Here is a 144,179-nt window from a genome sequence, read left to right on the forward strand (position 1 = left end):
GTTTTTCTGTTTGTCTGTTGTTTTGTTTATTTATTTTTCAGTTTTTCCAGCCTCAGTTCACTCACATTACAAGCAGAGAAGAAATCCTGCAAACACTTCTAAAACACTCAACAGATGTGCACAGAGGGGCGTCCTGCAAACCATTTAGAAGTCATTAGCAGGGAGCAGATGCAGATAGATACTACTGAAGTGTATTTAAAACTGTTTGCAGATGGCTCTAAATGGCATCCCTGCAATATCCACAAACAGTCAAGCAGATGTGCAATCTTAAGTTAAACCAGAAACTCCTCTCAATGCAAACCTCCTGCTGTTTCAGATGCTCAAATTGAATCGTCACAGCCAGTCTCATTTGTGTCAACTGTTGCTGCAGGGAACTATGGGCCATGTAGGTTGTTCTCTCACATAGTGACCTGGAAAAATATAAAAAAAATTACATATAGCTCAAATGTTTACTGACAGTGCTTCTACAAATCAAATATAGCCTCTCATAAAATATTTGTAAAACGTGCAGACCTTAAGGTCCAGTGTGTAAGATACATGTGTATAAAATACTACTGAGGCTGATGGGAATGACATTAGCTTTTAAATTTTAAATTGAAACTTTGACTTGATGTGACTAGATGACAAGTCACTGGATCACCAGACTCATGAGTAACTATCATTTGTGGAACCTTGAACATCCGAAGCAAATTCAAAAACAATAAATCCGACAGTTGTTAAGAAATTTCACTCAAAGCCAAAACTTGTCAGCTTCATGGAGGTGCTGGATGGAAACGCAAAAGATCACCAGAACCACAAGGATACTGTACAGCATTTAAAAAGCATGAAAGTCTGTGCAAAGTTTGTGCCAAACCTTCTCGTAGATATCGAGCCATTTCACTGATTACCTGAGAAATATGACCTGCTGGGGGCGCTAGTCAAAAAGTCAGTGGACCATCAAAGTCAAGATTTATCCTCAAGGGGCCTTGAAATGTTACAGCAAATGTTACAGCTGTTGATAGAAACTCTCGACTCCTTTTAGCTGAAAATGCTGTAAATTTTGTCACAAAATAGGAGGAGTTTCATTTGTAACAATTAACATGTCTGTTTTCTACTTGTTCTTGGTCCAAAACAATAAAGTTTATATTCCAACAGATGATGCAGTTTTTATGCCTTCATGTTTTTTTTAAATGGAAAAATTATCAGTCATTTTTGCTTAATTTTTCACATATTTTCCTTAACTCAGCCAGACACAGTTGGTATTTTTGAAGACTTTCTGATGTTTATTTGAGTTCAAACCAAACTACTGTGGGTTTAACAAATTCCTGGCTGTGCACAAAGCATTTGTAATGACAGACACACAACAGGGCTAAATGCGTTAACAGCTGTTGAGATATTTCACATGAATGACAAATGTCAACCTCATGGTGGTGAAAGATAGAAAGTCAGGCACTCAAAAAAACTCAGTAAGCTTCATCCATGTGTGACCATGATTGGAAAGAAAATGTCAAGGCTGTTAATCTTAGATATTTGAATCTGGGCCAAAGTGGTGAACTGACTGACTGCTAACGTGGCTTAAAAAACAAACCCTGACCCTACAACATCTTTTTGCTGCTTCTACATGTGTCACATGCATTATCTTAACCTTTATCCATCTTATTGTGTAAAGACTTTGGGAAGTGATGGACGTCACCACTGCAGATATGACGGCCACTTAAACCTGTGCATTGTCCAACAGATTGAAAGCATACAGTTGCTCAAAACATGCTGATCCAAATGGAAAAAAAGAATATCTGCTGGTAGGAATGCAATGTCAGTAAAGCTCTCTAAACTGTACGGTGCTCGCGTGGCCTCTTACCTATTCACAATACCCTGTGCAAATATGCTTTGGATGGATTACATGGAAAGGAACGATAGGTCCACCAGTGACGCAACAGTGTGAAATTGTCATCTGAGAACCGGGTCCAGCTGACTGTGATACTGCAGCTGAGTAAAAGCAGGTTAAAGATAAGGCGATTCCCCCGAGCCTGAGCATGTCAGCAGGGAGAGAGCAGGTCTCGTAACAAGTGTGATAAGCTGATAAGGGCTGAGTTTAAAATGATGGCCTGACTCTGGGTAAGGTTACACAGAGGTTGAATTACAGCCTACAGAGGTTTCTGCTGTAGATCTGTTGTGTGGAGTGCTGCTTGACACAGAACATCTGCACTGTAATATAAAGTATTTGTTTTAACTTTTAAAAGTTAGGGTCCAGGCTGCAATAAAATTTAAGTTGACTGAATCTGAGTTTTTAAAGTAACCTTACCCAGGAGCCTAAGGATATCAAAAATTCATTACAAAATGAAGAAGTGCACCTGGACGATATTCCACAAAGAGGCAAATTCATTTTTGAGCTCAAGCACAAAATTATGAAATATAAAAGAGCACAGAGCATTGATAAATGTCAATAACATTGACAAACCTTGTGTTCTTTTTGGCATCAATGGCATTACAAAAATATAATAAATAATTAAAACACTGACTCGGTTCATCGACACATATATGTATGAATGAGGACAACTCATCCAGATACTTTGCTCCTGCTTCATGCCCCCACCCCTTTTTGGGTGAAAACAACCACTTTAATTTGACTGGTGGTCAGTACAAATTATGAAGTCTTTGCAATTTTAAACGCATGAATAAGAAAACTGAATCTGTTTAGTTATTGGGAGCCAAAATCCTCAGGGCAGTTGTAGGGGACTGTAGTTACTACACAAGTTATGTCTTTGCTGATCAAATATCAGTGTTATTACATCGAAACAATGAAAGAAACAGGGCTCCTTTCAGTCTACCTCCATCAACATGGGCACACTTGACATACAACTACCTTATTGAATCTTCAGGTGATGCAGCTCTGACGTTTGTCACTTTTTTATATTGTTAAGACACTTTATTTTGCTGTTTTGTTACTGTAAAACTAACCTCCATTCTAAAAGCAGCATGTTTCATGACAGCAACATATTTTTTCACTCAGTAACATCATTAATTGGGACTGATTCAACTCATCATTTCAAGTCAAAAGACACCGAGTTAGAGGAGCTTGTGTTTATGTTTTGAAGTGTTCTGAAAATAAATATCAGTTCAATTAACTTGAGTAAATAAAACTTGTATGTTTACATTCAGTTAATGAAAAAAGATTAGCTGATTCCACTAACTTCCTGTATGATTTTTCATAGTGTGAGTTTGTGCGTGGAGGGAAACTGTTAAGAAGTAGTGGTGACTGCAGCGGTCTGTGGGCTGAGCAACAGAGCGCTGCAGTGATCAAAAATAATCGACTGCCTGCAAATATTGAAAGGAAAAACGTAGGAACCCTGAGGTGCTGGGTTATTTCTTTATTGTTTGCCTAAGCAAAGTTTGCTGAGCATATACACACTCTTTTGGACCCAGATGCATTTAGGAGCTGCCCAGCCCAACCACACTTTCTATTTGTGGCTGCTCGGGGGCTGAGTGTTGAGGCAGAGAGCCCTCTCCCCTTCCCACCACTGATATTTCTGTACAGTCTGGGGGCTTATTCACAAACGTGGCTTCCATGTAGTCCATCCAACAAAAAAAGAGGCAGTGACACACAGCAGCTTTTTGTTGGGCAACAGTTCCTTAGGTCCAGAACTTTGAATCTGCCCACTACATTGAGTTGACTGATTCTGAGGATGGAAACAGAGAGTTGAAAATTGACCCTTCCTAAGTCCCACCTCTTTTTGCTCTGTGCTCCAATAACAGTTGAGGAAATGTAGTAACTTGGTCAACTTTCCTGTAAATGTAACGAGTCACATATTAAGTCAGCTAATGTTAGCAAAACACAATCCACCTAACTTGCTGATTAATGTAGGTTAGCTAGTTAGTAAACTATGGATTTGCGATATGAATATATGTTGGTTTTACAGGTCCTCCACAGCGTCTTTTAACCATCTTTAAAATTTGTTTTTCTTTTTAACACAGACACGCCTAGCACATAACATAACTATGTACAGGAAACAGGAAAGGAGAAAGTTGACACAAGTACCAAGCTTTCCCAGCTGTCATTGGAGCACAGATCGAAAAGGGGCAGGACTTAGGAAGGGTCATTTCAGTCTGATATCAGGCAAATGGCAGCAGTCCAAAAGCTGGTTTCTCTGTTGCCGCTTAAGTACATATAGTTAGATTTCCAGGAGTCTCCAGCTAATGTGACCTGCATGTCTTTGGACTGTGAAAGGAAATTGGAGCATCCAGAGGATCTTCATTACCTGTATGCTTTGTCATTTTAATTCAGACATGCAGCGTGACTTTGAGGCAACACACAGGTTATTGTGGCTATGGATGAAATTGTAATTATTACTGACTGAACAAAACCATTATTTATTAGAACTGCCTTTATATAAACTCTCAAATTTCAACATATGATTAAAATGCTGCAGAGCTCCAAACCTTTAGGATGCTAATAAATCTGTTCAAAATGCAACACTTTAAAATGGATTTAATTGCAACCACATGGGGCTATATAAAAATAAAACTGGATTTGGTGAATCAGAATCCAATTGTAGTCAAATCTTGTATTTGGAAACCTTGAAAGGAAAAATGAGAATGTAACCTTGCAGCTTTGCAGAATCACTGTTGTGTTTCTTGGCTGTCTGACCATCTTAAATTTGGCCAACTACTTATGTAACCAAATAGTAAAGTTTCAAGCACAGCCAAGTCTTATTTTCTGGAGTTCCCCAAGAAGTCCGGCACTCTGGAGCCCTGTCTGTGGGCAACAATCACTTTAGAAACATGGGGATGACATCACAGGTGCGTCATCCATTTCTATCTGCAGCCTGCTGTGGTCCTAGCTACCAGTTACGCAATCTCTCCCTGCAACCACAGCCCTCTTCCTCACGGTCAGCTGAACATCTTGTACCACAGGGTTGTTTGTCATCAGACACTGTGGCTCAGAGACATGGACTACAGACAGTGTCCAATCTAGGAGATCACTGAAACATGACAAGTTAACAACTACATTCCCCCATGAATTTAGAGGAGCTGGTGTGAGAGCTGAATTGTGAAATACTTGTTAAAACTACTTGTTGTTGTTTAAATTGCTAACCAACACTTGTAATTCCCATTAAAAGGATAGTTTGGATTATTTAAAGTGGGGCTGTATGAATTATCAATTGGATATAAACTACAGTGGGTGACCAGGTTAAGTGTAAACTATATTTAGAATATTTTGACTGCTTTACTTCGCTGTCAGACTACCTTTTCTGAAGGGAAGTTGCCATTATATAAGCCAAATATTGCTCTCTTGCTCAAACAGACTCCACTGGCAAAATCAGTCGTCGTCATCACTCACAGAACACAGGAGTTGCTGATCCTACACAACGTCTCTATTGGTTAGTTGGTACTCAATGACAACTGAGCCACTGCAATGGCAATTAAGCAAGCTCCATAGGGCACTTTATCCTGTTTCATCCATTGCAAGGCACCCTAGAGGGCATTTTATCCAATGTCTTGGACGACAGACCAGTCTAGAGGGCTTTTATCATGTTTTATCCACCACAGGGGACTCTAAGAGCCCCTGCCCCCACAAATCCACCAGTGCCTCATGGATTACCACAGTTTTGAGACTGTAAACACAGAAAACTCCACAGGGCGCATTTAAAGTACCTGAAGATCCTACATGGTCACAATAGTGCCATAAACAAAGTCTGACGAGAGCTACAAGTTTAACCTATTTTGAGAAAATAAATACAATAATTCCTTTAAATGTCCCGAGGAACACAAACTGCTGCAATGTACAACAGATGTGATCAGCTCTGCTGTGAGTAAAATCAGAGATAGAGTCATGTCTGGGGTCAGCGAGGCCAGTCCAGTCCCACATTAGCAGAAAATTTAGCGTCCAAATAGTTTTCACAAACACACAAGTATGGGGGTTTACTTTTATTGGCAACGATCTTTATTATCTCTTCCAGTTTTGGATGTGAAAAGAGGCATTAATTTTCTTTAATTAAATATCTTTTTAATAAAGTAAAGCAAAAAATATTTACAAATTTTCAATTAAATTGTAATCAATGACTTGGGTTGGATAACTACAAGCACCTTCTGCCAGCTGTGGAGAGAAAATATAAATACAGGGTAAAGAAAAAAAACAAAAACAAAACAAAAACAAAAAAATCAAAAACAGAAAAAAAAAAAAAACAATCCACCATATATTTACAGAACTCTCCTGAAATGCATTTCCACTCATGGAAGCAGAAAAGGCCTTAGGATTTGTACTGTTAAACTATTTTTAAAGTCCATTTTCATTTAAGTGGATTTTTGACAGTATACTTTTTTTTCAAGTTTCAATAATGATATTTATCTTTTTAAAATCCAACAACAGGCTTTGTAGGAAGGTGCAGCCCTCGCTCTTGCCCTCCCTTTGTTAGTCCACAGTTTTGATGAAGCGCAGGAAACGAGTGAAACAGACACATTGGAGGGTATATTGGGGGTTCAGAGTGGGGTTGTGGGGCGTCAAGGGGAAGCATTGTCACCCCCCAGCAGCAAAATGGTCAGTGTTCATTGCCCCTCCCCATAGTGACACCGTTCTCTTTTAAGTCTGCATGAAGTCCTTGGGAGTCCACAACCGTTACTCCAATCTGAAATGTCCGTTAGACAGCTCTTGCCACTTTTCTTTGTAGTTTTCTATTTTATTACAAAACACACACTCCAATCATCCAACACTGGAAAAAAAGGGAAACAAAAAACTAGCCGTCTACACAAGCAAGTCATGTAGATCAAACACCATACATGTGACATGACAATGTTGCTGTGTCGTGTCCACATGACAAAGGATGAAGTCATCAAAAATATAGATGTGAACAGCCTTTTAAAGTTTTTTTTACTATATCTGTCATTAAGCAAAGTGTCTTGAATAGTGTTGCCGTGGCGAGGAAAAACCATTTGAAAACAGGAGATAAACCTCAAAAAACAAAATACTGAAGGAAACAGCATCATCTCCCACGGCTTGTAACGCTTCTCAGCATTCTCTCTCTCATATCTATTCTCTTAATCCTGCATTTTCATTTGTTTCAAAAAAGACATTCGGTTTGCGCAAGGAAAAACAAGAAAACCCCCCCCCCAAAAAAAGAAAACAAAAAAATAACGTGATCGAACGATCGATCCATAATACAATCTCTCCCAGTTGAAGAATTTTTTTCTCGCTTTTTTTCTGTTTATGCAGAAGGATTTTGCTGATTCAGAAACGTCTGAATCATCCACAGAACATTCGCTCTCCCCCAAGGATCCTCTCTAAACTCTCAACCAGTCCTCCCGGCGGTCCGACGGGGCCCCTAGCTGTTGTCGGACTCGTCCTCGGCCTCACGGAGCCAAGTGAAGAAGGCGGTGACGGACTTGAGGGCCACGCCCTTGCCCTGCTGCTCGGTGGGGTCTTTGCTCGACTCCCATTTGCAGAAGGCCTCCTCTTTGATCACGTCCTCGTCATAAAGAGTGTCAAAGAACATCCGCAGCAGATCTGATGCAGGGAACAGACAAAAGGTATGTTCACAAGGTATTTCACCACAATGTAAACAAAATTCAACAAAATCTAAAAGCAGTTTCATGTCAAAAAGCTTAACAAGCCCTATAATTAGGGCTACAACTATCAGTTATTTTCATTATTCATTAATCTGCTGATTATTTCCTCAGTTGATCAATTAACTCTTCAGTCTATAAAATATCAAAGAACTGACAGTCCACATCTCAAGGAATCTTCATTTACTGTCATAAATGATGTAGAAAAGCAGCAAATCCTCACATCTAAGAAGCTGGAACCAGCAAAAAGTTTTTGCTTGAAAAATAACAAATGATTAATCAAAATAGTTGGCAAAAAAAAAAATATATATATATATATATATATATTTGAATCTATTAATCAGAATCCACATAACTCAAGTTTTCACAATTCAATTAAAGGAATTTGGCATGTAGTTACATAGAAACAAACACAACTAAAAAATATAATGATCTAGATCTGATCTCTGATCTAGAGTATCTGTAGGTGCTCGCAAAAATCAAGTATCTGCGGTAACAAAGACAGCTACTCACTGGCAGGTTGCTCCATCTGCACCATCAGGGCCTGCAGGGCGTACAGAGCCTGCAGCTCCTTCTGTTCATCCTTCAGGTATTTCTGCAGCAGCTTGGCCCTCTGCTTGATCTGCTCACCGTCCACCTTGTAGGGGTTCTCACCTGAAGGCAAGCAGTCATTTTTAGCAAAACGTAATTTACCAAGACAGCCAATGCTCAGTTTGTATGTCAGCACTGACTTCACATGTTAAAGTGACATCAGACTCTCTCTACTGTCTGACACATTTTCATTCATATGCTTCAGTCACCGCCAGCATATTGATTAGTTAAAATCTGTCTAATCTTCATCAGAGTGCAGTATCTGTAGGCTTTAATGAGGAATGTAAAGGGTACATGCTGACTCACAGATGACTGCTGACTGGCAGATGCACGTCATCAGAGCTCTGACAAACATGTTGGAGGAGGTCTGCTGCTCATCCAGGTTGGCCTACAGCACAGAGACAAATGGATTTACACACAGACAGGAAACCAGAGACTCAAACAAATAATGACAATATCATGCTGGAGAAGGTAAACATCCAAACTTTAAGCTTATCACATTAGTTTGTAGGCAAGATTCTTAAAGCTATGACCACATTTTTTAGGTTAAGTCATGTCCTCACTTTATTTTTATTTTTATTTACCCTCATTATAAGTCTGCAAGATTATCAATGGAACCAGATGGAAACACAGAGTGCAGATCTTTGACACACAACCCATTGCATGGTCTACTCCAAATGAAAATGGAAATAAAATAATAGCAGAAATGACAAACAAGCAGGAGCACAAACCTCAATCCAGTCAAAGATCCTCTGGTTGTCGGCTTTGTCCTGGATCAGTCTGTCCAGCTGTTTGGTCAGCTCTGTAGAGCTCAGCTCCTTCTTCTTGTTTTTCTCTGACTCATCACCCAGTGTGAACTCCACATCCTGGTTGACATCATGAAGAGACAAACAGGATTCATGCTCATCTTTTAAACATACTGCTCATGTTACTTTTACTCACTCCAGTTATAATCCAGTGCCTGAAAAGAAACTCACATTCAACTGTTACAGTAATACTGAGAAGGGACTATAGTGCTGACATTTACTCTCGTGAACTTTGCATTTATGTAATACCATAGTCGCTTCTGTTGAAAATTTAAACATGTAAGCAAAGGTTTTGATAGCATAGTACAGTCTCATAACTTTACTATAGGTCTATTCTCTAATAAATGATGATTAACAATTTAATATTGTGAGAATATTGTAGTGGATTTCCTTAGTTGATCATAATGAAGCTTGAGAGTGACTGCTCACCTTTTCGGTCACAAACTTGTTGACATCTTCATCCTCAGGAAGGAAGTCTTTCCACCGGAGGCCAGCCTCTCTCCACATCGTACCTGCCTTTTTATGGCTCTGATGAGGGAGACACAGGTTGGATGTAAAGAGATGGACACACTCACTGATCACACTGTGGCTAACATTCATCATGGCCAGTGGCTGGCTTCAACATGCCTTTCAAGAGTTTTTTTCCATCCTGCTAAGAACTCTCTTGGAAAAAAATGGTGAGTTTATATACGAAAAAAGCAGAATTAAAATAGCAACTGACATAAAATGTGTCAGTTCAAAATATTTTAAAACCCTTAATGGTCTATTACATACAATATAATACAGATAAGGGATCATATAATTGGTTGGTTCTCACCATTCCTTTGCAGAGTAAAGTGAGGATGTGGGCCAGCAGGACTCCAGCTTTGCCCAGCGGGATCAAAGGCTTTGACATCTCCCTGAAGACATAAAAGGTAAACCGAGGTCAAATATCAAACGAACAAGTTAAGAACAACCCAAAAGTTATCTTATATCGGGCAGATTTCATTTTTTTAATGTGCTGAGGGGCCGAGTGAAGCCTGGGACTAACCTGAAAAGTTCTCCCATGGGGATGCCTCCCTCGTGGAGCATGGGAGTGATCAGTTCTGCCAGGTACAGCCAGATGTGGGGGATGTCTATCGCCATGTCCTCAGCCAACTCCAGGATTTCTTGAAGCCTGAGGAAACACACACACACACACACACACACACACACACATTACACACATGTCAAAGTTTGTTCAGGGTTTAAAAAATTAAGAACGTATCAAAAAGAACATAACAGATGGGAAACTCAGCACAGTGGTTTAAACATTTCTCAATTTCAGCAACTGCTTAAAAATATTGCTTTTCGGTGACTAACTTACTATTTACAGCCAGCATTTCTACTGTGGGCTCCTGTTCATTTAAATCCTGCTGTTACTAACTTTATTTCAGTCAACACTTGAAGCAATGCTCTGCTCTCACAAAAAAGTTTGGTCCAGCTGCACTTGCTCTTGGATTTATTCATTTACTTATTACATGTGCTCCATTTTCCTGCTTTTAATGAGATCTGTTTTAAGTATAATTTACCCTGGTCCCATTTTTTTTATTTTGGTATTTTCAAGCTTGTGGTTTGCCTGCATATTTTACATCCTTTCCTCAGCTTGTGGTGTTTTCTCTTGATGTTGAGAACATTCACTCCCTAAGGCACATGGTGTGATCTCTATATGAAAACTGTCTCTATGATAGCCATCTTTTGGGTTTTTCTAAAACCAGTCAGTCTCACCAAGAAGAATTATGATGTTGTTGCTTTTATTTCCCCAATAAAGACGTATCATGTTAAAGTGGATAAGGCTGAATTCACCCTCTACAACATCCAGGTTACTTGATTAAATGTTTTTGAGTAGTAGTACCCTAACTGATTCTCAAAGCATCTGTTCTGTTCTCTGAAGTAAGTACGTCATATCCTTCTTCCTGTACATTCCTTCCTTTTTTTTAGATTTTATATATTCTATATATTTTCTGTGTGAGTGTTTTATTTAGTTTTTATATGTGCTCATTTTCTTTTCTGCCTGTCTAAGAGTTTGGCATGTAAGGAGTTTGGAGAAAGGCATTTTTTTTATTTCTCTGGAAGGAGAAAGGGGAAAAACTATTTTGGAGCACAGTCATGTACTTTGTATTTGACATTCGTATGATACTGGTTTCCAATAAAAGAATATATGGGGGAAAAGGGCACTCTTTTCATAGCTATTCATGTTTTTTGTGAAACTCACTAAGAGTGAACAACCTCTCTAGGGCTCCATACTGACCCTTTATAGTACTGCAGTGTTGGGAGGAGGCCGGTCTTGATGAGCTGGTGCAGCAGCAGGCCCATGTGCTCCCTGGCGATGGTGCTGCGCTCCAGTGTCGACTCCAGCCCGTTTCGTACAAACACAAACAGCAGCTGGGGGCTGTTCAGCTCCTGCACACACTGCAGAGCCTCCTATAGGGGCAGAGAAGGACATGCACATTGATATAAGAGTTAGAGGCGCTACAGGACTCGTAGTTGGTGCTGGCACGCTTCTGTGCGGCTGCAACTGTTCCTGTGATGTAGACACAGACAAAACAGTGTATGCAGGCACTTCAGCATTACCGTTTGTTATTTTATCTTATTGACAGAAGTGTCTTTGTTCAGCAAGAGGCCTCTTACAGTCGTATCAGACGTGTGCTAATGCAAAGCAAACATCTCTTGCCACTTCATATTTTAAGTGTTAAACAGATGAGCTATGGTGAGCCTGTTATTGTCCAGCTGCCACAGAAACAAATGATTTTTTTGTAAGGGAGAAACGGAACTGGAAGAAATAGATTCATTTTCACGTGTGTACCTTCATGTCATTGATATGGAGGTACTCCTCGATGATGGCTGTGGACTTCTTGTTCAGCTCTTCCTCAGTCAAGGCAGGCTTGGTGGGGGTCTGGGGAGGTGGGGGTGTGGCAGCTGCCTCCCGCTTTGCTGTTCACACAAATACGAAAACAAAAATTTAAATTCTGTTCTAGAAATCAGCATTTATGCCAATTTTAGCTAGACATCATTCCCAAAGTGTACTTGTTGTAGAACCTATGAGTATGGTAAGTATAGCATGTAGTTCAGAGTTCATAGATGTCTGATAAAAACATTTCTTGGGTGTTGATAACCTGTTTTTGTGCTAAAATTCCCTTTGCTTTAAATGGAATTTTTGGAAAAAATGACATTCTGGTTTATACTTGGAGTTCCCAAACAATTTAACTCTTAACATGGTACAAGTTTCACAGATTTTTTATGCAAGTCAGTGTTCGTCACACTCCAAGTACCACCATTATGACTGACATTATAATACAATAATGTAGGTCTACCCTTTTCAGCTTCAGACAGTTAATGCAGGGGGCTGATTTATAATCTTAGAATTTTAAAAAACAGTACTGCTGTATGTCTTGCCACCTACCGTTATCTTTGCTCCTGGCTCTCTCTCTGCTGCCTCTGTCTCTGTCGTCCGTCATGCTAGCTACTCTGCGGACAGGATCGGCCGAACCACGCTGCTCTCTCTCCCGGCTCCGTTCTTCATTCTCCCGGCTGAAGCTGCGCTTGGTGACCTGCAGTCGGTTTCGATCCCGGTCGTCCCGTCGCTCGTCCCGTCTGTCGAATCGGTCGCCGCCACGATTTGAGCGGTCATAGTTATCTCCGCGCTCTCGACTTGAGCTGTTTCTGTAGAAGGACAGAGGGAAAGCAGAGTCAGGGAAAGTTACCAAACAACTGCAAATCTGTCTTTCCCACAGTGCATTAATTTGAGGGCTTTGAAAACTGTGTCCTGTTCCTCACCTCTGAGGAACTCGCCTGTCTGAGTCCAGTGAGGATCCTGACGAGGATGAAGGCTGCTGTAAGGCTGAGAACCTGTTCAGAGTGCTGGTGGCTGGACGGCCGCCTGCCTCTGAGCCTGGGGATGACAGCACACACATAGCACATACTGAGTTTCTGCTTTGAGATGCTCGACTAGATGCTTATTTGATTTATAAACACATCAGTCTGGCAAACCTACCAGAATCTGCAGGTTTGGTGCTGGTGCCACCACTGCTGCCCTTCCCCCAGCTGCCCCATGTGCCTTTACCTCCGGGGGCGAGCAACTGATTGTTGAAGTCGAGAACAGGAGTCTGAAAGGAAAGAGTGTTGGTTAAAAACACACTACATTTCAGTAGAAATCTCTGATCTGCCCTGTTTCAGGTGAAGTGATGGTGGATATGAAAAATTGTTGTGAAAATCCAAAAAATTCAACACGGTAACCCTGAAGTCTCACAGAGTTAGCATCAAACTGATTGTGTATGATAAATATTAAAGAAATAGTTTGGATAATTTGAAGTAGGCTTATATTTGGTACTTATCAAGAGTCACTGTATTAAGTCCAGGAAGTTGGCACATCCAGTATTTTCACAGCTGTACCATGCTGCCAGACAGAAATGGCTGAAACCGCTGTTATGTAAGCCAAATATTTTCTTTCCAAAGTAACCAAACTTCTTAAGAAAAAACAATAATTTTACTGTGCAGGTGTGTCGAACACCATGTACTGTAATTGATACACTGACTATTGATAAATACCTCATACAATCCCACTTCACATAATCCAAACTAACCCTTAGACACCTGGTGAAAACTTCGTCTCTCTCCTACCTTAGTGATTTTGCTAAGGCGAGAGGTGTCAATAGGTCGGTTCTTTGAGATGGGCACTGTGTTCCAGCCCTCGTCCTGGGGAGGAGCGCCACGGCCTGGGGTGTGAGGGCCCCCACGACCCCCAGGACCTCCACCCATCCTGCCTCCAGGACCACTGCCTGACTCCTTCTTGGAGACAAGGGCTTGCTGAACCTTCATCTGCTCTCTGTGCTCCTCCATCTCGGCGTCCTTGTGGATCTGATCGATGGTTTTGGGGCCCTGGTCGCCTCGCCGGGGAACCCAGTTGTTCTGGGATCGGGTGGAGAGAGAGATTGTGAGTACAGAGCAGAGATGAATGATGACAAACAGCGAATTAATTAATCAATTAGTTTTCAAGAGGTAACAATGCCAAAACTCAAGGTATGATAATACTGTGATAAATTTTCATAGTTGATTAATCTGAGTATTATTTTCTCAATTGATAAATTAATAGCTGTTTGTCTTACAATGCCTGTAAATGGTGAAAATCATTCAATCATCAATCAATCCAAAGCCTGAGAAGATGTCCTAAAATGCCTCGTTTTACCTACAACCCAAAGCAAACTATTTGGATAATAAATTGATCTGTTTGAGACATTTTTTAAGGAATAAAAAGTTAATTCTCATCGGTTAATCGAGAAATTAAACAGATTAATCAACCATGAAAATAATACAGTCACAGTGTAATTTCTCTGTCTACATCACCATTTTAATTTTTTATAAAATAAGTGTTTGGTAGACTGTTTTTGTAATTGTACTGAATAGTTTCTTATTATGACTGATGAGATAATCAAAAGGCATCGAGGAGTATTAATGCCAAATGACTATGGTTTTCAAGTGAGAAACTAGATTTGAAAGGGATTAAATGAGCAACGCCCCAGCAACTCTTCTCTTCGGTCTTTGGTTAGAAAGGAAATAAAGTGTGTGTTTCACAGTTAAATTAGGCCAATGTGCTGACTTGGAGCAGCTGATTTTGGCTTGTAAAAGCACTGAAGACAGCAGGTTTTGTAACACTGTGTGGGCGGGACTGGGAGACTAACTACAGGACTGCAGCATTCCTTCACAGAAATAAGCAACAACGCGAGAATGAAATGCTTTGTAACACTATACTTGAAAACACAGCGAGACACAAACTAATGAAAACACTAGATGATCTTCTTAATGAACAAGTTTAACACATTTTCTGGCATAAAAACATCCCATGATGTCTGTCTTTGTTATGGAGATAGACAGTGTAAATACTTTGACAGTTCTTGTCTGACCAGACATATTTTGACAACAAGGCTTGGCAGTGGTAGCAGCTTTGGACCACTGTCAATCATTTCATGTGGTGTGTTTGGCACCGCTTACAACCACTTCCCTTGAGTTGCTATAAACAGCTAAAATTCTCTGAGCTATGAATGCAAGCAGGGTCGCCACTCTTTTCTAGAGATCATTGTCCAGGACTTTTGAAGCCTACGGGGAGAAATGGAGTCTTTAACTCTCTAGACCCCAGTAAAATTCTACAATGGTGCTGCAGTTGACTGAAAATCCTCCCACACTTCAACCCACACAGCTCTGTTTTATGAACAAACAGCAGTAATGTGGTATTCTTTTTTGGCAACTTTGTATGAGAAAAATCGACAAATTTATATGTGGGAATAGTTGCCACAACCTGGTCAGTCCTCTCTACCAACTCTTTGTCACTCTCCTTCCTGGAAAACAGCAGCCACCTCTGGCTATGAGAGCCCATGAGGTCCTGCTGTTCACTGATAGTGATTATGTGATGTGATTTTGAGCAAAGAATTTGACATCATGTCTTCATCACCTTCCATCTCTCTCACAATACAATCTTACAACATTCATAACATTATAAAGGCAGTCATGCTTTCTTTTTTTTTTAGATTTGCAAGTGGAAAGCCTTGGGAAAAAAGATCACATATCTCAACAATGCATTTTTCCTTTTCCAGTTACCACTGACAACTTGCAAGTACATCAACTTTAGCAACTCAGCCAAACATGCTAAGCGATTTAGCATTATTAAACTATTTTAAAACTCTCTCATTTTTCATGTGTTTTGACTGGAAAACTGTTTTCCAGGCTTTACAGGATGAGAGGAACCCCGATCTTAGTTGCATGTGTGCACTATATTTGTGTGTTTATGCTTTACCCGTCGAAGGTCCAGCACATCCTGCAACATGAAGCGGATCCTGGAGGTGGTCTTCCTCTCCTTTATGATTTTCTCCATCTGATTGAAGTACTGGTCCATACGAGGCTGAGGATGACCACAACAGTTTGGTGAGTCAACCTCCTACACAAAACTTGATCTAGCTACAAATTTTTAAGTATACATATGCATTTGTCACACCATCTAACCGTGTGTGTTGTACCTTGGCCTTCTCAAAGTCGAGGTCTTTGCCAATGGTGGACAACAGTCTACACAGGCACTCCAGGGACTCCTCATCATGGTTTTTGAGCAGCTTTACAATGCAGTCATGCATGATGACCTCTGTGAGCATTTTAAGCTTGAAAAGCTCACCAATGAACTTGATGTTGCCCAGTGAGCGCCTCCTGGCCTTGTCTTTAGCGTCCTGTAGCTCCTCGATGAGCCGCTGCTTCTCCTCCTCCTGCAAGCGACACAGTGTCACATATAAAAGATGGTGGAAAAAAAGGACAGGAGGGAACAACCAGGCAACTAATTTTTTCTTATGAGGCAGTATTATACCTCTGAGGCAGCCTCAAGCTCTTTCTGCTTCTTCTCAAAGATCTCGTCGTCATCTTTATCCTTTTCAAACTCCTTCTGGCATCGATTTAGCAGCAGCTTGCGGAAATTCACAGTGGATCCCGGCTTATCTGTGGTTTGGACTTTAAGCTGAGAAAAGCAGAGAAAAGGTTTATTTAAAATGAGCAAGAAAAGACAGGGTGTAGACAGGGTGTAAGGTTTTTTAGTTTAAGTTGCTCCTCAGTTCCTCAATCCCATCACTTAGATCAGTAACAAGTGGTACTAAGATTTGCCTTTTACCTAACCATGTGTCAACTGTTTTCAAGTTCTTTTGATATATTTTTGAAGTATAATCTGGATAATTTATATACTTTCATTATTTGCAAGTGTTTCTTAACTACCACCCAAGGATCACAATTTAAAAAAGTATTTTAAAATGTCTGTGTGCACTTCACAAGAGTTCTGCCTTCTGTGAAAATACTGTCATCATCATCCAAGAACTCCGCATCTAACTTGAAGAAACATGTACAGGTAAGACCAACCGCTAAAGTTAGCTACACAGAAATCCAGTTCACTGGTTAACTTGTCAATAATACTAAAACTGAAAAATAATTTGGGACTGTAAGTGGTGCTGTCGGTGACCAGGATAATGTGTAAGTAAAAACAGAAGCCCCAGACCAGAAAAGTTCATGGCAGTTTACTAAAGTTTAAGTGTGAAGTGTGAATAGCTAGTTAACAACAAAAACCACAATAAAAAAGCACATAATTACTGCTATAATCCATGTGTTAAAGAGTGAGCCAGTTTGTTTCAATAAGTTTGTATCTTAAATTTGCTGGAGTTAGTCAGTCAGATTAGCCCACAGTGTTTATCCCACTTTACAGAAACAAATCATCTGTCAATCAGAACTACTGGTGTCAAAGAATGATGGTGATGAACACAAAAAGAGCCAGAGAAAATCATTTTGAGCACTTTCAAAAGCTTGACAGGAGACTGTGAGAATGTGACAATGAAAAAAACAGCTGCACATGAAAACAAGCTACACCAATATCACATTTATGTTATACTTTCATGGAAGTATTTCTGTTTTCACTTCAGCAAGAAAAAAAAAGGCTTCAAAAAAGAGGTTTTATTTTCTCCTTTGACTACGTGTATCTGTGGAACATTTTTCTGACAGGACTGATGGCATTTCTGATCTTCAAAAAGTATTTTTCCACAGCAAGTGCAATTCTTAAAGAGCTGAATAATTATCACAAAAATACTTGACTTGTGTGTATTCAATTTAGTTTTAGTCTATAAAACGAAATTATATAAGAAATTAAATGTGCTTAGTTTAACATTTAAGACACATCACATCAAGACAACAGTGAGCTCTTTGAACACCTAAACCACAGCAGTACTGGAATCAACATTCAAGTTTATTCTACACATCTTTCAATATCGTGTGTGGCACCACTTACCCCCATAAGGCAGCGACACATGTTGGCGTAGGCCACCGAAAAGTCTGGCTCGGAGATGGCCTTTTCGAAGGTAAGATCTATGACTCCTTTCAATCTCTCCTCAGTGTCAATAGTCAGTTCCGTCACTTGTTTCATTAGCTGTTGAAACTTTTGGGGGGTCAGTTTGTTGAGGATGCTGCGCACCCGTTTAAACAGATCCTGGGTCTTAACTTGCTCCGGGTCATTCTCCTCATCGTCTCCGCGAGTGCGAACCGTCTTCTTATTTGAAGGTTTCCAAGCCTTCTCTGCTTTGTTCAGCTGCACGTCATCACTGAGGGACATGCTGGTGATGATTTTCCTGGGCTCCTTCCTCTGGATCTGCTGAGAGCGTCGTGGACCACCGACTCCGATGCCCATGCCTGGAGGCTGGGAGGAGAGAGAGGAGGAAGAGACAGAGTCGTTATTTCATTCATGAGCAACAAACCTCAAGTGCAGAGCTCTTGGATCACATTAAGAAAATCTTCACTTACTGGTCCTCTGTTTCCTCCTCCCATGCCAGGCCTGCCAAGGTTGGCGAAAGAAGGTGTGAAGTCGGGGCCACAGTTCATTCCTGGTAGACGACTGGGGTCCAGTTGACGCAGAGGGGTCTTATTAGCCTGAAAAGACAGAATAAATATCAATTGAAACTTTATTCATATATAATCTGAGATATAATGCTGTTATCTTGATGTTATTGTTTTTTTGTTTGTTTTTTTTGTCTTTTTCTGTTTTCAATCACAGGCACATTGATTACATCCCATCAGTCCTTCTGGGGGGATCAACCAACAGAAAAAAATAACTTTCACTGACTCACAAGATTTTTCTCCACAGGACAGGTTGTCTGTGGCAAGGGAAGGTAAGTGTATGACAGCACAATTTAAAGTACAATGAGGCTAACAAGATGGATACCAAATGCAAATTTTGGTTCCTGAGAGTGCATCAGGGTAAGAGAGTAACTTGCAATACAGAGAGAAATACAATTTTTTGTCTGATGTGCACTGGAAAGCTGAGACTCAACTCGTGTGCAGAGAGCAGAGAGAAAGATGTTTTTAAAAGTCTCTGTGTTCAGCTCACTGTACTTTTGTAGCTTCTAACTGAAACTCTGCGGTTTTGATGTTTAGTTTCTCTACTGCATTGCTGACGTGAAGCACCAACAACTTCCAGTGATTAATTAGCGTTGGTGTTGATTGAGTGGTGTCCCAGCATGTTAACAAAATCATTCTCATTGATTATTGGTCCCTTGATTCTAACGGGAGTGACAGTCATACAGCCAAGTGTGTCGGGGAATCTGGTGGAGCTTCTGGCAAGTGACATTTCATTGCTCAGGCTGAGTTATAACTTCACGTATTTGTTAATGCGCTGACATAATGACAATGCAACTACTCGTATTGCTCTACACGCAGTAGACTTATGCACTTGAATAAAATCACCAACCAAAGTTTTGCAATGATCCTAGGACAAAATATCATAGTGCCAGACGCACTTGTAGAGAAAGTCTTTGGGCCCTGTTTCTGTCTATGTCATGCTGCAAGTCTGTTGCCAGGAGATAAGTAATCCGCTGTATATCCGTTCGTCGAAAACAAAAGCAAAAGTACAAATCAAAATCATAAATGTTTGTCACAGAGTATGTGTTGCCTAGTAAACCAACTAGTCGAACCTCCTCATTCTCCAAATTATCCTGCCAGTCAAAACGATGCGCCATGACAACCACTATTTTACGGATGACATTACACCTATTAAGGATTAGGACACTGTAGCAACTGGTAGAAAGGGTTTTACTGTGTGGCATGTATAATGTTCTATATAAATAAAATGTTCTTAATACATAATAATGTTAAATTGGGAAGTGGGGACTTCACAACTGAAATTAAATTTTTGTTATCTAGCCCAGTCGTTAGCATGAGAGATGGTACCTTGTCCAGGACAACGTCACTGATGGCTGGTAAACCCTCAGGCTTGTTCATGCTGGCTGAGATGAACTGGAAGCCAAGAAGAAACTCTCTGTCATATTTCTTCTTCTCCTCTGTGTTGATTGGCTTCCACTGATCTGAAAGAGAAACCAAAGCAGAACATGAACAGAACGTCCTTCTATTGAAAAGATTTGCAACATTGTCAAGTTATATTTTCCTTGGCATTAACTCTTATCATGCCTCACAATGTCTACAAGGAGGCACATAGGCTGAAAAATAAACAAATGAATAAATCAATATGTACAGTACATGTAATCTCTGCATTGTGTAAATTTATCATAATTTTCAGTCTATATATCACTTTTTATCATCTATTTTCAACAGAAGACAGAAAACTTAACTACTTTTGAAATTATGCACCCTACTTTGAATTTAACCACTTTATTTATTAAGACTCACAGGTAACAGACTTTAAAAAAAACTGGCATACTGGTGAGCTGACCTATACTTTTTTATAACCACTTTCCTCATCATCTGCACTCATTTTCTCACTCCATGCTATTTCCACTGTTATGTCACTTGCTCATGGTGCAGGTGAACAATACAGCTGTTAAATGATTGGCTGTTTGCGTGTCATTCCAAGCACGCTCCATTATCACAGGATATGATAAGCTGTTTCTGAGTCAGTCATTAGCTGTGTGCTTTCATGGTATATTGGCATAGATTAAACTACCCAACGCTGTGAAAGGTAGTTAAAATTAGCTCAATATGAAACATCTACAGCAGTAAACTGCAATATACACATTAATGCAGCTGTAATATTAATCCAGAAACATCAGATATAATCGTAAAACACTGATAGCAGGGCTGGGCAATATGGACAAAATCAAATATTACAATATTTTTTCCCAAATACCTAAATATCAACATAATCAATATAATATCAATAGTTTACACAATAGACAAAAAGCTCCAAGAAGGCTACAAATCATCACCTACGGATCACCTACAATTTAAAGAACCCCAGCTGCTTATTGTTCAAATATAAAACGTTGCCATCACATAAGTATCGTTTTCCACTGAACACTCATATCAACGGAAACACAATCAGGTAAAACGACACTCCCTCACTTTCAACAAAGCAAACATAACTGTAGTTGGCTGACACATTGCTTAGTCGTGAATATAAGTGAGATAAGATCATTGCTCACACTGAACTGCCAGCATGAGGCACTGAAAGGTATCAAGGTTCAGAGACCCACCCTCTTTGTACTGGTACTTCTTGTCAGTGGCTCTTGACTCGGGACGATCTGGCTGAATGTTCTCAGCGTCTAGCTTGTCCTCTTTGTCCTCCCAGGTCAGGTCTGCTTCCTCTGGGGCCGGAGGGGAAGCAGCAAGTGGCTGGGTCTCTGGTGCACGGGTGGGGGCTGGCTCGGGCTCCGGCGGGGCCACTACCTGCTCCTGATGGATGAGGGGTCAGGCCAGTGAGACTGCAGTCTCAAAATAGTTTCAATTTATATGTAAAATAAAAACCACTCTGGGGGGCTACATTAAAAACCAAAAAGTTAAGCCCCTTTTCCCGCTGGACTGTGTAGTTTAGGGATTCATTTAAATTATACAACAACTTCAAGGGACAATTCAACCCAAAATCAAAAATGCACATTTTGGCAGTTTCATGTAGGAACTACTTTCTTCCTATGTTACAGTAGAAACACCTTATATGGATGAAAAAAAGCCTGAGACAGAATCATTTTCATACATGACAACATACGGGAAAAAAAGCATAACTACAGTAATTTGATCCCCCCCCCCCCAACTTGTTCCCATACTATTCCCCTGGCGCCTCCATTTGCAGCATGTACACTGAAATCATGACTGGAAAATGAAAGCAATTTTCTCTCAATGAAAAACACAGTCTCCTAGAATTTTATGACAAACTGCCAAAACCGAGCCAACAGGATACATTTTATATCCAATACTGTATTAAAGTGTATTGTATTGTGTATTGTAGTCTACATTTAAAACAGCTTTATTTTATTTTGAAACTGTCAATAAAATTGTGCTTAGATTGTCTAAAGAGTTTACATTCTATTAAGACAGTAGTTCCTGCATTATGGCAACAAGGTCTGGGGATTATCTTGAGCAACCAGGTTGTGATTTTTGTCATTGCTGTAGCGTTTTTAAAATGTAATTTTTGGTGCTTCGAGCACCTTAAGCCAAATTCCATCTAGTTCTATTATATCTGAAAGAGGGCACACATCTCTATGGCCAATATCTCCAAAACTCTGCAACTCACATCAAAACAAACTAGATAGATAAAACCCACTTTGTGCCAGAGGCATTTAAGGCTAAAATCTCCATCTTTGCAAGTGTCAGAGTGTTTGGAGCAACTGCATGCTCATTTAAACAGGCTGTAAAAGCATGGGAATTAATGAATAAATGCATTACAGCACATGCACACACACACACCTCTTTAAAGGCATCCAGGAGGTCTCCCACTGCCTCCTTTTTGTTCAGATCCTTCATCTTTCTCTTCTTCTTTGGCACAGACACAGCAGCTACAGGAGGACAAACAAAATCAGCCTAAGATCAGCAAAAACATATGTAACAGAAAAGTTTCTCGTGAATAAGACTGCCCTTATATTTGATTTAAAATGTTTTATTAGCTCACTAATTAGGTTGTAAATACTTCCTAAATCTTTAGTAAGCCATTATAACACATTAGATAAGAGCAACAGTGAGCTGTTAATTGCCAAATAGTCAGCCCAACACATCACACAATGCATGAAAACCGCATTATAACTTGTTTATAATTGTTTTTAATGATTTATTAAGTGTTTACAACCTAATTATGTACCACTAACACACGATTCTGAACTATTAGATATTCTAGCATGTGTAATTAACTGACCTTGCATAGTAGTTTCTACAAGGGTGGGGGTGACCGTCTGGGGGGGTGGGGTGTCCTCCCGCTCCTCTGCTGTGGGAGGGGGAGGAGTGGGCACTGTCTCTGGGGTGCTGTCAGCTATGGAAACCGTCTCTGCAGAAGATGGCTTCTCTTCCTTGGCGGCAGACTGGGGCACTGGGGTATCTTCTTTGACATCCAGGGTAACAGGAGGAACCATGTCTTGAACCTCAGGCTCGGCGGGTGCTGCCGGGACGACTGGATCAGCTGGAACCTCCTGGGCAGCGGGTGCAGGTGCAGGCTGGTCAACTGGTGCAGGTGTGGCTTGCGCGACGGGCATAGGTGCCGCCTGAGCGATGGCTGTGGAGGTGTGTATAACAGGCTGCTGGCTGATGTCGGGCTCAGCGATGGGGCTGTCGTCACGCTCAGCTGTACTGATGCTGGGCACCTCGGGGTCTTGAGGGGCCGGCAGTGGCAGGCCGTTGGGGAGGCAGAGCTCCTCTGGCTGTGCGATGGGAGACTCCAGTGGGGCCTCCACGTGACTGGGTGGCAACGTGACTGACGGCCTTTCTGACTCCACCTCTGTGACACCGTTAGTTGTGGAGGGAGGTGCGAGGGGAGTGTCAGACAAGACAGCTACCTCCTCTGCTTCAGTTGCCTCCTCTTTCACCACCTCCTCCGTCGCCTCTGTGGCTTTTTTTTCTGTTTTGTCTTGTGCAGCAGAGGTGGCGACGGGATCGGGGAAGGGGGCAGGGTAAGCGGGCACCTCAGGTGCTGACTGGGGAGGTGGGGTGGGTTCCCTGGGAGGTGGGGGAGCATCCATCACATCTGCAACAGGAGCGCTAGGTGCGAGTGTAGAAATAGTGTCGAGAGGGGTGTCCTCTGCTTCTGATAGTAGAGGGGGTGAAGGGGGCTTAGTGTTCGTGTCAGAGGAGGTAGCCTCAGTGGGGATGGGGTCACACTTTGCAAGTTCAGGAGTCTTTGACAGAGGAGGGGGCGTTGGTTTCCCTCTGTCATCTGAAGAGTCAGAAAAAAATGTTAAGTATCTGAAAATTATTATCATTGCACTGTTCAGTTCATCAGCTCAATATTGTTTTCACAATCTGCATTTGTCTTGCTCATATATGGGTTGTTAACAAATATACAGTAAAAATATAAAGGGTCACTAATTTTCTAAATACTGTTTTTTCACTTTTTCCCTGAACTGCACAATAAATGTATCTAATGGTGTGACATAAAAAAATATATATATTATATATTAAATGTTATTTTAAATAACAGGGTGCAGGAGACTTATTTTCACATAGTGTAATTTCGAGCGAGAGAAAAGCTACAAAACTACCAGTGGAGATCTTAGAAACGTTTTGCTTGAGGAAGGAGACAACTAAGTGGACAATGGAAAAACAGGTATAGACAAAGACCATAACAGAATATTTAACAAAGACTAATTATTAAACACTGTACGGATTATGTTCATATAAGGGTTTAAAATGACTGATAAAAGAAGAGATCCACAGTGTGAATATCTGGAATCATTCAGACTTCTTTAGTTTATATAATATGTTAAAAACCGACAGAGAGGTCGAGTTATTTAAGTTGGACATGTCTAGATATTGTGGTACCCCACAAGTTGGGTGTAGTTCAAGGTCGAGGGAGGGGCCCTTATTAGAGATGAGGATTTCCCCTCCATCCACCAACGGGGATTTGGGGAGAAGTGAAGGAATACCCCCAAGTTGGAAGTTTGCCAGATTTGTGGTTTATGTTTGGTTAATGGATGTTCATGATTATTTTGTTCTGCATTGTTTGGGAGTGCATTTTCAGGGAGTAGTAAACCATAATTATGACTGACAACATCAAGATAATGTCGCTGAATGTGAATGGTCTTAATGCACGAATGAAAAAAGAAAGGGTAATGACAAAGTTGAAGAAGGAAAAAGCACAAATATTATTCTTACAAGAGACACACTTATCCAGACTAGAACACGAAAAATTAAAAAGGTATGGTTACAGGAATTTATATCACAGTACTTATAAAGAGGGGCGCAGGAGGGGAGTGGTAATATTAATATCAAACACAACTCAATTTGAGTATGAAAAGCAAATCAAAGATAAAGAAGGAAGGTATATAATAGTAAAGGGGAGAGTAGAAAATGAACCAGTTACACTGGTAAATATATATGCGCCTCCAGAGAGCAATAAATACTTTTTCAAGATCCTTTTTGATGTTATAGCAGTAGAAACAGAAGGAATTTTAATTTGTGGAGGTGATTTAAATGTAGTTATGAATCATAGTATGGATACTACAAGTCACAAAGTAACTAAAATGCAGATAAATTTTTTTATAAATGTATCATTAAAAGAGATGGGAATGGTGGATATATGGCGAAGCCTACATCCTAAAGAAAAAGACTACACACATTACTCAGCTGCTCATAAAGTCCATTCAAGGATAGACTATTTCTTAATGAATGTTGGTGATAAACATAGAGTGAAAGAATGTAGGATAGGAGGGGCAGATGTGTCGGACCACAATCCACTTTATTTAAAATTAAGCCTAAGAAGTAGAAAACGAAATACTATATGGCGATTGAATGTGGGAATACTGAACAGTGAACGACGAAAGGAAAAAATAAGAGCAGAAATAAAAAGATATATAGAAGACAATAACAATGGAATAGTAGACCCAACAATATTATGGGATGCCATGAAGGCAGTTATCAGGGGAAAATTAATTGCTGAAACAGCACACGAAAAAAAAGTTAAATTAGAGTCATATAGAACAAGTATAGAGAGATTGAGGGAATTAGAACAGGGCTATCAGAAAACAAAAGATCCAAAGATATATCAAGAAATCAACGTAATGAAAACAAAGATAAATGATATATTACTAGACGAGGTTGAAAAAAGGAACACATTCTTGAAACAAAATTATTATGAAGCAGGCTCAAGGGCAACGAAATTGTTAGCAAAGCAAATACGCGTTTAATAATATTCATAAAATCAGAGATCCCCGTACAAATAAATGAATAGATAAACCAGAGGAAATCGAGGAAATCTTTCGGTTATATTATGAAAAATTATACACACAACCCACATCCGCACATGAGGAGGAAATGAGAGTTTTCTTAAATTCACTGGATTTACCATCAATAGGTCAGATACAAAATGAGACATTAACAGCTGATATTACAGTAAAGGAGGTGAAAGATGCAATAAATACATTGAAGAATAATAAATCTCCGGGTAGTGATGGATACCCAGCAGAGTGGTAGAAGATGTTCAGGGAGGAGCTGGCGCCACTACTCTCAGCCTCTTTTAACTGGACACTTCACAACAATAAAATACCTCCATCATGGGCTGAAGCCATCGTCTCAGTCATACCAAAACCAGGAAGGGATAAAGAACATTGTGAGAATTACAGACCAATTTCACTATTAAATGTAGATTATAAAATATATACAACAATTATTTCTAACCGATTGAATACTTTTATAACAGAAGTGATAGAGGAAGATCAGACAGGATTTATAAGAGGACGTCAAACACACGATAATATTAGAAGAGTCCTGCATATCGTAGATCAAGCACAAAAGAAAAAACGAAGTACTATACTAGTAAGCATAGACGCAGAAAAGGCATTTGATATGGTAAACTGGGAATTCTTATATAAAGTGTTAGAACGATTTGGATTCAGCAGTAAAGCAGTACAGTGCATAAAGACATTATACCATCAGCCCACTGCGAGAATCAAAATAAATGGAAGCCTGACTAACAAATTTAGTATACAGAGATCAACCAGGCAAGGATGCTGCCTATCACCCACCCTATTTGCTCTCTTCATAGAACCTCTGGCACAAACAATATGGCAAAACGAAGAAATTAAGGGGGTTATAGTAAATGGCAAAGAACACAAAATAGGACTTTTTGCTGATGATGTTGTAACCTTCTTAGAACAACCAGATAAGTCACTACCTGTGTTGATGAACCTCTTAGAAAAATATGGTTATCTTTCGGGATATAAAATTAATGTCTCAAAAACACAAATTCTAGCACTTAATTATACTCCATCAAAAGAGATTCAGGAGTCATTTCACTTCAATTGGAATACAAAGAAAATTAAATATCTGGGGGTTAACATCACTAAAGGATTGTCTAAACTTTACAAAGCAAATTATAATAAGATAAGTCAAGAGATACAAAAAGACATGGAGAGATGGTCTACTCTGCCCCTAGACCTCAATTCAAGAATTGAGACTATTAAAATCAACGTACAACCAAGACTTCTTTATTTATTCCAGTCGTTACCTATAGAGGTCCCCCACACACAATTTGTGACCTGGGACAAGATAATATCAAGGTTTATTTGGGGAGGTAAAAAACCTAGAGTTAGGTATGAAACTCTCCAGCTACCAAAGGATAAGGGGGGTATGGGACTCCCAAAACTCAAAGAATATTTTTATGCTGCCCAGATAAGACATATTGTATGCTGGTGTACGCCAGACTATACAGCCAAGTGGAAAGACATGGAGAAAGAATTTGGAGGATACCCAATTCAGAGCATAATTGGAGATGAGGATGCATACAAGAAAATTAAAAATTGTACGGATTCAATTACAATGTTTACACTGGAATTATGGTTCAGAGTACTGAAAAACTACAGGGTAAAGAAAGAAAGAGATGTGCTTAGATGGGTAGCATTCGACAGTAATTTTAAACCAGCAATGTATGATAAAGGATTCAAACAGTGGGTAAACAAAGGAGTCACAGCATGGTACACTTTACAGAAGGATAGGGAGCTGGAGAGTTTCCAAAACATGAAAGACAACTATGGTATAGATAAGCATGAGTTCTACAGGTACCTTCAATTAAGAGATTATTATAAAAAGGAAATCAGGGTGGATCCCTCCATGGAAACGAATGGTGTGATTCAAATTATAATAAATTCATACAATGGAATAAAAATTAGAATCATATCTGCTCTATACCAAAAATTGATGGTGCATAAACACTCAACTAAGTATATAAAAGCCAAATGGGAATCAGAGTTTAGCGTGAAAATTTCAGGTGAGGATTGGCAAGATATATGGAAATATCATCAGACATCCACCAATTCACGGATATGGAAGGAATTTTCCTGGAAAAATTTGATTCGTTTTTTTATTACACCCAAGGTCAAGAACAAGTATAAGGGTACAGACTTAGCATGCTGGAGGAAATGTGGAACAGTAGATGCAGATCACTCACACATATTTTGGAAATGTCATAAAGTACAGAAGTTTTGGGAAATTGTACACAAAACTATACAAAAGATTTTGGAGTATGATATTCCTATGAGCTACATGGTGCTATATTTCTGTAATTTTAATTCTATTAAAGAGACTATAAGAGTAAGGGATTAGTTTTTAATCAAAATACTGTTGATAGCAGGTAAGAAAGCTATTACGAGGAAATGGGGTAAAGTGGATCCTCCCAGTCAGGACCAGTGGATTGGGATTGTAGAAGAAATCTACACAATGGAAAAATTGACACATCGCCTGAGACTACAACAAGCACAGATGGAAGAAAAATGGGAGCCAAAAACAGCGACAAAGACAACAGACAGAAACAACCGATATAGATTAAGATATTAAGACAAAAGACGAACTGCTGGTGATGCGACTCCCAAACATGTATTTTATATATTTTGGTTTTGCCTTGAATGAGGATTGTTCATGTAAGGCTTGTATATGTAAAAAATGGATGTAGAAATCAACAATAAAAAACTAAGTGGAAAAAAAAAAAAGATTTGCCCTCATCTTGAAATTCCCATGGTCCAAATGTGCCTCCTTCCAAAACATTCAAACAGTTCACCAGGCAGATGTTGACAAGCAGCCAAGAAAAAGATGATAAGGATATTTACTTCTCTCCCCAGGAATAGATCAGGAGTGTGGAACATACATTTATACTTTTGTTGAATGTTTTTGTTGTTAAGTCTTGCATGTGTGTTAGTGGAGTCAACTTTTATGCACTTAACTAGTCACAGTTATTTATGCAGGGTGTCTGCAGATTTCAACGAGTTAAATTTAACACTATGAATGCAATTTGAGACATATTTCATATCCATCCTAGCAAAAGTGTATGCACAGTTTGCATTAGCGATTATTGGTTCAATACTGGTTTTGTTTTGTAGTTTCTTCTTGCAAAAAATAAATCTAAAAGAGACAGAAGTTAAGACAAAGTTTAGACATTTTAAAGCCTCAAATTCATACTGGATCTTGATTTTTTTAAAGACTGTAAGAAACCCTGTTAGTGTCTTGTTTTTTTTTTTTATTTCATTACCAAAAGCAGAAAAGAAAGAAAGGGTGTCTTGTGTTGATTGCAGGAGCCTGAATGATATTGTGGCAAACTTTGCGATATCAGCAAATATTATATCATTGTGTCAATCCATGTAATATTATACTCTGATGAAATGTGATTTACACCCCTAAGAGGTACCCATACACTAATAAAAAAAAGGAAAAATGAAACCTGTAATGACATTATCAAAATGGTAACTGTGATGTTGTGTTAATATCTTTGTGTGACTCACCTGGTCTAACCACTGCTGGTGTAGCAGCAGCAGCAGCAGCAGCTGTGACGCTCTCACCGTTGGCCTGGGCCACTGCTGTACTTTCTGTTCCAGGTATGGCTGTCTGTTAAGACACACACACACACACAACACAAGGTAAGGTATGACCTTAGTGGTGAGGACAGCACTCGTTTTTCCCACATGACTCGGAAAAATACTGGCGTTACATTAGCTCCTAGTTTGCTATATGAACTACACGTGAGGACTCTTATCACGGATCAGTCTGATTTTGACAGGTTCTAGTGTTATAGATTTATGAGGGCTGGCAATCTTCAACATTCCCCATAAAGTAATAACATATAGACAGCAGAGGCAAGTAAGTGTTATTTAAAAATCCATTTGACATATAATAGACTAAGCTGAAACTTACACAGTAACATACTGTAAGACTACACTGTACATATACATGATCTATTTTTAACATGGGTGCAAAAAAATATTTGTGCCTGGTAGCATCAGTGGGCTGTATAAACAGCCTCTAGTATACATTTTAAGTGCAAAGTAATTGTCAGTGGTAACCACTAATGGGGGTTGGTCAATGTCGATATTTAGACAGCAGGGCAGCCATGAGAAGCTTCACCAAAGGCTGATATATAATGCTGGTATAAAAAAGTAAAAGTCATGTATAATTACATTATTGTATGTTAGTGTGTCTGCTGTGTTTGCTCCAGATGTTGGTATTGTAGCTCACCTGTGGTGGGGTTGGGGTGGAGCCACTACGGCCCCCTGACATAATCTCCTCTGTAATGTCTCGACCTCCTTGGTTAGGGTCTCTTATTCTGATCTGTGGAGCAGAGGGACGAGATCCACAGTCAAGAGTGAGGACACAAATAATGACAGAAAAGATAGAGGAAATTAATCTGTATGTGAAACTTGAAGGAAAAAGGACCTGAAGGGACAGTTTATCCCAAAATCAAAAATATGATCTGTAGTACTATTTATCCATCTAGATAGTTTTGGTGCGAGATGCTGAATTTTGAAAATACTAGCCAGATGGTGCTTGGTTTGTGGTGCTCAAAGCCAAAAAAATATATCCGGAAAACTCAAGAGCAATGTCTCTTTCCAGAAATCACGGCCCAATTACTCTACTTTACTTTAGTGCAGGAACTCCTTTCTTGATATCAAGATAATCCACAGGCTGTGTTATGCGTAGTGCTGTATAAGGACTACTTTCTTGCTATGATAGAATCCACCGGAACTATTTTCTGTCTGCTAGAAAGAAAATAGTTCCATTAGTTTCCATTATGGGAAACAGCTGACAATCAAGGTTGGGGATTATTTTAAGTGACCAGGTCTTGATTTCTTGAAAGAGACACTGATATGTCTGAGTTATTGAAATGTTTTTTTGGTGCTTCAAACACTACAAGCTTTAGTTCCATTATATTTGAAAGATAGCAGACAAAACTCGGCAACTCACACAAAAAAATAGATAGATAAATAACACTGCAGGCTAGAGGAATAGAAATATGTATTTTTGACCTTTAAACTGGCTGCTACACATGCTTTCTACTATAAAGAAAGAAAAGAAGGGAGAAAGGCAAAGGGTTAAACTGTTTCAGGGTGAGGTGAGCAGCCTGTAAGAGAAGAGCTGCCTTCCCATGAGTCAATGCATACAGTGGTCAGCCCTTTCAGCTTCTCGCTAGCTGCCTCTGATTCAATGAAAGCTACATTTCTCACATTGTGAACACTGAGGCACACCAAATCCAAAAACCAACCGCCGTGCAAATTCCTCTGCGCTTCAGCTTGTTAGTCACCAATGAAGCTGTTTGACTGAGCGAGAAGCAAGTTAACCAACCTTCAGATAAATTCCACTGCTAGTTTAAGTTGTTGCAAAAAATGCCTAACTCTCAAGAAGGCAGACAACATACAGCTCTCAGCCAGAGGGGAAAAAACAGAATCAAAATCTGATCATTCACTCACAAGTCCATACATTACAAACACATGCTTTCTATTCAGCACTCTTTTTCTCTCACTCACGCTCTACATACTTACTCAAGGAAGTCAGAGCTGTCACGAAACTGGTGCGAGTCACAGTGCTACTAAATAAAGTGACACACAGTCACTGGACAAATATTAAACTGGAAAAAGTTAACAGCAAACTGCTAGAAACGCTGCTGCTCTCCGGCCTATTTTTGACTTAAAGAAGAGCAATATTTGCTTGCTGCTACTGACCTTTACCTGGTTCAGTCTGTCAGCGACTCCCCTCCCGAAGGACTACTAACCCTAGCGGGCCTCTTTCATCCTGGAGCTGGAGTAGCTGTTCCAGCGGACTCCGGGATTGGACTTTAAACCCCACAAAGCAGGGTGGTGGGTGGACGCAGCCAGTGTAGTTGTACCTCAGCTTAACTCACACACATCCAGGCAACACGCCGGCAGAACGGGACAGAGCAGGGCTGGGCCTGACTGTCAGTAAGCTAGCTAGCAACTTGACTCTCTCATACGCTGAACAGAACAGGGAGGGGAGAAAAAAAGGATAAAGCGACTGGCCTTGTAAAGCTATGGTATTGGAATGCACAAGCCCGCCCACAGAGACTAACAGACAGTTAAAGGGGCCGGAGGGGTAGGGTAGGGGGGAATGGGAGGGTTTCCAGGAAAAAAAAAAAGGTACCCTTATCAAATGAGCTGGAGCTAGCAGAAGAAACTCCCCCTTTTCCTCATTCTCTCTGTCTGCTCAGTCATACTGCACACTCTAGTCGCTCCTCAGATTTTTTTTTTTTCTTTGAGCTCACCCCTTCTGAGAGCAGAGGAAACAGCACGGGAGGAGGAGGAGGGGGTGCCACAGCAGCAGAGGAAGGCTGGTTGGTTAGCCCTTCCGGCTCAGAAGGGGGAGGAGACCAGTGGCCACGTGGAGCTGAGCTATGTGCTGACATGTCCTTCACCCCCCTCCCCTCTAGATATTCTCTTTGACACACAGTCAGAGGGAGAGCAAGAGAGCAGGAAAGTAGAAAAAAGGCAATTTGCAAGGGGACAACTTTTGCATGTCACCACACACTAAAAGGGTTCAAGTTTGATAAATGGTGGCAATTAATACATGAGTGCCACAGGCTAGAAAATACCTGAGTACCCATTTTAAAATGCAGAAAGTTTAAATACATACATAAAGCTTCCTTCTTTCTTTATATGACTTGCATGGTACTACGAACAGGGTTTCTGCAGGTTACAACAGCTAAGGATATGAAGGAAACTCGTAGTCCATGTTTTATAATTTCTTCAGCATGATCAATAACATTTTTTCTCACTTTTAAATGTCGGACTAAAGTGGGGATGTTACAATTCTCAAAATCCATGATTCAGTTTAACTTTCACTTTTAAGGTCTCAAATCAAACTGAATTTCAAAAATTTTTTCAGCACTGACAGCTATGCCATTGTTAAGACTTTAATTTGTCCATTTTTTTTCCTTAAAAAGACAGCTGTCATGGTATCAAGTGTGATAAAACAGACAGTTTTTCAATATTCTACATGAAGGCCATATAGTCAGACTTAAATAATTTATTTAACATGTAATAATAATAGGCTTAATTTATTTGACCACTCAATTGGGAACAGCAAACATTAGGAGAGTCACAGATCATGTATAAAGACCTAACCATAAGACATGTCAAAATCATATTTAAGATATTTTCAGGCTTAAAATTCAGATAATTTAATTTCAGACTATGTACCTCTGGACAGCAAAATAGCCTTGCAGTTCTACGTACACCGTCCTGTAAATGGAAGATCACAGATCGCCCTCACCAGAGCTTTTGTCTCCTGCTGACATGTCCTTTACAAGACACTAAATCACTACCTGCTCTCTCAAAGTGTATCACTCCCAAAAAGCAGGAATGCAAAGCTTGTGGTGTGCACAGATGCCTTTACATTGCAATCATATGGCTGAACTGCTCACTCAAGCAGTAGATATGTGCTGCAGTTCCTCCACTGACTGTCATACTGAGCTTTACTGGGGAGGTTTTACATTTTGTGTGGTTGTGTGTGTGACAGAGACACTACGTGTGTGCAGGGCCTTGAAGCTTGCATCGGCCGGGGTCCATGGGAATGGGCCAAAGTACACCCTAGGCAACCAGTGTCACTGATAAGGGAGAGGGACGAGAACGAGTGGCAAAAGATCTGAGTCCCAGCATTTAACTTGAAGAGCATTTTCTTCCTAACATAACAGATAAAAGAGATTAACACTACACGAGGCCTTAATATATGAATGATTCTACAAAGAAATTACAAATGATGTCATCTTATTTCTTTCAACAAAGAATACTTACGATGGATTTGGGAAGTTTAATCAGCTTAAGACAATCACAAACCAGCCTCCATAAACAAAAAAAATTTTTGTCAGGCCAAAAATTAGCCCACAAAACTGCGGCAAAATCTAGACAAAAGTAGTTCCAAGACACACAGGATGGTTGATGAACAGAGCATTAAAGGAAAAAGCAAATACAGCCACTAGCACATTTAAATAACTCCAGTTTTTGCCTCCCCTGTTACTATAAATTATTACAACAGACATTTGCACAGATCACTCACTCAAGTACACAACTGCTTTTATCAAAAATAAATACTGGACAACAAATACGTGTCATACAAGATAACCGAACACAAGTGTCATTTTGGCTGCAATCTTTGGTTGAATAAAAAATCTTGCGAGACAGGTTGAAAAACAACTTAACAGCGCAGGAGAGAGACTAGTTTTCATTCTAGCTAGATGCAAGAGTCTCTGAGGAATCTGGAAAGATCTAAAAGTCATTCCTCAAGTGTTAACTGGCATGACAGAAGTCTCAAATGTAAAAACGATGATTACATGAGAGGCACAAACTGGGGCTTCACAGAGTGCTACCACATACCAGGCGAGGGCCATCTTAGAGAGCAAAGGAAACACTAGACATACTGTAGAACTGGGGAAGATGTCGTACAGCAGCTTAGGCTTACAGAAGACCAAGTTAAGGTTAAGTTTACCACTATCTGTTTCAATCAGTAAACTGAACTCCATGTCCAGACTCAGGAATGGCTCTAGAATCATCTTCAGACAGATTGCACAACTGACTGGCTGGATTTTCTCAAAACCAGCAGGTCATTGGATTACTACAGAAAAAACATTATTACTTGTTCATATTAGTGCAAATGAGTTATTAAGCAACTCTTACACAGAAAGGATAAATTCTAAACATTGTTTTTCCACATTGCATATTTCCTTTTCTACCGTGACTCTTCAAGCATTCAGAAAATAATCAGTTTACGTTATTTGAGAACTTCCATGATCCGTAATGAGTTTTGAAAAGAAAGACGTAGTATTACATTGTCTGGCTAACATTTATAACAATGGCTTTCCATAATGTTTTTTGGGCAGTCGGTAAATACTTTTGCTATCAAAAGCATTTTAAATGGATTTAAAATAGACTTGCACCGATTAATCGGCAATGCTCGGAATCGGGCCGGTTTTCACGTGACTGGCCTTGACCGACCGGCCGGTCAGCGTCACAAATCCGGTTCTGTGCCCGTCATTGTCACACACATGTTCTGCACAATGGTCACGTCATGCGCGCAGCAGACAAACTGACCGTGACGTCAACACAGCACTGATAACAGCTACACACTCAGACACATGCTTGCATGAAGCTGGTGTTAGCGATTCCAAGAACAGGATAAAGAGAAGACAGACAGTCTACAACAGGACAGAGCAGCTGACAGTGTCGCAGAACAGCCGTAAACTCTCTAGCTCTTCAGGCTAATGCTAGCAAGCTAGCAGCAGACTGCTGTTCACAGAGGAACAGTTAAAATCTCACCTCCTGTTCTAGCTGAAGAAACAGCCTGTGTTGATGTGTCTCCTAAAACGTTTTTTCATCCAGACTCCTTAAACTTCTGTGTCTGTTTCTGTGTCACGGCAAAGTTTTACTGCAAATTGTTGCACCGCGTCAGTCTCCGGTTTATTTACATGCGCTTCCACAGGACATCACGTGAAATCGTGTCCCGCGAAATCCCGCGAGTTTCCATGATCTCACCAGATCACGTTCACCCAATTCATAATCTTAATATAAAATTATAATAAAACCTGGTTGAAATCTGGAGGACGTTGGAGAAAGTATTAAATGAAAATTAAATAGTCAGTGTCTTATTATGAACATATTTACAAGAAAAGTTGTCAATTACAGTTTTTAGAAAGTTTGAAAATCGGTCACACCCCTCAAAAATCGGAAATCGGAATCGGCTAAGAAAGTTGAAATCGGTGCAAGTCTAATTTAGAATTGTACTCTTTAATAGGGGTGAAAATGAATGTGTCAACCCACATTTACGTAATTACCGATTGGAACCACCACAGAGTTATTTAAACTGGTAGTGTAAAACAGGCTTTAAACTGCCAACAGTGGAACACCTGAATGGAAAATTGCTTCCAAAACTATCATCTCAAATCTGGGTGCAGAACACCAGCTTGGTGTTGGACAATTTAATTTTAAGAGATCCTATTAGACTTTTGAGTAAGTTTGTCCAAAATATGAAACAGTGCCGATGTTTATCAGTAAAACATATGCTAGATTAGCTAGATGAGCACTGTGCCAACCTAAACTAACACAACATAAGTGGGCAGATTTGTATAAAGCTCTAAATAAATTTACTCAAAACATTTTGTAGAGCATAAACCACATAGGACCTGAAGCCAAACTATTATACCGTGCATCTGGAAGTCTAATTATTTACCTTGGTGAGATTTTCCCTACACACAAAACAGTGATTGTCCCTCAGCGATCCTGTACAGTACAAGACACTTGGTGCATTCATGTGCTCTCTTCTAGATCCTTGTTCCAAGAAAGATATATTAAATATTAAAGTGCATTTTGCTCATATAAAGAATGGATCTGTTTCATAATTTATATATTAATATATTCACTGGTGGTCTTTTTGCTGTTTGGAAGCTGTTCTACATAACTCAACAGGCATTATTTACATAAACAACTTGAGGGTGAGCAGTCAGTAGCTATATTAAGAAGGGATACTTTATAACACTCTTTTGACTTCACTCAGTGTAAAGTTTACAAATTGATGTGACTGTTATGTGTGCAAGTTTCTTGCATGCAGTTGTGCATGTTGCAGCCTGTTGCATTAACACAAAATACAGCACGCAAGTATAGAGATATAGATATGTCTGGTTTGCCAGACTACTAGCTAAATTTCAAGCAGGACAATAATGACGTGCACTCAAATCTTCTTTTTATAGGTTTTGTACATTCGATACAAGGGGTGTCACAATTTTAATATTAAAACAAAAATTAAGCTAAATGAGCTTTCAATTTCAATAATCAAAATACTTGCAGAAGAAAAAACAACACTCCAAGATGATAACAGCTTAAAGGCCATTATATCACACCATACAGACTATCTTTTTAAATAATTTGAAAATGCAAATGACAGTTGTCAGGGCATAAAACAAATGGTCTGTTGATCTTTACAAATCAAGACTCAGAAGTCTAAGAACAGAAAAGTTTAACTGAATTGTGGATTTGGAGAGTTGTGACACCCCTATTTAACACTATAATGAATTGAAATTGCATAATTTTAAAGATGTGATATCAAAAAACTATTGATTCTTTGATAAGTTCTCAGTCTGCAAAATCACCAAGATGTCTACATAGATATAGTTAAAATTATCAGAGAAAAATTCAGTTTATTACAGTAGCTTCCTGGCCCTGGACATTTCTCACACAAATATGATGTATTCAGATGTAAGTACCATAAAAGAAAAGTGCCATTTAAAATATCTGACCTACACTGATAAACAGTTCTTGTCAAAATATGGCTGATAACAAAATTTTCCATTTTAGGCGAACTGCTTTAAAGTCTGTGTAACTTTCCAACTAACATTTCCACCATGTTTGACAATAAAGAAAGATCCTTTCTGGGTTCACTAGTCGTTCATTCTGCTGATAAATTGTGGGGAGATAAGTCTTAAGTAGGTAATATGAAAAAATCCTGAGCCAGATATTTACATAAGCCATTTCAGAGTGTAAGATGTGTTGTGTGGTAAGATGCTGACTGTACCTGTTTACGTTCCCGTTTGGTGTGGATGTGTTGGGGAGGCTGAGGTGGTGGTTGCTGCTGTTGAGGGGCAGGGTTCATAATGACGGGTGCCGCCTGCACCGACGGGGTGAACTGAGGCTGGGCAGGGTAGTAGGCCCCTGCTGTGGATCAGACAGAGAGAAGAATGTAAATCAACACACACTGACTTAATCCTATAGCTATAACTTCACACATCAGCACTGTTGCACAGACACACAGCTCATATCAACAGCATACAGCTGGTGTTTACACAACAGCATTATATTGCCATTGTTCTGAAAGTCATGTTAGGCTACTGTGAGGCAGCAACTGCATCTAAAATGTACAGGTTTTATTTCCTGATGATTTGCAACAGCTGCAGTTTTATGTTCACAGCAGTTATAATGTCACTGCAGTGAGGTAACTGCACTTTTTTTAAGTACTAAATTCTTCTCACTACCACATGAGGATGTGTTACATTTAAAGCATCCATCAAATGTAAGAACAAGGTTTCTGCAGGACTAAATTTAAGCCTTTTTGAGACCATTATAAATGCAACTTAAGACCTATTTCACAACTACAAAAATGTTTGCTAAATTTTAATCGCAGGTCTTCTCAGTCCAGAATTAACCAGTGATGCTAACCAAGAAAGAGCTAAAACAAAAAAAAAAGAATTAACTGAATTAACTAAAAACCAACATAAACGCTGGGAGCTAATAAAGAACACATCTCATTGGAGCCGAACTGATATATCATTCAGCTGGTGTATTGGCCAGATATGAGACTAAGACAGATATGTTGGTATCGACGTGGTGGCTGACATGCACCAATGAAAACAGAACATGCAATATAGAAAATTATGCTTGGGGTCATATGTTTCAGAAAACAGTCATCTGAGTACCTTTGCATAGTTATATCAGTAGCACAACCCGCACAGAAAAGCTAAATTTTTATTCCCAGCTCAAAAATTCACTATATTGGCCACAAAATTGGCCAATGCAATTCCTGAATTTTTCCCCTTTAAAACTGGTATCATCTAGAAAATTCCACATCGGTCAGGCTCTACACCACATTAAACTTAATTTCCCATATTACAATAATAAACTGTACTTAAGTTTGGGATATAGTGGTCCCAGTAATATTCCTGTCAACACTGTGAAGAAACCCTAAAGGAGAGTGCTTGTGTAAAATTAAATTTTTTAATATGTCTATCAGAGCAGTATGTCAGTGTTGTTGTTACAACTCTTTGTCTAAACGGGACAGGATAACCTTAACATTGTGATTAATAGATAATGAACAAGTACATCAATGAAGAGGTTGGGACACTGATCATTTAAACTGTTCTAGGACATTAACATCAAGCCATCAATCAGCTTACTGAATAATTCAATCATGTTTTGCAGAAACCTTGCCAGCATGATTATCAGTAAATCATTTCAGCTCTACACTTTCATACAGGCTGAGTGTCTGCTGACTGAAATCAAGTATCAGGTGATTGTAATTTAACATGTTCAGAAAATAGCACAAATTTCAGTTGCTTAATTTCCACCAGCACTTTTTGTTATTCTTGCCTCTAAACATTGCTGTAGTGGAGTAATGACATCTTAAGAAAACTGCAAGCTGCAACTTTTCAACTCACTCAATCATGACAGTTACAGAAATTTACTTGAACATGGCACCTGGAAGGCCCTGCAGGTAGGCCTTCAGACCATGACACAGCAGGCTCTCCCTCTGCCCGAACGTGCATTGGCCTTATTTCTTAAGGCCATCAATATTTATCACACTCACAAATTTGTCAAGAAAGCTGCAGCCAACGTGACCAAGAAAAAAAAAATTCAGAAACTTTAAAATAACAACTCTATTAGCCAAACCGGTCAATAATGTCAACAAGACATCCAACATTCAGTGATATTACCTGGCCTTGTAACTGGCCTCGATTACAGTTCAGACCCAGCTGTAGCCCACATTCACAGGACTGGGGTGAAAAAAATCTCCTCAGATTGAAGAGGCCTCTCTTTCAGCCCGGCGGTAGCTAGCTCCTGCTCTGCCTCTCTCCCCCTCTGCAGGCATTTCAGTCTAACTCACATTACTGAGTCTGCATTGTTGACCAGGAGCAGCACAGCCTAAATATAGTCAAAACCCCACACCGGCTGGGGGAAGAGAGCGCGCAAGAGGGAAAGGGAGGGAAGACAGACTCAGAGAGAAGGGAGAACAGGAGCATGCTCAAAACCAGAAAGCCAGAATGAGACTTTCCTTGGACGACGTCCCGATATAAATAAGAGGCTTGCGATATGACTCACAAAGTGTGAGAGATTGAGAGAGCAATGGGAAGGGAAGGGGGGGGCTGCAAAGAGACACACCATCTATCCAGGCGACACCTACCCTCAGAATCCGCCTGCTCTTGAGACCCACGGTTCCCCATGCTGAATGCCTGCTGAATGCAAAACTGCGTATGTGGACAGAAAAAGTAGAGGGGGTTTCTCTTCAAACCCCCTCTCTAACTTCTTCCTGTCCTCTCTACAGGTGCCCTCTCAGAATGACTTCTTTTAATGCTCAGCCCTCCCTCTTCCAGCGTGTCTCCATTTTGCTCCTCCCTCTGACCTTCCTGATTCCTCCCTGCCTTTCACTTTTTTCCCCACCTTCCTCCCTCCCTCCCTTTCCCCCTCTACATAGCACTGGCAGGCAAGCTGTTCAGCTGTGTCAGTCAGAGTGGCTCTGATTTGTCTGAAGACTCCCCTGTCTCTCCAGCCAAGACAAGTGATCTGATCCATGCTGGCAAAGACATTACAACCTCCTACAAAGTAGTGTTGTCACTATACCAGACTTTTGACTTTGATGCCAATGCCAAGTTTAGTATCATGACACTCAATACCAAAATGACACTTGAGACAGAATCTGGTTTGATACATGATACTAGAGAGGAAACAGAATGTCCACGAGGGTTGCAAAACCATGAGACCCACAGAGACACAAATACATTAGCATGGATATCTCAACATTACTCTAAAAAACAGTGATTCATATAAACATAATCATTACTTATGACCCACTAGAGGTGTGTGGTGTGCAGAAGCCCTGCTGCCTTGTGCCTACATTTCTTTATTTTCTCATTATTTTGGTGCACTCTTCATCTACTACATCGATATTTGACATTGTGGGAATGAAACTAACAATCAGCCATCTTTCTGGTGTGTTTACAAACAGCTCAAACAAATCCAACTCATTCTACCTGTAATTATTTCATTTTAATTTTATACATATGAGTTTAGAGGGTCAAATGTTAATTCTAACATGTGTTAGAGACCTGCCCTGCACAATGCCTATGTATTATTCTATGAATAGATCCAAATCTACAAACAATGATTTTACCAACAGGCAATTTCCACTTCTGTACTACAGCAACCAATCATATTTTGTCTTTTTTTTTGCCATTATGTTCACTATGGACACTGTTAAAATGAGATATGATGTGCAATATTGTAGGAAATTATGATTATTATATCATTATTCTCATTTTCATTGAAAAACATATGGAAATGATTATGATGTGACATTTGCAACACAACAATAATTAGCTTAAAATTATATTTTGACACACCATTTCACTTTTAACATGGAAAAAAGACTGGAGTAGAAATAACAGAACAAAACGATGTTTCTAGTGTACAGTTCAGTCGAAGACCCACAACAGGTACCATACACTGGGAAATTGTAATACCAAACCTTTTAGAATAAATTTAGTATGAAAAAATTCCTAACTTTCAGCATACTGTGTAACACCACTACAAAGTGGGTGGGCCATGTGGGAAGAGTTAAGCAAATCAGCTCAGTTGTGTGTGGGGAGGTGGGGTGGGGGGTGGGTCTTAAAAATAGTAGTACTCCGTCAGCACTGTGTGTGTGTCTGTGTTACTACCTGACTGCTACAAAAGGACTAAGTGGTCAGAGAGACTGCTCCACTTAGAGGGCCAGAGGGGGGTGTTGGAGTGAAATCCATGGATTGTTGCTACTCATTTAATCAGACTTTGTGAGGTGCATTGTAAGTCCTGAAGGGAAAAAGTCTCACTGACACAGATAAACAGTATATCTGTGTCATTTCCTTGCCTCTGTGACAGAGTGTTACCTGAAACAGCCCTTGAAACCCCTGCACTTTCAAAGTCAGTGTAGTGGTCAAGCCCTTAAGAGACCAGAGTGGGAGAGCCATGTGTCGGTGTCACATGACCAGTTATTTAGTGATACGTGCCAACCTCGTATCCTGACATGCCATGTGACTCACAGAATGACCAATGTGACACACGCCCACCAACACAAACACATGGGACGTAATGTCCTGTGCGGTCACGCAAATATCTGGTGTAAATGGCAACACACCTCTCTCATACCACCAGCAGACTGTGGAGAGACTAACTTATCTGGATAACAAAGAGAGATCCAGTAATTTAACTCTTGCATAGTCACCCCAATAAACATAACAGACATTATGAGATACACTGCATGCCTCTGGTCAGAATCAGGAAACAAGGTTTGAAACAACTCATCTGTCTTCGCTGCTTCAATACATTCTGACAGGGCTGCACAGTTTGGATTATTGGTTGTTGGTTCCAAGTTGGTTTAGTTTTGCATCACAACGTAATTGGTACAAATCTTCAATTTATGTCAAAATACTAAAAAAAAGGGGGGGTTTCCCCTACACCAGTGTTCATATCAGAAATTGACAATAAGCTTCTATTTTATCCAAATTCTAAAGCAGTTATTTCTGATTGTGAATTATGCTCAGGTAAACACTAAACAAACGCAAGACTAGTAAAAACTGCAGATTTGCCCTGATCAACATATCTTGTTGTCCAGATGTAAGAAAACATGTTACAGACCCCTACAAATGTCACATCATCATGATTTCAATATTTTTTTTTCATGGGAATGAAGCCCAATGCTCCAGCATAGAAGGCTGTCAGAGGACTTGGCTTCAGAACCCAACACACATTTTGTGGGCATAGGATCAAATCAATAAAAGCTTAATCAGAAGTTTGAATTTAAATTTTTAAGACAAACTCCCCAGAGGCTGTATATCATGCATCCTCTAAATCTAGTGCAAATTCACAACGTCACGTTTTACAAAAGATCAGACTTGTCCAATGATAAGTAATATAGACCAAACATATATATGTATTTGTTTATATTTTGTAACTATTACCATTATTGAAAGTGTATTTATCTATTTTCATTTTCAACGATCTCATCAAATTACATTAAAATATGTACTCAGATACTCGCATATTACTTCCACATACATCAGTGATTCACGCCGGATGTTAAGGGCAAAATCTAATATCAAAATGCACAGTGACATTGGGACTACAATGCAGTCCCCCTTAAGAGATTTTCCAATTTGATAAGTTTCTTATATTTTCTTTTCTGCACTGACAGAGAGAATCGAATATAAGCCAGTTATAAATCTCTTTAATAATTAACATATTGCCCCCAGGACAAAAAAACAGCTGTCTGAAAACAGACAGAGTTTTGAATGAGCCAACAAAAAATAATTTATAGGTTTACTAGAAATTCTCTACATTTTTTTTTGCATACGCAGGTGCAGAGTGTGCAGAGGGTGCAGAGGTATTGTTCAGGTATCCTGCAGTGCACATACACTGATGTGCAAAGAGCATGACATGGAAAGCCTAATAGGAAGAATTGTGTTTTTACAGTCCTGTATTCAGGCCAGTGCATTCTATTGCTGATGAGCTACAGTTTAAACAAAGACAACACATAGTTCAGATGCCTGCTAGTGGGGGGTCAGCAAGTTTGTTTTCAGGACATCATCATTTCTTGTGGTGTACTGACACTCAGCTGCCTCTAGAGGGTGTGCCAACACATGGGATCAACAACAAACATCTGTAATGCTGCTGTTTTCAGTAGGAGATGTGAAGTAATATGAAGACAGAATATGTTTGGTATGAATAAACACAAAGAAAAAAAAGCCTAAAATGCTCATGTGTGTGAACTGTGAGAGTTACATTCTTTGTATGTATTATGGAAAATGCTCTTATAGTGGTACATTTTCTGTAATGCTCAATGCATATGTTATTTATGCTGATAGGCTTGAATTAAATTTTCTGGAGTGGCTGTTTCACTCAGCCTAGTTTGACAGTGAGAATCAGCAACTTTTAACTTTTTCCAGATTGCAGCCACACCCTCAGTGACAACACAATGCTGCAAATGCATTTCATTATGGCCATATGTTCCATGTTTGATAAGAATAAAGTAATCTCGGCTGATTTCCAGAAAGACAGTAGAGAGATTTCATTGCTCTTGTAAAGGAAATATCAATTCTGTTACTTCATCTTCTTTGAAGCAGAACAGCTGTGTGTGTGGAAGACTGGATGCAGATCAGATTCTGAGCAGGTAAAATGAATTTTGCCTCTGCCTCAAAACCTACTGGTCTATTACTTCTCATTTCATATAAGCTGAAGCGTCTGAAGCAACACGAAGAGTCAGAGGCACTGACCAGATTCTGGGATTGACTTTAAATAAAGACGGCTGTGATTGAGAGCAGCATCATATGTCTCTGGTTTATTAAAGAAAGACAAGTGCTTTTCTGTAAATACTGAAATGAGGAGAAATACAAAACAGACAGAAAAACTCCTAAACAAAGGCTTCAGTGTAAGCCACAATAAGGCAGCAGATGGACAAAGCCCAATGCCCTTTGCATAAAACCACTTATGCTAAGGTTGCCCTTACATTTTCATCCAAGGATGTCTTAGGAAAAAAAGGAGCTGCATAAATTCACCATAAGGGAAAACTATTTGATCTCCAAATGTTTCCCTTGGCTACTTAAGTATTCCCTTATCTTTGCTTAGTGACGCTTTTCTTCTGAAAACATTGAGGGACCCATAGCAGCACCATAAAAAAAATTGTGGAACGTAAGACAATTGCTGAATGAGGTGCATTTCTCCTGATAAAATTCATAACACATAACTGACTACAAGGGTTCACACCATCTGATTAGTCCTGAGTGTATTTTTAGATTATTATTCTGGCACTGACTGGACAATTTATGAAAATATTGCAAATTATGTATTTGATAGTGAAAGTGAAATACTGTCATTAATAACAATTCTCAATTATTTGCTTCTCCATTTCCTACATTTTAAGTTAATTTGAAATATAGCTCTGCTTTAACAATGCAAAACTGAAAGGGGACTGAATGCACCCCTTCAAGGGTTGCAGTTTACAATTTAGTTTCTGAGTTCTGTTTGACGTAGAATTTGAAAATATGAACAACTGTTGTCAGGGCATAAAACTAATGATCTGTTTCTTTACAAATCAAGTCTCAACAGTCTAACAATCACATAGCTATTAATGTTACAAAAGAGCCATGTTTAAATCAAAAATCAAGTTGAATTGTGACTTGAAAGCCAAATAAAATTGTGGATTTGGAGAATCGTAACATCCTTAGTGTAGACACTTAGACACAGAGACAGAGGCTTTATGCAATGCTTCGTAACGACACCCTCGGCTTGGGGAAATATTTTGCATAAGGGACAGAGCTGGGTTTGAAGCTCAAGGTAGTTAACAACTGCCTTTACTGATGTGATATGTAAGTCATCAGTAACCACTACTGGTGATCTTGGTAGATTTTTACATTTGGCTGCCTTTGTTCACTTGCCGTATTGCCTGCACTGTTGACACAATTTCCTTCTGTTACATTAAGCACTTTGAAGCTATGTGTTTCTTGTTTGGGACCAACTACTTTTCACTTTCATAACTGTTTGTCTCTCTAACTGATGAAATTTGTATATTCTTCAGCCAACAGCGGCACCTGTGTAAGTCAAAACCTCTGCTAAATGTGTCTCTGTGTGTGAGTGGTTCAGGTGAGGCCCCGGGTAGAGCCTCTTACCATAAGTACCATATTCAGCGGGGCTGGTCCCTGGGTAGAAGCCTGGGGTGCCTGCTGGGACTGGGTATTGCTGAGGTGTGGCCACATAGGTTGCTGACCGGTACTGAGGAAATACAGTGGAAGGAGGAGGAAGAGAGCAAAGGAGGAAAGACAAACAGTGCTATTAGATGCAGTCATAAGAGTAATATAAATCATGAATGAAAACATAAGCCTGCACAACACTTCATTCTCTTAATACACAGCTTTAGGTACATCAATCATTTGTGGATGCAGTTTTTACAGAATTTATTCAAACAAGAAAAATACTTCGATGTGACAGAGATGAAATAAGGAGAAATTTGCTGTGGGGGTGTCATGCTCATAGTCCATATACCATCTGGCTCAGATAAGCATCACTACTTGAACAACCCGGTCTATGCCCCCTACCTGTCCCGGGCCCGGTATGAAGTAGGCAGGTCCCTGTGGTGAGCTGGGGAAGGGCAACTGTTGTCCAGGGATCATCATCATTTGGGAGCCAGGGCCCGTCTGGTAGACGTGGGTGGGCGTCACAGGCCGCGGGCCACTGCTGGGAGGGACACCCCGAGGCCCGCTGCTGGGGGGCAAGCTGGCCCTGTTGGTGTAGTAGGGCTAGAGATAGAGGACGGAGGACGAGGGAGAAATGTGGAGGGTGAGAAGCAAGCGTAGGAAGGTGTTGACAGACCAAAGAAAGGTGAGGATGAGTCATGAGGGTGAGGACAGGGACAAATGTAGATGACAGAGGGACACAAAAAAAGACAAGACAGGCCAGGATGTGTGACGAGGAACAGGATGGAAATAAAGATAGACAAGAGAGACAAATAAAGGAATTATCAGTTACCTTCCCAAAACCTCTGACATAAAAACCATCCCCCATTCCCTTGTATGATTTTATCTTGTGGTGCAAGTGGAGCTAGCTTGTCCAGCCTAAAAGCTAGGCCCATAGTTTGTCCATGAATCTATGGCTGGACTCCAACTGGAAACATATTGGCCCTGCCTGCCAGAAGAGATAAAGCAGCTAATGCTGGTTCATTCAGAGCCTCCTCATTGACATTCTGCTGCTGGCCTGGGAGCTAACCGCCGTAGCCAGCAAAATGACACCAAGCCAACAAAGCACAACACTGCCAAATATTAGACACACATATGCATTCCTCAAGAGGGTGAGAAAAAATAACGGATGGACAAACTGGGAGAAAGAGGAAACTGAGTTACCTGTAGTGACCTGAAGCTTCCCTTCAGCAGCACAAACACAGATGACACACAGAGACACATCAAATGGAAGCAAGGAGAGGGTGGGAAGAGAAGGATTGAGAAAAAGAAAGCACCACAACCAGTTAGAGCAAAGCCCCCAGAAACTGTCCGTTCGGAGCCAAGCAGTGAATTAACAAGCAGCATGCAGAGAAAAGGCAGAACAGTGAATCCAAATAAACTAAGATCCAGTTCCTCCTGAGTAAAATACAGACTAAAACTCAACATCTTGTTTTTTTGTTTTTTTTAGTAACACTTTGTTTGAAGGGGTTTGCACAAGACTGACATGACTGTCATGGCACCATCATAACAGTGACGTGACACCTGTCTTGAACATGAAGGAATCTCAGTGATTGTTTCTGACTGCTACCATTAAGTGTCATTCCAGTGTTGGTTCGCCACAATAGTAGGTGCTATCGATGTTACATGGTGTTCAGGCATTTACAATTAGATTATCTGTCCACCACCATCTAAGCAGGTTATCAATATGTGGTCAGATGACAGACACTACAATTATAAACTGACAGTGCTGCTTCATACAGCAGCAGAGTGGCAGCACAGAGCAGCAGGTGGCAGAATTCAAACATAACTCTGGAGGCTAATTACAGTCTTAAATGAGGTTGCTTGACAACTGGATATGGTTTCCTCGAAACCGTGATTCCTGGGAATGTCCATCCAACCATTTACCATATTCTGGGAAATATGGGAATATGGGAAATATGGGAAATGATGGGCAAATGGGAAAAAACATTTTTTAAATATTCAAAACATATAGGGATATATTTAGAAAATACACAGGCCTAGTTTACCTTCTCAATACAAATTAAATAGCTGTCTGTGTGCTGGTGGAGTACACCAACAATTTTAATTAACTGATGAACAAGCACAAAGTGTTATGAGTTCAAACACTTCTGACCATTAACACAGTTAGTACAGTAACTTCTCACTCTACCATCTATATTAGAACAACACAATTTCTTCCACCAGCTTGGATATACTCAAAAAAATAAACAATTAAGATATGAACTGTACAATGTGCTCTGTGAACAAGGGATCAAATGCGCTGGACTGAGGTTCAACAAGTGGTTTGCTGCCACATTTAGCTCAGACAAAATGCAGAGTGAAAGCCCCAAGTGTGCAACAACACCGGATTCATACTTAATCCAGATCCTTCTGAGCTGCATGATGGATTTACATTCAACAGTTGGCTGTGGCAAAATGCAGCTCTCACTGAAGAAAGACGGACAAAATCTCCTGAAGAATCCGTCCAGAAACGACATGCAGTATGCACAGGTTATATTATTTTTATTATAATCCTGATTAATGTTGAAATGGCATTGTCCTGCCTCAATAATTACTAATACCACCAGATAATACACTCAAGGTTTGGTTGGTTGGTCATCTTTAGAATCTTCAAAATATGAATCCTAATACAGATTAAAATCCGTTGTAAGGGAAATTATATTGATCCCCATCAGCCCAGCATCAAACAGTCTTGGGGTAGGACAGGTCTTATGCACACCTTTTCAAATAAAGTGTTAACTTTTTTTATGTTAAACCATCACTTTCTTGTAACATTTTTATGATTCATAAGACTGGTGAGACACCCGTTTTTGCGGTATTTCTTTACATAAGGCATTCTAGTGCTCATATTTATAGCATATTAACCTACAGCTATAATTCGCTAAAGCATGATTTCAACACCCAGATATATTCCCACATATAGAACTGGTGCAGTATTTGATGAAAATACCTCTTCTGAAATAGTATGAAACAATGTTTATTATCAGTAAATTAATATTCGCTGACATCAAGCCAAGTCTATCAGATTTTTTTGGTACATAATATAATGAAATTAATTAATTAATTCTTTGTCTGGTGCTAAAACTGTCACGCATGTCAAGTTTGGGAAATTGACTTTAGTCCTGTGAGTTTCCCATAGTTTTGTGTATAAATATTTCCTAAAAGGCGTAATGGTCACCTCAAAAACATTACGTTATGATATCAAGATGTTTGGTCAAAAAGTATTGTGATATTTGATTTCAAAATTGCCCAACAATAGTAGAGCTCTCAGTGAGAGCCATGCTTATTGTTTTAGTCCTTTAGTAAAAGCACATCTTGGAGCTGCTCAATCTTTTCTATTGTTTCTAATATGTGTTACAGAATAGGACCCCCCCTGTTAGTCAGTTGTGCTGTTAGTACCTGTTGGTGTATAGGCCGGGGCCCTGGGGCAAACTAGAGGAGGAGAGGCAGACAGGACAGAGGTTAAAGACAAGAGCACAAGATCCATGCTTCATTCTCCACTGACAGGGCCCTTCCAGTTCTGCATCTTTACAAACTGCACAGGCTAATAGAAGACCATTTTTCAGAAAGTCTGAAAACAGCAGGGTGACAGCCATTTAACATATTCACACAGCGGCCATTTTCTTTGACATCATGCCTTTGATGGGAGGCTCAATTGCTACCGGTAACACAATAGTACATTATCCTTTTGATAACAGCATGTTGTCAGTTAAAAATTATCAACCATATGGTGAATGCCCACTTTCCATAGTGACAAATGTTTCTTGAGTGTTTTCTTATTTGTTTTATCCAACTGGCATTTACATACCAATGCATTTACAATATAACTGTTATTTTAAGCATTATAGAAACTGTACAAAATGCATAATTAACCTGATCAATACGGTAGGAAAAGATACACAACTATAAATACAACTAAAATATTGAAAACTTAAATTAAGAAACAAGAGTCTGTCTATCTGTTGGTTGAGATCTAGTAAATTACAAAAATTACATTTGGAACTATTTGCATATCCTCCCACCAGTAGGGAACATTAGTTTAAATCAAGTAGGGACAATGTGAGCATGATGCACACTAAGCTGTGATACTTTGTGAGGTAGAGTACAAAGGATGGGCTGACAGTGACAGTTAAAAATGATGCAGAACTGGAGAGAAGCAGGCATGCAGACAGTCTAAGAAATTCACAAATTGATTTGAGAGATTGTACACTGTGCTTTCGATTGTGAAGATTTCAGAGAGTAACAGAGATGCAACAATTTGCAGATGGAAGAAAAGACCTTGAAACTGTAAACCAACTTTTCATCCTCACTGGTTTGTCTGTCACTCATCTGACAAAAGTGATAGTTAGAAATTACCCAAAGCAAATTCTAAAATTTATAATGCAACACAGAGGTTAACTCAATAACTTGTGTGGAAGGGGATAATTGCAGGGTGTACTTTAGCTGACTGTTTTAATAACTTGAGAAGTACTGTCTGTGATATGTGATGGCCAAAGAAATTTTTTCTGGCTGCAAAGTGCTCCACTGTAGGTGTGCTGTGAGATGGGTGAGCAGTGGGCAGGCCTACCTGTCGGGGCTGTGGTGTTGGGTTCATTTGTGGAGGCGGTGGGGTGGCAAACACAACAGAAGGGGGCTGCCCAGGGGGGAATGAGGGCTGCAAGAGACAGGACGTGATGTCAACAGCAGAAGAGTGACGCAGGAGGAATAGGGAGTGAGACAGTGGGGAATTTGAATTTGTTAATACTCTTATTTTAAAGACCATGTAGGGGGGGCAGAAATGGACATACTGGCCATCTTAAATATGACTGTTGTCATTTCTTGCAATCACTACAGAGTACAACTGTGTTGTGGGACCACATTGTTGAGAGTTGTCTCAAAGAATGGCTTGCTGCTGATGCAACTATTCTCCACCAGAGAAAGTGCATTGTTGTGTGATCTGCTTTTCATTATGTGCAATGTTGTCACGACAGGCCTTTTTCTTTGAGGAACAAAGTGAGGTGGAGCAAGTCGCACTAAAAGAGCCAATACAGAAAGAAAAGAAGCAGAATTCCTTACCTGTGAAAGGCCAGGGGAAGGGGCAGGGTGGGGGGTGGAGGGGGGTCCTGTTATAGGCTGTGGTGCTTTATTCATTTCATGGAGTTCTGCATGGGTAGGCAGATGTGGACCTGTGTACAAATCTGACAAAAATGAAAGAAGGAGGGGGTTACATGATTCTGCCTTCATTCAGGATCACAGTGATGGCGCCTAATGGGCCACAATGTAATACAATGTGGTATATTTAGGGTTTCAGAAAACTGGTAAAGGTTTACTCTAATAAGTCTCCAAAAATGAAATCAACACCTCCATCATGTCTGTGTAGAGTTCAAAGGCCGTATTAAGCAGTAATAAATATGCGCTCTGAGTTGAGACAAACCAGGTTACTTAAAAGAGTTGGCCGTCTCATCACTTGCACTGCTAATGCGCTCTACTTTATATTGTTTTAAGGAACGTATCGCTCTAGTGTGTCATCAAATGATGATTTTAATCCACCCATAAAAATCCTGAACACAGATAAGAGTTTAACAGTCTAACTCCACGATGCAGTGCTATGTAATTCTCAGTCTTTTCACATGTTTTCAGCATTATTTTATAACAAGCATAATGTGTTAAGATCATTTCTGAATTTTGTTTCAAATTGTAGCAATTAATTGACTGTTAATTCATTCTAAAATTAATCATCAACAATTTTGATTATCAGATCAACTTTTCCTTTTTTAGGAAAAAAAAAAATCTATTTTCTTTAGTCCTCTATCCCAGTAAACTGAATATCTTGGGCTGTGGAAAAAAAACAAGACACTTGAGGATGTCATCTTGTGCTTTGGAAAAAACTGATCCTTCTTCACCATTCCCTGACATTTTCTAGAGCTAACAAGTAATTGATTAATCAAGAAAATAATTGACAGATTAACCAACAATGAAAATAATTGTTAGTTGCAACCCTACTGCATTTACACAGACTTTAAGTAACATTCAGATTTAACCGGAGAATTAAAATTAAATTTGACACAGCTCATTTGTATACTTACATTTATGAATCTTTTAAGGTCCAAAGTGTGGTTACACTGAGGAAAGTTTTTTCCTAAAAGAGAGACACAATGAGAAAGCTTGTTAGTAATGAGCATGCATTGGCTAAGAGCATACTTCAAATTTATATTTTAACCAAATAAGTTACTCTATGCCAAATAGACAGGGAATGTAAAGGCTGATATGGCATTAAGAAGAGCATATAACAGAGATTCTGATGACACAAGTCTGCAATGTCATGATCCAACATGTTATGATGAAGGTACAATGATCTTTAAGGTAGAAAAGTTTGAATACAAGACATTAGTGGTGAATTACAGTTTGAAATGACCAGAATTCTAATTAATTAAAGAATTACAACAAGTAAGTCTTGTTAAATCCATTCATATGGGATTAATTAATTACCAGGGTTAATCCAGGTGAATGTTGTTAACCAGCACTGCCAGAGCAGTGCACCTCATTGAGTACACTCACATTCTAGACAGGATGTTATCCAGTGAGAGATTAAAACAAGTTGGTCATCAAAATGCACCGTTACGTCGCATTACAACAATCAATTTAGCCCACACGGTCTAGTTCACCAAATAAACATAAAAGCTTCCAATCAGCGACGTATATTGGCAGAAATACGCTTCAAGTCCATCTGGTAAGATGTTCAAAATGGATCTTAATTATCAGTGGAAAAGGAGGCATTATTTGAGGCTGTTATGAAAATTTGCAAAAAGAAGGTAAAATTGAACATTAACTGCAACCTAAGTGAAATTAACAAACAGCACATCCGTGTTAAAATCACCCTAACATCTTTAGAAAATTGAGGGTTTTCTGTCTGTCTGCAAATAAACTGCAGAGCATTAGAATTGAATGTTAGAAGTTTTGAAGATGAGGAAATGTGATGTTTTAACTTTGATTAGAGGTAGAAATGAGACAACGTGGAAATGTTGCACATATCCTGAACGTAAATAGAAAGTTAATACTACCTTGTCAAGAAACATGAAGGAAACTGAAATGCAGTTTTCTGAGCATACCAAAAAAAAACTACAAACACCAGTGTCTGAGACCTTACAAAATGTTACATGAAACATACATCATGTTGTAAGATGTCAAAAGTATCAATACACAAGTTTCAAAACACTGCAATACTAACATTCATAGTATCGAAAGTACCAAAGCCATAAAAAAAAAAAGAAAAGATCTAAGTGCTTATTCAAGACGTCAGTTCAGTCTTTGCCTGAAATGTGGCTTGCAGCAAAACCAGACAGTGTTCAGTTACTTTTTTCTGTATCAGCACTGTGGGCAGGTTGTTTATTTTTAAAAAAGAAAAAAAAATCATTTTGTTGTGGTATCAAAAGAGATATTGACTGTCTTTTTTTCAGACTAGTATTGTATCAAAGTTTAAAATTCTCATATCGTGACTGCCCTATCTTATTACTCACTTGAATTTGTCTGCTTGATGACAAAACTGTCAGCTCTGCATTATTTATTTCCTGTACCATTTTGGACTGTAATTTGTTGTTTCAGTACAAATTACTACGTATCCATCTCAAAGGTGTCAAACTCAATTTCATCCCAAGCCACATCAGCATTATGGTTGCCCTCAAGGGGCTGGTTGTAAATGCTCGAATATATAACTGTATCCACTTGTTATCATATTACATAACTGCCTCAGCATTTGATTACTGGGTTTAATAATAACTTAATAATTAATATCTAGCTCTGAAAGTAGAAGCCTAGGAAAAGTAATCACAAGCTGACATTCATGTGTCGTACTATTATACTATTTATTTAAAAGAATAAAAAATACAAACTTACAAGTAACAACTGAAAGTAACAACGAGGGTTGTTTCAATTTCTGTAGCCTACAGGCAAAGTTTCAAATCTAAAACGTATATTTGCTTCAAAATAACATGACAGCATTTTGCTCTGCTTCTAGTACGACTGCAAGATATGGTAATTTAAAAAAGTATATTTTGATTATTTTGACACGCATTGTAATTGCTGTATGGCTCATCATGGTTGAATGATCACCACTGCTAAAGAACTATTTTGAGAGGTCAGCATATACTGACATCCAGAGGCCAGACCATGGATGTATTAAGGAAAACTGAATTTAGTGTTGTTGGCTGGCTTCCTTCCCTCCCTATGAGAGTTGTTCAGTGGTGCAACTTCATGCTGGAGCTTCCACATATGCTTCTGCATTGTACAATCCATAGAACAAGCACAGGAAAGACTTTCATCGGCCAAGCAGCTAAATTCTGGTTTAGGTTTCAAAGCACAGATGACCTCCTGGGGGATTGGGTGAGACACCTTCACTGTGTGGATAACAAAAACAGGATGCATTCTGTGATATGTAGTTTATAGACATTGTACTTGCGTAACACAGCTTAGAACAGTATTAGACAAATTGACTTCTGACAGGCCACATAAAATGCAGTACGGGATCGGATTCAGTCCACAGGTTTTTGACACATGTGGTCTAAACACTAATTTCCCTTGTTTGTTTCCCTTCTTTTTTATCAGCGCACTGCCCAGATAATACCACAGATGGGACATCTACAGACCCTGATGTATTTTATTTTGAGTGCCGGGCTTGCTGAACATTTACTGGCAACAAATTTACATAATGTCAGAGAAGCAGCACAAATCATTATATCCTCCAACCTCAAAGGACAGAAGAGTCGAGCAGCCAAAAAATATTTGAGGAGTGAGGATTTTACTCCGGCTGACTGTTTTTTTAACGAGTACCTGACAGTAATGGTTCAAATTAAGTGATGGTTAAATACCAGCTGTTGTGACTCAACTTCAGACTGGAAAGCTGCAAGTTTTGCTGTGTTTGTGTGGTTTTAGTGTTTGTGCCGTAGCTTATCCTGTTGAATTTGATGCTAGCATGTTGTTAGTATGAGGCTTGGGTGCTGTTGTGGACTGACAAAATTTATAATACTAGGCAACAATTAAGAGACACTATGTGAGCAACTAAATAATGAGAGTAGGTGGTCAGATGCTCTAACAGTTTTTTCATGTTACTTTTGTTGAAGTGTATACTGCTGCAGTAGCACTTAGATTGGTTTTTGTTCAGAAGCCAGCGTGGCCCTCAGCTCTAGCATGTGCATAATGCATGTACGTATGTTTTTTGTGTAAATCGGTCCCTTTCTGATTGTGTGAAGCAGGGTGGGTCAATCTTCAAATAATCATTAAATGGTGCGCAGTGAACACTGAACGGCATTTTGGCTTGAAATGCCCATCAATTTTTATTTGCCTAATTTTGACAGTGTACTTTGTAGTAATTAGGGTAGCCCTTTTGTCTACAGAGGCCTCCAAAATCAACATAATATTAAAGTTCATTGTAGTAACTTTAAGGAACAAAGCCTACATACCGCACTTTTTGATAGAATGGCTGAAACCTGATTGACTTTTTTTTCCCCACACAGTACGGTCACCCAGCTGACTCAAGAGTCACTTCCTGATTTGACTGTAATCATCCTTCTTTAGGTTATATGGTTCTTGCAATAGTGACACATTTGGTATTTATAGCTGAAGCCTACATTATCTCTGCCACTGACACACACATACACCCCCCTCCCTTTCCCTGATACACACACACACACACACACACACACACACACACACACACACAGAAGCAGCAGTGTAAAAAGCCTGAGTCATGATGAATCAGGATGTTTTTTTTTTTCTTTTTTCAAAGGAGAGGAAATCATGCTGCAGCAATGGTTGTAATCACCATAGTTACCATGACTATATCAACACACAAATGAAAGAAGACCAAAAGATAATAAATTTTAACTAAGTGAGGGTTTCCACACATCTAGATGAAACCAATGGCTTAGAAGAACACTGACAGACATCAATTGTAGGCTCATCCCCAGAACACTGGGGCCTTGTAGCTTGGAGAACAGTGGCAATGTAAGTTAGGGTTAGGAAAAGACTAAAGGGGTGTGAGGTAGCAGTTCAAAGGCTCATCCACCAACACGAAGATTGTTAAAGTGAGTGGAGCTGGCTGGGAGATGAAATGCTGGCTAAACAATCTCAGGGCTAAAAGAGGATCTAAGACTAACAACCTACACTGCCTCACAGCCTTTACTCTTTTCAGTGGGCAACACAAACAAAACCTTTAGCTGTTCAGGGGAATTCTTTACCCTGGAGTAGTGAGACATGGCCGGTGTCTCAAACAACTGTAGGATTTATTAAAAAGAGAAATTAGGACAAATATACTAGGAACAGTCTGGAGCACTACAGTACACACAAAGGGGCCCTACTTTTTTGCAGGAATACTTGCTTCAGGAGAGCTATGAGACACCCCCACCCCACCCCCTAATCATACACAGTCCAGTCATTCGAGCTGGTCTGACATGGAGCACTGTGGAGATCCCGCCACCAGGACCTCTGCTAGTGAGACAAGCTCCTTCGACTGTTGCATAAGCCTCTGCTGCATGCCCTCTTATGACCCTCTGAGGAGGATAGGGGGAGAACATTTGCTAAAGTTTGCTGAGGAAGACAGCTATCTTCTCACCTATAAAGGGTGTAGTCACTTGTAAGTTTACTGTCTGTATCTAGACTCACTGTACCAAGAGCAATTGTTGTTAAATAACTGCTTACTGACAATAGCCTCTATGCAGAGTACTAAGCAAACTTTAGCCTACTGCATGGTGACATGAGTGAAAAAGAAATACATGAGAGACTGGCTTTTTGGGCTCATGGCCCTCTGCAGAGATACTCTGCAAATGGCATTAATATAGTTACACGATTACCTGTAACTGCTTAAGATGCATTTGCGCACGATATTGTAGCTTTTGCTCGAAGCCCATCATCCCTTACTTGCTTTTTGTAACTTCTGTTATGCCATTTTTCACCAAAATTAGCATGCATATGTTGTTTTTTTTAACATAGCTAAACTTGCTAAAAATAAGTGATTAACCATTTTCCGAAAGCCAGGAGAAAAGTTTGCCTTTGTGTTTTTTTCCTGATGTGTGCTGTAAAGCTCAGACTCTGGTCACCCAGGAGAGCAGAGGGAAATATGTTTTAAATGTCTCTGTACAGCTACTTTTATAACTTCTAACTGAATCTCCAGTTTGAAGTTTAGTGTCGCTAATCATGCAGAATTTAGGAAATAAAATATTTAACCACTATTCAGATGCTCAACTAAAGACGAGCACTTCTTTAGGAAATGTACTTTCAAGCAGGTGGGCTAACACACCGACTCAAACCAAGTCAAGCCAAGCAGCATGTGTATGAAAAAGGAGAAAGGGAGCGGCAGTATCTACCAACCAAGGTGACAAGCCTTCATTGCCTCCACCAAAAAGGGGCAAAAATAACATGTCCATGCAGGTGTCATGTTTCCGTCATTGCCGATCAACACTGGAGACGATAAATACTATTACTGCAGAGTCATTTGATTCGGGAGTGAATGCCAATTATACCCTTTCCTATTGAAGACAACAGCCAGATGTTAGTGGGTTTTTTGGCCAGTGAAAAGGAAACATTATATACAGTTCACTGGCTTGCAGGCCGTGATGGCAGTTCGTACCCACCACAGAGCCAATGTGTTGGTTGTGGTAGTTACACGGTGACACAAAGAGCTCCTATGGTGGCAGGCTTCAGTTAAAGGCTAACTTTGATATTTTTCAACCTTGGCAGAACAATCTGAGCCTGACAATAGCAAAAACAAGTGCTTTAAGTGGATAGACTTTGACAGTACACAGTTGCCCATAAGGATTACATTGTAGCTCAGTTTCCTTTCTAACAGCTGCAGTGGTTTACCTCAACACAATGGCGAAAAATGTTGTCTCCATTAATCACTTAAATAGAGAGAGAGATCTGCACACCAAATAACCACTTTAACTGGAACTTTTTTGGTGAGCACATCTCTCTGTCTCTCTATTCGGGTATTTTTGGGTATATGGATCCATGCCTTTTTCTCAGTAGTGATTTTGGTCTGCCCTGATCACATTTGATCAAAAATAATCTTCATATGTAAAATTATTGGAGTGCTCCTTTAGCAGTTTAAACAAACACAAATCGACGTTAAATAGAACAAAGACTTTCTTAACAACAAAGCTCTGCCATTGACATTGGCCAGTACCTGAAACAAAGGTTTTTCCAAGATCACATTTGCACTCTGAAGTCCAACCAGCAAGTGTGACTTCAGTCAGACATTTCAAGCTGAGAAGGATGTACAGACAGTGAAAGTTAAGCTTCAGTGACACAGCATCACAGCAGCACAGCCTGTTCTACCCATGTTCCTCTGGTTAACTAATATTCTGCCAAAACCCACACATGCCCAGACTCTAGTCTTTCAAGTTTCACAACAGGAAGCTCAGTCATGTCCTTATGTCAGGCAAAGTGTGACAGCCTTCCTCTGACGTATCATGCAGTAGCCCTGTGATTGCAACTTGTATTAGTTTCACTCTGACGAAAACATGTCTGAGATCACCACATCTTTCTCCTGGACGAGAGGTTTTCAAAGTGGTAAGCAGGTCTCCTGTGTGGGGCTCTGAACAGTATCAGCGGAGGTTCAGTGAATGAAAATGAAATATATTACATGAGTTATCAAAAGGAAATCATATAGAATAGCCTAAATGTATGTAATATGATTAAGCGGTTGAGTAGTTCTGACATAAAGTAGTTTAGGGGAATTATAATGTTTTTCCTTACCTGATATCAGACTGCACTGTAAACTCTTTCAACTCAATTTCCAGTGGAGTGAACAGATTCAAGGTCTGGACAATTTATAAAGGCCTTTATGACAGTAAACTGAAAATATTTGCTTTATGGGCAAAACAAGTCATTTGTGAATGGCCTTTGGGCCTCACTGATCAACATTTACCATTTTCTAACATTTTATTGATCAATTAATCAATCGTCAATTTATTTTCATTGTGAATTAGAAAATGGTCCAGGATAGGGGTGTCACAGTTTCAATATTAAATCATGAATGGATTTAAATTGTCATTTGATTGTCTGGCAGGTATCAAAAGTAAAACAACACTTCAAAGACGATTCAGCATAACTTACTGGGTTTTATATTGCACTTGATACCATAGAAACTAATCTTTTGAAAGAAGAATTTGAAAGTGTGAATGACAGTTGTCAAGGCATAAAACCAATGATCTGCTGATCTTTGCAGATCAATGACAATCTTGCAATGGCATACCTGCCAGTGCTAAAAAAAATGTTCAAATCAAAAATCAAGCTGAATCATGACCTTAAAATCAAAAGTCATAACTAATCGAGGATTAGGAGAACTGTGACACCCCTAATCGGCAGCCCACCTGGCATCCAACTGGGGGCCAAATCTGGCCCATGGACCACAAATTGAGTATCACTGGTCTAAGTGATCCATGAACATACCAATGACCCCATGGGCATCCAGCAATTGAGCAAAATAAGCAAGTAAACTAAGGGGGGACATCTTTTACCAAGCTCAATCTGAGGAGAGGCCCACAGTCTGAGATTCTGAAAACCTCTGTCCTGGTCTGAGAAGTGGTAAACAAAGATGAATGTTTGCCACAGGATAAACATCTGCCCAGAGTAGCCATATGGTACCCGATGGCATACATAGGAAATTGCATCCATTTTGGACCCACATTTCTCAGCTAAGGTCACATGTCTGCAGTCCTCAACATCAGCCTCATGTCTGCAGCAGCCGGCAGGGTGAAGTGATCACCAAACGGCTTAAACATGAACATACCAACGATGCCGCCCTCTAAACCAACAATCTGACACAATGTCAGTGTCAGAAGACAGCTGCGAGGCTCATACCAAGCTAACAATCCAGTGGTAAAACACCGGTGTTTCGACTGCTTCAAACTGTGAGACACTGGTGCTATGACACAGGGGCGTGTCTGCCTGTCTGTCTGCTCACACACACAACGTACAAGAAACAAACACAGCTATTTGCATGACATTATAATAAACCTATCAAACATTCGGTTTTGCCAAATCACATACAAACACGAGTGCTAGCTGAAGATGTGGTGCTGTATGTTGTGCTGTTAGCCATGTTGCTAACTTTCCTAGGCCCAATCTGGATTTACCACGTGGTTTCTCCTGCTATTGGCGCGATGCACACCCCAGCTGCCGGCTTCAGGCCAGCCACACCTCAGCCGATATCGGCTATGACAACCATCTGTTTCATGAAAAGCAGAAAACATACCTAACAAGCGACGATTTAAGACGCCATCCGTGAAGACGGGCGTAACGGCGATCGCATCAATGAATGGGGACCTAGATAACTGTAAGGCTAAGGAGGTGGCTACCGGTTATTAGCTGGTACTCAATAGCTTAATATGCTACTCACATTCAGTAACTGCCTACTTGAAAGCTTTAGCTGGCTAGGTGTAAGCACAGTACCAGTGCTGTCAACGATGTCGTGACAACAATGAGTGCTGTAACTAGCCAGAATGAGTCAGACACCTCCGTCTCATCTCGCCCAGTTTAACAGCAACATCACCAGCCTACGTTTGCATTGATGCATTACAGAGGATCAGCTGTTTAATTGGACATGCCGACGAGAACTCCCATATCACATACAAGTTCCCGTGTGTAATAACTTGATTAACAGCGTCTAACCTGTAGGTGCAGCGACCTGGCACGTAATGAGGCCCTAATGAAGGTGTCACAGCCTTCAAAGTTCAAAACAACTGTCCTGTCAAATCAGTCTCCAGCGTCAGTGTCTCACAATGTCGTTACGCATATTACGACTGCCACCAAATACCTGACAGCATGTGTTGTCACATATTTTTGTAGACTATGGATACATAACATTAGAGGAGTAACGACTGTTTGTCTCATGAACAGAGAGAGCCTGCTGCATGAACAGGCACACTGATCAGAGCCACATCTTTCAACCACCTTTACATACGTGTCGTCAAAAAAAAAATGGTTTCACATTGCTGCCACCAACGTTACAGAGTCATCACATGGGTACAGGTATCAAGTTATCAGTCTACATGTTATTTACAATCAGTCAACAGACATTTCTTTACATACAGAAGCCCAAACTGACAAATATGAGGACCATCGATCCGCCACTTTCTGCTAGGAGGCTGGCATCAGGACAAAACACAGCTTCGACACACAACTAGAGTGATTTAACCCACTGCCACATATATAGCTCACTGTGAAGCTAGCTAGCAGACTGTTGGCTAGCTAGCTAGCAACAAAAATTAAATTAATCGGCCAAATCAGCAACACTGTAATGCGACAGTCTGTTTGTCGCTTGTCAAATATAATATATCACATACAATGTAATGTGTTTCTAAATGTGACACGAGTAAGGGCTCATCCTGGATGTCTATCGTAGTGTTAGCCTGCTAGCCGGGCTAGCTAGAGTGAAGAAAGAACACCCACGTCGCATTAGCATGGAATGCTAGCAAGCGGCTAGCTAGCTAATCCCTGAAAACACAGCAGGAACACCACTGAGCAGTAAGCACTGAAGAAAAGTCACCACAGCGAGGTTTATCTCCACACTAACAGGATAAACATGCATTACAGTGTCCTTCCCGAGTCTCTACAGAACAACGACTTGACACTTATCTGAAAATATTAGCATTTTAATAAAGAATTTAGCTCAGGACCGTGGCCGTTACCTTTCTCTCCTTGAGTCCGCAGAGCCGGACGGACGGAAAATCTTCCCGGAAGCCGGTAGCGAGGTAATTCCGGCAAAATCCCATCACGTGAAACTTTCCCAGTAATCGTGCTGTCGGCTATAAAAAAAAATATATTTTCATATCGTTTGTCGCCTGAGCAACTTACATGGAGATGTTTGAATATTTAAATGTTGCTCAAGGCATTCCAGCTTTGTTCTCAAAATAAAGCCAAGAATGTGGCATGCAGATAAAATAAAGATTGTTTTTCATTTAAATTTAAAGGGACAGCTTACCACAAAATAAAAAAAACAAATTTTTCTTCTTATCTGCAGTGCTATTTAATCATCAAAATCAAGGGATTTTGATGGTTAAGTTTAGTTGATGACAACACATCCCAATTTGATCTCAAGTAGACTGAACCAGTAAAATAACTGCATAATAATCAATGCATTACAATACATTTAAATTTTCCCTTTTTAGTGATAAGTAGTAATAAGTAAATCCTGAAATCATTCACAATTAATTAATCATTAATTTACATAGCAGTTGATGAATCACCTGAGATGTCTTTAGAAAAATAAGTGCAATTTCTACAATCTCTGAATTTTTGCACATTCATTCAGTCTACTTTTACAGTTTAGCAGCATTAAAATCTACAGATTGCAGTGGACCTAAAAGTGCACAAAACATTTATGTATTTTGGAACTGAACAACAATATAATATTTTACTTCTCCATTATTCAAACAACTTGTCCAGATGTAGATTTTTTAAACAGACATTTCCATGCCTGTGTTGTAATGCTGGCATCATCACACAATACCAGCTAAAGAGGAAGCTAATGAGGAAGAAGGTTAAGTTATCCCCTGCCCTACAAACATTTACAAATCAAATCAAGCTTCAGCAGTTGCATAGCAGCAGGGTTCCACCAAAACTGTTTTAACCCTCTTATTATCCTCAGGGTCAATTTGACCCCATTCAATGTTTATCATTCAAAAAATAATAGTTGACTTTCTTTTTTTTTTTTGCTTCATATTTCATGACTTTTCCTAATTTGATGGGTACAATTGATTAAGCCTAAAATTATCATGATGATATTTTTTCAATGTGCCGAACACATATTGCACACATTGGTGTTCCTCTGGGGTCAATTTGACCCCAAGCTGTTTTAGCTGTGTAAAAGTTGTCTGCCTGTGTGTGACCCATGTGTGACCTAACATCCCCACACCTGCAGGTGCAGAGTTGATATTTTTGAGTTGATACATGACATGGGGGGGGGCCAGGGAGACAAGCATGACCTGTTCGCTATGTAAGAATTATGTCTGCAAGGAGCATGCACACACTCTCTGCACATCCTGTGTAAAGTAGTGTAGACTAGAAGCTTGACTGTGGGCATAAAGAACTGTTCCATGTTCTGACTATCTGACTGATGTTCTAATTATGACTTTCTGTTTCACAAATGGATGAATTTTCAAACATGTAAACCCCCTCACACACACCAAAAAAACAAAAAACAAACAAAAAAGACAAAACAAACAAACAAACAAACAAAACAAAACAAAACAAAACATAAACAAAAAAAAAGGATAACAAAAGAGGAGGGGAGAGTGAAACTTTATAGTGACTAACCACAAATATGTTACAAAAAAAGGAGATAAAAATAAGTAAATAAATATGTTTATGAGAGGAAAGGGGGGGTCACCAACATCAATCAATGTGGTTCATTCTGTGAGAGTCATGAATTTGCACCCCAAATTAGAAAAGATAAATTAATTGTAATTAATTTCCTCTAATCCTCAAATGCCTGATGGTGGCGCTAGAGGACAGGTCAAGGTTTCCTAAGTGCCTAACACAAAAACTTGGTCAACAATTTTCTGTAAATCATTTTCTGAGGCAAATATCCCTGGGGTCAGATTGACCCCAAGGGTAAAATGTGTTAATAATATTTGAGGATGATAGGAGGGTTAAGATAGAAGCCTAATAAAAATTATTTTGTACTGAAGCTGCTGATTGAAAATGGTTTGCACAAGTTTCAACATTTGTAAGTATGATCACAATAAATATTTGTTGTTTTGTCAGATAATTGTATATTGTTCTTGTTTTGCAAAGTCATCTAATGGAGTGGATTGGATCCATTGGTTGGCCAGTTCTGGCCCCTGGGCTGTATGTTTGACACCTCTGATCTGGATTATTTTGGTGTGAGTTGCCAAATTTGGAAGATATCGATCAAAGAGATGTCTGCCTTCTCTCCAATATAATCAAACTAGATGACACTCAGCTTGTGGTGCTTAAAATGTCAAAAATACATTAGAAAAACTCAACAGCAATGTCTCCTTCTACAAATCATGACCTGGTTACTCAAGATAATCCACAGACCTTGTTGTGAGCAGTTTTATGTAGGAAGTAGTTTCTTTTTACTGAACTATACCCGCCAGCCGTATCATTGCACAAAAAGAAGCATCTGTTCATGGACTAAGTTGAGGAGGATGTCATTAATGTTTACATTCTGTACAATCAAAAGCACAGGGCTCTCATTCTTAATGTTTTACTGTTATTAGGTACATTTTTGTCTAAGTCACTTGAGAATGAGTTATTCTCATTATTTCATATATTTTGAGTTGATTGATGCAAAGTTTCTTTATATACTGTACTTTTTTATATATTTTTTTAATTTAAATATTTTTATTTCACTTTTAGTTCACATTTTATTTTTATTTTGTATTTGTTCTTTTCCACACTCAACCACCGAATTGATGCTTTGAGCACCACAAGTCAAGTGCCATCTAGTTACATTATACTTGAGAGAAGGCCGACAGCTGATATCTCTAAAACTCTGCGACTCACACCAATAGCACTAGAGGTAAGAGGGAAAAAATGGATTTTTGATTTTAAGGTTAACCGTCCCTTTAAGTTAGCCACCATCTATATTCTAACAATTACAAGAATTACTATTGTACTTAACTATAAAACTTAAAAATGACTATTGTTCTTAAAGCAGGGGCGTAGCAGGGGTAAATCCAGTTAAACTCAGTTTATCCACCTCTTTGAAATGAGGCTGAGAGTTTATTTAGCACTTTTCAGGTCAACAGTATCGCTGTCACTTTGGGGCCGAAGGCAAACACAGGCATGTAGACATCCACGTCCCTTATTCCGCTTGTTTTTTGATCCTTGAATAAATAGTAAGTCACAAAATAAATTATTATTATATATACATATTATACTGTTATACATGGTGGATTGCAAGGGATGAAGTGAGGACTCACAGCCTCTTCCTGAATGATTTCTAAAGATGCTCTTTAAGATAAGAGACTACTCCAAGTGGGTCCTGAGAATTAAACATGCCATGATGTCATTTTAGTATATTGGATTTTTAGAAAGACGTAATTAACAAAAACTTTAAAAAAGGAAAACTTTCTTAACCATAAGTTTATGATGCATTTTATGGGGCCCATAGTAGCCTGGATCCTACTGTAGTTACATTATATTTGAGAGCAGGCAAACATATCTATGGGCAATATCTCCAAAAGTCGGCAACTCACACCAAAAGTAACATAGAGTAATAGAACAAGTCTGTGCATTACATTGCATGACTTAAAGTTAAGTGGTTAATATGCCAGTGCAGGACATCAAATATTTCAATTAACCAAAAAAAAAAAAAACCAAAAAAAAACAATAAATCTTCAAAAACAGAACCCTTATTGAAATTTTGCACATGTCCTTAAGGATAAAAAAATGTAACTCAGTGACATGAAAGACCAAGGATACACAGCATAACAGATATCATGCACCAGGTCCCAGGCCAAGTAGAGGGACACAGCAGACAAAAGTGTTACACTTGCATTTGATGTTTAGGAAGAGAAAACCAAGTGTAATAGTGTAATATGAATTGCAGATTTATATCAATATATATACTACAGTATTTAATTGTTTTCTCAGAATATGCATGTGTGTATAGTAACCCAAGTCTTTTCTTTCCCTTAGGTTGTGCTAGTAGGCATCTGTAGAAGTGTTTGATAATGACTAAACAGCTCCTCCCAGTGCAGAACCTGCACCGCTTAATCTGAATGAATGCACTCACATGTAAATGATAAGACAGCCATGAATGCTGACATCCTTTGCACCTAAATCAACATAACAACCCACAGCCATGACATTTCCACCATGTGGGTCTGAGTTTTTATTTCTGATTCAATCTTTTACAGTACTGTAACAAAAACCAAAAAAAAACAACAGAAGAAAAACGTGATGAAGAATACATACTTTTAAATGCTCTAATTACAAAAGATGACTGAGGATGTAAGCAGTGGGGGAAAAACACCATCTGAAGCACTGAAGTCGACTGAGCAGTTGTTATTCACTTACTGATGATGACATATACAGAGGTTTGGTGAACAGTTCCCCAGGTCAGTCAGCTGGTTCAGTACATGTGAGAGAGAGGGATCAAAATTAGAGCAACGAGGAAACCATCTATGTAGAATGGATGAGGTCCCAGTTTGACCCTCCCTGTGTCATCCCGGTCCAATTAACCAGACCCCAGCCATCCATTTTTAATGACAGCTGGAACTGGGCCAGAGACGACAGTGAGAAGACACAGTGAGGAAGAAGGATAGGCCTGCCTCGCTCTTTTCAGCCATGCAATAAACAACTAAATATAAACTGCCAAGAGCCATGGAGGACTACCCTTACAAACAGAGCAAAGAGCCAGTGAGAATAGACAGTCTAGGTTTCATAGTTGGGGTTCTTGCGGAGGATGACGAAGCCCTCCAGGATGGGGGTGACGGGGAGGTACTCCTCTGTGGCCAGCTCAGCCCTCTCTCCATGAGCCAGCAGCACTGGCGTGGTGTGGGTCTGGAAACCTGTGATGGCTTTTGGCTTACCCGCCTGGCCCACAACATCCACAGCCTGCAGACAAAAAAAAAAAAAGAAAAAACACCTTCAGACCAGAGTTCTTCTTGGACTTTGGATGCTGATGAATTTCCACAACTTCTCTAATTTCTATATCACATTTACTTTTGGCTGAATGTTTGTCTACAATCCAAGTTCTACATTTTGAGAAATGCAGTTATCTATAGCAAGTTAGAGAAGACTAATGTCACTTTCATATTTGTTAAATATGATGCAGGACCAGGAGACTGGTAGCTTAGCTTAGCATAGAGACTGGAGGCAGGGGGAAACAGTTAGCCTGGCTCTGAACAATTAACATAATACATCTCATTTGTTTATTCCATACAAAACCCTAAAGATGGGTTGCACCAACCAGGAATAATTTTTAAATCTGATTCAATCATTCTTTAACTTAAAATTGTGTTGTACTGAATGTTTCAAGTAGTGCAAAAATTAAGAAAATTAAATTTAAACCTCTCTTTAAACTTTTTATTTTATTTTATTTATTTATTTATTTTACCATTTTTACTTTAAATCTAGATTAAATTTAATTCTATTGCACCATAACTTTAAACTTCAGTTTAAAATGTGATACAGTATTATCTTTAAACTTAAATTTGAGGAGGGTTAACTTTAAAAATTGCTGTCTTTTTGATGTTATTCTGCATAGATTTACTTATTCTTTGACCAATAGTTGCAGCAAACCATTTAACGGAGGGGGAATTGTAGCGGGTGCATCGAGGTGTCGGGTGTGACTGTGTGGCAAATGGTTTACATGGCTCATGGATCCTGTCATAAAGATGTCATCAAGTATCATTACACTGACAAATTGCTTTGATAATGGTATCATTAATAATGCCATTGAACTTAATTAAAGTGGTACTATTTAGACTTGCCATAAAGATGCCATTAAAGGCCAGTTTGGCAACAGAGTACAGTACAGAGATGATTTATGGAGTTTCCTGATGGACAGAAAGCTAGCTACAGTTGTATGGGCAGGAAAAACAAACTTATTTGAGCACCCACTTTGATAATCATGTGAGTTTAAATACCTTGCAATACACAATATTTAGACAATAGTAGAATGTAAAACAATAATCCTGTAAGGCTAATTATACTAATTTTTGTGGGCTTCACCTGTCCAACTCTGACAGACACAGGCAGTGGTCGTAGCTCCTCGTCAAATGTGACCAGCATCCGTGGCTGCATGGCTGCTACCAGGCCGTAGAGAATGTAGTGAGATTTCCCCAGGATGACTGCAATACACAGAGTGAACACCACGGAGAATATGAACACAGGGGAATCACTGACAGAGTACACACTTCAAATTATAAAACAGAAATGGACAATGTTAAGTGCGTGTGTGTGTGTGTGTGTGTGTGTGTGTAGGCATTGGGAAGAAAATTAACTGACTGTTCTTGACGTCGAGGAAGGAAACAAGCACGGTGAGCAGTCCAGCCACGGCGACCTGACTCATCAGCTGCCTGTCGCTATGGTAGGGACAGAGTGTCAGTGTGCCTTTGCCCAGGTGAGTCAGACCCTGCAGAAGCACAAACAGCACAGAGTCAATAGGAGCTCATACAAAAACACACAGTTTCACAAAAGTTCACATGAGCTTGGTACAGTGTGCCTTTTGTTTTGCCACCCACCTGAGCCAATCGGACCATGAACAGATTGTTCGGGTCTTTGGCGTGATACTGGGCCAGCTGCCGCAGCATGGCAGCCAGACGGGCGTTATTTGTGCCTGAGGAAATGGAAAAAGTGAAGAGCCTGTTAAATATGTTGAGGAAGTTGACATGAGAGGCACTCCCAGAGGAGGCAGCGTTGTGCATCAAACCTTTTTCACAAGCCATAACTTTGTTTCCCTGGTAGCACCTGAGCATTTCACTAATACCTGGAACAATCATTACCATCCCATAAGATTCTTATGCAATGTAAACACTGTTCACTACTCCAGGAAATGGGACAAACCTTAGTTCTGGGAGATATTTCTAGTCCACTCAGCTCATTGAACTGTTAAAGCCAACATTATGCTAACAGGATGCAAAGTCAACAGTACTGTGTGCTGTTGACAAACAAATATAATTTTACAGTATGCTGAACAACAAGAGTACTTCCATGTGCATGAGACATGAGATATTTGGATATGGTCAGCAACTTGTGACCAGCAGTAGCCTGGCGGTGTGCATTCATGTGTCTTGGTGGGAAGGGCTTTGGAGGAAGGGGGTGTGATTTTTTCACTGAAATACTTTTAAAATGCAGCTCACTGCTATTGGTTTCTCAAATGCTACCAACCCTAGGTTTAAAAACAAAAAACAAACAAAATAGTATACAGGGTTTTAGTGTTGTCACAGTTGTTACCACAGTGTTAACATTATTCTCTGTAATGCTTATAGCCAGACTTACCACTGCCGACCATGCCCATAGCAAAGATGGAGTTGTGGGAGACCTCAGGGTCAGCGTCGTGGGAAAATTTGCTGAGGGTGTCCAAGATGTTCAAACGAGGGTTGGACACGGAAATGAGAGCCAGGGCCAGGGGCACCGCTCGCCTCAGGGTGGGCTCACCATAACGCAGCTGATGATACGAATACAGAGAAAATAAGAGTTTAAGATAGAGTAAATGAATCACTAAGAAGCAAAGACCAAGAGAGGAGCAACAGTTAGGTCTGAATAATTTTAATTGCTTACTTAAGCCATCACACCCCATGAAAAGGAACTTGTAATGCTATGATCTCATTTTCAGTCATTAAGGATATCAGGATGAATAAGAGCAAATTAACAACAGAGTGCAGACAGAAGAGAAAATACAAGGAGAAGGATCAAAAGTAGGGCTGAAGTATTGTGGATCAAAAGAATGGAACAAAAAAAAAAAGGACAGATGCTGAAGTCTGAAAAATGAAAGCACTGTTTGGTCAAAATAACAGACAAACAGATCTCAGACTTAGAGGAAGAGGTAGATCAAAAGAATAAGAAAAGAAACACGGTGAGACAGGGAAACAATAATATATTAAGTAAAATTAACAAAAATAAGACAATACTAGATAACTTTTTGGCAGTAAGAAGTTCTACTGACCAGATGACCAAATGTTCGCAGCGCCATTTCAGAACCGATCTCCTCCCCCATGGCAATGAGGGCAATACCAAGAACAGCTACGCCCTGAGAGGAAAACATAAAAATAAACCGTTTTCTCAGTTTCCCCCCCATACAAAACTTCACAAGATAACGAACTACTGAATAGAGAGAAATATTGTGATTTATATGATGATAATGGTCATTTAGTGCTTACTTGGTGGGAGCCCATGTCAGCAGATGTCTCCTTCTTATCTTTGTCCTTTTTATCCTTCTTGTCCTTGTCCTCCTCCTTTTCCTTCTCCTTGGCTTCGTAATGCTCACTACAGATATGGAGAAGCTGCTGCACCTTCAGCACATTACCAGAACCTAAGATGGAGGTAAGTTGTTACAGTGATTAAAATCAGCAGGCATTGCACTACAGGTGGATTAGTGTATGGTGGGCTTATACAGAAGTAATTACATGCAGAGACTGAGTAATGGACATTCGGGTTGGGTGACTGAACAAACATATCAGCTATCGGCGACTGGCTCCCTCTCGGTTGTGTTTTTTGGTAATGATTGTCATTTCCTTTTGCTTATTATTAGTCTGCCTCTGAAGAGCGAACCAGAACCAAAGCTCAGCAACAAACTCTTAATTCAGGGGCACACTGAGGTGGACAACAAGTATCAAGCCAAAATATTTTAACAGTTAAACATGTAATATGTATGTTCTGCTACAAGGGTCTCTCATATTAAAACAATAACAAAACAGCTAGCAGAAAATGCATTGTTCTCTAAAATAAATTAGGGATTTTTTCTGCATTTGAACATAGTTGGAAACATTTGGGATTATCTGAGTACACAATTTAACATAATACTGTATATAACATATGTCTTTTTAGATGTTTTAGGGCTTCAACCTTGCATTTATGTGTATTATTGTTGAAAAAATAGACTTGAGGTAAAATAAAAACAAATGCTTCAGGTTGTGTTTATGCCTGTCAGATGCAGCTAAGACGAGAGCGTGCACAGTGCCGGTGCTGAGAGCTGCATGAATTAAGCAGACAGTGTTTCTATTGCTTAAGACATGCAAGTGAAAAACACACCTGACTCACTTGCAGTCGAGACAGGGGGTAATGGATATCTGCATGTGTGTAAAAAACAAATGCGCTTAAGAATGGCTGGAGGACAGTATTATGACACTGACCTGCATATGCACAGATATCCACTAGTGTGTTGGCAAAGCTGCGGAAAGGTTCAGGTACAACCTGTAGAGCTGCCAGGGTCGTCTCAATCGCTTCTCCTTTACCTACAGACAGTGAATAACAAGCAGAGTAGTTACAGCAGCTACATCACAGGGGACAGGAAGTTGATTTCTATCCTCGTGACCTTGTCATTCTGACTAGCCTGTACTCACCCAGGTGGTTGAGTCCCAGTCCCAAAGGCAACCAGCGGGCATACGAGTCCTTCAGCTCCTGTTCGTTCTTCTCCATGATGGTCTGAACGATGGTGGAGGTCACATCACCATTACAAGAGCCTACTGCAATCATACCACACGCCAGCGCCGTCACTCCAACCACCTGGAGATAAAACAAACATGCTCAAATATTGCTAATCTGAACGTATGCAGAGTGACAGGAGCTCTTGGCACAAAATGAACATGCATACCTCCATGCTGGATTTGGAATCTCCCATGACGGGAAGAAGCAGAGAGAGGACGTCTTCTCTGTTGGAGCCAGCATAGGCTAGGCCCAGTCTGAAACCAAAATGACAAGGATCAAAACACACAGTCATAATGTGCTGCCAGAACATAAAACTTCCTGATCCCAATAGGAGATATTCAAGTGTTAAACAGCAGAATAAGAAAGAGACCAAAGACACAGGTGCATTAATAACTAATAACATTAAGAGGACATATGCAGTGCTTTATTATCGAAGTCTGCTTGTGTCAATGTGATCTGAAGGTAATGACTTAATATCTCAAAATGAGAAACCTTGTCAAAATAATGATTTTCTACATATTAACATTCTCCTCACCCAAAGATAGCTCCTATCCTCATGATGTTGCTGTTGTGGAGGACGTAGTCAGAGAGCAAAGCGAGGGCTGGGTCACACTCATTCCTCACACCTGAGTTGACAATGCCACAAGCCAGGAGGGCACCAGACTGCACAGAGACAGATAGAGACAGGGAGATTATGGAGGTGTAGGAAAAACAGTTTTTCTTCTGTCTCACAGAGCATGCTACTGTTACTTCTTTACATTCTGTGGATAGTGCCGATTCATTTTATAAAATAGTAATAATTCTGGCCATATCTTACTCACTACCTTTGATTATGTTAACTTTAATTGAATGTGCTGTAATAACTTTATTAAACTGATGGCATGTAGAGTGTCTCAGGGCAGAACAGATTAAGATGTTAAGACAGTTATATTTTAAATGGCTCATCTTAAAAAGGATGCAATATTACCACCATATCATCACCTAAAAGTAATATATGAGCATTATTGCAGAAGCTTGTATTATGGGAAAATTTCCAATGTTTACCTTGATGTAGTCCTCAGAGGAATAGAGATATTTGTCAATCTGGGTCAGACCACCATCCACGTCCCACAGCAGGATCATACCCAGGGAGGCTGCAGCGCTCAACATACCTGAAGACATTTATATAATCTTTAGTCACTGAAAAAAAATCACACAATATGCATCAAAATACAAAGATCACAAATAGCTGATATATCAACACCCACATATTCATGATGATTTCTTCTCAGTAGAGGGTAATGTTACTGTTGCTAATGTAAATTAAAGTCCTGTGACTAATACAGCTACAGGGAATATCTGGTACTTCAACTACTACAGTATGTATGTGTGTTTTTTTTTTTCTTTTACCGTGGTCCTTGTTCTTGTACAACCATTTGTTGCCATCATCAGTGAGCAACTTGTCCTGTCCAAATGCTGCATTGACAAAGCCATTCACAAAGGAAGAGGCCAAGTTCATACGAGCCGAGTCCACCTGGGAGCCACTGCCTCCAAACCCTGTCGCATACAACACAGAGGTCACACAAAATGCCAATCCATGAACAATCAATAAACAGAAATTATCTTCTACTCGCCTGCCACAGTGGGCAGTAAGTCATAAAACACAACAGCCATCTTTATTCTACATTAGATAATTTATCACTTAGAGTGGGTTCAACTGAGCCGTGTCTCTGTCACCAACCAATACACACTGAACACACACAACCAGCATAAATGAACTCACTGTTGTTTTCCAGGTGTGTTTTGTAGATGTCATCTGGCACTTTGGGTTCCATGATGTCCAACTGGGGAGGACAAGAGGAGTGTGTTATCACAGAGTGTCTACACGTATCAGCAAGTCAAATGTCAGAGATTTTTTATGCCATCTTTCAATTATATTTAAGGCCAATTTTGCAATAAAACTAAACATAAAACATGTAAATACAGGTGTACTCTTCTGAGTGAATACGTAGCATAAGTAAGGCAAAATGACAGTAACTGGTTGAGTTAAAGAACATTTCTCCAAATACGTTCATTACGGTGAAAAAAAACTGTCCTTAATCACTACAACTGTCCAACAGCAAAAGTCTGAGCATAGAAATGAGGAATTCTACCTTAATATAGCCTCATGTCAAAGTCATTAAGATCCCTGTATTGTTATTATGGTTCTCTGTTTTATAGTTTCTACATGGATTTAAATAAATAGTTAATACCATCCTGTCTTTTTTTTAGCCAACAGACAGTCTGTTGCCAAAATGAATCTAATCAGCTTTCTCACGTAGTCTGGAATGATGATTGCCCTTCACTTTTTACAGCTCATCTTTTGCCCAAATATTGGTGGAGTTGGACAATTGTTTACCCAGCAACTGGAGATTAATGGCGAAATGGAAGCACTGGAGAAAGGGTTGAAATTAGATAGAAAGTAAAACCACAGGGAATGTTTGCGAGTCAGCTAACTAGCTAGTTCCTGTATGCCTTGATGATATAAAACAGAAAAAACATAAAAGACTGCAACAGGATAACAGAGGCATATGAATCTAACTGTGTTGATTTTTGCCAAAGGTTAAATGTACACACATTTTGTACATGTAGTGAATTTGAGACCATGCTTGCAGTATTTACTAAAATAAACATAATTTGATATTTTTTAACACTTTTTAAAGGCCTTTTATTGGGAAACGTGAATTTGAGACATTTTAATACTTTTTTGTTTTAAACCTGTAGTCACCCTAAATTAAAATGAAATGAAAATTGAAATGAAATCTGTTATGAATCACACACCACTATTTTCTGCAGTGTTTCCCCTCCTTGTCTCCATTCCCTGTAATTTAAATTTAAATTTACGGAATTTAGTGTACATGCACTGGTCATCTTGTTCACAGCTGCACATTTACTGCTTTTTAGCTGCATACAATTCAAACTACTCCGCCTTTATTTTTTTACAGTTATAAAAGAACACAAGACACATTGCTTTTATTCATTTTATCTCACTCTAATCTTCAGCTGCAGCCTTTCTGCACCCATCCAACCTTTTGTTCCTTCCTTCCTTTTAAAATCTTTTTTTACAGGAGGCAGATCGTTCAAAGTTATGACACAGGTTTCATTGACAATGAGGGATCGAGATACACAGAACTGGTACAGATTTTGACCTTATTAATCTGATCTGTTATTGCCCAGGACATGACCAATTCACAATGAAGACATGTTTTTTTTCTCTGTATCATCAAAAAATCTAGTCACAGTTTTTGTTTCACTCTTTCATACTTTTATTTCACTTCATTTCTTTTTTATTTACAGCTTCCTAACCTCATGTTCCCCAGGTCAGATTAGCTTCATGTGTCTCTTACCTCTCTAGCCAAGGCCAAGAAGTTGCTGTTGAGCTGCACATTGGACATGATCTCTGTCAAGTCTTCATAGTCCTCTACATCCTCATTGAGCTCCAGGAACATGCCATGGCGACCCAGCATGAAGGCCATCTGCTTCTGGATAACTCTGCATGGCAAAGACAGTCTGTGTTTTTTAAACCCCCCACGATGACACAGTGGGCTTTTTATTACAAGGACGGAGCATTAAAGGGTCAACCAAAACATAGTGCAGGAACAGCACAGGGCAAAAAACACACAATGTTAGCATTATCCATTTCTATCCTTAAAGAACAGGTTCACATTTTCATCAGGTTTGTTTTAAAACGGTTGTCATCTGTCCATATATACCATCAGACAGGCTTTGCTTGCTGTATTCATTCTTCCTACTCACATGCTAGCCATCAAGTGATTCCTTCCTAACATGCTTCCCACTGAAGAGATGGGGACAAAATCAACAGTCCTTTCTCTGCGCCAAAATACATTCCAAACACTGGGTTGTACCAGTTAAGATTAATTTAATCTAAGGCAAAGTCTAATCAGTGTTTGATAACACTAGGTTTAAGGGAGAACTCTGAAATATATTTACTGTAATAAATCATGAAATTACCATTATATGCATATTATATGCACAAACACATTGAAATACTCCCTTCACTTGACATGAATGATACAGCTGCAGTGTCTGAAATATCCATTCTGGACTGGAAAAACGGTTCTGTTCAATCCATCTGAATTTTGAAATAGTTTAAAAATATCCACCCAAAGTTGAGTTGAGGCAAATTTGAGTCTTCAGGATCCTGAATTATTCAAATAATCAGAGTGCTTTCCAAAGTTACAGGTGAAACAAAATTCCCTAATTTTCCTGAACTTTTCCCGAATTCCTTTATTTCCCTGAACAGTGGCTGAACAGTGTTTCCGTGCTAAGTTGCGGTGGATAAATAGGAAAATTTCATACTAAACACACTGTAATCTTAAATACTCACTCGACTGAACTAACTCAGACTGCTGAAGCCTCATATCATCTTCAGCTAAAGTTTGGAATATGTTTTTACACAGAAGGTTCTGTGGGTTTTTACTGCATTTTTCTAGGAATGGTGTCTTTATAGTTCTTACATGTCTTTGCAGGATGTGAAGATGTTTTCTACGAGCTCCACATCGTTGAGCATCAGGGCCAGGCGTAGGGCCTCCGGATAACGATTGAACTTTCTGAAGATATTCAGGGCACACCTCAGCAGCGCAGAGTTTTCTGGCTCAGGAACGTAACTCACACAGCTGGAGGATTAATGCAGAGAGTAAAGAGATGAAATGCACGTTTCAAAGACAAATACATTTGCTGCATGTATACAACACGCTAAATAACAGGGTTTGTGCTTTCTGAGCATACCTGGTGAGGTACAGGCAGACTTTGCCGTAGGCGTTTTCATCAATGTAGTCCTCTAGCATGTCCAGTCTCTCAATCTCCATCAGCAGGTCGCAGGCCTCGTGCTCGGCATTGTGGGCCATGTTGTAGGGCACAATCTCCTTCACCAGTTTCAGCAACGTCTCCTGCTGCGTCTTGTCGTTTTCCTCCACCTCCTGCCATTCTTTAGCCACCTCACCGGCAAGATGCCTGAAGGAAAGACATTAAAATTTCCTACTTTCAAACAAAAGAAATATTCCATCATCTGCCCAGTTTTTGTATAAATGCTTTCTCTGCAACATCAGTCATTTCCTTATTTATAGTGTCCTTAACCCCAAACTCTACACTGAAGAGTTGTTGGTTCAACTTAAAATTTTCAGCTTATTGAACATGTCTTCTCATGTACAACTCAATTTATGCCAAGTTTATTTGACGTAAATGTTGATTTGTTTTGAATCATAAAATTAACTAAACTTGTCTTTCTGAAATTCAGTCAACTTAAAATTTTATGGCAGCCCAAACACTAACTTTTTAATTTTAAAACAAAGTCTCTTTTCACAGTGTACAATTAATTTGCCATGACATGATTAATCAGAGTGTTTATATAGAATCTAAGTACAACCCAAGCTTCTGTTACGTTTTAACTGCTCTCTGTCATTTCGCAAAGCTTTGTTCATTTTTCTTCATGAAAAGTTGAAAGAGAATACCTGGCTCAATGGACGTCAACTATTGTAGTGGCTAGTAAACTTGATATAGAGCCATTTTTAACAAAAATTGACAACGGAATCATTTGATAGTAATCAACAGCACCCATTAATAAGATCTGACAATGAACAAAATTGCATTAAAAATATATATATATTTCAGCAAATAATCCCTGCATTACCTCAGTTGACATTACAGGTTCTCCAATAGCCACAAGATAATAACATATTTCAGCTGATGATGCTGAGTTGCATCTTACCTGACATATTCATGTCCCCAGGAGGCCAGTTCTTCCTGAGAGCCTAGAAGACGGTACTTCAGACACTCCCTCTCACCGCTCATGGTCATGGCCAACACCGACACCACATCAGCACAGAAACGCTGCAAACACCACACAGTTTGAACTTGACGTCTTCAGTCTAAAACTGTACACTAATCAGCAACTATTTTGACAACTGATCAATCATTTAGGTCAATTATCAAGCAAGACTGGCAAATATTAACATACATGTGTATGTTGGTTTTTATGTCAGTATTTTAAAAAATTACATCTGTAATATTTATACTGATACATATATTGAACAATAAGTCAGCAATTAGTGAGTAATTTCTCACAATATTATGCAAGCAACCAGTCATTTTTATCCAGAGAAAAACAGAGAAGGTGATTGTTTTACAAGCAAATATTCAAGATATTGAGAACAGCAGCCACCAGGCAGAGCTTCTGTTCTGAAAATATGCACAGGCCTATAAAGGGATAGTTCAACCCAAAATCAAAAATACATATTTTTCCTGCTGGCTTGTAGTGCTGTTTATCCATCTAGATTTTGGGGGAGGTGGGTTTCCAACTTTTGTGGATATCACCTATAGATATATCTACCCCTTCATATATATAATTAGACTAAATGACATAAAGAAAGTTATCCCAGTAGATTCTACCGTAAAAAGAAAGTAGTTACCAAATGAAACTACTTACGACACAGTCGATGGACTGTCTGAATTACCGAATCATGATTTCAGAAAAGACATTCCTGTTGAGTTTTTCCAATGTATTTTTCGGCACTTTGAGCACCAGATGAAGAGTGCCATTAAATCCACTTCTATTAGAGAGAGGACAGACATCTCTACAGCTGATACCTCCAAAATTCAGCAACTCACACCAAAACAATCTAGATGGATAAATAGCATTACAAGTATTTCTGATTTTGTGGGTGAACTGTCCTTTTAATTTGTATATGTTAAATAATATTTGTAAACAGGATCGTCATACAAATCACTGTACATTCCTTTGTGTTTTAAGAAAATAACAATTTGGTGATTCTACTGAAAAGTGGGAAATAGAGCTGTCTTTGCATGAATTTATAATTTTCTGACTGCACAGTAGAACCTCACCTTGTTCTCTCCAGGAGCCATGCCATCATAGATCTCTTTGAGTTTGCCATAGTGTGGGCGCAAGAATTTGAGAGGCTTGGGTACTGAGGTCATGGAGGTGGTTGAGGAGCGGATTTGTCTGCGCAGCTCTTCCAACGCTGGACGGTACAATGATGTGTTCTTCTCCTGCCGATGTGTAGAAAAATGTGTTTTTTGACATGTGAGGACTATTTCAGCCTGACACACAAGAAATATAATAAAAAATATAAGTAAATCTAATACTTACACTCAATCTCTCCACCATCATCTCCAGATCCTCTTGTAGCTGCTTGTCTTCCTCTGACTGAGAAGTAGTGAACAGAGAGAAAAACATTATCTGTTATTAATAATCTAAATTATACACATGTAAAATGAAGGATTCACTTGCCACGCCTAATTTGGCCTCAAAGCAGGGAGAAATGACCATAGTTTTTAGTTGATAATGTGGTGGTGGCTGGAAACTATACATCAGTGTTCACAACTTAAACTGCCAACTACTTGACTACTGCTGCTGCTGCTACTGCTTAGTACTATAGTATGTTGTCATATTGTTCTGAATACTTGCAGCAAAACTAGTATCCATCTTGAGACAAATAATGATGAAAAATGAACAAACAATATTTCTGATGGACGATGGCACTGTTTTTATTTGGTATATTCAATAAGGATGAAAAATTACCACCAAGCCCCTCTTAAATGACACTAAACATTTAAAGTGATGGCAGTTACTCTGGCACATAAACATTTAGAAGTCCTGTTATATTTCTAGTCTAGCAGGAAGAGAGTGACACTGTTATATTTAAAGCCATTAGGATGCATTGTGATATTGACATGTTATAACAATTATGTTGAATTGCTACAGAAGGGATAAACAAGGCAACCATAAACTTCCCTGTTTGTATTGAATTTCATCTGGCTGTGTCCACTAAATAATCTTACCAGTGTTGGCTACAAACTCTGTAGTCCAGATGACTACAAGCTAAGCTACCAAAGCAGTCTGTTATAACGGTTAATTCGGTAAATGCCGAATATGTGCGTTTTTGTGGTGTGAGAATGTACTTGACTTAACGTTAGCTGCTGTGTCATACAATGCGTTGCCCAGTGGTAAACCTGGCTATCTGACAATGCTAGCACTTCAGGGAGAAAAGCTAACATTGATGACAGTACAGGGTCATGTCTATAGGGAACCCCTAGATTTACAAAACTCTCGCGAGATTGTTTCTTTGGTATTAACATTGTACACACTATTTATGATTTATAATCTGACTACGCCGTGGTTAAGATCTGCTTACGGTTAAGGACAAAAACACCTTACTGAGGATAGAGGAGATTATAATAATCATCAAAACGATTACTCTCGCGAGATCTTTCGCAGGTCTGGGGTTCCCATCTAGACAGAAATCACTGACAGCAGCAAAACTAGCAAGCTAACGTTAGCTTACCGGCTAGGCTAAGGTTAGCTAGCTAGCTAACTGGGTGAGTTCAAGTGTACGATTTTTAAGGACCACGAGATTCCAACTAATCAAAGCAAAGCTGCTTTATTCGATGAATAATTTTAAAGTAACCGGGGGTCTGTTAGTCATCTACCTTGAGTAGCAATGACATCGGCCTGCTCAACCATGTTGTCAAAGCGGCAGTGACTAAGGCAAAATATCACGGCTGGCTCCTGTATCGTTAGTTGGCACACATTTGAATGAGAAAATACCCCAACTTACCAATTCTTGCTCCTCTTTCTTATCCTTATCCTTCCCCGAGGGCTGCTGCCCCTTCTCCTTGTCCTTGTCCTTCTCATCAGTCTTTTCGGGTTGCTTTTTCTCTTTGTTTTTTGCCTCCTCCATAGTTGCGGCTCTGTGAACTGTCGGCTAGCAAACGGATCTGACCGTTTCTGCTTCGGTTTGGAAAATGTGTTGCGATTTCTCTTTAGTGCCCCTGCTGGTGGTGATTTCACACAGTTGTTTGGGGGTACTTCAGGTCCCGGAAAACACGGGACCAACCAAGCTCGAGTGACAACTCCAAATATCTGCTATGATATGTCATCATAGTTGTTGAAAAATATCACATTTATTCATGTAAATGGATTTAAGAATGTACTGAAAAAATATTATTCTTCTCTAGTAAGGGAGAATCTGTCACACTTTTTTCTTTCACTTCAATTTTTCAGTCTCACTACATCTCAGTCACTATTTTTCCAATAGTAAATTCACTATTACATTGTTTTGCACAAATTAATAATTTTTACATACTTACTTCTCACTTTCATATGGACTTATAAATGGTTCAATAGCCTACAGAATGTGCATTTGTGACAAGTTGTCCCATCACTGATTCAAATATTATTAATATTTTCCATGTTTATCTGCTTCACTGCCCTTTGCATTGTGTTGGGGGTGTGCTGCCTGTGTGTTAGTTTTGTTGGTCACACATAATTTCAAACCATTTTGGAAGGATTCCTTTTGTCCTTCCTTTCTTCTTTATTTATCTTGTTTAGTTTGAATGTTCCCACACTCCTGTGTATTTTGACATTTTGTGGACACTTCATCAAAAGCACTGAGATAACTATACGCTATTGCTATATCGCAAGCCAGCTTAGTTTTTCTTTTTTCTTTCTTTTTTGATAAAAATACACCTTTTCTCCTCTTTGGAAACTTGGACATACTTATTCATCAAAGTTACATAAATAGTGCAATTTATTTATTTTATTTATTTATTTTACTTTTATTGTTGAAGATTACAGTGAGCAATACTGCATGTTAGAAAGAGCTAAATGAATTCAGAACAGTAAGCTGCTGTTAAATTGACTGCTGGAATGTGGAGATACCTTAGCCAAAGATACGGTAAGTATTTTGATAAATTACATACTAACAATAGAAATGATCAACCGTGCTTACTTAAAAATATATAAAATGTAAGAATATCCTTAAAGTGTCACAGTGGTACGAGGATAGGAATGTTGCGTATAAAGCTCGAATCTCCCATGTTTTAAAAGTCACCTGAAGTAACAGAAGTCATATGACCACATGGAAAAAAATCACATGCCCCTGGCAGGTTCCTTGTTTAAATCAACATGGCTTTTGAAATGTGTAGGTTTCCTCTGTGTAAAGTGACTTTATTTCTTCTGTTGTCCGTCTTTCTTGTAGCAGAGGGACAGTTTAAGGGCTTCAGGAAGTTTAATAAAGTGCAGGACAGCAGCTGGAAAGGTGCGTTTGAGGAGCAGTGGTTCACTCAGAAACTGGATCACTTCAATGGTGCAGACAGCAGAGTGTGGAAGCAAGTAAGTCTGTGTATCTCTTATTATGAAAAAATATATTAAGGAAAATTACCAGTTTTTATCAGATGTAGCTTTAAAGATAAATATGTTGCATTTGGTTAGAATATGATCCTATCAGTGTAGTTAGACAAATATATCGATGTGCATCTGTCATAAAGTTTTTAACCTCTTGGTAGGCAGATTTTTTTTGTTTTTTATTATTCTTTTGAAAAACAAGAAGACAATACACAGTGTCAGTAATAGCATCACCTTCAGGTGGAACGTGTCTGATACTGATATTGGAGAGTTAAAAAAAAATCCAATATAGATATATCAGCCTATATTCTTTACAATATAACATGAAGAATATATACATAAATACATATGTTGCAATGATCCCTCAAAAGTGGTTAACACCTGCAACAACGATACGTAATGGAGGCACAGTTTAATAATAAAGTTAATTGTTCAAAATGACATCAGGGCACTGAAACAGTCAACTATCACTGGTATTTTTAATAATTATAAATAAAAAGCACAAATAGAGCAAAATATATCTATATTAAACCTGAATTTGAAAAAAAGGATCAAATATACACAAAATCCTGCCTGTAAAGCTAACAAATAAAAACAATATGCATTTTGTTCTTTTAAGAAAAGTACCAAAATACCAATATAGCTGTGACAGGCTAATTGATATATTATTGCCCCTGTCTGTAGGTTTTTCCACTGTCAGTAACTCTCTCCTTTTCTTTCCTCTTAGAGGTACTTTGTAAATGAAACCTTCTACAGACCGGGTGGTCCGGTGTTCCTGATGATAGGTGGGGAGGGTCCCGCCAATCCAGCCTGGATGCAGCACGGCACCTGGCTCATCTACGCTGAGAAACTAGGAGCACTGTGCTTCATGCTGGAACATCGTTTCTATGGAAAGAGTCACCCGACCACGTACGTCTGACCTTGTTGATTTAATCCTTGTTCACTTCAAACCTGTTCTGATCCATTTATTGAAACTTTGGCACTTTTACTCCTTGGGTTTGTCCAGACAGGCAGGTGATAACACTCCCAGGTAAAATCAGAGACTTATAGTTCAATTCTTGCAAATCCATTCAACATCCACACTAGGTAATTAGCCGAAATGCGGAGGTATGTGCGTCAAAGGACAGATTTGTTGGCTTCTGATAGACATGATTTAAACCCCCCCATTATAACTAAAAAATCAGTGCAAACAAATTCATCATTTTTAGTTTTAGGCACAGAAATTATAGTAGTTTGATCCTTCCCACTGCCAAAATCTTTACCCTGTCAGGTTAGCAGTTTGCTAAAATTGTCCCTGTGATTCTATGTGACACTGGTTTAGTATCACTGATTTACATCTGTTTTGGGTTATGTACAGGCAGTTTGACCTAAAATAAGTCAAATCCAAACAAATGCAACCAAGTGGACTTAACCGCTTTGGTCAGTACCAGAAAAACAAGCTACTTTAAATTATGTTGCTCCAAACTTTTAAACTTGCGAAGATTCAGTTTAAATCTCCTTGTAAAGCCCAGTTTAGTTTTTACTCTCAACCTAAAAATGTATTTATGTTGCACAAAAACTCAATCCATTTGAGTTTTATGATGGAGACATTAAAGCTTCCTCAACAAGCCAGCTATCTGATAAACAATTTAAAGTTTAGTTAACTTTTAGCTAGCCCTTCTAGCTTTTCAGACAACAGATTGGTGCAGGTCTTCTACACCCTGGCTGTTTTATTTGTCATACTGTAGTGTCCCCTACTGTAAAAGGAACAAATTTCCAGTGGGAATTGGAGAAGAGTCACTTTACAGTATGATCTGAGCCAAAGGGCAGCTATTACCATCAACCACAACATATGCTCACAGCTGTTTTACAGCTTTCAGTAATTCTGGTTGCACAATACTGTGAGATCACCAAAAGGACAAAAATCCATTGGGTCACAAGCTTCATGTGTTTGTTGGTGCAGCTGTTCTACCACTAGATGGCAGCCTTGCATTCACAGACTGTACGACGGACCCACTGTGGATGGTCACTAAAACTGCTATTTCAATTCCCTCCTCTTCTCTCCATTCAGTGACCTCAGCACAGACAACCTGAGTTTCCTCAGTAGCCGCCAGGCGTTGGCTGACCTGGCACACTTCCGCACTGTGATGGCGGAGACCCGAGGTCTGAGCAACAGGAAGTGGGTGGCGTTTGGAGGGTCGTACCCAGGTTCTCTCGCTGCTTGGTTCAGACTGAAGTATCCTCACCTGGTCCATACCTCTGTGGCCACAAGTGCACCTGTTTATGCCACTGTTAATTTCCCAGGTATGAAGAGACATTGCATTACATGACAACACACACAAATAACACACACACACACTTACATTCGTCCTTAATCTTGTTTATATAAGATGTATGCCACCCCTTTTTGGATGATCAGAGTTTTATGCCAAACTGCATTCAAAAAACAGGAAATTTAACTTACATTTGCTCTCAGGAATTAAACTATAGATGCCACAAAAAGGATGACTTGAGCTTGTTGAACTGTATTTTTCACTGTTAAATTCGGCTTTAAATAATACATCAAACAACCCTTATTTACAGAAAACATCCTTTTTGAAATATGTTTTGCCTGTAATCCCTATAGTGTGCTCCTCTGTAACACACGATGCATTACTTTGAAATTTCTTAGTTTCCATTTTTTTAAGTGTCTTAGAAGCAAGGCTGAGGCACACCAACTGGACTAATGTTCAAATTCAATTAAATCATGGTTTACATTAACATCATGTTGCACAAAACTTTTGAACTAACTTAAAATTAAGACAGATTCAATTTAAAGCTCTTTTGAAATCTAAGTTCAGTTTGTGTACTCTAAACCTATTAAATTTAATTATGTTGCACCAAAACTGTAAACTCAAACAAATGTTTAACTTTTAAAATGGCTGTCTTTTTGAGATGGATTGACTTCATTGAGGAAAGTAATAGGACAGACTCAAATAATGTTTCTTCTTTCTTTTACTCTAGTTAATTTGGTCAGCATGTTTTTCTCAAAAGAGGAGAAATTAGAGCTTCTCTGTTGAGTCGGCTAACTAGGGTAACAAACTTTTTACCTAGCAAACAGTGCAACATTTTTTTACGGAATACATATTGATTTAAGTAGGATGTTATTATTATTAACTTTGGTTAGATCTAATCTTAGATTGAATTAATCTTTATTAGTGCAACCCAGTCTGAGAGTCCCAGACAGATCAAAAATGAGGACAGGTTCACTCTCTATTTGTGTCTGTGTTGTGTTTGGCGGAGCCCATTGTTTTTCTCCGGAAGGCTGCAGGCTGGAGTCAAAGTCAGAGAAACTTTGAACATGAATCTGTGCTGTTCCACCCACACACTCGTGCTATCTTTAAGACACTATCACACACATTCAAGCCCCATTCTCTTCGACTCTTGGAAAATATCCAAGACCAAACACACACAGAAAAGTGTACGTGGTGTACTGATGTCAGGTATCTTTCCTCTCAAGTGCATGGCACCATAAAGTCAGTGTTTTCCCAAACACAGTGGTTAGTCAGCAGTAAGAGGCTGGCTTTCATCCCAGGTGGAAATATTCCAAGGTTTTGTAATGTGGAGTTTTTTAACCTCCCAGAGCCCACTTTTAGTGTTTCATAAACTGTGAAATTCACCTCGGGTGAGACTCATCATTTCACTTTCACCCTCACTGAAACCCTCTCAAACAAATACTTTCTCAGGCACTTGACTAGAACTGGGTTTTTGCGTCGAGGATGAATTGGTGCTTTTACAGTGTCTTAAAATAGTCCTGTATGTTTAACTGGGGATCTTGTGTATTATTGTGGTCTTTTTATAGCAGCCCAGGTTTAAGTGTCCACCCCTCCCTGTCTTTATGTTTTGCCAGAATACTTGGAGGTTGTGTGGCGTTCGCTGGCCTCAGAGAACGCAGAATGCCCCCTACTGGTAAAAAAGGCTTCAGATACCCTGCTGGAGCGTTTGAAGGACCCCAAGACCTATGACAACATCACCAAAGACTTCAAGTACAGTGTCTAGACTCTCTGTAACTCATACCCTTTCTATCCTGTAATTTACAAAAAAATTGCTCAGTTTAGACAGACCGAGGCCTTGAATGATGTACGGCATCTTAAAAGCTCTGGAAGTAGGAATAGCAATTCAAGACTTCTTTCAAATATCTAACAGTTCAGTCCAGAAATGTATTCTCAAGCAGCTAACCAGCCAACCATTTACAAGGTATGTCGCTGATTTGTCAGAATTATGATAAGTGTCTGTGTATCTGTGCGTGTGGTCAGGCTCGCGTTGTGTTTTGACTCTCAAACAATGCATGTTGTGAAATCTGCTAATATGCTGCTCCTGTTTCTTTAAAAACCTAATTTAATGAGTTGATTGAACTCTGCACAGTACGTTATTCCAAGTCAAAAGACTTCAAGTTAAAAGAAAATCAATAGAAATTTTAAGTTTGATACAACTTAAATTAATAAACATTGAATATTTATGTGAAGTTCATGAGAAAAGATTAGTTGGTTCGACTAAATTCCTGTATGATTTTTTTTAACAGTGAGACTGATATAGCTGTGATAGACCAACATTAACCAAACGATCTGTCTGAATTTCCCAAAATGTGGAGTTATTCCTTTAAATCAGCTCCTATTCAGACAGCGAGCAGTGCTGCATGAGACACTGCACTGTTGGATGTGAGCAGTTACAGCATCAGTCCAAGAACAGGTGGACTATATGATACCTGGAGCTGTGCGAGAGGTTCAAAGAGCAGTTAGGGTTGTCTTGGTACCTGGTTTGAGTCAGGTCCTGTTACAGCTTCATGAGTGTCCCTTGATCCTTTCTGGACAGAGCCTGGGACTCTGAAATGTCAGAGCAACTCCAGAGAGGAATACAATGGGCAGATATCAGAATTAGCACAGCCACAAAGACAGCTAATGTCATCCCTTCAGTATAGGATTGTAGTCAACGCCACAATCGTTGTCTATAGAAAGCTTGTAAATCAAGCTTGTTGCATTATTCCTTCTTCATTTTCGGTGTCAAGCATCAAGTTATTCTTAGTATGATTGTGCTACGTCTGCAGTCATTATGGCCGTCTCTGTTCTTGTTTTATATTTCCGTAGTTTAGGTTGTTATAGTGACTGTAAGGTCAGTCAACATGATGAATAAAGAGGCTTAAAGGACTTTTATAATGTGTGGTTAGTCTCATAGAAGTAATACTGCCATGGAGACACACCGAAGCCCTGTCTTTGTCTCTGCACCGCCCTGACCACATTGGACATCTTTTATTTTAGCTTGCCGATCATCAGACATGTCCTCATGCAGGCACAAAAGGTCACAAAAGTGGTCTGGAGCCTTGTCCGGTTTCCAAACCACAAAGCCTCAGAGGATACAGTATTTGCGTCACAATTTCATCATGAGGGAAGTATCCTTCACTGCACACAAATTCATACGCACACACATAGACAGATGAATTGTTACTAAAATCATGTCACACCGACTGCATGTTACCCAAATTTACCACAGGAAAAGTCTGACAGATAGTCAAGGAAACTGTAATTTTACCACCTTAGTCTTTTTCACAAAGTGAACAACACTTGGTCAAATTTGGTCAACCCTAATATCTTAATATATTAAGATATTCAATCATTTTCTCATCATCTGGAAATCATTCAGTCATGAATGTCTGAACCATATTTCATAGCAATCTGTGCAGTAGTTTGAGACATTTCACTAAAAACCAAAAATATCGACATGATGGTAGAACTACAAGAAAAGTTGGGGGCTCACCAGAGTCAGAAGGAGACGTCTTTTGGGAACCAACTAACGTCTGTACAAAACTACCTGGCAGTCCATCAAAGATTTGTTTAACTCTGGACCAAAGTGAACTGACTGACATTGTTATCCCTAGAGCTATCCCACGCCGCAAGCAGGACTAACACTTATTTTTTTATTCAGTATTTTGAAAGATAAGTCTGAACCTTTTGAATAGAGGTCAGCACAGTCCATCCACATCTCTGTTTCAACACATCCGCTGTGGTTGCTTTTCTGAAGAAGTGTACTTGTTTTGTCTAGTTGGTTATCACACATAAGATGCCCTAAACACTCTGTGGTGGCTTGTTGTTGTGCAAGGAATAATTGAAAAGAGAAAATACGGCAAGATGCACTATATAAATGCCAAAACATGCTCTGGTCTAACTTTCCTCTCTGTTTCCCCCACCTTCCACCTCCATTATCCCCCAATTCCCCTCCTCCCCCGCTACCTCTTCATCATCTCCCTCCCTATTTCTTTGCTTCCTCTCCTCCGTCTTTCTCCTCTCTCCCCTCACCCTCCAGCTTGTGCTCCAAACTGCAGATCCAGACAGAGATGGACTCAGCCTACTTCCTGGAAACGCTGGCTGGCAGCTTCATGGATGTGGTCCAGTACAATGAAGACAACAGAGGGTTTGAGGTGAGAGAGAGTAGACGCCTGCCAACAACATCAGTAAAACATCATAAAACATACTGATACTGATCATGTTGTGCTGCCTTTAGATGTGGTTGTTTTCATACCAAGATAAATACTCATTACTCACAAAGAATATATAGACCATAATGAGATATAAAAACTCTTTAATGCATACCACACTTATGGTGATGATGTTGATGACGATGACGACGATAATAACTTTATTTAGCTAGCACCTTTAAAAGCAGATTTTACAAACTGCTTTGACAAACAAAGCAAAAGTAGGGTACCTAGGAAGCAGTATAACAGGAAAAATGCAAAGAGTGAGCTCAGACAAGGTTAAGCAAAAAAAAAAAAAAAAAAGTCAAAATTAAGCACAAAGCAAAAGATACAAAGATATAGTAGAAAAAGACAGAACAATAAAAACAAAAAAAGTGTCAATAAGAATAAAATAATTTAAAAGAAAGAGGTCATTACATAATGTTGACAGCTTTTCCCACATTTTTCTTAATGGTTTCCTGCATAAGGCCCGTTGATTCTTATTTTCAGGTGATTATACACTAATGAAACATAAATATATTTCTTAAATATTCTGCCAATAAATCTCTGAATCTTACACACCGAACCCTAATTTCAGCTATTTTCAATATAGACGTTTTTTTTTTTTCTAATCATGCTGATTAATAAAAATTTCAACCAGTTTCATCATTAAAGGTCTACTGAGGCTTGAGGCATGGCTCACAGTACAGTCCTAATGTGTCAAAGAGCACTGAAAAATCAATCACTAAAATCCCCCAAGCACATCTCTACAGTTATATATTTATATACTGACATGAAAGAGAAATGTGAAGGGAGGAATTCCAGGTTGAAAATACCTGCAGCTGAGCTTTAAGGCAGGTTGCAATTTTTATAGACTGACCAGAGGAGAGAATTTTTCCCATATAGTTGAGTTAATCTCCTTAGGGGGCGACCTTCATCTGATATAGAAACAATATATCACCTATGACATGATATAGGCATGCTGAACTGAGACAGAATAAAGGCAGAGCTTGTATAGACTCTTTATAGGTCAGGGGTTGACTTGGCATTCAGTCTTGGTTGAGTGGAAGGCAGTTATGAGGTGTAGGAGGGTTACAGACGGCCCAAGCAGCAGTATACTGAAACATAATAAACCCGGCATTGTTTAACAGCGAGAGGCCCAGAGATGCTGCTCTGTGAGAGGCTCTCTCTGTCTCTATATGAGAAGTGGAACCCTTATTGTAACCTATGTAACATATTATAGGGGAGAATTGGAAAATAGGAAGTAGGATTTGACTTTTAGGTTGTTGAAGAATGAATCAAGTTTGACTGATGCTGCTGAAGCTTCTGTCTGAAACGCAACATGAACCCATGGAAGCCCAGAGCCATGACAAAAACACCACCACTACTACTGCTACTACTAATGATAATGGCAATAGTAGTAGTAATAATAATTGGCGCTCATGCAACAATATTATCTTAAATTTCTCTTATATTTTCACTTAATTTTCTGTTAAGAGAAAAAACAAGAGTCAACTCCAGATGTACCAGGCGTTTTTAAATTTCCAAACCTGCCCTTCTCCAGAGGTGCTGAATCATGAATCAGGAATCACTGAGTCAAATTTCCGAGTGACTGTTTTCCAAAAACACTTAACCATGGCCAAGATTTCTGGGCAGTGCACTATTCAGCAGGCCTTTAGGATTGTATCTGACTCTTTTCATGAGTTGAACTCTCTCCTATTGTGCAAAGACAATTGTTTCAATTTGACCCTGTGTACTCAATTTAGCATTGCGTTCCTATAACAAACCACCTTTACACATCCACTGCAACTCTGCAATTGTCCAGCAGCTGCAGGAGCTGCATACGTGAACACAAATGTCTGCATTAGTTGGCCCTAGTCCAAAGTCCAGGTGAACCACATGTTTGAATAAACCAGCTCATTGTCTGGAGCACAGGAGTGGATGTGCTGATAGCGTTGCACGGTGTGTACCTGCTTTGTCTTTTCTACACTTGACCTGTAAATCGCTCAGATAACTGACTGCCCCCCTGACCCTTTCTGTGCCGCCCATTTTCGGTCTGTGTTCCAATAACAGTTGAGCAAGCTTGGTGTTCGGCGATTACATTAGCTAAACAGTTGGCTAGCGTTTTGCTACGATAGTTTTCAGATGTTTTGTTTTGTTTAAATGTTTTTGTCAGATGTTTTGCTAATCTTAGCTAATTTAACATGTGACTATATAAGTTCAGGAAACGGGAAAGGAGAAAGTTGGTCGAGGTTCTGCCAGGTGCTGAACTTGCTCAATTGTTATTGGAGCTCACAGCAAAAAGAGGCGGGACTCGGCTCTTAGTTGTAGTGTCCTAGTGTCCTCTTAGTTGTAGGACTAGTGTCCTAGTGTCCTAGTGTGAAATGCCAGTTTTCTGTGCAGCAATTGCTTTAAGACCTTTTTTTTCTTTCAGGAGACAATAAAAGCAACCTTAAATCTTGAAAATTGTGTATCACAAGTCACATTGTAAAAAAAAAATCCCATACTAAGAATATATGCATATAAATTAAATTAAATTAAATTGCTCAGCCCAAGTCCTGAATTGTGGAAAATCTTACAGCTTTTTCAAGAAACAATCCCTTGTGGTTAGATAAAGTACACACAATGTGTCTAACAACATTTTTTCTCATTATCTGTTACTGTACTTCTGTCTCAATTCTTTTTCCCTTTTGGTGCCCCCCCTTTTTTTTTAATCAGTTACCCCTTTTCCCCCCTCCCCTTTTTTCATCCCATCCCCTCTCTGTCCCCCTGGTGCCTTGAGGAGACGTGAGTCCGGTTACCAATAAGCTGATGTGAAAAAGTAACAAAAGACACTGTGGTCTCTGTGGTTTCCTGTCGCCCCAAGCTAAAGAGACGCTTATAAAAGAGCTGAGAGGAGCATTGGGCCACAGAGTCCGCAGCACCAGTGGACAAACACAGGCAGCAGCTGCCTCTCTGACACAAAGGGCCGGGTATAGAGCAAGCTGCGAGGTTTAAGGTACCACTGAGGAATTTTGGTAAGAACCAGGGCCGAGGTGTAACTCAATCAGAAGAGTCAGAGCAGTGGCTTCACAGTTGAGGGGTTATCAATGGGGTGCTTTATAAAATACGGAAGGACATTATGTAACGCCACAGCTTGGAGAACAAGTACTAACAGTTCCTCTTTTTTACTCAGAAGATGCAAGGAGATTTAGATGGGATAGCAGACCTAGTCATGGGTCATTTTGAGTTAACAAGGCTTTCATTTCCCATATAAGAACTGTAACCACTGTTGCCTGTTTACTCCTCCAACCCTCATGTGAATGCTAAATTTATTTGTAGCCCAGTTTATACCTGGCAGTACACAACCACAGTGCTGGACTGATTGGACAGTGTGGGTTGGTAGGCCAGCAACGGATCGCCATGGTTACCTTTTGACTCCTGTCAAGACAGTTTTGATTTATCCCTATGAACACAGTACATCCCTGCAATGTTGCTGTAGTGACATATCATCTGTGATGCTGTAACAGTGTCACTGTGACATTACAGTTTTGCAATGTCTGTTCATTGTCCTCTGTGTGACATTTACTGTACTTTGTATAATGACTTAATTATACCACCACCACTTTTTGGTGGAAACACAACTCATTTCACTGGGTAGGTTGTTAAAATGTCACAATGTCAAAATTATGTTGTAACTATGTTCCTGCAACAACTGCTATGATTTAGAGGACAGATTTCTTCCTAACTTGCCTGCAATCAGTTCATCTTGATATTACCATTGTTCCATCTCCACAATGTGAAGAAGATGTAAACAGTAAGGAGCAACCTTAAAATAATACTCGTAAGCCCACATGTATAAAGTAAACCTCTTTATGTGGCATTCCTAAAGAGTTAGTAAACACAAAAAAACCTTCCCACGAGGTGCAGTAAACAGCTGTTTGTGATCACAACAAAGATCCAGAACAACTATGAAATGAACCTTGAGATGAGGATGATGAACATAATGGGGGTGACGTGACGCTTTAACCATTTGCCTACAGCGGTCCATTAGGTGGCTGCAAGTTTTATTTATTGTTATCATGGAAAACAAACACATCTGCCTCCAAGCTGGACCTTGAGGATGTGTAATTTCCGACAACCAGATAATGTGTACTGCAAGAGAGCCAGTGTGTGGCTCACTGGCACAAACCTCAGGAGGAGCACTGAATCTTGTCATCAGATGTCTCCCCATTACTTTTAAAAAAAAATGTATTAAAGTGATAGTGTGTATTATTTTGAGTGGAGTTGTATGAGGTACTTAATAATAGCCAGCATATTACTTACAGTAGATGGCGGTTGCTATGCCCCCAGTTTGAAAAAGCAGGGAGGAGGACAGGGTCAGCAAGAAAAGGTACTTCAGCTACTTAAAAAAAAAAAAAGCTGTCTGATGGCAAAGTAAAGCAGTGAAAATATTCTAAATATAGTGTACACTTAAACTACATCAGCAAATTGCATCGCTTTCATGCTTCTGCCCCTCTATGTACTTTCAAACTGGGGGCGTGCCAATGGGCATCAGCTGTAGGTAATACACTGACTACTGATAAGTGCCTCATTCAACCCTACATGAAATAATCCGAACTATCCCTTTAAGAGCAGGTAACAGGACTATTCTGTACTATGACCAGAACAGCGCAGAGGGCAGGTTGAGCTTTATTTGTAGCTCAAGGACACTGCAATTGGACCTCATCAGCTTTCTACTTACATATGTATGACTAGTGATGAACTTATTTAAATTTTTATCACTTTGCGAATCATCTCCCTGGAGGCAGAACATTTACAATACAGTTATTTCTTTTTTTTTATCCTATATTGTGAGAGGTCATTGTCTCCTTGGAGTAAAATGAGAATCTTTTAGTGCCTCTTTGTACGAGTTCGTGCCTGCTATCATAATAAAGGGTTGGGGAATATTTTCATCCACAAAAAGTACTCATAAATTGCAATTTATTATCTAACTGAGGCAGATAATTTTAAAACTTGGATACTTACTTGTAGTGCATTTTATCCATTTAGATGGTTTTGGTGTGAGCTGTCGAGTTTTGTTGGTATTGGCCATGGAGATGTCTGCCTTCTCTTGAATATGATAGAACTACATGACAAAGTGCCAAAAATACATTTGAAAACTGTTTTCTTACGCTAAAACAATCTAGTTGGTTTAATAGCACTGCGGGTAAGAGAAAAATATTTGTTTGATTAAAATTTGGTTTTTAATTCTGTCATAAATTCACTTTTTTCCCTCGTTCTTTTGGTGTGGCTATGTTCTGTCAATTTAGGGTGTGGTGGGCACCAACATCACCATCAAGGTGCTGTGTGGTGTGATGGGTGACACCTCACTGGGGGAACCTTATGCCCGCTATGCTGCTGTAGCTCGCCTCATGATGGACACCTTCTTCATGAAATGCCTGGATGCCAGCTTCAGTACCTACCTCAGAGACATGACTAACACATCCTGGGATGGGCCAGCTGCAGGGGGAGGTGGGTATGAACTGAACTGTGGTATTTTTATATGAGTAAACAGTTTATTCTAGTGCATTCTGTTTTAAAATATCACTTTAATAGCCGTTGAAAACAGGTATTTTTGTACCTTGTATTTCCATTTTGTTGGTAGGTTGTCAGGTGGTGTGTTTCTGTTCTTTGGATAAATAATAATTGGCATAAACAGTATGATGTCATACTGAAATTTTCCACTGTCATCCCACAATAATACACAAGCGATCAACTGCAGCAGAGGAGAAACATCAATTTCTCCATCATCAGTAGCCTCAGGAACCCAGAATAAAACACAATCACAGGCCAGGTTACGCTGTAAAAATAAACATGACTTATCTTTAAGGGTGTCTTTGAGTGTATTAGAGATACACAAAGTTTTAATCATATATGAGTTTTAACTCTTCACTAACTTCCTGTATGATTTTTTTTTCTCACAGTGTATATGTTGAGTTTGTGATGTGGTTACAGTCATGATGTCGCAAACCCATTTTTGGATGTTGTGGAAAGGCTTTTGTTTTTATAGGAAAAGTTAAATAAAAGTAGACTAAGTCATATTCTGGCAAAGTAGGGACACCAAAAATGGAATTACATCAGTTAACAGTTAAATAACCACTGGAAGAAAATGTTCTCTTCTTCTTTGGGCAATGTTTTTAATCAGGTTTTAAAACATCCAGTGTGTGTGAAGGTAGACCGGTATGGCTTTTTCTTTTTTTTTATTATTATGTTGCTGCACTCAGTATTGAGTAACAACTTTGCATGTTTAACCAAAAACGAGTTCTCTCTCTTCCATGTTGTACCTTTGCCCTGGGCTGTGGTTCCAGTTCCCAGCTTCAGTTTCATGAGTGGGAGGGCTAAAGGGGGATCACTGGAAAAGGAAGTGGTCTCTTAAAAAACCCACTGGGATGTGTCTGCATAAACTGCCCCAACCACCCCCCTGTCATGTGGGTTTCTGTTGCACTCTTTCCTCTCTTAATTGGGACTGAATAACTGAAAGTGAAAACTTTTTTGGAGGAAATCCATTTTAAACTACAAACACTGATTCTAAAAAAGGTAGGATCTTGTAAAACAGGAATAAAAACAGAATGCTGCTATTTGCAAATCATTTTCAATATACAAGATATCCAGTGTTCAGTATAGTATAGAAAATGGCCCAACACTTTTAGAACAATGTTTCTTAAAGGACAATGACAAGGAATTTAAGTGTTCACTATCTGCAATATATCATATTATTAAAAGATTCGGGGAATCCCAAGAAATCTCTGCATGTAAGGGGCGAGGCTTAATGAATAATTGCTAAACACTGAATGCCCGTGACCTTTGAACTCTCAGGCAGCAGTACAATAAAAACCCAGGCACATGTATATACAGTAGGAAAGGATATTACTACATGGGCTCGGGAACATGTTGCATAACTGTTGTGGGTAAACATAGTTTGTCACCGCATCTACACATGCAAGTTAGGATTCTTCCGTGCAGAGTGAAAGCCATATATCAGCAACATCCTGAAACACCACCAACTTCTTCTGGGCCTGAGTTCATCTGAGATGGACTGACAGAAAGTAGAAAAGTGTACTGTGTTCTGATGAATCCACATTTCGAGTTGTTTTTGGAAATCATGGATGTCCTGTGGCTACAGAGAGAAAGGATCATTCAGATTGTTGCAAGTGCTAACTTCAAAAGCCAGCATCTGTGATGGTATGAGGGTGTGTTAGTGCCCATGGCATCATAGTTAACTGTCACATCTGTGAAGACACCATTGATGCTGAAAGGTACAGTATTATTTTTTCAGGGATGCTCCTGCTTATTTGTGCCTGACAATAACAGGACATATTTTGCACACGTTAAAACAGTGTGGCTTTGTAGTAAAAGAGTGCAGGTACTAGACTGGTCTGCCTGCAGTCCAGACCTGTCTCCCTTTGACACTGTATGGTACATTATGAAGCACAAAACATGACAATGGAGAGTTTCACTTTCAAAACTCCAGCAATCAGTGTCCTCAGTTCCCAAACCCTTACTGAGTTTTGTTAAAAGAAAACGTGATGTACCCAGTGGTATGCATGCCCCTGTCCCAACGTTTTTGGAACATGTTGCAGGCAAATTCAGAATAAGAGTTTGTGTAATAGTGTTTACAAAAGCCAATAATGGTCATCAGATTGAACATTAAATATCTTGTCTTTGTACTGACTTCAATTAAATATAGGAATACATTGTAAGTATTAGCAAATCATCATATTTATCTTTTATACAGCGTCTCAACTTTTTTGGAATTGGGGATTTTAACTGTTATGTGTTGTTAGTGCCTTGATTTATATGAACCAGCTGAATATGTGGTCATGGCTAAATTTTGTGTTTGTGTGTTGTCAGGGAGACAGTGGGTCTACCAGACCTGCACTGAATTTGGATTCTACCAGAGCACCGATTCACCCAACCAACCATTCACCGGTTTCCCTCTTGCGTGAGTACACTAAACACTCCCTCTCTGCCTAATCCATAATTATGTTTTTATCCCTGCACCTACTATTATTTCCACACCTTACACTGGTTTCTTTCTTTCCCTCGAGTTTCATTAGATGTTACATTGCTTATTTGTGTTTTCTTATGCAGGTATCATGTGAAACAGTGTGCAGACTTCTACAATGTCAGTGCTGAGCAGCTGGCGGAGGCTGTGGCGCAGACCAATGAGTATTATGGCGGCTATGACATTCGCTCCACCAGAATAGTTCTTCCCAATGGGTCCATTGATCCTTGGCATGCCTTGGGAATCACCCAGGATATCACACCCGACCTGCCTGCTGTTTTCATCAAAGGTGAGAAAAAAAATTGCATCCTGTGAAATCCTACTGAACTAGAAACTTCACTTTCTGTTTACAGCTCCAAAGAAAGTGGATGTCATAGATGAATCCAGCAAAATACCTGAAGTTAACAAGCTACCATTGCTGCAGTGGTGTCCCCACATTTTGAGTGCGAATTAATTTGAGCAGCCATACGATGTTAACAATTTTTCTACTTTTACACCTACTTTTTAATGTAGTGTCACTTTTGACAACTATGTCGAGGAAGTCTGGAAACACCTGTGTAGTTCCGCTGCTCCAACAAAATGTCAAATTTCAACTTTGGACAAATCAGAATGCAAAATACACAAGTTTCTACATTATAGTGGGTCAAAAATATTAACACTGGTACTCCTGCTGTTTCTCCAAACTGAGGGCGTGTTGACAGGCTTCTCCTGTAGCTCATACACTGGCTATTGAGCCAAACTACCCTTATTGAACTTGTTGAATTACAGTATTAGCAGGTCCAAAATCTGTTGAGTCACTGAGTTAACTGAAGACTGAAATTCATCTGTAGTGTTTTTACAATACAGGAACCAGGCAACAGTTTCACAGTAGGACAGTGACTTACTTGTTCAACTCTAGTTTATCATGTGGATAGTCAGTGTATTACCTGTTCTCATAACAAATAACTTGAAAATCACAGTTTATCATTTATATTTATATTTCCTCTCTGACCCAGGAACAGCCCACTGTGCCAACATGTACCCTGCCAGGAGTGAGGATCTCCCCCAGCTAACTCTGGCTCGTGATCACGTCTTCTTACTTCTCCAGCGGTGGTTGAAGCAATGAGTGACAGCCTAATAGGCCGATCGCTGGCTTTGCAAAGCAAACTGATTCCTCCTTTGTCCCTTTGACATTGGAGTAAAACTGCTTATTTTATTGCATAAAAAGACACTTTACACAAGCATCAATACGTACAAAATTAAAGTGTTTTAATGAATGAGACAATTTTGAACTGCTGAATAAATATGCTATTTTATGACTGAACCACTAAAACCACTCCATGGGCTGGTTTTTGGGTAGTTCTTAAAGGGACAGTTCATGCCCAAATAAAAAAAACATCTTTCCTCTGGCATGTAGTGCTATTAATCCTGCTAGACTGTTTTGGTGTGAGCTGCCAGGTGTTGGAAATATGGGCCATAGAGATGTTTGCCTACTCTCCAGTATAATGGGACTAAATGGCACTTGGAAAGTGGAGCTCAAAGCAGCAAAAAATACATCTGAAAAATTCAAAACTAGTGTGTCTTTCCAAAAGTCATGACAAGGTTACTAAAGATAATCCACAGACCTGATATGAGCAGCTTCATGTAGGAACTTTTTTATTTCTGAAGTAGAATCTACCAGAACTACTTTCTTTATACTAGAAAGAAAGTAGTGCTATTTAGTACCATCATTCTGAAGAGAAAGCAGACCACCCTACAGCCTATAAAACTCCACAACTCACACCAAAACAATCTAGAAGGATAAATACCACTACAGGCCAGGGGAAAAATATGTTTTTTTGATTTTGGGATGAACTGCCTCTTTAATGACAAGTTCCTCCGTCTACGTTGATCAGCTGTTTAGAATTCTGTCAATTGTCTGTCAATGTAAAGCTAAGCCCTTCATCCTGCAAACAAAAACCTCCTGCTCTGAAAATACACACTTTCTGCCGTACTGCCTGCTACACTCCATTAACATATTGCTCGGACACTAAATTATGTGGCAAACATTCTGCATTAATTCATTAATTTGTTTGGCCTTTAATTTGATAGAACAACTAAAGTGAGGACGGGAAATGGGGGAGGGCCGCTGCAGAGGACTTATTGCCTCAGTACACAAAGCAAATGCTCTACCGACTGAGCTTCATCAACATTTTATGATTCAGTGCAGTAAATATATCACATATTTCTCCTTTAATTGAAACCAACATCTAGCATTATCCAGGAGCAACACACTCAATAATTTCTCATTGTCTGTGAACATTTTCTTGTGTACCAAAGCAACAACTACAAAAAGTATGTGTAAGTATGCGCAGTTACAAATAATCACATTTGCTTTTTGGCACAGCATGCAATGCCACTGCCTTTTGTAGCATTATTTTAGTATTGACTAATTTTACCTGTGGTCAACTCTTGACAAATGCATCTCATTTTGAGAAATTTTAACATTCACAGCAACTTTGAGAACATTTCAAAACAAAAGTTATCTGTAAACTCATCACCATTGTGACTGCACACATTTGTCTTGCACTGAAGCATTTCGATGGTTCCATAACTTACTGAGAATCATGTTTTAACAGGCAGCAATGAAACAAAAGCCACAACTTTTCACCAGAGACTTTGCCTAGAAATGGTACCAGTACATGTGTTTGCATGGGTTATGCGTTACACAAACATGCACATCTGGTCTTGTTCAGCACAAGCTTAGTCTTGTTTGATGATAAGAATGTAACTAAAATTTTGTTGCTCAACAGGAGCATGATGATATCTACATCAGGGCACAGAGATAGCATGTTGGACACACTGAGAACCTCTGGAAATTGTGTAATTTGGACTACATATTGCAATGTACTTTTTCCTTGAGATACATCGACTTAGTTTAGAAAAACATAAGTGGCATGATTATAGTACACAGCTGTGTGTTCATTGACTACCTCCTCAGACCTCTCAAACCCCAACGCAATGACCCCATTCCACTTAACTGTGTTTATTGTCACAACAGTCCCATCTCTGTATCACAGCTGGACATGTAAGACCCCCACTCCAGCACAAAGCACAGTCTCACAAAGACTGTAGAGCAAACTCCTGCTCTGAATACAGTCCTGCTATGAGTGTCCCATGTCGTGGCAGTAAATTCTTAAAGCCTCCACCTGTGTATTCAGTCAAAGGTTGTGTGAAACTCATTTATTAAGCAGAGGATCAGCCCACAAAATATATAGGTGGAATATATGTAATTATCACAGCCCACAATCCGTTTTTTGTTAAGGTAAACATTTACGATGGATTTATTCATAATTGCCCATACACTCCCATTTAATCCCCTGTAATTCAAGCCCCTGTGCACCTACTCATAATCCTCTCTTTGGTTGCAGCAGGGATGTAATTGAGCCTCAGCCTCCTTTCAGGTGTGTGTGTTTGTGTGTCGCCACCCAACTGTGTCACCACACCGGATAGAAAAGCATCAGGTGGTCCTTTGTGAAGGGGTGTCAGTTGTGGACAAGTTATGCCAAAATGTACCTGTGCACTTTTTATCACTTGGAGGCAGAGGTGGAATCAAGTCATTGTTTTGCAAATTTCAAGTCTTTGCACACAAGTCTCGAGGTCCTAAAGTCCCAGGTCAAGACTGACAAGTCCCAAGTTGTAAACTTTGAGTTTCAAAACTATACAGGTTATAGTGTGCTCTTTACCAAATATAATGACATTTTAACAACAGGGCCTTGACTTACTGGTCTTCATCCTTCCTAAGCCCCTCCACCTTAGAACCATGGTCATCTCTCTCCTTTCCTGATTGCTGTACTTAATACTTATACTGTACATGCAATGTGTTTGGGTCATAGATATATGTACAAGGTACTAGATAGTGAATGCAAAGATGTCATTCGTTCAGTCCAATGAGAATTGCTAGCCTGGTGCATAAGCCCAAAACGTTTTCTAGCTTATGGGTTTACCTTCTGATTACATGGCCCATTGAATATGCACACTAATATCCACAGACTTTACATTGTGATGATGTTACAGATTTTTAAATGTCTCTTTTCCACCTGAGGAAACTTTTACAATTATAAAAACTACATGGATCAACAATTCATGACAGACAGAGTCATAACTGAACTTGTTTGCAGTTCGAGGTGTCCTGTCAACAGTTTTACAGACGTTTCTCATATAACAATGTCCAGTGGTCATCACTGGAAAAAATGCGCAGCAATTCCCTGTCTAGCTCTAGTGATCTATGGTTAGGCTCATGCAAGGTACATCTGATAGCTAATGTTGGCAAAATGGAAGCTAATTAGCTAGCTAATTTATGCAATCATTAGCTAGCTAGGTAGCTAGCATTTTGCTAGGATTAAATAACTTAATTTATTACTTTATATGTCATTTTTACAGGTCCCCCAGCAACATCTTTTAACCATCTTTAAAATTTGGTTTTCTTTTCAACATAGGCAATCCTAGCACATAGCATATCTAAGTAGAGGACACAGGAAAGCAGAAAATTGACTGAGGTTCCCTTGGGTACCAAGCTTGCGCAACTGTTATTGGAGCACAAAGCTAAACGGGGGTGGGACTCAGAAAGGGTTGTTTGTTGACCCACATGTTTTACATACTGCAAATCATTTTTTTGTTGACCACCACATAGTTTTTGTATGCAAACAAAATTATCTGTGGTATACTTTTCCAACTTGAGCTCAGTAACACAATGTTAGTCCTTAATGGCTCTCTCCTGCAACTTTATTGTATTCTGCTGGATTAGTTCAGACAAAGTAGATCTGGGGAATTGTCAACTTGCTGAGAATGAATAGCATTAATGTTATTTGAGCCAGGAAATGAAGTAAAATTAGTTGATATACTTTTCAAATAATTTTTAACTTTCAAGTAATATTTAATATTTAGTTATAAATGGTTATTTAATATACAGTCATGTGACTTGAGTCACATGGTAAATGTAAAATTATGTTGGGTATGAGTTGCTGTAGCTGAGTATGGAGTTGGGTATGACTAAGCTCCCTATAAAATGTACTAAGACCTGTTAATTTAGATACTGATAAGTTAATATTTTGTTAGTAATTCCACTGTTAAGCAAAATGTAGTATTAAAGGAATAAAGTAAATAAAATAAGTTTTACTTTTTTATGATGATTTATGACTTGTGTTGTGTTGGTATGTGACAGTGTTGGAAAGGAACTAAGTAAATTTACACAAGTGTTGTACTTAAGTACATTTGTACATACTTGTATTTGAATACTTAGACAGCACTATACTACTAATCAAATCAAGGTTATATAAAACATCTAACAGTGGCTCTCCATAAAAAACTACCATTATAAAATACTTGTACATGAATTTGTCAGTAATGAAAACGGAATAATCTTATTTAATAATATAACAATGATTTGAACCATTCTGTATGAGTACTTTTACATACGATACTTTAAGTATTTTGCTGATAATAGTTATATGTACCTACTTTTATTTTTTTAGACTATTACTACTACGACTTTGACTGAAGTTAAAGATTTGAGCGCGTCTTCCACCACTGGTACGTGAAAGCATCAAGGTGAATTAGAGGCCCGCAGTAATTTTCCACTGAATATTACAAAACATTATCAAAATGACTGCTCTCACATTTCTAAACATTCCCACCAGTCACCGACTGTTGTAAAGCCCTTGGAAGTTCTTATTTGCGTCAAGTTAGCCAGAGTTAGTCCTCTAACTCTCGCGAGATTTCTATTTGTTGCATATTCATTGTACCTTGTCCAAACTAGTTGTTGTTTTATATACTGTGACGCCGCTGCTGTTAAATTTTGGGTAGGTTTAGGAACAGAAAGCATTTAGATAAGGTTGGGGGAATATTGTGGTTTGGATTAAAATGATAGATCTCGCGAGACTTGTCGCGGTCTGAGGTTTCGCTTCTAGATACGACTGCAATCGTTTTGTTTTATTTTGAAAGTATACCGGAAACTCATATTCTGTTATTCTGAGTTTGACGCCCGTTAACGGCGCTACTCGCTTCATGCTTGGCTGTTTGGTCAGAAGGCGGAGTTCAGTCCAATAAAGTCTTCTCAAAAACAACGGAGGAGTCAGTTGTAGTTCTCACTTTGACTGGGAAAAAAAAGTACTTTATCATTAACACTGCGTACGAACCAGCGTTTCTCGTTTGGACCGCAGCGGAAAGAAGACTAACAAGGTTACAATTTCACCTGCGGGATAAACCGAAAAAACGTCACCTCGTGATAGGTAAGGACTGCCGACTTAACGTTAAATTTACAGAAGTTTATACCACTGTTTAAACGAGTCAAAACGTTATACCGTGTTTAACATTTAGTACCATCTTGGAATCTAGCTCAAGAAGTTGCCTCTTATCCTTTAAATAAACTGGTTTATTTTAAAGAATGCATATCATTTTCGTTAGGTGGGTGTTGTTTAACACCTTAAATTAGCTGAAAATAAATAACGTAAACGCACCACAGAGAAACTGTAATTTGTGTAAGTTTAACATATGTTGTTAACGTGACTCAGTTCAATAGATCCAGTGAAAAGTGCGCTTCACATCCAGTGCTGAGCTGTTTTGTTGCAGGACTGGGACCAGTTTGAATGTACGACAAGTATGGTGGTCATAGTGGCTCTTTTTTTTTTTTTGGTGCACCACTCTTGGACATTAGACAGACACACGACAAACTGAAGACAGTCTGGCCGCTTTACTTGGCAAGCATAACCTGTTGTATCCAGGATTAGGATACCAAATTCTTGCCACATCATTCATCCACTTCTCTCACATGATTTAACATTTATATAATCTGGACGGGTTTCCTGTAATTTTTCCACCAAAATAAGGTGGCATTATGCGGTATTGTAGCTTAACGGGGCCCACAACGGTTTGCGAGATAAGTGTGGAGAAATAAATGAAATAAAATATTGTGGCAAGCAGCACATAATAAAAATCAAGAAGCAGCTGTCAGCAACATCGGCCCCTTAAAGACATTCAACATAAGAGACAAGCACATATTTGCAAATATGCAAAATACAGCTGGCCTCAAGGAATATAACAGCCACCTCAGTAAGTTGGTTAAAATAATAAACCAGCACAAAAATTACAGTTATTAACTGAACATTCTGAACAGACACATAACACTAACGAAAAATAACATTTGAATTTTGTGACAGACAATAAAAAATTTCCACTCTACTCAGTGCAGCATTTGGCATGATGGGAAATGGTTTTGACATTACACCACTTGCACCAGTGATTAAAACTAGCTATAGAAAACATTTTATAGCGTTTTAATGAGAGTCAAAGCAATATTTTCCTGTTTAAGTATTTTAGGCAGATGGGGGTGTGATCACCAACCTGATTATTCTGGGTGGGTCATGACTTGAACAGGTTGAAAACCACTGGCTTAGCAGTTTTATCAAAAGTAATGCTGATTTGTAAGCACTGGTGGACTCAGAGGTGGGTGGGGGTCCAGAGGACAAAACATGATGAAATGGTTTTCGGGTGCCCATCCAATGGAGAAAACATGATCCGGTGCCATATAGGCCTGTCCTAGAAATATATTCCGTCTCTATATGTATTTAAATAGTCAAATAGTTCCCTGTGTGTTTTTGTTACAGAGATGTAGTATAGTTGTTGAAAGTCACATAACCAATTTTAATCTAAACTTTGAACAGATTCAACAAATACATTACAAGCTTTGCCACTCTGTTGCTCTTCGTGTACAGCTGGTTCCCTTTATATTTTTACTGCCTCTGTCCCTTAGACAGCCAAAGTTTGTCAGTGTTGGTTGACATATTTTGTCAAACTTTGCATTTATTTGTATGGTTGTCTGAAGTCATTTGTTAAAAGGAAATAGAATTTCCATAATATTGTAAATGGAGTTTGGTTTGCTGCACAAAACAAACTGTGTGTCAGTTATGTCACTCTGTTAACCAAAGGTTGTGAAAACAACTAGACATTTAACTGCAAATCTAATCAGCAAATTAACCATGACGGCCAAAACCAAAAAACACAGTTCACTCTGAAACAGTGGAAAAGTACAGCTTGATTACCATTAAGTAAGTGCATAGATCACAAAGAGGTAAATGTCTCTCTGAGCAAGCAGGCCAAGAGGCATGCTGGCTGGCTCTTGTGGCTACATTCATACTGCTTCAGTGAGTGTGGGTGCAGGCTGAATCATTTTCCTAAAATGGACTGAAAGATTTAATTTAGTCTGAAACTGAAATGAAAGAACGGCCCAGTTTCACTAGGCTGATTACGGTTAGACTGTAATATTTAAACAGTGTGAGTAAGAGTTAGTCAGTCGCTGCAGCATGGGATGAGGGTTTTGTTGCCTAAGGACAAGCAAAGGTGCAAGTTATAATTGTGGTTAACCATGATGAGTCATATGAAAGTGATATCCAGCTCCACTGGAAGTGTTTTTATGAAATGCCATTAGTTGTAGGCTGATGTTTTCATAAATCTGTTGCAGGGCTGGGCAATATGGTAAATCAATTGTATCTCAATATTTGTAGTCTGTTCCTCCATATACATTATATATCTTGATAATTTCTCTAAAATAACATAGGACAAGGGATGGGCAAGACAAAATCAATTATCACAATATTTTTGACCTAATACCTCCACATCAACAACATTGTAGGGCTGAGTAATGATACTTTAACAAAATACTAACACTAAAAATAATCATAAATAATGTGGATATGAAGACCAAGTAGGCAAAGGCGAATAATGGAACAGCTACAATAGTCTGGTAACACTTACACCATATAATGATCCAAAATCTAGGACAGTATCTAGTTCACAATATTGATACAGTATTGATATATTGCCAGCCCTAATCTGTTGCTGCACAGATGTTAGGTCTCATAATAATGAAATATTGATGATGCTCAGAGGTAAACAATACATGCTACCAATAATTAGTGTGTCTACTGGAAAACGGATCAACAGACAAGACTGTCATGGTTCTCACAAAATGCCTGTTCTTTGTTTCTTACTAGGTGTGAGATAAAAATGAAGCACCTCTCATTACTGTGCCTGTGTGTGCTGGTGACCTTGTATGGCCATAAAGGTGTGCTGTCCCACACTCCCTCCTACGGTGAACAGGGCTCTGACCTTGGCATACAGGTATTTCAGCAAGTAGTCCGCTCCAAGCCCCTGGAAAATGTGGTGCTTTCACCCCATGGGGTAGCTTCCATCCTTGGGATGTTGCTACCAGGAGCCCACGGAGAGACTCGGAAGCAGGTCCTCAATGGTCTCCGTTACAAGAAAAATGGTAAGGACGCTTTCTGGCAGCAGAATACTGAAGTCTCAGGGTTAGAATCTGGTAAATTAGCTGTCCTCGTGATCTGAAGTCAGTGCAGCCAGATGATTTTGGAATAATTCAAAGTTTAATTGATCTGCACAGGCCTGTACAAGATGTTGAAGAAGCTACACAAGACCTTGACAGCTAAGTCCAACCAGGACATTGTGCTGATTGCCAATGCGATCTTCAGCCAGGAGGGCTTCCCCATGAAGAAGGCCTTTGTAGCCACCAACAAAGCCAACTTCCAGTGTGAGAACAGGAGCCTGGACTTCAGTAACCCCCATGGGGCTGCAGATGAAATCAATGCATGGGTCAACAATAAGACCAAAGGTATGATGCATGGATGTCTGTAGCAGCTGTATATGTTTCATCTCAGATATTCTCAAAGAGCTCTCGTAAAGGCAGGTGTGAGTAAATTCCATAGTTGCTGACACTTATGATGTAATGATGTAACAGTAGCTTTCCCTCTAATATTGCAAATCATGTTGCAATTACAATATCAAAATAAGCGCAAGTAGATAGCCCTTAATAGATCTGGGAGATTTCACTCATGAATTAGATGTTAAATCTGTATCAAATCCATGCTCAATAAATCATTTAACAGTATGGAATTGAAGCAATAAACTGCTGTGGACAAGGTCAGTCACAAAACTTATTTTTGCCACTTAAAAAGGTCCCTTAAAAATCAATATCAGTTTAATTGTATGCTATATTTAGAATATTTTCACCACTTTATTCTGCCATCAGGCAGTCTTTTCCAATGGCAAACCAACCAACCAGATGCATAAAATCAGTAATTTTACCTCGCAGAACATGGGAGTTGCTGGTCTACCACTGCCTCAATATGTTAGTTTGTGTTATTGTTATTGTTGACTTTGGTGAACTCTCCTTTAAAAGCACCAGTCACACAACAACAAAAACAAACTAACAGCTGGAGGCAGCAGTAAACTGGCAACTCCCATGTTTTTCGAGGTAAAATCAATGTAAAAATCAATTTCGCTCATGGAGTCTGGTTGGTTTGTGTGGGGTGTTTGTTGTTTGTACACAATTTAAACTAGACTTGCAAATAACAGGTGCCCATAGTCAAACACATATTCAAACTACCACTGACCTCTCTTGTCTTTTTCACAGACTACAGTACAAACCCTTGTATTTGTAATTTGGTCAGTTTTGTCCTGCGTAGATTAGAGTGTCCTTATATGGTGTTGGATCAGTACTTGCTCATCTGCACTGAAGTGAATATAAAAAGAGATGGGGCTTTTTATGAAACCTTTCTAAATGAATAATGCTCCCGTGTTGCATATTTATCCAGGTCACATCCCCAGTTTGATCAAAGCAGACATGCTGGACCCAGCTCTGACCCGTCTGGTCGCTGTCAACTCGATCTACTTCAAAGGCTTATGGAAGTCCCGCTTCCAGCCCGAGAACACCAAGATGAGGCCCTTCAATGGGGGCGATGGAAACGTATATAAAGTTCCAATGATGTCCCAACTGTCTGTTTTCAATACTGGTGAGTGCTGATGTGTGACTATTTGAATATGTCAGATTATTCAGTATTAATGATTTTACTTTGATGTAGCTGACTTGCTCACATATAGAATGCATCAAATAAGAAAGTTATTGTTTTTATCAGTGATAGGGGTCAGTTCAGACAAGGCAAATAAAACTACTGTGTTTTTATGTCTATAACAGGGGGCTTCCATTTTTTCACCATGAATTATTAATCATTTTGAAATGCCTGATTTGTGGGGAGGTTGTTGAGATATGTGTAGTCCAGGGGTCAGCACCCTGTGGCTCCAGAGCCACGTGTGGTATAACACTACTATCTATCGGTCAGGAATTAAAATACAACACAAGAACCATGAACCACTGCTGCGAATCTTTGCATATATTGCAATAATTTTTTTCTGAGAATTGATACAATATCACAAAATATAATATCACGATATATTGTATTTATATTTTCTTAGAAGTATAAAATAAGTGGATGACAGTAACTTAAAGATGCCCTGTGGAGCTTTCTTGGGAACGAATAAGTTTTGTTTACATCCTGTGTTTTCTAGGGCTGCTGTTGTGATACAATTTCCCCTGCAGCTATTTAGGTTGGATCAACAGCATGGTATGCCGTATTTGCACCATTGTTTTTACAACTAAAATGTGTGCCATAGCCTGTATCTATGGCTCTGCGCCTTTTCCTCTAAATTCTGCCAGTGGATAATCTTGAGTCTTGCTGGCTATGGATGTCAAATCCAAAAAAAGAGAAAAGTCTTGGAGGAAAATGTGGAATTTACATCATAGTTTTGGATCCTCACTTTTTTCCTTCTAAAAATGGCTCGTTTGATATTAAAGGTTGTTAAGATACTAAATTAGTGTGTTTTTCATATAGACAGTAACTTAAAGGTGCCCTGTGGAGTTTTCTTAGGAACAAATAAGTTGTGTTTTCATTCAGTGTTATCTAGGGGGGTGTTCCTCTGTGGTTATTTAGGTTCTCAACGGTTCTCAATATCATGCTCAACAGCATGATATTGGCACCGTTCTTTTGTTTGTTTTTGCAAATGACTTCATTTAAGATACATAAAGTAATTTAGTGCAGTAACACTAAGTTTTACGTTATCTGTGGCTCTCACACCACCGCCCAGCAGGCAAATTTATGGTCTGAGGAATCTAGCTGCTGCGTGCCAGTCACAGTTATAATACAATATAAAAAATTCATTTCTGCAGTTTGGCTGTTTCTTTTGCACACATACCTGTATATTTTCCTTCAGGGCATGTCTGTCAAGTAACTCTAAATTTACATACAGCAACAACACAAACACTTAACACACAGAGGCAAGGATCACAGAGCAGAATTAACCTGCATCTGTGCAAATACAAAACAGCAGTTTGTAAACTTTCATATAAAAGCAGCATGAAACAGTTTTACAACATCCAACCTACTACTCTCATAATTTGGTTTGCTTCAAATAAGGCTTTATGTTCATGTTTTCCTTCACTGTCCCTCAGTGTTACAACATTAGTCTAGCATTGTCTTGGCCTGTGTTGGTAGCCAAATTAGCCATTAGCCATACAGATTAACCTACAAAATAACACACACACACACAAAGCTGATATTGACCCATCTTAGAGCTTGGACCAGCGCTGGTCCTTGTATTGCTTGTCAATTTTTTTGAAGCATTGATTTAATACTTAAACATGCATTGAAGTCATAAAAAAAACATGAACATAGTGAGGTATTTCAAAATTGCATTTATTGCAACAGCCCCTGTATTTTCACCAAAATGCATTGTGTGTATCCTTGAGGTCTAACAAATGCGGTAAACACATTTCATTCCTTATAAAACATTCAGTTCATTAAATATGTCTTGTCCTATATTATTTACATCCACATTTGCTAGCTTCCAGTTGGTCAAAAATGTCATAGGGTGCCTTTAAATCAAAATTAAAAGGATAGTTCAGGTTTTTTGAAGTGGGATTCTATGAGGTTCTTATCCATAGTCAGTGTATTATCTACAGTAGATAGCAGTCGGCACACCCCCAGTTTGGAGAGGCAAACAGGAGCACCGAAGTCACCTAAGTCATATACTGTTGTGGACAGAGTCAGCAGCAGAACGTATTTTAGCCACCTATAAAAAGGTCCACCAGTATCAGTTAAACTTAACAATATACTGTATTTCGAATATTATTTACTTTGCTGTCAAACAGCCATTTCCGATGACAAACCACTGTTATATAAGGCATATATCGCTCTCTCCAAAGCCACCAGACTCCTTTGGTAAAAACATTATTTTACCTCACAGAACACAGGAGTTGCTGATCTACCACTGCCCTGATCTGTTAGATTTTTACACTTTGATGATTATGGTCCGACTCACCAAAGTTACACAATCACACAAACAAACTACACAGTCATGCTAAACATACAACCCCACTTAAAAAAAACCCCAAACTATCCCTTCAAGTTGGATTACATTTCTTTGCGCTCCATAGTTTAACCATCACCAAGTCATTGCAACAAATAGGCCTTTCAGCAGCTGTTATTCCACTCAGGTCTGCCAACTTGATATACTGTAGATTTACAGATTAAGTTGTTATTAATTTGGTTTGTTTTTATGATGCAATCCCCGCCATTGCCAATGTATGATTCATGCATCAGCTGGCTGTTGTAAGGAAATGCAGACTGTGACATGCCACATTATTTAGTCCTGTGTGAACGATTTACAAGTCACAGTCTATATTTAGGTGAGTTGTCAGTGTTGTACTAGCATGGTGAATGCTGCAGATAGACTCTCACACAGTGCTAGAGTTAAACTGAGGCCATTTTCAGCTGTGAGGCATGTTCGTGTGTTTCTCAGTAACCTGCAGTTGACCTGAGTTGACCTTAGTGTGCAAGCCTGTTTGAGTTGTTGATTTGATTATTTTCCCCAAATTACCACAATTACACTTCAGTCAACTTATGTCATAAAGAGAAGACATTGGTAAAAGCACTAAATCACTTGGCCGTGACATGATACACATATGTTTTATAAATAAAATGGAATTTACACTTGGCTTAATGGCTTCAGAAGATAGTCTGCTGTGTTTACTTTAATGGCCATATAAAGCATGAAAAGAGATGTTTTAAAAATGAGTCAGGTATTGTTCACTTGTCATTGTTATTTTTCCATTAAGTGCCTTTGGAGACAGAAACGTAGTAGTCTGGTAGATTTGGTCCCCCCTGATTTTATCCCCTGTGAGTCTCTGGAGGAGCTATTAAATCATTTTAAAATCATTTTGAATTAAGATTTTGTGTCAATTTATTTATTTTTACTAAGTAGTCATGTACTGAGTGGGATAATGTATGGTAAGTAGGTTATTGTGATTAAATACACCCTGACAGGGTGATGCAGGACCCTGACGTGAAGCACATGAATTGTTTCAACTGACAATGTGTTCAAAAGAGTCTTGTGCATTTGTGATAAACATCTGGTGTCTGGCAGGTCTTTTTTGAGGAAAAATCTGTTTGTCACTTTTCAGTTTATTTAGAATAAATACAAAATATTGAGCAGCTATAGCCATCATGGTCAGAGAGATAAAGAAAACGGTGTCACTCACAGAAAATCATCAGCAGATAATTCTGCCAAAATTGAGAGCTGAATAGCATCAAAAACATTCTTACGTCTTTATTAACACACAAATAGTGTGGCATTGTACAAGGTTTAAGTAAATTAGCATATGCAATGAACCATAAGGATAAAAATACCAAACTTTATAGATATATTACAGGGGAAAAAAATCATTCCATTCTTCTTTGATCACAAGGAAGTGGAAACTGAGTACAAGAGAGAAGTGGTTACACATTTGTGAATTAAAAGACCTGAAACGAGACCTCTATATCAACAAATGTAAGGATGATACAAGTTTCACCCTTAGCATCACCCTGACCTTTGAAACTGTTAACCCTTAACCTCTCCTTCTCTGCCAGGTGTCGCCACCACACCTCGGGGACTGAAATACAGGGTGATTGAGCTGCCCTATCATGGCAACACCATCAGCATGCTGATTGTTCTGCCCACTGAAGAGGATACGCCTCTGTCCCGTGTTATCCCACACATCAGCACAGCCACGGTGCAGAGTTGGACCAAACTGATGCACATGAGAAAAATCCGCCTGCTCATCCCCAAGTGAGACCCACACGTGCAACGGCTGCTCTCAAAACTCAGTTAGACTGAATGTGATCCTAACACTGAGTGCACATGTGTGTTTATGTCTGTAGGTTTACTGCTGATGCAGAGGTAGATTTGGAAGGCCCCCTTTCGGCACTGGGAATAACAGACATGTTCAGTGATGCCAAAGCTGACTTCAGACACCTCAGTGAGTCAGTCCAAATCCAAGAGTATTCACAACAGGTTTATTTGGATCTGAGGAAGGCTTGAAAATATGACCACAGGTGTCGCTGGCTCTTAACTGTGATAGCCAGTAAGATGTATGAATTGTTTTCTAGCTGTCTAGTTTCAAAAACAGGATCGCTCTTGTTCTCTTTCCTCCCCCAGTCTTCTCCCTGAGGGATGGAATGAACTCTAATTTAAGTACTCTAGTGCCATCATGTGGTGGCTTTGTGGTGTAAACAAGAGTTCAAGGATAGGATTTACCATCATTAACCATCATTTACAATGAGGTTATAGAATGAAATTTTGATGTAGTTGTGATTGGTTGATTGGAATTGGTTCAAGATAAATAAAAATACAGAACAAATAAATCAAAACAGAACTGACTGAATGAATCAAGCAGCAGGAAGAAGCTGCTCTTCAGTCAGGGGTGGCTGGGACCACCAGTTTTTCTCTGTGGTATCAAATATCGAATATTGATGTTGTTTAAGGTGTTGTATCAAAATTAGAAATTCCTTTATTGAGACAACACTAGTTCCTACAGAAGACTGCTCACAACAGGATCTGTTGATTTATGTTGAGTAACCAGGTCATGTTTTCTGGAAAGAAACGTTGCTCTTGAGTGCTGTCTAGTTCCATTATATTTGAGAGAAGGTAGCCATCTCTACAGAACTACAAAACTTGGCAACTCGTACCAAAACAAAAAAAAAACATGCACTTTTGATTTTGGGGTGAACTGTCTCTTTGATAAAGGGCATGGCCTATTCATAAGATTACATACTCTATGCTTCTAAAGCTAGAATTACTCCCCCCCCCCTCAGGTAACGAGGCTGTGCATGTATCAAAGGCCCTCCAGAGAGCCAAAGTTGTGGTGAACGAGGATGGAACAAAAGCAGCAGCTGCCACTAGTGAGTATTCTTACAGTGAGCTTTGCTTTGGACTGGCTGTAGTTGTTGAGAATGTTCTATATAATGACAGAAAATATATGTATTGGCACATTCATAACAATAAGCAATAGTGTTATAGTTTCTGACATGCTTTTACAATGTGTTTGCTTCTTGTTTAGCTGCCATTTTGCTGGCTCGGTCCTCTCCACCTTGGATTACAGTGGACAGACCTTTCCTCTTCCTCATCAGACATAATGAAACAGGTGCAGTCTATTTCCATCTGGGTTTACAGTTTAAAGCTCTGTGCAGTATAGTTCCATAGAAGTTTTAACATCTAAGCAACCACATTAGTAACTAGAAGAGTGCACCAAATAGAGTGCAATACCACCGCAATTACCAAATGCATCTAGCAGAGATTTACAAGTCCTGAACAGAGTTTTTTGTATAGTATAGTAGTATACACTTTTTTAAAATCTTGATGTATACAAAGTTTTTATTAGTATAAGTGTATTTTTATACTGTAGTTAGTTCCAACCAAGCAATGTGATATGACAAGAGACATTCCACGTGAGCTAGTTGATATAGGGTACAATAGCACTGGGGCTTTTAACTACATGAATCACTCCACTTTACAGGTACTCTAATAACCATTACAAATGTCACATTACGGAAATGGGCCATAAATAGTGTAATAAATTACTGGTATACAGGAAATCTCTTCAGCTTACTGGCAATTAGGTTTTGAGCCTAGTCCTGTTACCTGCTTACTTTGCTAATCGCTTATAGGTGAGATTGAATAGCAGACTCAATGACAGAGAAATGACAAAGTAGATTAAAAACAAAAAGGGTAACCTGAGCCCAGTGACCTCACCTAATGTTAACTCTGTGGTGATCACCCTGTTGGTATTTATTTTGCCAGTACCAGCAGGCAGTTGCTTTACTTTATCCCTTATATAACTGTAGCATGTAGATGTTATATTATCCATATTACAGAAACTCAATAAAAAAATCAAAGTTTCATAGTGCACTGTTGGGTCCAAAAACTGAAAAATCAAAGCAGTCCCAAAACGACATCTTGCTTAGCTTGTGACCCACAAAACCCTGCACTGTGTGCTGCTGGTGAAGTCATGGAAAAGATATATTCCTCTTTGAATTGTTTTCAGACTTGGCTAGTCTCAAAAATTTTAACATGTACACTCAGTCCAATAAGAAAACCAAGTTGAATAGTAACTATCGAGGCAGTTTTATGGATCCTTTAGGGCAACTACAGGAGAACTTTACAGCAGTAACGTGCTATCCCATACAAAGTAGCTAGCAAGCCAACATTCATGTGCAGGAAAATGTTTGTGTTGCTGAGCAGCCACTAACATGTTCGTTTTTTCAGGTTTACAACAAACCACATTTCATGAAAATCAGTTCAGAATTAGAGTTGTAGTCAGTTTTATAGTGAAGTTTGCATCTGTCTCTATCTTTAAGTTGCAAGATATGATTTCCTTTACTTATTTTTAGTAATATATTCTGTCGAACAAAAGTAAACATGCAAATTCATGCTTGGTCACAATGTCAGTTCAAAGGTCTGAACTTATTTCCACATACACAGAAGTTATCAGAGTGCAAAAAGACACTTGACAGAACTGTCATCAGATTAAGCTTGACTGTTGACAGCCTGCCACAGAGCAAGCCAGTTCAGTGGTATTAGTTACCATGGTAACTGAGCAGGGATTCCTATAAACCAGTCATGGGATCACTCACTTAAATAAGCCAGACTTTTCCTCTATCCACATTGGTGGAATACCCCTCTAGTAACCCAAAGACAGCAGCATTTGACTCTGACTTGTCCCTGTCTTTGTCCACAGGTACCATTCTCTTTATGGGCCAGATCAACCAGCCTTGAGCCCAGCCATCACTGCTCGGCCCCTGGTACTGTAGCATCTAGGCCAGCACCAGAAATGCTTCTACACTGCCATGCATGAACATACACACAAATACACACCCACATACACACACACAAACTTTGCTGTAGACTTATGTACAGTATTGACCTATTATTTGTTTTAAATATTGCTTTTTATGTTTACCCATTTTCTGTAATGCATAACATGCTTTATAAAATGTTTTGCAGACTAAATTTTCCAGCTGTTTTAATTTTTTTGTATACTTTTTTTTTTTGAATTTATTACATTTTTAAAAGATTTTGAATGTCAATTGTGTATTTTCTCAACTCTGGAGTAGGATAATCAGTTTGTTTATCTCGTCACTGTTTCAGTTTAAAAGTTCTTCATGTCAAGTCATATCACTCCAGTGTTTTCTAAGTTTCACTCCTAAGTTATGGCAATGTACATCATGTCTTGAACATGATCATTCAGCTACTTGTGTCCTTCATTGAGGAAGTCTTCTGTTGTCATACTTGCTTCATATTTGATTGAATAAATACACATATTTATAACATCAATGATTTTGCGTTACTTATTTTCTGTAATAGTATTTCTGACATGGGTTTTGTCTTTTAAAGTACATATGAATATGATACCTATATACTGTATACAAAGACATAGATGTATGAAAAGTTACTGGAACTATGACCACCAGAGTCTTCTTGACTCAAGGGCAAAGAATAAATTTTGATGGTCATTTCACCCGAAGATGGACTGCTTTGTTTTTTTTATTTCATGGTTCCACATAATATTAAGCAAGACTGGATCTTGTTGGGGTTTTTTTGTTTTATACCTGTCGGATCAGCCATTCAGTGCTTCCATCTTTGTTAAGTTATCCGCCCTTTAATGCTCTCATGTACATATTTATACTACTGTATATCCTGTAGACACCTGACCTATATGGTATACATTATATTCCAGTAATAAAATGTAAAAAAGTACAGTAATTCAAGTACTGTACTTAAAGCTAATCCAAGGAGCTTTTATGTTTTACTCATTCTGGAGGCCACTGTGGTCAAAAGCAGTAAATAAGAATTTCATTTAGCTTCTTTTTGACTTGCTAATGTATGACTCATTGCAACTTTTCCTGTGAAAATGTAAACACAAACTCGTTTCATCTAACAACCATACAAAAATAGCCAATCTTCTTGAGGATGGTCTCCTTAATTTATGTGGATCATAGAAGCATCAGTCCTAGTTGGTTGGGCGCATCCATGTAGTCATTACGGTAATCTTGACGGGCGCATTCGTGCAGGTATTACAGTAATCCTGACAGCGGCTCCGGGTGTCAGCTGATCCTTCTTTACTGGGGAGTGAGGAGGAAAATCAGCTGCAGGAAAACACTGCTGGCTAGTTATAACCATGGCTGCGGAGATTCATTCGAGGCCCCAAACCGCCAGACCTATCCTTTTAAACAAGATCGAGGGACATTCAGACGCTGTCAATGCGGCCGTTTTAATACCAAAAGAAGATGGAGTGATCACGGTCAGCGAGGACAGGTGAGTTTGCCAAGCAGGCTAACGGTAGCAGTAGTTAGCTAGCGGGCTCGGTCTATTTGCTGGTAAATGCACTCATAATTCTTGGCGCACTGGTTTAAGGAGGACGGTCAACACAAAACACACATTTTATCCCTCGGAATGACTTATTTACTGGTTGGGATATTCCATATGTTACTAAGACTACTGTTGGACGCTGTTGGGATAGACACCCACCAAGAATGAGTCAGGTCTATAAATTATCCACAAACAAACAACCAACCATAAGAGCAAAAGGGATTAGCTATAATATTCGGTTTTCATCCTATAGCGTTCGCTTTCACGATCCATGTAACAGTGTCACGACGTGTTAAGCTATGTTGACCCAACAAGCTAGCTATCTACTGCTTATAGTAAACATTACTTTCTCAAACTAGCGACTGCTGCCTTTCGGTACTCCTCGTATGTTATCAATATTTTATTTGTCAGTAGTTCTGTTTTTTAGCTTTAGCCTTGTAATGAAAGTATTAATATTCTGGCCGCTGTCTGATTAGCTACATGTAAACAGTGATAATCAAGTGAGTAGATAGAAATAGGTTGGATGTTTATCTTACAACAAGTTGCTTTGTAATGTGTGGCATCTAAGCTACGCATGTATTTAGGCTAATAGCTACATGTAGAAATGGCTGCTAAAATCAGTGTTGGAGGAAGTCTAAGTTTTACTTTGTTTATAAGTTGTAAGTGTAAGTATATCCTCAAACTTAACTTAAAGGATTACAAATAAAAGTACTCACCCGGTCAGTTAGGCCAGGGTGAGTACTATATATATATATATATATATATATATATATATATATATATATATATATATATATGAGACTAGATATCATCTTAAAGTTTTTCTGTCTTTATAAAAATGATGATAATAATAATTGTTATTATTGTTGTTATCATAGCTTTATTTTTAAAATGCAACACTAAGTGTTTAAAGGTGTAATATGCCACATTTCCCTCCAAATAACAATGTATACTGTCTGTCTTTCTAGTGCATTTACAAACAGCTGTGACAAGTCCTACTGATTCTACCTCTAACAAATCACATAACTATCATAAAACTATAAACACAGGGTAAACAAAAATAGTTAAAAAAAATTAGATTGAGTTAAAACTGCAGGTTTAGACAAGATAAAAAAACATCAGTTAAGAATATTCAGGAGAAAGCAATGGTCAAAACATGTGTCTTAAGTTTTGGGGCTTGACTAACAAAGGCTGCCTCTCTGTGCCTTTTACTCCTGACCTTTGGAATAATCAAGAGGTTTGAGTCAGAGGAACTAAAGCACCAAACAGGCGCATACGTCTTGACCATGTCAGACAGAGCGGACGGGGCAAGTGATTTTAAAAGCCAACAAAAGGTTTGTAAAATGAATTATGTGACAGACAGGTAATAAATATATAGATTTTAATATTTGAGTAATGTGGGCTTTTTTTTTTGTCAGAGCTTGTACTGCTGCCCTTTGTGTGAGGTGTAACTGGCCAATAGACACATCGGACAGAAGGGTGTTACAATAGCCCAGTCTGCTGGAGATAAAAGTACATATTAACTTTTCTGTGTCTGCGTGTCTGACTCTGGCAGTATTCTTCAAAAGGACAAATTTAGTTATGATTTTACTGTGACATGCGAAGTTTAGGTCAGGATATAAGGAATAATAACACAGAGGCTCAGGTTTGTCTTGCACATGTCAGGTCAGTTTCAGTGGAGGAGTGGTCACCAATGTCCAGACTGAGTTGTCAACCAGGTAAATAAGACCTTTTGTAAACTGCTAGAGACAGTGACCCTAGTGTTCAAGTCTGTCCAGCAAAATATTATGATCAAATGCAGCACTGAGATCCAACAGGACAAGAACTGATGATTTGCAATATCGATATCAAGGTACAGTATATGTTCAGAAGACTGTGATTTCATACCTCTCTGTTTTACTGTGATGTTTTTGGATTAAAATACTGCTGCAATCATGTTGCAGTTACCAAGGTGATATCTTAAAATGTCTTGTTTTGTCAGACCAAAGCCCACAGTTATGATAATAAACAGAAAAATTGTGAATCTCCGCATTTTAGAGACTGGAAACAGAATTTTCTGTCATTGTTGCATGAAAAATAACTTTATTAATAATCAAAGTAGTTTAATAGTTTCATTATTTTTTACTGCTTGCCCAGTTGGGCAAATGAGTTGCTAGATTTATTAGCATGACATTATGTTACTTGCCCTGGAGAAGCAGGCACATCTTATTGTGTATTATTCCAGTCCAGTCCAGTGCTTATTGTATGTTCAGACTGCAGTATCACTATCATGTGAGAATCTCTAAAAAAATCAAAACTCAAAAAAAGTCATAAGTCATAAGTGATTAACACCATAAAGTCAATACCATATTTTCAACAAAACATGAAGGCAGCAACTATAATTTGACAGACCTCCTAACTTGATCTCTCTGTGGCAGACAGCAGCTAGATAATCTCAATTGTGCAGGTGTAAGCACGATCATATCAGTACATTGCATTCACTGAGTTACACTGTAAGTGATAATACTGTTGTCATGCTTGGTTACAAGTGTGAAGAAGCAACATCCTCATTTAAACATAAAGGAACTGTGAAGAAATGTGGTGCGGTTCCCAGCACATATTTAACCCACTTGATAATGAAAAGGGAAGTTGTGGGGTGAGTGTCTTTGATGAAACCAGGCAGGACTGTTGCAGCTATTGATATTATTAATGCTTTGCAGGCATTTTACTGGAATAGAAGTAAAACCATAAACCCAACTCCTTAAAAAGGTTGACAGAAGCTTCTTTGGAACACTGTCGAACCAAAAACATAATGTGATTTCCATATATATAGCTGTATATATATATATATATATATATATATATATATATATATATATATATATAGCTGTATATATATATGTATATATATATATATATATATATATATATATATATATGTGTGTATATGTATGTATGTATGTATGTGTATATACACACACAAAAAAACATAAATTAGGCCTCATGCAGTTAAAAACAGTAAAACTAACCTCATATTTTATGGTTATGATAAATAAATAATTTTGTATTTGTAATTTTGCTTCATTAAACCCAGAAAAGTGACCTGCCAAGAATTGTTTTTCACCAACAGAACAATATAATCAAGCATTGTGTGTAAAGAGAATTAGTGCTGGTTTCCCAGACAAGGATTAAGCCCAGTCCTAGATGAGGGCTCTCCCCAGTGGATATTTCCATTGAGTATTTTCATTGAAAAGTGCCAAGTATAATTTTTGTATCAAGGGGCAAGTCCATACAAACAGTGTGTAAAAGATTAGAGGGCACTTATCTCCCTGTGAGTATTGCAATTCTAAAAGTATATTGCAATTTAATATTACAAGTTATTGCCATTATTGTTTGCTTTTTTAACACAGCACATTAAGCTAGCAATGTAAAGTCTGCAGCTATCAGTTTGTTTCCACAGAAGAAATATATACCTCAAAGTGTGAGCATATTTGTTCTGTTAAGCATGTGAAATAAAATGGATCCTTTTGTTGAGATATTACCACAATCACAATTCTAATATTCATTTGTGCCTAAATGGGAATTATCATTATGTGTTAGCATTGAGCTAATAGACTAAACCCTAGTTATTTTCTTATATTTAAAAAAAAAGAGTCGCAAAACTGACAAGAATATTTTTTTCCCTACCCCTACTTTAAAGTTTTTTATATCAGAATTTTTCCTTCATAACATGAAGTAGACCGCAGAATGCCCCTTGTGAAGACAATGGAAAGTACATTAAATGTGATGTTTTGATGTTTCCCTTCAGAACCATCCGAGTTTGGCTGAAAAGAGACAGCGGTCAGTACTGGCCAAGCATCTACCACACAGTCTCCTGTAAGTAAGCCTGCATTGCTTCAGTGGAAGGAGGAACTATCAGTGTGCACATACATGCATGCTTGATGCTTGTTTGTCTCGGGGGGGGGGGGGCTTTTTGTGTTGATTTCCCAGCTCATGGCAACTGTCTGCTCTTTCCTCCTTTAGCTCCATGCTCTTGCATGTCGTACCACCATGACAGCAGACGCATCTTCATAGGCCAGGACAATGGAGCTGTTGTGGTGAGTGAAGCTAACTTGAACAAACAGCTTCATATTCTCGCTCCAGGCTCAGTCTTTTGGTTGTTCAAAGAGGCTGGTCTTTAAAAAGCTGCATATCTGGTTTAAATAGGCCACACTTTCAATATTTGGACTCCTCCAAGCACCTGTGGGGGCAGGATAGTTATTTGATTTGAAACTTGTTTTTTGTGTGTGTTTGCTTGCCTTGTAGGAGTTTCTCATCTCTGAAGATTTCAACAAGATGAATCACGTGAAAACGTATCCAGGTAAGAAAGTGAGATGAGGATGTGCACACACTTTCACAAGCCATTTGGCTCTCATGCCCCATTCACCAACAAGCTGAGTCTGGATAGAGTTGTGTTGTTCATTTTTGACTGACAGGTTCATATTTTTCTTGTTTGATTGCAAACTGCAGTATCATAATTTAGTCGTTTTTTTTTTTTTTTTCAACAGGTTAAATATTTAGTTACTCCCTCCACTAAAAAATGTTTTTTATGTTTATGTCGCCTAAAATGTCTGACCTGTACTGATTTGTATCAGTGCAAAGTTTGTCAGTAGAGGTGTTTTCACATTCCTCTACTGAAGGAGGAGTACTTTCCTAAAATCTGAGACTCAATCGTACCACAGGCATTCTAGATTTGGTACATATCACACCTGAAAGCCAGTTGTTGTCTGGTATGCTTAATAGAGATGAAATGGCATAAAAATTTCATATCACAATTATAGTGACCAAAATTATCATGGTTATCAGTATTATTGGGGTGTTCTTAAATTGCGCTAAAAAGTTGAAAAAGTACTAATGGTCACGCTGAAATCCTTTAGCAGTATCACATAACATCATGTCCTTTTCAATGTTCATGTTTTCAATGATGCGAAACAAACTCACAGTACTGCACCTGGGTCTGGGAGACTGATGCTAACTTTGGTTGATGCTGGGCACAGTTTACTGTTAACAGCACAGAGCTGACTTGTCAGTACGAGATTGCATTATAGCATTAGCTATAGCCCCTTTTACACAGCCCATTCAAGGCGGGAATATTATGCCTTTATCTCGCCTCGCAGTCTGTATAAATGTTACAGGGGGTAGTGGGATAGCCGAGGGGCCAGCTAGATTTTTTCCATGATAGAGAAAGATTGTCCAGTCCCTTTTCAGAATTTTCAGAACGTTTTAAGAGTAAGTTGACCTTTACATAACAGAATGACATATGAACAAACTATATAGAATCCTGAGATAATTGAATATTAACATGAACACAAGTAATTCCATTTAATTTCCGTCCTTCGTTAGTTGAGAGTTGTATCTAAACTTTGACTGAGTGTGACTGACTGATTCTCATCACGCCCACATACAGTATTGTGGAGTGGTCCCACTTCCCACAGAGGATGCTGCTAGATAGCATGCTTCATTTTGTGCACACACACATGAACGCATGTTCACGTGCGATGTGGTTACACACAAAGATGGGTTTGCACTGGTGCTTCTAGTTCTAAGATTTAGTCGCACTGTCTCCAAAAATGGACACAAAATGTCACTAAATGGTTGCGCTTTGGAGGCCTGATAGAGCACCATATTCATACCCCAAAAACTTCAAGATCACTGTCATAATGACTCTTTGCCTTCATCACCAAGTAGCAAGTGATTGCAAAGAAAAATTAAACAGTTATAAATCTCTTTGTCATATATTATTATAAAGTGAAAATTTGGTGGCTTGGGCATTGGGACCAAGACAGCTCATTAGTTTGGGCTCTAGGACGTTGTAATGCATTTTTTCACAATCGATAATGGAAGTAATGCAATAAATGTTAGTTGCAGCCCAACATCTGGATTTCATCTCCTATCTTATTGTCATAATTGGTAGGTTATGAACAGAACACAGTTCCTGTGACTGTATCAGCAGCCATTTAGCCTCCTCAGTGGAAAATCAAGCTTCAGGGGGAAGATGGCCGGCCCGTTGTTTTGGAGGGCAAAACGCCACGTCACCACTGGAATGCTCCATCTGTTTTCTACCACTTGTTGCAAAATCAAGCAACAGAGCCTGAACAGCACAAACATGACTCACAATCAGATGAGACAAGCATTAGGATGTGTCTGTGCACTTCAAAGCCAGGCAGAGCTTAACAACACCATTTACCTTTTGGCAGTCAGTGTTGCTTTCTTCAGAGCGGCAACAAGGCAAAACAGACTGCTTTTTTTAGAGTCCTGTTGGCCAGTGATAAAGAACAGCTGACATGTGTTCAGTCAGGTTATAAATTGATATGACAGAAAAATTTTGGGAAATGCTTCCCTCTCTGTAGTTCACATTAATTACTTAGCAAAATCTGTACTGCTTTATTATTTGAACATGTTCGTTGTAGCTTGATGACATAAGCATTGTCATCTGCACACGCTGCGCAAGGAACAAAAACTTTTTTCCATCAGACACCTAGGAGAGCAGAAGGTTACAGAAAACAGCAGTAAGATATGTATATATATATATATATATATATATGTATATATGTGTGTGTGTGTGTGTGTGTGTATATATATACATATATGCAAATGCGAACAAAGAGGAATCTTTTAGGAAAGGGAGTACTAGAATAAGAAAGAGGACAGAGAAGATCAAAGTTTTTCAGTCAGAGCCATGGTTTGGTCATGAGGCAGCAAAAATATGCAAGGAATTTTCTTGTTGATGAAAATAAGTATAGGATGAAATAGAAAGTACATGTAGCTTTACGTAGCATAAAATTTACCCTCATGAGTTCTGCCCTTTTATGCTCTGTGCTCCAATAACAGTTGAACAAACTTAGTACCTTGGCCATCTTTCTCCAGCAACACAGTCACATTTCAATATGGGTAATGCTAGCAGATTGCTTAGCTAACTAGCCAGCTAAAAATTCATGTAGATTAGCAAGTGTTAGCCAATATTAGCAAAATGATAACTAGCTACTGATTAAATTAGATTAGCTGGCTAGTCAGCCAGCGGTATGCTAACATTAGCTTAAGATGTGAAGATAAGTGGCTTTCTAACAGGTGACCCAGCAATGTCTTTTAACCATCTTCAGAATGTGGTTTTCTTTGTAACGTAGATTACTCAAATGTTAGTGGTGTACCAAGCCAAAATGGGCGGGGCTTATGAGGGGTCTCTTAGACTTATTTTGGCCTCAATTCTAATAATCTTAGACAAATACATGTTAATGCGAGGTGTAAATGCATCATAATAAGAATGTGATCAGATCTGTCTGACCACATCTGGAAACTGGAACACATCATGAAAACTGTGTGCAGTGGTGTGCGCTGCACTCATCTGTGCAGCTCATCTGCTGTTAACAAGGCATAATTTCTATAGTCACAGAGTCGTCTCTATGCCAGCACTGCAACACACTGGCACAAAAATGACAAAATCTTTTATACAATGAAAGGAATAACTTTATGTATTACATTTGCTGAATTTACAAGAGACTAGCTCTGCTGCTTTATGAACGTGTTACATAATCAGGAACTTTTTATTTCTTTTCTGTGGCAGCAAACATAACATGAAGTCTTTCAGTAACTATAATACTGCAACTTGAGCTGATCTACAATCTTAACTTTTTTAGTTTGTGTTCGTCAAACACCTTTGCAAGCAGTGTCTATCTTGTGTTTAACGGTGACCATTGTTGTTATTACTTGGTTCCAGTGCACAGTTTGACAGTGGCTTTAAGACAGCCCTGTGGTGCTGCAGGATTTTGACTTTAACTATTTATTGTCACATTAACATATCACATTTTCCATTGGGAAAAATGTCCTCAGGAACACTACAATTAATGGGAAAAACTATCACCATTAAGGAAAAAAAGTGCCTTATCTGTATTGTTTTTACATAAATTTACATTTGGGCAACCAAAAATGTACTTTGGCTATCAAATTTAGGAACTTAGTAACCTGTCGGGCCAGTGCTTAAAGATATTTGCATCTGTCCCTGCTCTGTTTGGACAAACAAGATATATCGCCGTTTCATGTCACAATGCCAGAGCAGAGAATCATTCAATTCGGCTGACTTGAAGCTCTGGTTGCAGGCAAGTTAAAGGGGGGTGTACTGTTTTAATCCAATACACCTTTTATGAAATTGAACAAATACTTCTTCACAGTTCTCTAGCTCCCTGTTCTGTGTATCCACTGAAAGCAAATCGATATTTCTACACAGCCCTGGCTCTGTAAATAGGAAACAAAAGTGGCTCGGACTGAGCCTCACACCAGGATTTCAATCGATCCGGGACAGGTTGCGTTTGTGCCTGTGCACAGGACAAGAAGAAGGGGAGGGGGAGTGAATGGGACAGTAAATCAGTGAAGCAGTGAAGGAGGATTTGTTTGGTTGTTGAATTTAAATATACCCAATATTCCTCCAGAATAGCAGACCCCACCTTTAAAACCCTGCTGTCTTTAAAACTAGAGACATTGAATACGGACATTTGTCAACAAAAGTGTGCACCTTAGAAGTGTTCCCCAGATGGACCATTAACACTGACGGGACTACAGATCGTTTGAAGGGATTCAGCTGTCTTAGTCTGTATTACAGCGACACTAAGCAGATGGGATCAGCACGTGGAGAGAACAAATTAGTTTAAGATGGTGCTCATCCATGACGGCTCAGTTATGAAGTCCAGTGGACTAGATGAGATGTTCTTTGATGTTTATCAAGCATGACAATTGATGTGTGTGTGTGTTGCAGCTCACCAGAACCGTGTGTCAGATATGGTGTTCTCCCTGGAGAGTGAGTGGGTGGTGAGCACCGGCCATGACAAGAGTGTGAGCTGGATGTGCACCCAGAGTGGCAGCATGCTGGGGAGACATTACTTCACCGCCTGGGCCTCCTGCCTACAGTATCCTTCATTCATTCAATGTGTGTATAGTATATATGAACATCTGTCAGCTGAGCGATAACATGTAGAGTGTGTTTTAGCCCTGACTCCCTGCTCAGATACGATCACGAGACGCAACATGCTTTTGTTGGCGATTACTCAGGACAGATCACACTATTGAAACTGGAGAAGCAGACGTACTCCACCATCACTACGTTAAAGGGGCATGAAGGTAAAGACACACACCACATACACAATTGCCTACACATAATGAATCATATACTGAATGCAGCATGATGACACATGCTTTTTTGTTCACCTAAAAAGTTTAACTGATTTAAAAACTTTCAAAACTGCATTTTGCACGATAAAAAAAAGCTTGTGGTTTGAACAAGAAGAAGAGCTAAAGGGACAGTTTGAATTTTTTGAAGTGGCGTTGTATGAGGTTCTGATCCATAGACAGTATATTACCGACAGTAGATGGCGGTTGAAGAAGCAGAGAGGAGTACCAGCATTGATGCTAAGCAATGTACTGCTGTGGACACGGTCAGCAGCAAAACATATCTTAGTTACCCAAAAAAATTTTGCAAAAGAAAAAATTTAGACTATTTTCACCACTTTACTTTGCATCAGACATCCTTTTCTGGTGGGAATCTGTTGTTATACAAGCCCAGGGTTCCTATGCAGTATGGAAAAGTGTGGAATTTGATTTTATTGATTTCCAGATAAAAATAAGTATGGAAAAAAGTAAAGTATGGAAAAATATGTGTTTCCTGACTCTTGCCCCTTTTTTACTAAAAAATGAAATTAGGAATTAAAAAAGCAGAGTCTCTCGAATCATTATTACCAAATAATCAAACGTTAAGCTTATCTGAACATTTATGAGTTATGCAGTGATATAGTTATCCTGTGTAATAAAACCATACTTTTATGGCTGTGTTCATCATCCAGTCAACCCAATAAATAATCAAGGACGTGCAGATTCCAAGATAATTAAATAATTTAACTTTTTTCCAACTAATTTTTGGTTCTTATTTATAAAAGGGACTGCAAAATATGGATAGGACAATAACAGTATTATTTATTCAATATGTTAAGGTAAAATAATTTGAGAATAGGTAGCACTGGTTAGTTTAACTTTCAAACATCTCTGTTCAAACAGGAGGTAAACTTTGTCCAGCTTTGTGCATTAGCGTCGGGACCAAATGACCATGGTGGGTAAATGCAAGTTTTCCAATGGCTGGCTTAAAATAAAACCTGCTTGGCTCAGGATTTGAAATGGGAAATAATACTAGGTGAAGACTTGTATAAAATCATAGTACATTTCCAACATAACCTTCTTGCAATTACTTGGCAACAACCCTCAAAAGTATTGGAAAAAAATCTCTGCACACCTGAATGTGTGACAGGAAAAAGCAAGACAGTGTGTGGGAGTTTCTCTCTTTGTCCTTGAATCATTTGGCAACATAAATGGTCAGAACGTAACATAAATGTCAACAGTTAGATTTTAAAACCAGTCATTTACATAATAAATATTTAGCTATTTTTAGATTGTCTAAAAAAGCAATGAAAGATTTTTGGAAATTTAGTTTTACCTCGTAGAACACAGGAGTTGTTGTTGTTGTTACCGCTGCATTGATTGATTACTTTGCTTGTTGTTATGGTGTGACTTTGATGAATCTGCAGGGGTCACACAATAATAGACCAGCAACTCGCATGTTCTGCCAGGTAAAATAACTAGTCATTACTGGAGCAATTTGGCTTATATAATGGCTGTTTCCCATCTAAATTGCCATTTCTCGTAATTCTCTGGAAATTCCCATATCTGTTTGTTTGAGGTGAGAAATGGCAACTGCGTTGGTTCCATGCTCATCCGGTCATCTAGATGGGAGTATTTTCATTCTTGGAAACTCTCATCAAAATAGAAATGCTTCATCAAAGGATGATTGTATTACTCATGGGATTCTGTATAAAAGGGTTCAGTGTACTTGTAGCTGTGCCAAGAAAATGGATCTCACAGCAAATTGAGCTGTTAGGACACTTTCACTTTCGCTGTACGAAACAAACACTTCCCAGTGTTCTCCTTCAGGCGATTATCACGCATGTTCTCATGAGCTGGTTGGTAACAGGGAGAGGAATACCTCATCTGATCAGACGACCCTCTTTGCTACTAGAAAAACCTATTTTTACCACAGACTTATTGCCTACAACATGGCTATTCAATTACACATTCGCTTAGGTTATATTTTAAAACAAAGAAATGTAGATGGACATTTTCAGCAGCCTATTTTGAAACCGCTTTTTTTTAGCTTTCGATAATGACATGTTTTAAACTATGCAAATGAATGTAGTAAAAAATAAGTCTGTGAATGGCCTTGCCTTGTCTTCTTTACAAAGATCAAGGATACATGAAGGCAGTCTGCTGTAGCTGGTCCGTGCATGGCTGCATGACTCTGATCTTAAGATGCATTAAAACTTTATAGTTTAGCATCCCTCTTCTGTGATCCCTCAAAAAAGTTTTGGTGTACAGTGTTTCTCAATGTGGAATATTATATTCTATATCTACTGCAACTACAGCTCACTGTAAATCAAACACATTACTTTAGTGTTTGAAGATGGAGGTAAACTAAGCAGTTGCCAAGTTAAACTTGACAGTTTTCATTGTCGATTTTATATTTCAGGGTGGACAGAGACTTATTTTCAGTACTACTACTACTTGTGACTGTCAGCAGCCAGATGTTTTGAAGTGCTACAAAGTGTTGTTATTTATGAAAGTCATGGTATGGTTTGTTTCATGTTTAGATGAAAGTCAGTGTTTCCCCTCATATGTCAGCTGATGGAAACCTTCAGCAGAAGCAAATGAATAAGTAGTGTTTTTCCACTTTGTCGTCAGTTGCTGTCAGCCTAGTCTGTGCACCAGCACCTGCCACAGGCCATTCTTCATCATGTGACTGGTCTAACTTAAAGACTTTAATGTTCTGTCCCAGAGTTCCTTTCCCTTTGAATGCCGTAGGTTTCACTGGAAACATGAAAAACATTAAGTCTTTCCAGATCGACTTGTACAGAAAACAGCAGCTGTGTGCTGATACTGAGTGTTTAGCGTGTAATATGCTCTACCCTCTGACAAAAATGGGCAGATGTTCTGTTCCATGTGGTTGATCAGCCAAACATGACAAAGAGTCAAATCTATCTGTGGCCACCCTGTAACAGACCAGTGGCAACAGCTGCTGGACTGTTTATTTTATTTCTTACAGGAGCAATATGTAACAATAACATATCCAAAAATGAGTACAGCAGTCCAAATAGTGAGGTAAAGCCATAGATGGTATATTAAATAAGTTGAAATCCTAATATTATATACAGTCTATGGTTGAAGTAAGTTGTTTCCCCAGCCCCCCTCCTTCCCAGACTTGAGGAAGCTCAGACAGGCTGCAAGAACAGAACACAAGCACAACATTGTAAAAACTTAATTTACATTTAGTCACTGCCTGCAGACTCCATTAACATATTGCTCTTTTTCTGCTCCTTCTAAAAGATTATACACGATTTCTTACGACTTATAAACAGACAGTCAATATGAACGACTCCACTCTTGAATGAAATTGTTTTTAATAATGTTGTTGGTCATAATTTTTTGTTTTCTTGAATTTGATTTCTCCCTCAATGATTCATCTAGATTAAATAAAGCTTTAATGAATGAATTAGTTACGGGCTAGCCTCTAGCTGCTAATACTAACATTCATTTTTAGAATTAGGGATATACAATAGGGATTTCAGTGATTAATCAATAATCAGTTCGTTACTTACGAATTTAATCAGTTGAAAATGTTTTAATTGTTAGTTAATCAATAGTATAGAAATTATATAGTATCGGCTATCAGCAGTAGTTGTTTTGTTATTTTGTCCAGTGAATGTGTACATTTTGAAAAGCATTTTTATTTTTGAAAAGTGGTTTTGAAAAGCATCATATTTTGTCTGCATCTGATGGTGTGACATCACAATAGGAGTTGACATATTAACGTGTCTAAAAACTATAGGAGAGACTCGATGTTCTCCACAACTGGGGAAAAAATCTGCATATATCAGCATCAGCCAGAATTAGTTGAAAATATCTCCATTTAGGATATTGGCAACAATCCATTATTGTGCATCCCTGTTTAGAGTTAGGCAAGCAAGGCATAAAGTAGCTCTCTACAGAAGCAAATAATGAGATCTTGGTCAGATTAAATCCGTATGGAGAACAACTGTGTAAAAACAGAGCTGTAGACTAAACCTGCTGTAGTTCTCCCAGCAGGCACTAGATGGAGCCAACAGGTCAGACGATAACTGTGTTCGTCAGCGGCCTTTTGCAGCACATAATAACACGTGTAATAAGTATGTCCCTTTTTCTCTCTTTTCATCCCTCCGTCCCCTCCAGGTAGTATAGGAACCCTGTGGTGGGATCCTGTCCAGAGGCTGCTGTTCTCTGGAGCCTCAGACCACAGCGTCATTATGTGGGACATTGGGGGCCGCAAAGGACGAACGTTACTCTTGCAGGGACACCAGTAAGTCTGTCCGTGTTTCGTATTTGTGTGGATGCTTACTTTGCTTCACTTCCTCTGTGTCTGTCAAGGACCGGCAGGCTTAAAATCTAAATCAGTTTTACACTGAAGTCAGTAACAGCTGTCCCTAGGCGGCACTCCCTCTGTTTTTATCTTCACTTCTCGATTTTCATACGTATTTCACCACCTACTAGTCCTCCTCCTCTCTGTGACAGGAGTTGATAACAAAGCCCCTGTTCACGGATGTGTGACAGAGCAAGCGTCCGTACATCCTGTTGCACCCAAGCAGGATTAACAGAGGTTTGTCTCTCAAACACCCATTAAATGAGAGTAGTAAGGCTGGTAGTTTGACAGGTCCTAAATGCTGTGTTGACAACTTGATGTTTATCTCTTTTCAAGCCATTTTTTGTTGTGTAGCACACAGTTGTCAGCATACATATCAAGTGGATAAGTGCAAAAGTAGAGTTTATTTGGAGTGTAGTTCAGTCTACTTTTAGCTCTGTTCAGGGCCTGACCAGTACTGGATTTTTGGGACTGCAAACAATTTTGGGGAATAAAAAAAATCTGATATCGATATGACGGCCAGTATTGCTGTGATCCCTCAAATGTGTTTATCAAACACATGCAACAAAGATAATAATATCCTTTTGAGGGATTATTGCAACAAATGTATATCTATGGTCTGTATATTATATTCTGTGTAAAAAATATCAGCTGATGAATCAAAATCTGAATGTTTTTACTCTCTAATATTGGCACCGGCCACAAGAATTCTGTATCAGTCAGACCCCATGTTTTCATATTGGCACATATGTTATATATGATATGGCTGTGATAGGCCAATATTGAGACAATCTGTTTTTCTAGTTTCCATCAGCTCTTGAGAAAAATAAATGGCTTTTTGGCTGCTAAATGTTCCAGTTTCATCAACATCTAGCTTTTTGCTTTTTCTCCTTTATTAACAACTTTTACAGTTATTTGCATATTTGACAGACAAAAAAGTCAAAGACAATACAAACCAGGAATGTACAGAGACAATCAGGACACAGTGCATTGAAAATAATACATGTACTGTCCCCACGCCAGACCACAGAGCCCTGTAGTTATTATTTGCAAACAATCAGGTCCAAAGTAAGTTATGAAAGGACTCCAGACTTTATCAAACTGAACAGGTACCTCTTTTAAATACTAGCTGAGAGCTTCTAGAGGCATGAACCCCAATGCAATACTTTTCTTGTGTGATTTCCTCTGGCACCGACTTTAATAAAATGCATCTCCTAGCACAGAACGAAGGATTTTCAGGAGTTTTAAAGGATTTGGAGTAATGTTTTGGGGATTATTTATACCAATAATGCATGATAGAGGAAAAATGTTTCCCATTTGACCAAGTATATCATTGGTTTCTTTAAGAACAGCTTTCCTGGATTTGCAGATATACACATTCTAATAAACAATCAAAGACTGTGCCTTCTGTGTTCTTCTTCTTATTACAGAACTTGGATGGATCTGGTTTCATTTTATTGTGTGTCTTTGGGGTAATATGTAGCCTATGATTTATCTTGTATTGAACTTCTTTTGCTCTTTTAGTGGTAAAACAGTATGACTTTGCTGAAATTGATGATGAAGAATGGGATGATATGTGACTAAACCTGTCAGTCTCCTATTCTGTTTTAATTTTAGCTGTATTTTCTTTCACTATCCCAGAGGCTGTTCCATAATATCGAGTCCTCGCCATTAATGAATATTTGTTCTAAACAGAAGATTGCACCTCAGTATCGAGGCTGTTTAAGATTGGATATACCATAGTTGCCTAACTGTAAATCAACTTTGCTAACTTTGATTTTCTATGATTCCTCTGTGGAAGTTTTGATTCAGTTTTAAATGATCATTTTTCTTTCATTGAAAACTTGGATTTGATTGAAACTTTGTGTTCATTGTCTTCCTCAGTGAGCGTGTTCAGGCCTTGCGTTACCTGCAATTGACCAGGCAGTTGTTGTCATGTTCCGCTGATGGAGGCATTGCAGTGTGGAACATGGACGCACAGAGAGAAGAGGTTTGCATCACATAAATAAAGGGTGTAATGACACAACCAGCTTAGACTTTGGTATACAAGATTTGGGGTTTATAGTTAGATACACTCTTATATATCTTTATTTTCACATTTTACTAGTATGTCAACTATAACAATGGTCTGTTATTCATAGCAACCATCTGCCACCATCAGAATCAAATGTTTAACAAAGCTGTATAATAAGTAGAATATAATATAAAGAATATATACATAAACATATTTTTTTGCAGTAACCCCTCAAATGTGATTATCAGTCACTTTTCACAAAGATGTAATGGAGGCAAGATATTTTACAGTTTACATATATACAACATATATGCTGATACTACTATCTGATATAGCTGTGATAAGCCATAATTGGTCAGCTCTACTTTATACTCTATAGTGATTCTGTAACTTTGTTTTCTTCACTGCTAATTTCTAACTTACTCAGCACTTGCTGCTCACTCAGTATAATGCTGAGAACAGCATGAAGTAGTTACTGTGGAAGGTGTAGTATCCCAGTATTAGAAGTTGGTTGTACTTGGTAAAGACTTGATTTTTTTCAGCCCTTGTCCACTTGGAGAGTTAATTTAGTGGTCAACATTGTGGGTTTTCTGCATGTGTCTCTGCAGGCGCCCCAGTGGTTAGACAGTGACTCCTGTCAGAAGTGTGAGCAACCTTTTTTCTGGAACATCAAGCAGATGTGGGACACTAAGACCCTGGGACTCAGACAGGTACGGTTGTCTGTACAGTGACCTCGGTAATTGTAAGTCTCTCAGCCCATCAGTCATGCTAATATATGTGTATTTTTCCTTTGTGCAGCATCACTGCAGAAAGTGTGGCAAGGCCGTGTGTGGAAAATGTAGTTCTAAACGCTCCACGTACCCGATCATGGGCTTTGAGTTCCCGGTGCGGGTGTGTGACGCCTGCTTTGACAGCATCAAAGAAGAGGAGTGAGTGGAGAATTTCTCTAAAATTTTGTAATGATTGGTCACATTATAGGCCTGTTTTCAGAGCACTGAGGGCAACTCTGATTAAAAGCTCTCTTTGTGTTTGTGTGTGTGTGGTGCAGTCGAACACCATTGGCTACGTTCCACGAGGGGAAACACAACATCGCCCACATGGACATGGACCCATCCAGAGGCCTGATGGTCACTTGTGGAAGCGACCGCATTGTTAAGGTGAACAACAGACCCTTGATACCAGATAATTCATGCATGTGGTCAGGCTGTGTCCAGTGCACAATGATCATGACAAAACTAATTAAATCACTATTATTTTTCTAAGCTTCTCTTATCTCAGTTAGACTCCTGGTATTAGCATCTACAGGCAGGATAGTTTGGACTCTTTGAAGTGGGGTTATATGCAGTACTTACTGGTTGTCAGTGTATTGAAGACAGTAGATGCCTGTCAAGTTTGTCTTTGAAGTGATATTCAGCCCAAAATCTTTTCAGTGTGAAACACCCCTAGAGAGCTTGAAAGGTAATTATTTGAGTATGTATTTTGTAAATATTTGATTCTAATTACGTGTTCTCATACATGATGACCCAGCATATCCTGTGTCCTTTTAAAACACCGGTTACGTGTGCCCTCAGCCTTAGAAACATCTGTGCAAGATTTTTCTTTTTTTTTTTTTTGTGGCATTTTTAGGTTAGTAGACAGGAAAGAAGAGAAAAGAGAGGGGGTATGACATTTACAACAAATCCTTAGCTGGAATCAAACTGAGCATGTTGGGGTCATGTGGGTTGCACCTTAACAGGAAACCCTACATTTCTACAACACTTAGTTATGTATTTTAAAACTAATGCCATTATCTCAACGTTAACAATATAGTGGCCTCCTGGAACTTCTCCATGTTGAGTCAAGTTGATGTTGTGCCGTGATGTTGTGGCTCTAGGGATGGATATTGGTCGACTTTGGTTTTTAAGGTTAGCACTATTAGCTATGGCACTGTTGGTCTTCATTTGTAAAAATCAGCAGATTGTTGTTTTTATGCACTGACAACTGTCATTCACATTTTCAGATTCTTCTTTAAAAAGATCTATATGGTATCAAACGTGATTTAACAGCTGCTAAGCTACACGTGTTATCTTTGAAGTGTTCTTTTGTTCTTGGGACGTGTGATGGATGCCGCACGAAGGCCACTGGTGAAGAGAAAGAAACAAAAATACTTGTAGATTCTACCTTTTACTTTGATTAATGAAAATGAAAGATGATTTTGATCAATTTTTAATTTAATATTGAAGTTGTGACAACCCTAATATAATTATATTACACACACAAAGAAGCAGCTTGTGTGATTGTGTTCTTAACTGTAGAATTTGATTGTAAATGTGGTCAGTTTGAATTCATGTTTGTCGTTATTCGCAGACAAAACAATACAGAAAAACTTTCCTAGAAACCTCTTAAAGGGCAGTTCACTCCAAAATAAAATACAGATACAGATTTTCCCCCTGGCCTGTAGTGCTATTTCCATCTAGGATTTTTAAGGGTGAGTTGCAGTGTTTTTGACTTTTGGACTTTTCTTTGGACAGTAGAGGTGTCTGCCTTCTCTCCAATGTAATGGGACTATGGGGATAAATAATAAATAGAACAATAATAGAATATTATAAAATATAATAATAAATAAAATAAAATGTTAGAAACAAATATGACCATAATAAAATATAATAATATAGGAATATATCACAATATATAAAAAATAAATTAAATTAATAAAATAATAATAAATCTGGGATCAATAGCACTGTAGACCAGGGAAAAAAAAACATGTGTTTTTGATCTGGGGGTGAACAACTGCTGCGGTTCAGTCTACTTGTCCTCTGTCCATCTGTATGGTCAGTATGTTGATGCCTATTGTGATCAGTGGCTAGTGGTCTATTAAGTGTAAGTGTTAAGTGCACGTGAATAAACAGCAGAAAAAAATGGATTATGCTGCCAGAATGGTCTGAGAACTTTCTTGTAGTAACTTTTGATTTTCTAAATTTTTTTCCTCCATTAAAACTTGTCAACATTGGGATTTATTATAAGTAATTAAAATGGACCACAGAGCATTTCCCTCATGGAATTTTTGGGACAGTCTCAACTTCAGTTGTAAAAGGCGTTATTGTATGAATCATGTTTTCATTGGTTCATTTTTTTTCTTATTTTCTTCATTTGATGTAAATGATGAATAAACCAATCTGTTGATTGACAGAAGCAATGACAGAAATGGTTGCATCCAGTCCTCTCAGTAATAATGCAGAATCCTTAAATGTAGCTTTGCACCAGGCTGCTGTCATTGTTATTGGCTGTTTTTCCTCCACAGATCTGGGATATGACGCAGGTGGTTGGCTGTAGCTTAGCAACAGGCTTCTCCTCGCGCTGATTGGCCCGGCCCACTACATGTTCCAACCGCTCTTCCAATGTCATGGAAACCCCTCTGTACAGTATATCTCTCCATCATGCCTGGGATCTTCAGCCACAACCAGGCCTGCCCCTGGTGAATGTGCGTGTGTGTATGCGTGTGTGTGTGTGTGGATAGTGCAGCCCTCCACATTCCTTTTGCTTCTCATGACAAATCCGTCTTTAATTTCACTGAATGTCAGTCCTACATGAAGGTATGTGTGAGACTGATTTTTCACTCTTTGCTCTGATCTGAAGCACAATGGTGTGTGTGCGTACATGTGTGCATGTATCGTAATATTTCTCCTGTAGGAGGAATGGTGTTGATATTAGTGTTTACATTATATTAATATTTCCAGTGCTTCTTTTGACAAAGGTCGTTTTTTATTACCCTTGCACTGTAAAATTAGGTTTCACTAAATCGCTGACATGCCATTCCTGTACAAACATACACTAGCTTGCTTATTGCTGTTGCCCACTAACTGCATATTACTCAGTCACTGTAACATGTACAAAACACCCCTGAACATCTGTATATAACTCTGCATCATATGTATAGTAGATAGTTGCTTGAATTGACTCACTGATCAAAGTGATCAGCTTTTTCTGTCTTTTTTCCTCTCTTTTTCTCTTTTCTTTCACTAGTTGGCCTTAAATCACTCTCAGGAGGTTTTACATCAGTCGGTTGTCACTGGGCGGGGGCTTTTCATGTCAGTCGTAACCACTATTAATGTGTGATCACTCAGGCGTGCTAAGAAAATCAATAGGACAGCCTCTTTCTAAATAGATGAAGGAAGTCTCTGGGTACACTCAAAGATGCTGCCATGGAAATTTGATGTACTTGTCAGATGTTTGCATGACAGCACTGACCCAGCCAGGTGAGGCGTGGGGAAATTTGAAAATGCTGCCCTTGTGACATGACTTGACACATCTTGAAACATCCTGTCACAGCCATCTTGAGGTGCACCCGTCACATTACAATTCAAGATTTGATTAGTGTGACTTGTGATCCCTTCAGATTTATCAATTTTGAGTCTCCAACTTTATTGTTGTTAAAAACAAATTTAGAAAATAGCACAGCATCATCACCTCCTAGATATTTATTACTTTCTATAAAAAGCAAAATAAGAAAACTTTTAATTGACTGTTCCTAAGTGTCAGCCCTTTTGGCTTCCTATCAAAGGCTAACTACCTGGCTAATGATTGACGTGAACTAGCGAGGATTTAGCTAACATTAGCTATTAGATGCCACTATAAGGAGTTTTCATGACCTTTATGACAAACATAAAAAAACAAGACCATCAGTGTGAAGATTGTCCACTAATATTAAGAATATAGTTATTCACCTGCCATGGCGACAGATTGAAACGTCAGTGGCATGCAGAGGGAAAGACCCTGTGGTTGCATGCAGTTATGTTAGCCAATTAAAAAGAAGCAGGAGGAGATTTTTCTTCAGATAATTATTTTTTATATTTTTTGGTTGTATAGCTTTTGTCCACAGGGGCCTCCGAAATCAACACAATATGAAAGTTCTTTGTAGTAGCTTTAACTACACTTTTGCTGACACTAGCTATTGGACGTAATTAGCTAGCAAATAATTGATTATAGATTAGCTAGCTAGCTTTTGCTAACATTGGTGAACTTAAGATACGACTATATATTTGTTGCTTTTAATGATCTTCAAACTTGTTCTTTTCAAAATACGACGAGCCTAGAACATAGCCTAAGTACAGGAAACTGGAAAAGGAAATGGTGACCGAGGTACCGCCTAGTAATAAGCTTGCTCAACTGTTGCTGAAGCTCAGAGCAAAAAGTTGTCCTGTATGTTGATATGCAATGTAATAGGCTTGTTTCTGTTGAAAAGGAAACCCAGTTTTGAAGATGGTTAAAAGACATTGCTGCAGGATCTGTAACATATATTCGTATCGTAAGTTAGCTAATGTTAGCAAAATGCTAGCTAATCTACATTAATTATTAGCATGCTAGTTAGCTAGCATGCTACTAACATTAGACAGCTAATTAGGTAGAATTTTGCTAGAATTAGCAAAGAAGATATGACGATATATCTCGTTTTTATAGGAAAAGGAGGCAGTTGACTGAGATATCAAAATTTCTCAATTGTTATTGGAGCGCATAGCTAAAAGGGATGGGACTTAGGAAGGGTAAGTTGTTTAGGTAGATAAACACACATGGCACTAATGATGCGAACCCAAGATTCTAATGCCTCATGATAATTACTTTCCTTCTGTATTTTCAAAAATCTAAATATTTCAAGTTCTTTGCGATGCAAATTTGGATTTCACTCCCATCAGAGAGGTACTCTAAACAAAATGTAGCACTAAATGCTGGCGTGTTGAATCGTCCCCAGCTGAATTGCATTTCAGATCAGGGCTGCCTGTGTTCCTTCAAAAGCCTTAAACAGAGAAGGACACACTCACAAAGCCTTTTTAGTGGGTTGTAAGTGCTTACGACTGTTCACTCATGATCATTCACTCTTGTGCACTCACCTCATTAGAAAGCTCTGGATGTTTGCGCTTCCTTTCATCCTGTTTTTACAAATTCTGTTCAGAGTCCTACTTCCCTCCCACTCATCTCTGTATCAAGGATGTCTCATTAATGCTTTCACCACTGCACTGAATTGCACAACTTGTGGTCTTTGTCTTTGAATTAAACAAAACATTTTTGTAAGTTCAGTTTCGGGAGGGGGAACAGCTGGATTCAATGTAGCGTCCTTGTAAATAGCAGCTAGTATCTTCTAATGTTAGACTAACGCTTGCCTTATTGTAAGTGGAAAAATGAGCATTATAATGTTGGAATTCCTGATCTCAAAATGTAGTCACATTCCAGTTTTTTGATCATGTAGTGTATATTTATATTTGTAGTAAAGTATTTATCTGTTGTCATTGTAAATGGTGGTTTAATTTTCTTTGTGCCCATCTAGTAGTCTTTTAATAACAAACTAGGACATGTTTAAGGGATAGTTCAGGTTTTTTGAAGTGTTTGTGTGATCCGTTTAATCATAGTCACTGTATAACCAACAGTAGATGACGGTCGTCAGGCCCCCAGTTTGGCAAAGCGGCAGGAGCACCTGTAAAGGAAGGTAAACGATGTACTGCTTTGGACAAGGACAGCAGCTAAATGTATTTTAGCCACGTATCAGTTTAAGTGTATGCTGTATTTCTATTTAATATTTTCACCGCTTTACTTTGCCATCAGACAGCCTTTTTCTGACAGGAAACTGCCGTTAACGAACTAACCATTCAAGGCAGCGGTAGAGCAGCAACTCCTGTATTCTGTGAGTTAAAATTACTGTTTTTGTCAAAAGAGTCTGGTCACTTTGAAGACGGCGATTTATCAGCTTCAGTTCACTGTTGAAGAAGGGTGTTTGACAGCAAGGTAAAGCAGTGAACATATTCTAAATTTTGTGTACGCTTAAACCATTATTGTTTTTTTTTCCTCTTGGTGGTTAAAATACTTTTTTGCCTTAGCTTCCTACACTTTACTCCTGCTGCTTCTCCAAACTGAGAGTGTGCCAACCATCTACTGTGGGTAATACACTGACTATCAATAAGTACGTCGTCGTACGTCGTCCATTGAAAATAATCCAAACTATCCCTTTAAGCACTCTGTAATGAAGCACATACAAACTCAGTAATGTTGAGATGGAGTCCAGTATCAGACCATGCACTATTCTACTTTCTAACATCAACAGAGGTCGGTTAATCAAGTGAGAGCAGCCGTTGTCATATGACCACTATCGTTTCATATAATCAAGACCTTTCTCCATGATATTTAGGGTTAGACTGAAAGCTGATACTGATTCAGTTTGCCAAAATTTGCTTGAAAGTTAATTACGTTTAAATTTGAGCATTTCTGTTCTTGTGTTGTATGCTTCCAAAAAATGGATGTTGGTCAAGGTGGAAAATAATTTTTTCCATTGGTGCACACGTCTATGTTCTGGAAGCTCGGGGATAAATCATGCTTCTGCACTGCACACTTAACAGAATTCAGTTATAAAATTAATTATTAAAACTGCATAATTGATTTCTTTTTGGCCCCTTGGGTGCAGCCAAACCACCTGAAAACACAGTGAATGTGTGATCAAGCAATTCACACCACATAAAGCAGCATTAATGTGCTGCTGCTGGCTCAGAAAACCAAAACTGCTAAATGAAATGTGCAAAATATTAAAACTGCAATCATTTATGATTTTTTGAGGGGGCACTCAAGGGTAGTGAAACAAGGTGCAAACATAACATTCTCATATTACCATCTTATAAAGTTTTTTTGTGGTGAATGTACTTGCAGACAGCTGCCTAGAGCTATCAGACAACATAATAATTCATTTGGACATCATGGTCACTTGAATGTGAGTTCAATATTCACCTTCCTCTTTTGGTCTGTACAAAGTCCAGAGAAAAATATCTGCCTCTTCACCACTAAGTTTTTCTAATGTTTGGTGTTGGGAAGGTAGTGTACAGCAGGTTTGTTAGGTCATTTTGCTGAAACGAGCCGCCTGTCGATGAAAAATTGGCAAATGACATTCAAATTTGCATTCTGGAAAACCAAAGCAGTATTCTTAAAGACATTAAAAAGCTTTGTAGTGTTAAGTTGCAGAGTTGGCTGAGAATTCTCTGTGGGTTTGTCACTAGAAGTGACCTTCCAGTCATTTTTTGTTAAAACAGAAATATTTAATAGACAGCTTTAAATCACTACAATAGTTATTAAACTTTCAAGATGTTAAAGCTTCATTAAATGATTTTTGGATACTTGGTGGCAGCAGAATACCGAGGCTGTGCTAAATGTCTGGTTCTTAAACTGTTAAATGCTTGAATATGTTGACCAGCAAGTCACTATTGTCTGTCTGCTGTTTGGTTGCAAGTCTGAACCAAAACGGTAACATTTAGGGCCAGAAACCCAAATTAATGTGTTCTGTAAGTTTTTTTTTTGTATGGTTTCTAGACTCCTAATATAGCTGAAGGTCTGTCAAATTACAGATAAACAACATGAAATGTTTGAATTTTAAGTCAGTCGTCAATATCAGCAAACTTATGTATCAGTCCAACCCCAAGTATCATTAAAAACTCATGTCACAAGTGTCATCTTGGGTCTACAGGGTTATTGACAATGCTACCGTACAATCAGGAGTCAAAGCTCTTCTCTCCTTTTTTCAGTTAACTGGACATTGATGCTTCTTCCAGTCGTTACTTCTTATTATGTCATTGTAACAGATTGAATTTGGGGATAAAAGGCTGTCTGGATGTGGAGGATGATCTCCGCAGCAGATGGACAAAAAGTGAAAGGTATGATGGACGGCAGGATTTGCTGTTTGCTTAAACAGTTAATGAGATAGATTGTCCGATTGCCATCCAGTAGCAGGAAGGAAGGAGTAGGTTTCGTCATGTTGTAAATGGTTTATTTCCTTTCACCAGATGGAGCAGTTTTAGGAGTCATTTTGTTTTTGTCGTCTTTAGTTCATCTAACACTAGAATGTGTGGCCTACATGAAACCACATCAACACATTAACTCATTTTCCACAACACCATGGCCCATAATCTCAAACTTTGTTAATTAATTTCTGTTTGGTTTGACTTTTTCTCTTCGGATGCTTGTAAAAGACACTTGCTGTTCCAACATGATGTTGTTAATGTATATATCTAAATAATTGTATTTTTAAATACTTTTGTTGACAATGCAGTGCTGACTTTAGTCTCTCTGTGTCCTGGTTTGAGGGCACAGAGAGAATAAAGAATCAATGCTTAATAAAGATATTCTGATATGTTTTTTTTTGTTTTGTTCTTCAGGGTTCCAACACCTTTTCCAAAGTCAAATTCAAGCACAGTTCAAGCATTTTCTTGGGGCGTTTTCAAGCTTTTCCAGCACATTGCAGACGTGGTAAATTAAGACTACATATTTATATTCATACTGCATATATACTCAAAGTGGTTATTTTACTTCATCGTGACAACAAAATATGTTCCACAATTGCATTCTACTGAAGGATGAGAAATTAAAGGAAAAACACATCAAAGTTTCATGTTTCACAGTGAGTCACCGTGCTGTAAGTAGATGTGGTGGCCTTTCAATGTCAGTAAAATCCCTGCTGCTTTATTACTTTATAATGATGACCTACACCAGAGTGAGTGCAGACTCACCTAAAACATTAAAAAAAATCTAGTAGGCCACACCTTAAAGATGTTAGTGTTAAATTCTGCTGGCTATGATCCAGAGACATGAAACCATCACCCACATTGTCAGTGAGTGAACATGATGAGATTTCCAAACTATCAAAGTCCCTGATGTGCAGAGATTTCTCTGGATTCTTTGAATCTTTTAATGATACTATAGATTTATGTATTTAATAAATTCTTTGCAGTTTCTTTGGAAATGTTGCTCTTGAAGCGTTGGACTATTTGCCAATGCAGTTGTTTCTCAAAGTGGTGAAACTCTCCCCATCCATGTTTGTGAATGACTGAGCTTTTTAAGGATGCCCCTTTAATACCCTAGCATGATACTTTCACCCGTTACCAGTTAACCTGTTTACCTGTCGAATGTTCCAAACAGGTTTTTTTTTAGGATTTCACAACTTTTTTTTGAAACTTGTTGCAGGCATCAAATCCAGGTTGAGTGTATATTCACAAAAACAGTGAAGTTTATTAGTTGAACATTGAACAACTTGTCTTTTAGCTGGTTTCAACTGAATATAAGTCACAAAAGTTTTTTGCAGATCAGTACATTCTTTTATTTGCGTTTTACACAGAGTCTGAGTTTCTCTGGAAAGAGTTGTATTAGCTGTAGCGAAGTGTAACTCAGCAGCACAATGAGACACAAAACATTCAGTCATTTTCTTTATTCAAGCTGGCATTTACAAGATAAACTCAAGCCAAAGTCACAGTCAGTAAAAGGCCTTTTCAAAGGTGCTGGGCAGATATTACCGAGTGGTAAATACCAAGTGTTTATTGCACATGTCAAGTGATGCTGCTGCGTGGTGTATTTAAGGCATACGGCTAATAGAGAGAGCCCTTCATCTCCAGCCTGAGCTCAACCTGCACAGTACAGAGGCTGCACAACAGTACGACAAATACAAAAGTTACTGACATGACTGTTAGTACACATCACTTGGCACGTTTGTAAGTCATCAAGAAACAAGCACAAGGCTGAACCCGCTGCTGGTGCTGTGAATTAATAATGCAGTGTGTGTGGGTGACTTTGGTCACATCAGATTCCCATCTGATTGACAACTTTCATAAAGTCAAGGTAACAGACTGGATTGTGTGTGTGCGAGTGTGTGTGTGTTTTATGAAGATGCTCTCTCCATCAGCAAGATAATATGCTGTGAAAACTCATTTGAAGGCAGCATCACTATCAAACACTCTTACACAATTGAATGTTTAGTCCTCATAAAATGGAGCTCACATATAAGAAAATGTGTTACAATATAAATAGTTATAGAGCATCAGAAATCTTGCTCATCCCTCAGTTACAGGCGAGTTTAATCTGGCATTGTATTTTAGAACTCACAGTATTTCTTCATCTTGTCCCACTTTAAGCCAGGTGGTGTTAACACTCCAAATGTTTTGGATAAAATGGACCCAGATCTACTCCCTCTTATCTGCTGGAGTGTTACATCATCATGGGGGATGAAATACTGAGTCCAGCCTCAGTCAGTATGAGCGGATGGTGTTAGTGTCGGTGGTGTGCCGGTGACCAGTTCCTGCTGTCTCAGTGTGGCTGAAACGTCTTGGCCAAGTCCTCCAGCAGAGACAATAACTTCTGCTCCTCCAGGGGAGAGCTGTGGGTCCAGGCCAGCGGCAGGTGGGTGGACACCATCTTTCGGTCTGTGCACAAACACATAAACAAACATTATGGAAGCCTATATCTGCCAATGTGATGGAGAAAAAGAGATCCTCAAAATAATGACTTTGTATCTCAAAATAATATTAAACTTATAATTATGATAATCTCTTACTTATCTCAGAATAATGACATTTTATTCAAAATATTGAGGAACTTTCTCAAAATTATGATGTATCTCAAAATAAGGAGAAATTTCCTCAAAATGATATTGCAAAATATTAAATTATTATCGCAAAATAATGATTGACTCTGGAAATAATGTATTATTTGTGTAAAAATAATGAGTTAATCTCTCAAAATAATGATTTAGTAACAAATTGATGGGTTTGTATATTTCTCTTTTCTCAAAATACTAAAAAACTAATTTGTCACTTCACACTGGGTTTTACACAAATGCACTGAAAGCAACAAGTTGGACCAGCCTGCCTAAAATAAAAAATAAAAAACCCTGGACACCAGACATAACTGGCTCACATTGCATCACATTCAAACATGATTGCAGTATGTTTGTGTTTGTGTTAAAGTGAGCTTTTCATATCAGGCTTCAGCCTCTGTCTTCAAGGCCACTGGGGTCTGTGCATGTGTGTGTGTGTATGTGTGTGTGTGTGCGCTCATAGAGGCACTGTACTCTCTGGCAGTATCTGGCACCAAAAGCAGCCCACTCCAGCTGCAATGGACACAGGCCAAACGTCACACACACTCACACCAGGCCGACCTACAGCTGACAAACACATAATTTTGCCAATAGTCTTTCTCTTTCTGCCTTTGTTTTTTTTTTTTTTTTTGTAGGGATACACCATAAATATTAGAGCTGATAAATTATACCAGATGATGAGAAATTATTATGATTATATATTATTCCAGTAATGAAATTACAACCAATTCTGGATATAAAAGTATCTGATCTAACGGATTTATTAGATTTAGACTTTAAATACACAAAACCCCAATGAATAAGCAGGTAAATGAAACTGTCAAAGATTGCTTTAGTTTTGCAACGTACCCTGGTAGAAACATCCGCTGGGGTTTGTGGTTGCAGCCTCAGAGATAGCCAGCCAGACCACAGTGTCTGCCCCCTGCTCTGGGGTCCGCAGACTGTCCTTCATCGACCTATGGAAGTCTGGCATGGCGTTGGCCACCGCTGAGACACACAGATAAAGAGGAACAACAAACACATGAGAGTAAATATTAAGAAGGGGTGATTTTTTTTTAAAATAGAGAATAATTTAGTTCTTTTTTTTCAAACTGTTTGGTGGCTCAGTGTCATATTCTCAGTGTTGTGTATGAGTGTGTGAGCAGGCGGTACCCGGAGTGTCAACCCATCCAGGATGCATGACGGAGAAGTGGATGTTAGTGTGAGTCTTTGCCAGCTGCTGTGTCATCACCACCTGCTGCCTCTGCAACACACACACACACACACACACGTACAGACTTATATAAACATGTCTTTGGAGAGATTTCGTACGGTGAGGGTGTCTGAAGGGTTGGGCAATAAGCTGGTAAAACATGAATTAGACACAGGCTCAGATTTGACACATCCAGGCTCTGGTGTCATATAATGAATCACAGTTCTGTGTGACATCAAACAAAGGATGTAGCTGACATGGGCTGTTGAAGGCTGATACTCAAAGTGATGTTTGACATTCACATTATTCTAAGATTTCCTTTGAATAGTAAATTTGACATGAAAATACATCATATGCAGTATGTAAAGCACTTAAGGACAGTAAAAGCTGACAGTTCGTTAGTCACAGATGAGCGAGTTTTAAGCTCACGTCTTACTTTGTGCTGGGCGTACACCATGGTGCCGTCATAGCGACCTCTGTCAGACTGCAGGTTTCCTGTCCGGAGCTTCTGCACCAACATTCCCCCTGATGACACTGTGATCTGAGCATGGATGAAATATAAGTGAGGGGTGAAAGAGGCAGCTGGGAGTTGATATGGGCATCATATAAAGCCAGTATGCAATATATTTTAATGTACAACATATACAGTGATGGAACATAACTTTGTACATTTATTCAAGTATTAAGTAATATTTCGACGATGATGATTTTACATACAAAACCTGTGATAAAATATGATACATGTCTTTTATTAAAATATTATAAAGTAAAAAAAACACTGCTGGAGGTCAATGACTACCTTTTAGACTATGAATACTTTTTTCCAAATAATGCAGGACTTTGTAATGGTGTATTTTTAAACTCAGACAGATGTATCAGTAAGCAAGATCTGTCTCTAGACGGGACAAATATTTTATAAAAAATAAGAGATTGGAACTGTGAGGTAAAAATACAGCAAAATATCATCAAATTAACTACAACATGAGAACAGAAAAAAATAGTAAAGCAAACATTTGAATACATTACATTACATTACATAAAAAACAAACAAGCACACATGTTTGTTACTGAACTAACCAGGATTTGGTAGCTCTCTTAAAAGCGGTGATGTTTGCAGCTGGTTTCAAGTTTTCGGGATGCAAGTCTGAATACTTTGCTCCATTCACAGAAAAAAGCTGTCTGAGCAAAAGATAATTTACAGAATACAACTTTACAATTACCACTTGAAGCTGCTCTGGTGGATCTGCTCTGTAGTTTCTAAATGTATTTTCTGAGGGCATGTATCACTGCTTTGAACAGCAACGAACCATTAAATAGCCACGGCCCAAAACCATTAAATGTTCATTAGAATGATGGATTAAGCTGACCAGTGGGGCAGTGTCTAAAGTCTTTTAAGTGTTCATAAAGGTTTAAAAAGCATCAATTTATTACCTCTGTGAGGTGAAACAAACAGATTGTGACAGGAGATTGTGACAGTGGAAACAAGCACAGCTTGTGTCTCTCAGACTCACCACTCTGGGATCTGTGCTCTTCTCCAGCAAGGGAATGAGACTCTTGGTGAGAATGTAAACTCCTGGTGGACAATGAAAAATGCATCACAACTATTCCCATCTCT

General features: G+C 39.0%; 6 protein-coding genes across 13 annotated transcripts in view; 3 read left to right on the forward strand and 3 right to left on the reverse strand.

Moving 5' to 3' along the window:
* Positions 1-5,889: 5,889 nt before the first annotated feature.
* eif4g1b (eukaryotic translation initiation factor 4 gamma, 1b) lies at positions 5,890-60,889 on the reverse strand. Of its 8 annotated transcripts, none has more exons than XM_084717009.1 (33): positions 60,831-60,889; positions 51,234-51,286; positions 50,224-50,333; positions 49,736-49,822; positions 48,568-48,600; positions 46,330-46,350; positions 45,529-45,729; positions 45,112-45,205; positions 37,212-37,351; positions 29,880-29,972; positions 29,150-29,252; positions 22,588-23,598; positions 22,146-22,234; positions 20,939-21,137; positions 19,680-19,813; positions 18,258-18,383; positions 17,749-18,153; positions 16,294-16,440; positions 15,959-16,195; positions 15,739-15,843; positions 13,572-13,859; positions 12,946-13,057; positions 12,729-12,843; positions 12,355-12,614; positions 11,758-11,885; positions 11,203-11,375; positions 9,964-10,089; positions 9,751-9,832; positions 9,363-9,461; positions 8,859-8,993; positions 8,434-8,515; positions 8,050-8,190; positions 5,890-7,477 (listed from the first exon to the last, which is right to left on the reverse strand). In XM_084717009.1, the coding sequence occupies exons 3-33, from the start codon at positions 50,296-50,298 to the stop codon at positions 7,296-7,298; spliced, it is 5,223 nt and encodes a 1,740-aa protein (XP_084573135.1). In that variant the 5' UTR covers positions 50,299-50,333; positions 51,234-51,286; positions 60,831-60,889; the 3' UTR covers positions 5,890-7,295. The 8 variants fall into 8 exon arrangements, with proteins under 8 accessions (XP_084573135.1, XP_084573134.1, XP_084573136.1 ...); XM_084717008.1 differs by having other exon boundaries at positions 45,103-45,205; XM_084717010.1 differs by lacking the exon at positions 46,330-46,350 and having other exon boundaries at positions 45,103-45,205.
* Positions 60,890-64,976: 4,087 nt separating this feature from the next.
* psmd2 (proteasome 26S subunit ubiquitin receptor, non-ATPase 2) lies at positions 64,977-79,060 on the reverse strand. The gene is made up of 21 exons (XM_084717016.1): positions 78,879-79,060; positions 77,411-77,467; positions 77,146-77,310; positions 76,013-76,134; positions 75,034-75,258; positions 74,763-74,921; positions 73,632-73,776; positions 72,029-72,089; positions 71,656-71,802; positions 71,311-71,417; positions 70,802-70,929; positions 70,433-70,520; positions 70,182-70,344; positions 69,972-70,073; positions 69,000-69,151; positions 68,786-68,869; positions 68,119-68,287; positions 67,362-67,456; positions 67,126-67,252; positions 66,850-66,968; positions 64,977-65,730 (listed from the first exon to the last, which is right to left on the reverse strand). The coding sequence occupies exons 1-21, from the start codon at positions 78,999-79,001 to the stop codon at positions 65,548-65,550; spliced, it is 2,721 nt and encodes a 906-aa protein (XP_084573142.1). The 5' UTR covers positions 79,002-79,060; the 3' UTR covers positions 64,977-65,547.
* Positions 79,061-80,221: 1,161 nt separating this feature from the next.
* Positions 80,222-96,250, forward strand: prss59 (serine protease 59, putative). The gene is made up of 9 exons (XM_084717018.1): positions 80,222-80,434; positions 81,174-81,355; positions 82,497-82,729; positions 84,315-84,450; positions 86,762-86,876; positions 92,204-92,405; positions 94,785-94,875; positions 95,025-95,227; positions 95,934-96,250. The coding sequence occupies exons 1-9, from the start codon at positions 80,228-80,230 to the stop codon at positions 96,041-96,043; spliced, it is 1,479 nt and encodes a 492-aa protein (XP_084573144.1). The 5' UTR covers positions 80,222-80,227; the 3' UTR covers positions 96,044-96,250.
* A 4,702-nt stretch (positions 96,251-100,952) lies between these two features.
* Positions 100,953-113,454, forward strand: serpine2 (serpin peptidase inhibitor, clade E (nexin, plasminogen activator inhibitor type 1), member 2). Its single transcript, XM_084717017.1, has 9 exons — positions 100,953-101,186; positions 103,947-104,221; positions 104,354-104,581; positions 105,564-105,761; positions 109,713-109,911; positions 110,004-110,101; positions 110,937-111,023; positions 111,182-111,265; positions 112,859-113,454. Exons 2-9 carry the CDS (start codon positions 103,960-103,962, stop codon positions 112,894-112,896), a joined length of 1,194 nt encoding a protein of 397 aa, XP_084573143.1. The 5' UTR covers positions 100,953-101,186; positions 103,947-103,959; the 3' UTR covers positions 112,897-113,454.
* A 789-nt stretch (positions 113,455-114,243) lies between these two features.
* wdfy1 (WD repeat and FYVE domain containing 1) lies at positions 114,244-133,818 on the forward strand. Its single transcript, XM_084717019.1, has 12 exons — positions 114,244-114,435; positions 118,277-118,344; positions 118,492-118,565; positions 118,774-118,828; positions 123,254-123,404; positions 123,503-123,615; positions 127,801-127,927; positions 129,872-129,977; positions 130,610-130,711; positions 130,800-130,930; positions 131,050-131,158; positions 133,285-133,818. The coding sequence occupies exons 1-12, from the start codon at positions 114,299-114,301 to the stop codon at positions 133,342-133,344; spliced, it is 1,233 nt and encodes a 410-aa protein (XP_084573145.1). The 5' UTR covers positions 114,244-114,298; the 3' UTR covers positions 133,345-133,818.
* A 6,378-nt stretch (positions 133,819-140,196) lies between these two features.
* The window catches only part of dhrs12la (dehydrogenase/reductase 12-like a), a 10,217-nt gene continuing 6,234 nt past the window's right edge, over positions 140,197-144,179 (reverse strand). The window contains exons 6-10 of the mRNA XM_084717020.1: positions 144,076-144,137; positions 143,001-143,105; positions 142,525-142,615; positions 142,222-142,359; positions 140,197-141,199 (exon numbers count right to left, since the gene is read on the reverse strand). Coding sequence (XP_084573146.1) covers positions 141,084-141,199; positions 142,222-142,359; positions 142,525-142,615; positions 143,001-143,105; positions 144,076-144,137 — 512 coding nt within the window. The 3' untranslated portion in view covers positions 140,197-141,083. The remainder of the gene's footprint in view (positions 141,200-142,221; positions 142,360-142,524; positions 142,616-143,000; positions 143,106-144,075; positions 144,138-144,179) is intronic.

The sequence above is a fragment of the Lutjanus erythropterus genome, chromosome 4 (assembly GCF_056507025.1).
Source record: "Lutjanus erythropterus isolate fLutEry1 chromosome 4, fLutEry1.hap2, whole genome shotgun sequence".
NCBI lineage: Eukaryota > Metazoa > Chordata > Actinopteri > Lutjaniformes > Lutjanidae > Lutjanus > Lutjanus erythropterus.

Coding starts and splice junctions, on each gene's coding strand:
- eif4g1b (XM_084717008.1), bottom strand. CDS start 50,298: ATGAATAAAGCACCACAGCCTATAACAGGACCCCCCTCCACCCCCCAC. Junction 15,844..15,958: donor TCGACTTTGAGAAGGCCAAG/GTACAACACACA, acceptor GGTCATCCTCAG/CCTCGTATGGACCAGTACTT. Junction 11,886..12,354: donor AGCCAGGAGCAAAGATAACG/GTAGGTGGCAAG, acceptor TTGTGTGAACAG/CAAAGCGGGAGGCAGCTGCC.
- psmd2 (XM_084717016.1), bottom strand. CDS start 79,001: ATGGAGGAGGCAAAAAACAAAGAGAAAAAGCAACCCGAAAAGACTGAT. Junction 71,803..72,028: donor AACACACCTGGAAAACAACA/GTGAGTTCATTT, acceptor TGTATGCGACAG/GGTTTGGAGGCAGTGGCTCC. Junction 67,457..68,118: donor TATGGGCATGGTCGGCAGTG/GTAAGTCTGGCT, acceptor CCATTTCCTCAG/GCACAAATAACGCCCGTCTG.
- prss59 (XM_084717018.1), top strand. CDS start 80,228: ATGGCTTTTGAAATGTGTAGGTTTCCTCTGTGTAAAGTGACTTTATTT. Junction 84,451..86,761: donor AACATCACCAAAGACTTCAA/GTACAGTGTCTA, acceptor CTCACCCTCCAG/CTTGTGCTCCAAACTGCAGA. Junction 86,877..92,203: donor AAGACAACAGAGGGTTTGAG/GTGAGAGAGAGT, acceptor CTGTCAATTTAG/GGTGTGGTGGGCACCAACAT.
- serpine2 (XM_084717017.1), top strand. CDS start 103,960: ATGAAGCACCTCTCATTACTGTGCCTGTGTGTGCTGGTGACCTTGTAT. Junction 104,222..104,353: donor TCTCCGTTACAAGAAAAATG/GTAAGGACGCTT, acceptor TGATCTGCACAG/GCCTGTACAAGATGTTGAAG. Junction 109,912..110,003: donor ATCCGCCTGCTCATCCCCAA/GTGAGACCCACA, acceptor TTATGTCTGTAG/GTTTACTGCTGATGCAGAGG.
- wdfy1 (XM_084717019.1), top strand. CDS start 114,299: ATGGCTGCGGAGATTCATTCGAGGCCCCAAACCGCCAGACCTATCCTT. Junction 123,616..127,800: donor TACGTTAAAGGGGCATGAAG/GTAAAGACACAC, acceptor CGTCCCCTCCAG/GTAGTATAGGAACCCTGTGG. Junction 127,928..129,871: donor TTACTCTTGCAGGGACACCA/GTAAGTCTGTCC, acceptor TGTCTTCCTCAG/TGAGCGTGTTCAGGCCTTGC.